The sequence below is a fragment of the Thalassophryne amazonica genome, chromosome 10, assembly GCF_902500255.1.
Source record: "Thalassophryne amazonica chromosome 10, fThaAma1.1, whole genome shotgun sequence".
Taxonomy (NCBI): Eukaryota; Metazoa; Chordata; class Actinopteri; order Batrachoidiformes; family Batrachoididae; genus Thalassophryne; species Thalassophryne amazonica.
In genome coordinates, this window is record NC_047112.1 from 83,882,014 (window position 1) to 84,026,192 (window position 144,179).

A 144,179-nucleotide genomic window follows, 5' to 3' on the forward strand; every position below is an offset into this window, starting at 1 on the left:
CTGAGGCTGTGATCTTGACTTTGTCCTTTGCTGGCCATAAATTATTCCATTCAGTTTGGTTCAAATTGGATAAAAACTCTGCATACCATCTTGTTCACACTTTGGACTTACACCGAAAAACAATTCCACAGCATGTGCTTCCACAACGTGCACACAGTGATGAGGCCACATGTGCATATGTCTAATTTCACACATTATTTAATTTAAGTTGCAGCACAAGGCGTTCTTACAGCTAGCTGTAGAAATGGGCGGCCACAGCCGAGTGATCGCTGACAAAGCAAACGTGTGAGAGCAGACACACACACTTATGTGATCTACAGTAAAAGTGAGTGTCTGATCGCAGTGAACTTTACGTCTTGCAGGAGTGGCTTTGGTTTGCCTGTCAGTCTGTGACCCTCACTGCTGCTATTAATAAAATGACCTGAATGACACACAGACTCTGTTTAAATAAATGAGATGAGGTGAAAAACCTGAGTAAACATTTGCTCAAATAGTTCTGTAATGGCTGCTGAATGATGCAACAGAATCAGATGGTCGTATACTGTCTGATACTGAAACAGTGGGGCACTCATGAAAGTGCGTACTCCTGCAAAGACTCCAAACACCCCATTTTACAACGCTAACAAACACGCCTTGTGCCCACAGCATCCATTATTACTATCTATATCATCTGATACTAAGTTGTGCAGGTGCAGATCATAACATGCAGCTGGAATTTTCACAACTGACCAAAAACAAGCTCGCCTAGCCTTCTCTCGAGAGCAACAATAAACATACAAATAAGAGCGTGCCAATGACACATAACTTACCAGGGTAAGTAAATTCAGTGGAAAAGTTTGAAGTGAGAGGAGCTAAATGTGGGGAGGGTCCACTAATCCTATGGTCCACTAATCCTGGGGTCCACTGCTCCGTATGAGTCTGTACGTATAAAAAACAACTCTGATCCATGGATGTCTTCTGAAATCATCCATATGATTAACGAGAAAAACAAAGCAATTCACAAATTTGTGAAAACAAAGGATTCTACCTGGTGCAGTAAATTCATTGAGGTGAGAAACAAGGTTTTGTTTTTATATAAGATCTAGAATAGATGCTTGTCATTTTATATTTTATTAATTTATAATCAAGAGAAAAGGGACTTCCATTTTGGTGTGTCACTGGTCCTTGGACATCAAGAGTTTCCAAACAGTCCAACACAAACTTTACATAGCAGTCCAATCTAATCCAAACTTCTTCTCAGTCAACTTACAAAAACAGACAGTTCAAAAATAATTCTGATGATGTAGTCTGTACCTAATGCTGTGCAAAAACAAACTCAGCTATGTTTGTTTTTAAGCTAAGTGCTGTCGGCACTAGTGTGCGCACGCTGTGGTCGCGGTGTGCAATAGCACAAAACGTATAGAACCAAAATTGCACAATACATGGAATACAATGGCAAATGGTATGAATAATCCACATCACGTAACATACAAACCACCAATCAAATGACAAGGATCTATTTAGGTGTTATATAATGTAACATATTCTCACCTCATACTCGTATGCATGTGGTCAGTGCTGCTTTCGGTCACAAAGCGACAAGTTAGATAGCCCCATGGAGTCATTTAGTGAAAGGTGGGGACATGCAGTTTTATTTATTTATTTTTTTGGACAGCTCATCATTTCTCTCTGACAGCGCACAGAACTAACTACTTCATCAGGGAACTTTCTTCTATGTTTTGGTTATGGTGAAGGTTTTGGTCATCCTTTCCTTAGCGTTTCGACAGTACCCACCTTGTCATACACTGACATTTGTCTGTGTCAAAATGCGATGACACAGATGCGAGATGTTATTTATCTCACCACAAATCGGGACGCTGTGGCACTGTGCACAATGACGCTGGATGATGTCTCCACATTATTCATGGGTGTGTTGTGGTCATAAATTCAACCAGTCTGACTGGCACCTGTCATCGCCTTGAAGTCAAAATATGCCAGGACCTCTTCATTGTTATTAAGAGGTTGCACAAGTGACAGGTTTTTGAATGCATGAAACAGGCCAAAGTACCACAAAACACTGCAGGTGTATTGGTGCTATGACTGTTGGCTTCATTGTGGCATCCACTGCAATGTCATATGAAGATTGTTCACTGACTGAGATGGAGCTGTTTCACCCTTTGAAATGGTCCTCAAACATGATTCTGAATGAATGGAAAAATACTGACGCCTGCAATATGTTTGAAGGCAAGTAAAAATAAAATAAAATAAAATAAAAAAACTGGTCATTTTGTCTTTACTTGGACTTTTGCAGTCATGCTCTCTGTATGTGCACCGTCAGATGGAGTGAGCTTTCCTCTTGTGTAAAGTTTGTAATGTGTCATTAGTTTTTGTACCAAAACACAGGTTCTTACACTTAAAAAAGATCTATTTTCAGCAGCTGACCTTTTAATTTGGAAAAATGTTTAGAGTCAGAAAAAACAAAACAAAACTGAAGCCTGTTTGTTCAACCACTTTCCCATTGAACTAAATGGGAAAGTGTGTCCATACGTTTGACTGGTACTGCACACTTCGCATGGGCAAGTCCAGGAAGTCATTAAAAGCCTGAATTTTAATCTTGATCTAGGACAATCCAGATGCTCCGGTGTCACTCTGCTTCTCAAGTGCTGCAGTTAGGGTAACCATTGTTTCCGCAAACATCCCATCATCCACAAAGTAAAGGTCAGTAAACCTGTCCTCACCACTAGAAGCACCTGTTTCTGCAACCCTCCACTACACCCAGTCTATGCAAACACTGAACTGTTTAGGATCTGGAACACATCCCTGGTGAACCCTCGTTGTCACTGGGAAAACTCTGAATCTCTGCCTCCGCTCCTTATAGCACCCACAGTATCTGTGTAGGCTGGCTATGATTTCCATCAGAGTTCACACCAAATCAACTGAAACGAATGCTTTGAGAAAACAAGATAGGCTGCAAAGAAACACTGCTAATATTCACACATGCATTTTATGAAGACTCTCAGAGCTATAATGTGGTTGATTGTGACTTCTTTAGCATGAAGTTAGACTGTTCCTGTCACTAAGCAGCAAGGAACTAATACTGAAGCCTGTTACAAATAAACCTTGCAAGTGCCTTCCCTGGCACAGAGAGAGCAGTGTAATACCCCTATAGTTGTTATAATCCATGTGATGACCCTTTTCAGATTGGGACAACAAGTCCTTTCTTCCAGTCCATCATGTATGTGTGCAGCACTTTATGCTGGGTTGAAGATATGGTCTTTTAAATGCCGAGCCGTCCTGTGATTCTACCCAACATGTCACAGCGTATTAAAAATGTGATGAACATGCATTAATTTTCTTTTTTGTTTTGTTAAACAAGGTATATATATTTCCCCACTTTGTTTACAGCAAATCCAGAGTGTAAGGATTTCTAGTCCAGATTAGACTCAACCTTCTCACTAAATTTTTTTTAATATTTGTTTTGTTTTTTAATCTTGCTAATAAAACAAAAACAATGAAAACCATGCAAATGTCATGTGAGGAGGAGTAAGTAACAAGAAGGCAGGGGACGGGAAGGAGAGGAACAGTAGCCAGTAGCGATCAGTATTTCTGGTATTTATATTTGTATTTACATTTTGCAAATTGTTTTTTACTTTCGCTTTTGATACTCTGTGTGCTTCTTACCTGTGTGCTGCTATACAATGCTCCCGGAACTTTAATTTCCCTGAGGGATTAATAAAGTTCTGTCTAAACTAATCTAATTGTACGATCTGTATCTGCTTCAGCAAAGCGCATACGCAGCAATGTGCAAAACTCTTAGACACCATATAATTTTGATTTTAAAAGAGTATTTTTATATCTAAATCTGTGTGAGTACGCGAGTGTGTGCACTGCGTTGTAACTGTTCAGCTGACACTTTGACTTTCCACAGGCCATCAGCTGATAAACAATAACGGAAATCTTGATCTCACGATGAACACAGGATCAAAGAGAGTGCCTTATGTTAATGTCAGTGACAGTGTGTGTTTACTATGTGGTACAAGCAAGATTTTACAGAGAGTAAACTGCAGGTAAATGATTGGCAGGTCAGATGAAACCTACTGCTTTCGAAATAAGTAATGTGACCCATCAGTGTGTATGTGTGGTGTTTTCTCCATATAATAAAGTGAATTATTTCAGAAAAGTACAGGCTGTGTGTTGCAAAGCCACAGCTTGTGTGTTTATAGGTGTTTTTACACGGTGATCTGACTATTGCTGCTGCTTTAAGTAAGAAGACTCAGTGAGCAGCTGATTGCGGACGCTGTGGTTGATTATTAACACTCAGTTGGTTTATTTTCTACAGTGATGCTGTGAGACAGCACTTCTCTTGTAGGAGACTCATCGCACCCACTGGTGTTTCTGATCAAACTATGCACTCTGAGCTCTGCTCACAGCTCCGGTGAGTCTCATTCTCATCATGCGTATAGAAACAGATGTTTATTAAGGAGATATGTGCTGTAGCCATGTGATCATGTAGGTTTGGGCTGAGAAAGAAATTTTAAAATAGATTCCTTGAAGATATAAAGACAGACATCATTTATCTTGACCTGTTAAAGAACAAATAATGAACCAAACATAATTAAGCTTTGTAATGTATTTAGAATTTTGTTCTGGTCACTATAGAAGATCTAGAGAAATTGAGCTAAATTAAATCATTATTGTTCATCATTATGCATAAAACATAATGCAATGTTATGTCCACCCTCAAGATCAACAATCTGTTTAGATGTAAAATTGACTGAACGTCTCATTTTTACCCGAGGGCATCAAATATGAACATCGGTATTGTGAAGACTTTGCGTCCATTCATCTGTCTTCCAAATCATAGGGAACATTCTTGAGGCACATACCTTGGACAAGTTCAAAGATGGCTAACCATGACCTATTTTAAGAGGTTAAAAAGTCACATTCTGTTCCATTCTGTTCCATTATTGTTTTGAGCCAATCAGAGTAGAGCTGCACCATGATGTCAATGGCAGGTCTCTCTAAAAATGCTTCATTTATGTGCTTACATAACATGTTTCTCATATATTCTGTAAAGGCTAGTGAGAAATAAACACTTCTAAAACTAAAAACTGTTTTTGGAACCTAATAACACCTCTGAAGTGATTTACAAGACATTCCACGTACGTTAGCGCAGTGATGTCACAGATAGCTGCAAACCATTTCGTTTGTGTGTAAATACAACCTGTTTGTCATATATTATGTAAATCAATCTGAACATTTCAAAGCATTTGTTTTGAATCAGTTGGTGAAGTACTGAATCATTTAGTAAAGCTTGCAATGTCGTCCCTTTGATGTTGGAAACATTTGAAACAAGTTTCAAACCATTCCAAAATAGCGGTTCATCCAGAAAGACAAAGAACAGGGACTTTTATATCCAGAACATACATTATATCTATCCCCCGAGGTCCTTTTTCTGATTTCTGCCAAACTTGGTATGTCAATGAAGCTTGACCCCAAAATTTCCCAGAAACACTTAACTTTGACAAAGGTCAAAGAATTCGATTTTCAACACGATTCAGACCAAATGTGGCACATACTTAGGTGAATTCCAGAAATACAAAGTCACTCACATTTCAGTTGTTTGGGTGAAGGTAAAGGTCAGTGGGGTCTAATATTTTTCCCTTTTTGTACTACTAACTTGGCGGGAATTTAAAAATAGGTTGATATCCTTATTATGTCCTAAAATGTAATAAAATCATCCATGTTCATTTGTCTGTCTGTTAACAGGATTACGTCAAAACTACTTCACGGATTTTGACGAAATTTTAACCACAGATAGATTTTAGGCCATGGAAGAATCCATTACATTTCGGAGGTGATCCGGATCCGGATTCTGGATCAAGTTTCACTTTATATAGGCTTTGAAGGATTACATCAAAACTACACAGATTGCACCACAGATAGATATTAGAGCATGGAAGGCTCCAAATAGATCTGGTTGTTAACAGTGTTTTAATGTGATTCAGGCTGTATAAGTGAATTTATTCTTTAGTAATACATGGTAAACCATGCTGCTTTGTGTAAACTACTGCCTTGGGCCTAATGTAACTCTGGAGCCGGCAATCAGAGACAGACACTTTAAGTAAACAAAAGCACTGTTGATGCAACACGTCTGTCACCAGAGAATTTGTCTGTAATCACACCATCTAAAATTTACAAATAGAAGAGAAACTGGTTGTGCAATCAGCTTAAATAGGCAGATTGTTTGCTTTGTGTCCGTCTCTTTACTGTAAGATGTTGACTTGTGATATGCTTGGTTACAGACCGGCCCATTCAGAATGTCCAGCAGGTCAGGGTCATCTCGGGTCATCCAGATCAGAGGCACGTACACCAGATCAGTCAGCATGTACATGTTTGAGCTGCCAGCATGAGGTGAGAGCGCCCATTCATTCACTTTGTTGTGTCATGTGAAGTCGTATTCTAAAGGAAAAACTTTCCTCTCTTATCTTCAAGACTAGTTTTTTTTCCACTTACTGTATCTTGAATACAGCAGGAGAAAATTCTGCATCTTTAGCTTACAAATCCTTTCAAAACCAATTTTTCCACACATTTTTTGTTTATATTTGACTCTCAATCAGATTGACAGAGGTTTCCAATTATGATATTTGTGTGATTGCAAATGTCCAAATCAACTCGCTCAATACATACCGTATATCTATTATTATTAAGTAAAAACTGTTCAACCCCTCAAGTTTTTTTAATTTAAAAACAAACAACTTCTCTACTATGGAAACCACCTGGACAACTGAGAACCTTCACAGAAACTTTACACCCAAAGCGATCAAAGGCAATAATAGTGTGATTATTAACCATCAGATGACAAGGTAAAACGTCTTAAATCATTCTAAAGTCAGTTTTAAGCAGAAACGAGGATGTTTTAAGCAGAAAAGAGGCGATAATCAGAGAGTCGCTACTGACACTTTGAAATGACCGAGGCACAGTGAAGGCAGCAGCAGCTTCTCGTCTGGCCGCAGCGCTCTGATCGCTTCCTCCGTCTTTTATGATGAAATAATGCTGAATTTATGTGGAAATGATTGGTGTACAAAAGCTTCAGATACCTGTCGCTGAGATAGATGACTGGAGTGCAGTTTTAAGCAGAAACCAGGTGATAAATGGTGAACCATGGCTGATGCACAGAAATGAAGCATGCACAATAAAGGCAGGGCGGACCGATTTTTAGGGGAGGACACCAGGTTCTGAGGTCATCCAGTCGCTGTCTGTTGGAGGCCCCCAGATCAAACCTGAGACATTGGGTGACTGGGCTTTCTCAGTCATCCAATGTCTCAGGTTATCCAGATCAACACTGATCTGGATATTTCTAAAATGTCTTTTAACACTCAGTAGTGCTATAACATTTTATTCTGGTTTCATGTACACACGTATTTACTGTCCTTGATTTTACTTTGTCATTGTGTATTGTCCTTGTGTTTGTAGTTTTACTGCAAAGCACTTTGGTCAACCTTTGGATGGTGTAAAGGGCTATTTCAAAGTTGACTGATTGATGAAAGTTGGTGGTTGCAGCATTACTCTGCAGATTCTTCTGCAGTATGCTGTGAGAAAACCTTAAAAGCCTCAATAAGTTTGAATAGTTTTTATTCATCTGCACTGAATAACCTGCTCACATACCCATCAACATATCTGATCTGTCTTCCTGGTTTTCGTTTTTTTTTTTTTTTTTGGTTTTGGTGCTTTCTCTCCATCATTGTTGCACTTCCTTCATCCCAATCATGTTTTCAACTCATTTTTCTTTACTTACTTATTTAGGAGCCCTCACAGTCACATCCATCCTTGAGCCAGCGAGACATGCACTGTCCAGTGTGTCTGCAGATGGTCAGCTTCCCGGTCCAGACAAACTGTGGTCATTTGTTCTGTGGTATGAGACAAAACACAAACTTCAATCCCTGAAAGCATTTATCAGCGATTTCATGTACTGTGCATCCAGAAAGTATTCAGCACTACACTTTTTCCACATTTTGCTGTTAGAGCCATACCAAAATAGATGAAATTCAATTTCCTCCTCAAAATTCTACACACAACACCCCATAATGACAATGTGAGAAAGGTTTTTTCACAGTCATTATGGGGTACACCTAAATGCTTCTAATGTTATGTAAAAGTGTGACTTTTAATGGCTTTTATATGTGTGTATATATGTGTGTGTGTGTGTGGGGGGGGATCTCTATAGCTATCCATAGCGCGCACACACAAGAGCAATCAGAGATTTCTGATGTCCACCAATCCGGATCCAGATCACCTCCAAAAATTCCTTGGAGTCTTCCATGTCCTAATATCCATCTGTGGTGCAAATTTTATGAAAACTCATGAAATAATTTTGACATAATCCTTCAAAGCCTATATAATGTGAAACTTGATCCAGAATCCGGATCACCTCCAAAATTTAATAGAGGCGATTTTGATCCAGCCACCTAATGTGTGTTCTGGATCCATGGCCTAATACGTAGCTGTGTTGAAAATCTCGTCAAAATCAGTGCAGTAGTTTTGACGTAATCCTGCTAACAGTAATCCTTCAAAGCCTATATAAAGTGAAACTTGATCCAGAATCCGGATCACCTCCAAAATTCAGTGGAGTCTTCCATGGCCTAAAATATATCTGTGGTGAAAATTTCTTCACAGTCCGTGCAGTAGTTTTGACGTAATCCTGCTAACAGCCAGACAAATAAACGCCAATGATTTCAATATGCCCTAGGTGGACATAAAAACACTTGTTGGTAATAAACAGAAATTTGTCTTCAGGTGGCTCTTGAACTAAAAATGTGTGAACTCTTAAGATGATTCTTCAAATTTGAAATATAAAAATATCAGTCAACCCTGCCAGATCAGATGGACATGAACTCACAATGGTTTCAAACATGCAAGATAAGCTTTAGAGTTAACTTTGGAAGTCAGCGGGTCGGAGCAGATGACACGTGCAGTCAGTTATCACAGTGTGATTGTGTGCTGGTCGAATGACATCATTTTTAATGGCAGCACTAATGTTGTTTTACTGTTGTTGGTTGTGTGTTTGCAGCTCCCTGTCTGATTACTTACTGGAGACACGGCTCCTGGCTGGATGCTGTCAGCTGTCCTCTCTGCAGGCAGAAGGTGCTGCAAATAAACTCAGATTATGTCTGTGAAAAACTGCACATCTGTTATTTTAAAACACAAAGAAAACAGAAAAACCAACTTCCTCCCTTCCAGGTCAGCGTGTTGTGCCATCTCTTCAGCGAGAGTCGATCAGACGTACAATCAAAAGAAGTTCTTGGAAAAATTACAGACTACAACAGACGTTATTCTGGAGAACCTCAAAGGGTCAGTATCCACAAACCAAATTCTTAGGCTTTGGAAAAACAGTGAGTGAATAGATAAACGACTCCTTCCACCTCAGTTTAACACGGTAACCAAAATGCAAATGCCATCGTCTCGTACAGTAACTCACTAAATTAAAAGGGCACATCCCGCTTCTAATCACCTCTCCAGCTGTTCCCATCAGGGATCTCAGATTATGTTTTCATCTGACCCTGTCCTCTTCATCATCTGTCACACCAACCGCCTGCATGACCTCGCTCATCACATCCAGAACCTCCTCTTTAGCCTCCTCAGCATCAGTCACCTGGCATATTTTGAGTCCCTTGTCTGTCGTGTCCAAACCATCTCAATCCTACACCTCTGTCTCCAAACTATCCTACATGCGCTGTCCCTCTAATATGTTCATTCCTAATAAGATTTGAACCGAGGATCCTCTGGTCTCAAGCCCAACGCTTAACCACTAGACCATCACCACCCCACAATTAATTCTTGCAGATACCCTTCTGTCACAAATTGCTCCCGACGCCTTTCTCCACCCACTCCACCCTGCCTGCACGCTTCTTAATACTATCTATCTCAATACTTTAACAACTTAAAGTACTTAAACTCATCTACTTTCAGCACCTCTATTCCTTGTAACCTCACTATTCCACTAGGTTCCCTCCCATTCACACACATGCACTCAATCTTGCTCCTATCTGTATGTCATTCCTAACGCGCATCTCACCGCTGTCACTTGTACACATCTCTGCCGCTCCAAACATCCTCATACAATACCACAACTCTTCTCTTAGACCTTCTTTAATCCCACACCCAATGCAGCTCCTTAAGGCTTTCTCTGTCTTCATTGTGTCTTATTGTGTAAGAGATTTTTTTTTTTTTTTTTTTAATCTGGTGCATGTCTGGGCTTGTAGGGAAACCCCATCACTGACATGACGGAAGTAAGGGGCAGGTGTGTGGGTTTTTAAATATTATTTCCTAAGTATAGGTCTTGTGGCCACCAATGGTTGCATTATTTTCTTCAATGAAATCTCCCATTTACCATATTCTCTAACTCTCCCATTTCCTTGTCTTGTTGCTTACAAGTTTCAAGTTACATCACTAGCCACATCAGGCTACAGGAAAGAAAATAATTCTTCCTCATTCCCTCCAATAACAGTCTTAGTAACAGGAATGCTTCTTATGTAACAGATTTATTGTTCCAGACACAGAAATGTCCAACCATCAGCAAACCCAGGGCTGGCACACTTGGCTGTCCCAGCTTGGTTGAACAATTCCTTTCATAAATTTATAACCCCCACTGTCATCAAAATAGTTAAACGAGCACCAGGTTAGAGGGGAAAGTTTATTATTTGTCAGTATTTTTAAACCACAAATTCAATGATATCCACTGCATTTAGTTCAAAAACAGACCATTATAATTAAATATTAGATAGAATACTGAAAAAGAGATGGATGTAGTAAAAAATAAATTGCAAAAACATGATATTGGTCTCCACCCCACCCAGTGAACCTGCTTCCCACATTGGAGCTGCTGTAAATACTACAGCTCTGTTTGTTTTTTTAACTGGTTTTACATTCTCTTTCCCTCTGATCAGTTCTTTCCTGTATGCCAACTGTTCCAGGTCATGGACTACCTGTGTGACACGCCCCTGCTCTTGCAGCAGTTACTGGCCCATGGCCTGGGCACCATCAGGGGTCTGGTGTGGCTGTTTTTCTTCAGAGTGGCACTGTGTTGCATGGGAACCATGGTGACCATTTCCTCATCACAAAATCCCCATGAAACAGAACCATTACTCTGCAGACTGCTCGGGGTCCTGGACGATATGATAGTGGTCACCCTGCTCCTTATATGCATCATCAACGTCAACCAGCAAATGACACCAGAGACACACACTGCTCCAACCTCCCAAGGATGAGGAGATCATTGCTGTGGGACTGTTGGCACAAGCCATTAGACATGGACTTTTATTGGATTCCTCCATTCTGCTGGACTGAGATGGATTAGTAGATACAAACATATTGATAGCAGCATGCAGCAGTGAAGATGTTAGAACAAGTCTCAGCCTAACAGATTATCGACTCAGACTGCCGGTGTTTAAAGAACCCGTCTACAGTACGTTGTGTGGTGTATTGACAGGCTTACTGGGAGGCTTGGTGTCAGACATGCAGAGGATTACTTTAAAAACAAAGTATTTTCAACTTTTTCACCTCAGCAACGATTAATCTGCCACAAGCTGGCTGCATCACAAACTACAAAGAACCAGTATTGTATCTTCACTGTACAAATATACGGTAAATGGATTGCATTTGCATAATGCAATCCATAATGTATTCAAAATACTCAAAGGGCTTTACGATGATGCCTCATATTCACATACACAGCTAGTGATGGCATGCTGCTGTGCAAAGTGCATAGGAGCAACCTGGGGACTGTAGGATGTCTAAAATTCACTTGGCTTGAGCAACACCACTGTAACCACCAGACCATCACCTCCCGATCTCTGTACAACCTGATGTTCAACAGACTCTGTCAAATAAAAGTGTATTTATTCTATTTTATATATGGAATTTAATTTAGTTGTGAAGCACCACGTGACCTTTAACATTTTTTAAAATCATTTGCAACCTTCAGCACTTTGATTGACAAGTAAATAATGTGTGGGACAAGCCGCCAGCCAGGCTTAGTTAGTTCTGAAAGGGAGAATTCCTGACATAAGTATAAGAACTTCCAAGTCCAACACACAGTCTGCCTCCACTTTCCACAGTGGGTCAGTTATGATGTTCAGTAACGCCTTGTGTATTCCAGACATTCTGAAAATGTCTCAAAGAGCAGCTCAAGCAACCAAATTAAACACTGTGAAAGTCAGCATGTTGCAGAGAAGGCCTGCTTGTATTTACGTTTGTGCTCAGTGAGTACTGACCGACAGGAAAACAGCAACTTCAGCTCCGACACATGATCTGTACAGCTTTACCAGCACTTGGTTTTGTCACCACCAATTTGGATCTGCCTGTCGACTTGGCACAAGTTTTAAACGGGATGCCCTTCTTGACACAACTTACTTGGAGAATGAGCGTAGGCACTCTAGAAGAGGACACCTTGTTTTGGGAGTGAGTGGACTAACTGCTTGGCCACCACACTGCCCATGAAACTGTCAACATAATTTACTGAAATGACGACTGGGCGTCAGGGTTTTTTTTTGTACACAGTAAACGCATAGCAAAGTGCTGATTATCCACTTTCCCATGATGCAGCGTTGCTACTGATCAACAGGCAGTGCATCCATCATGTTGTGAAACTTATAAATCCCAGCCAGCACAGGGAGCCGAGAAACACACATTACTGATTTTTCAGTAGGACGACTAATTTATTTTAAGTGAACGTATATTTAAACTCTGATTAAAATGAAGTTGGTACAAGAGTTTAAGGCAGCCTTGATGATGTCAGCAGACCTGATCAGTATACTAATGTCAATACACAGTAACTGATAGTAGAATTTCATTAAATGTATAAAACCAGAATTCATTGTGGTCTCAAAATCCAAGTACAGCAGCAGGCTTCTACCAATGAGAATGTAACAAGGAGGGGGGGAAAAAAAAAAACCCTGCCATAAGTCAAATGTTTTGATGTAAACAGCTTGCAGCTGAAGTGACGACACCATACTGACAGAAACATGTAAAAGGTTAGTCTGTACTGCTACACCAGGCAGCTGCATTCTTGAACATCCGCATCCAGGGTGAAGGTCTGAGAGAGACTTTGAAGTCCCGTGGGGCCCAAGGCCACTGCCAGCTCAGGGTGCAGCGCTCTGGATGGGGCATCATGGCCAGGTGCCTCCCGTCCCTGGAGCACAGTCCTGCTATACCTTGTGGGGAGCCGTTAGGATTCATAGGATACTCTTCAGTGGGGCAACCCTGGTCATCCAGGTATCGGAGTGGGGCCAGGTCATCACTAATAATCCGATCCTGGGCCTGAGAGTTGCAGAACTGCATCAAACCTGAAGGAAAGACAGAGCTCAATAAATAATTAAAGAACAACTAGTGATTTTAAAGCAAATGATCCTGATCTACACAAATCACAAGAGTTATAGTTGAAGTATAAAAGGTTTCTGTCAAGTAATTTTTCCATTTTGACAGCACGATCACAATTATTTGAAAATGCTAGAACTGACAAAAGCATAAACTGTGATTTTCCAACAAACCAAGAATTACAGTATGCCAGAAACAACACTGAATCAGGGCGGCTTTACCTTCTCCGTGTGCGACCCACACTCCCAGAGCCGAGCCCTCCATGCCTCTGAGCCAGACAGACGGTGAGGTCTGGATCCCCACGCTGACAAACCGAGACTCAAATCTGCCAGACTTATTGTGGCTCAGCACCAATTCAGACTCTAGGGGGGGAAAAAAAAAAAATCATAAGCAAAGGTAACCCAGGGGAGTGCACAATTTTTCCTAAATGCTAATTCATTCAATTACAAAAAGTCTGTAAATTTGTTGCCCATGTATTTTGCATATTTAAAGCTGTTTTACAAAAAGGTTAAGAATCACACACACTGAACAAAAATATAAATGCAACACTTTTGTTTTTGCTCCCATTTTTCATGAGCTGAAATCAAAGACCTAAAACATTTTCTATATACACAAAAAACCTATTTTGTTCAAATACTGTTCAAAAATCTGTCTAAATCTGTTAGTGAGCACTTCTCCTTTGCCAACATGATCCATCCCACCTCATAGATGTGGCATATCAAGATGCTGATTAGACAGCAGGATTACTGCACAGGTCGGCCTTAGGCTGGTCACAATATACAGGGTTGGGAGGGTTACTTTAAAAATGTATTCCGATACAGTTACTATACTCAACAAAAATATAAACGCAACACTTTTGGTTTTGCTCCCATTTTGTATGAGATGAACTCAAAGATCTAAAACTTTTTCCACATACACAATATCACCATTTCCCTCAAATATTGTTCACAAACCAGTCTAAATCTGTGATAGTGAGCACTTCTCCTTTGCTGAGATAATCCATCCCACCTCACAGGTGTGCCATATCAAGATGCTGATTAGACACCATGATTAGTGCACAGGTGTGCCTTAGACTGTCCACAATAAAAGGCCACTCTGAAAGGTGCAGTTTTGTTTTATGGGGGGGGGGGTACCAGTCAGTATCTGGTGTGACCACCATTTGCCTCATGCAGTGCAACACATCTCCTTCGCATAGAGTTGATCAGGTTGTCAATTGTGGCCTGTGGAATGTTGGTCCACTCCTCTTCAATGGCTGTGCGAAGTTGCTGGATACTGGCAGGAACTGGTACACGCTGTCGTATACTCCGGTCCAGAGCATCCCAAACATGCTCAATGGGTGACATGTCCGGTGAGTATGCCGGCCATGCAAGAACTGGGACATTTTCAGCTTCCAAGAATTGAGTACAGATCCTTGCAACATGGGGCCGTGCATTATCCTGCTGCAACATGAGGTGATGTTCTTGGATGGCACAACAATGGGCCTCAGGATCTCGTCACGGTATCTCTGTGCATTCAAAATGCCATCAATAAAATGCACCTGTGCTCTTCATCCATAACAGACGCCTGCCCATACCATAACCCCACCGCCACCATGGGCCACTCGATCCACAAAATTGACATCAGAAAACCGCTCACCCACACGACGCCACACCCGCTGTCTGCCATCTGCCCTGGACAGTGTGAACCGGGATTCATCTGTGAAGAGAACACCTCTCCAATGTGCCAAACGCCAGCGAATGTGAGCATCTGCCCACTCAAGTCGGTTACAATGACGAACTGGAGTCAGGTCGAGACCCGATGAGGACGACGAGCATGCAGATGAGCTTCCCTGAGACGGTTTCTGACAGTTTGTGCAGAAATTCTTTGGTTATGTAAACCGATTGTTTCAGCAACTGTCCGAGTGGCTGGTCTCAGACGATCTTGGAGGTGAACATGCTGGATGTGGAGGTCCTGGGTTGATGTGGTTACACGTGGTCTGCGGTTGTGAGGCTGGTTGGATGTACTGCCAAATTCTCTGAAACGCCTTTGGAGACGGCTTATGGTAGAGAAATGAACATTCAATACACGAGCAACAGCTCTGGTTGACATTCCCGCTGTCAGCATGTCAATTGCACGCTCCCTCAAATCTTGTGACATCTGTGGCATTGTGCTGTGTGATAAAACTGCACCTTTCAGAGTGGCCTTTTATTGTGGGCAGTCTAAGGCACACCTGTGCACTAATCATGGTGTCTAATCAGCATCTTGATATGGCACACCTGTGAGGTGGGATGGATTATCTCAGCAAATGAGAAGTGCTCACTATCACAGATTTAGACTGGTTTGTGAACAATATTTGAGGGAAATGGTGATATTGTGTATGTGGAAAAGTTTTAGATCTTTGAGTTCATCTCATACAAAATGGGAGCAAAACCAAAAGTGTTGCGTTTATATTTTTGTTGAGTGTACTTCGGGATTACGCCAATATCAAATATGCTAATACAGACAAAAGAAACTAAATATAAATAGTCTTGACTACATAGTACAGTTGATTAAGCAAAAATAAAACTGTTTCTTTTACATGGCATGCTCTGTTTTACTTCACATTATGAATTACGAGCACCCACAATATTGTTTTAAACACACCCAGTGTTCACCTGCTAAGTTTTCAACAAAAAATGCCAAACAAATGAAGGATAATGAAAACTCAGGTGGTGGGCAGATGAATTTGTAATTAAAAGTGGCTTGCAGAACAATATACAAAACAAAAAAAAAGTCTGCTACTTGTTCATTAAATTTGCACCATGTTTAATATATCAGTCCGCTTATTGAACTTTCAAAATAAGAACAAAAGCACAATGAAAACCATTAAGTAAATACTGTCAGTAAGGAGACGTGATCGCCATTTTAATTCCGGGCAAGTTAGTGATTTGCGTGCATACAAGTTCAAGAAAGAGGTGGAATATGCAGGAAAGCTGTGCATGTTGGCAAAGCCACAAATGGAGAACAAAGGAGACAAAATTTCCTTCCATAAGTAAGTGGTTTTGGTTCTTTTTGTCGCTTTGTCCATGATATTTGGATGATAAACAACTGTATGTTTCCTGCCGCATCTGTGTCGCCCGATGACACGGATCATTAAATCTTCACTTATGTTTAGTTGATATTTTCCACTGCTAGACCAATGTCTACTTAAAATACTTGTCATTAGTGATTAAAATTGTTCGACGAGACAGGGATTTTTTTTTAATTTGCACCTTAAAATAATGAGATTATAATGACCCGCGCTGTGCCGCTCAGTCATACCCACACAGAGATGTGTACCCACACCACTGACTTCATGAATGAAACTCGGTCAATAAAGGATAATTGTGTAAAAATATAATATGTATATAAATGTATTGTAATGGTTTTAGGAGCTGCGTTGAACAGCAGCTGCAGGACGCCTCAGCTCAGCAGCTTGAACAGCGCAGATCCGTGTAACTTTCAACACTAATATTTGGGAATGTGTGTGTGTGTGTGTGTCAGAGTAAGTTTAATACTTTCCTGACATAATTTAATGTAATTTAATTTTACTGGCTCAATATCCAGGTCAAAATGGCATTTTGTAACACGTATTTTGCGAGCATTTATCTGAGTATGTCCAATCGCAGATCTCCATTGAAAATGCATTAACATCCAGGTACTTCATCAATATTTTGCTCGGTTAGGAGACGTCATGTCGCTGTTCATGAAGGGACGTTTTCGTTTCAAAGAAAAAAAATATTATATACAGATAACAGGGTTCCAGCTAGGATAAAATTTTAGCGTAGTGGTAATGTCGCAGCTTTTGAGAATTTAAGCTAAAAGTGGGCCATTCTAGGGGTACCCAAAGGGGAAAAGCCAGGTACGACAGCCCAAGTTCATTCATCATGTCCAGAAGGCTGGGGAAATTTGTTGAGTGGGCAATCTCATTCTGGGTTACCAGTACATGGCCCTCAGTGAGGCAGTCAGAGTCCGTGGACATTTTAAGTCAAGACTTAAAACCTATTTTTATTCTCTTTCTTATGAATAGTTTTATTTTGTTATGTTTTATTCTTTTACTTCTGTTTTTAATTAGGTATTTGGTTTTTTATTTATTTATTTTAATTTTTTATGTTGAACTGTTCTGTGTGAGGCACCTTGAGATGGCTTTTATTGTAATTTGCCGCTTTATAAGCTGACTAAATTGAAATTGAACAACATTTTATTGAGCCTTAAAGTAATATGAAATTGGTTACTGGATCCTTAAACTCTGGACATGATAAACTCTACATGGTGGATCCTTGATCTCTGGACATAAACAGAAATTAAATCTGTTAGTTTTTGTCAAAAGCATTTCCTTTCAGACATTATTATTGGCATGAATGTATTTCCATACCTATAAGCTACAGCTCTTGCAGATGTGCTGCAGGTCAGGTTTATGAAGAATGCAACACATCTCATTTTGGGAGGAAAAAACGTTTTAGTCGATTGTAGTTTATTGTCTGTATTGCAACGTTTGTAGAGGTGTCATTTTATTTAAAGTGGCGATTCGTTTTGAAGTTATTAATTCCGAGCGGACTCTGTCTCAGAGAGACAGAGTCAGAGAGCCGCGCAGCATTTGTAGCTGTGACAAAACGGAAGCTGATTCTCGTTTCTCGACTGCAACAAGACCAGAGTCCCAGTTAGTGACTTTAATCCATACAAAAGTGACTCATGATATTTTAATGGCTTTCAGAGGGGTGAAGAAGCAGACTTACCGCATTGCTTCGATTCACGCTTCAAACTGGAGTCGCGCTGCAGAAACGGTTGATTATTGAAAATCATAACGGTCCAAAATTATAGCGTAACGGGCCGTAACACAAGTCTGCGCTAGCTAGAACCCTGGATAATATCATAAAATGCATTAAAATTGTAATCTGCGAAGTAATCCCCATTTTTACTAAATATACCTGTAATATGAATACGTCTTTTTTCTGTAACTGTAGCGGAATACAGTTACCTTTTTTATATCCTAATTACGTAATGCCGTTACATGTATTGCGTTACTTCCCAAGCCTGACTATATATATATATATATATATATATATATACACACACACACACACACACACACATATATATACACACACACACACACACACACACACACACACACACACACACACACACACACACACACACACACACACACACACACACACAGAGTGAGGAAAATAAGTATTTGAACACCCTGCGATTTTGCAAGTTCTCCCACTTAAAAATCTCGTAAAATCTCTCGAGATTAAATGTGACCTCAGAGTAAACAAACAGAGGTACTTTGTGGACTATTTAAAACAGAGGGGAAAAAACGATACAAAAAGAAAAAGAAAAGGTGTTCTTTAAAGGAGTGGAGACAGCGCGACCATCGGACTTTCTGGTAAGTCAGAACAGCTGTTTTGATTTTATTTTCTGCTCCGTGCCTTTCTGATTGGCTACACATCACATTCAGCAGGCTGTGTGCTCGTTTTGGTCGGAGGACACAATACACGCTGCGATATCGGGCCCAAAAAATACAACATGTTGAATATCCCCGATTTGCGATCGGAGCGTGCCTGACGCCCTTCCGAGCAGATCAGAGCGCTCTTCACACACCACACATGGCAGGAATATCTGATAAGATTATCGTTAGCATCATCAAGATTGTTGGGGCGTCCTTAAGATTGTCGGAAGGGGAATATCGGGTCCGATATCGGCCTAATTATCCTGCCGTGTGAACCCGGCCTTAGGTGCATGTCCACTGAGAGACATAATCTAAAAAAAAAATTCCGGAAATCACAATGTATGATTTTTTTAATAATTTATTTGTATATTACTGCTGCAAATAAGTATTTGAACACCTGTGAAAATCAATGTTAATATTTGGTACAGTAGCCTTTGTTTGCAATTACAGAGATCAAACGTTTCCTGTAGTTCTTGACCAAGTTTTCACACACTGTAGCAGGGATTTTGGTCCACTCCTCCATACAGATCTTCTCCAAATCTTTCAGGTTTGGAGTTTCAACTCCCTCCAAAGATTTTCTATTGAGTTCAGGTCTGGAGACTGGCCAGGCCACTCTAGGACCTTGAAATGCTTCTTACGGAGCCCCTCCTTAGTTGCCCTACCTGTGTGTTTGGGGTCACTGTCATGCTGGAAGACCCAGCCATGACCCATCTTCAATGCTCTTACTGAGGGAAGTAGGTTGTTTGCCAAAATCTCGCAATACATGAACCCATCCATCCTCCCTTCAATACGGTGCAGTCCTCCTGTCCCCTTTGCAGAAGAGCACCCCCAGAGTATGATGTTTCCACCGCCATGCTTCACGGTTGGAATGGTTTTCTTGGGGTTGTTCTCATCCTCTAAACATGGTAAGGGGAGTTGATTCCAAAAAGCTCTATTCTGGTCTCATCTGACCACATGACCTTCTCCCATGCCTCCTCTGGATCATCCAGATGGTTACTGGTGAACTTCAAACGGGCCTGAACATGTGCTGGCTTGAGCAGGGGGACCTTGCTACACTGCAGGATTTTAAACCATGACAGCATCATGTGTTACTAATGTAGCCTTTGTGACTGTGGTCCCAGCTCTCTTCAGGTCATTGACCAGGTCCTCCTGTGTAGTTCTGAGCTTTCTCAGAATCATCCTTACCCCACAAAGTGAGATCTTGCATGGAATCCCAGACCAAGGGAGATTGACAGTCATCTTGTGTTTCTTCCACTTTCTAATAAATAATCATAACAGTTGTTGTCTTCTACCAAGCTGCTTGCCTGTTGTCCTGTAGTCCATCCCATCCTTGTGCATGTCTACAGTTTTGTCCCTGGTGTCCTTAGACAGCTCTTTGGTCTTGCTATGGTGGACAGGTTGGAGTGTGATTGATAGAGTGTGTGAACAGGTGTCTTTTATACAGGTAACAAGTTCAAACAGGTGCAATTAATACAGGTAAAGAGTGCAGAATAAGAGGGCTTCTTAAAGAAAAATTAACAGGTCTGTGTGAGCCAGAATTCTTGCTGGTTGGTAGGTGTTCAAATGCTTACTTATACAAATAAATGATAAAAAAAAAAAAACATACATTGTGATTTCCGGATTTTTTTTTGTTTTAGATTATGTCTCTCACAGTGGACATGCACCTAAGATGAGAATTTCAGACCCCTCCATGATTTCTCACACACATATATATATACACACATATATATATATATATATACACATATATATATGTATATGTGTGTGTGTGTGTTGTTCAATCGGCTGCTCCCGGTTTCATTCAGGGTCACCACAGTGGATACAACCAGATCTGCATTGGTAACTGGCACAAGTTTTACGCCAGATGCCCTTCCTGACGCAACTCCAGTTTTTACTTGGAGAAACACACACAGCCGCTGGTGTTCCAAAGAGGTCTCCCATCCAAGTACTAACCAGACCCTGCCCAGCTTCTGAGACCTGACGGGATCAGGCTTACACACAACAGATCGGTCTCGGTCTCTCTCTCTCTCTCTCTATAACAAAATAATGTTTTTGTTTTTCCCCAAACAGGTGATATCAACAGGTGACTCATGATTTGATATAAAAGCAGCATCCAAGACAAAGAGAGTCTTTGAAGAGCAAAGACAGACAGAAGATACTGAAATGTTTAAAAACAATGGGCCTTATTCACACGTGTGCACAGAAAGGTTCTTACTCTCCATAAAAAAACAAAAAAACAAGTGCATTCTCTGTTTTCCAGTTGTGAATCTCGCGCTGTCTCGCGGTCTGTGACTCACGTGAGAGGTTGGTTTCAGCAGAGTTCCGCTGTCAGGAGCTCAGCACTCACAGTGTAAACACACCTCGTGAAGTGTGGACAACATCGGCGCACAGCAGACGTTCATCACAGGTGCTATACCTCCTCTAGATAACCCTCTCAACTTGAGAGACTGTGTCATCTGTGGTTTGGAGATTTTTTTTTTTTTTTGCATCAAAGTTGTTGATAAAAACAAAAAATAAATTCACAGACTAGGATAACTATAAACAGAAGGAGAAGGTAACATCACTGACATCTGTTGGAGGAGTGACTGAGAAAGTAATGATTTATCAAGCTTTACCCAGAGATGATATATAATTAAAATATTTGCAATTTTCCATGTCTTCTGCAATTAAATACAATTACTATAAATGAAGGTAGCATTACTACATGCAAGAGTAAATTAAGATAAACAATATAATTTTAAATACCCTGAATTCTCTTTAATATGCTATTAATTAATAAATTAGTTAAAGACAGATGTGCAATTTCATGGCATTAAAAAACAGAATGTTGACTGACTGATCAATTATAGGCAAAAAATAAAATGCCTTTTAATAAAAGCCAAACCTGTTCCATTGCAAAATAAACACTCTCATATAGTCCACTCAGAGGAAGTTCTAAATTTGGTAAGGTTAGACCCTAACACATGTGAACCTCCTTGGGTCCATTTGGGGTTTGATTTGGGGTTGTAATTAGAAGTTCTGACTGCAAGGTTTGTTACAGTTTTTGTACAATGTACTGAGTGAATCATATAACCTTGTACTTAAAGACAGCCTTCTTTGGATACAGGCGGCTTCCTGATAACTGGGACTGTACTGTCTCCTCGAGTGTCCTCCCCAGATAAGTGATGTTTTCTAACCTTGTTCCTATGACACTAGGTAAATGTGAACTGTGGCTCCACTGTAGCAAACTGCCCTGAAGCTGAAGGTGTACAGATGTGTTACTGTAGAAAATGCTGCCCTTACAAAATACAATTGTTCTTTGCTCTGCAGCTTGTGTGTTGTGTGGAGCACAAACTTACTCTGCAGAGAAATAAAACTCAAAGAGTTTTTTCAGACTTCGTGAATACATTTTTTTCCCCCGCCACAGTATCATCCCCAGCCACACGTTCTATCAATTCTTTACTTCCAGTTTTACTTCCCTGTTGTGCTTTATCTTTTGTGCTGTATTTGCCCACATAGTGGGGATCATGTTTCATTCCACAGTTCAGTTGGTAGCTGACGCTGACACGGATGCGAATGTGGGTGCTGGTGGGTGGAGAGCCCCAATGGCTGCTCTGTGTTCAGCATGTGGCAGAAAAACTACATCTTCAACCACAGGAGTTTGTAACTTTCCATAATCCACTAACTGGCACAAGCAGGGGGCAGACACGTGTGTGTGGGATATTATATGAGAAGAGAACAGAAAAACAAACAAATAAAAATCTTACTTGCTCCATCCTTGCTCTCTCCTACCCAGCCCAGCAGAGCCAAGAGCTGGCAGCCATTGCACACACCCAGACTGAGCGTATCTCCTCGATGCCGGAAGCGTTCAAACTCCGCCTTGGCTTTGGGATTGTACACAACAGTAGCAGCCCAACCTTTAACCAGAGACAAGGTGTAAAAGGCAAATCTGTATCCCATTATGCACTACAATGGATAATGTGTGGGCGTGTGTTTGCCTTTAGCTGATCCCAGAACATCTGCATAACTGAAGCCACCAACAAACACGACTGCTTTGTAAGGCTGCAGTGTTACAGAGCCACAACACAGGTCCTGCATTGTGACATCCCACACCTACAAACAGAGGCAGCATGGATTAATGAACCAAAGCAGCGCAGCTCACCTCATCAAACATTTAGTTATTAAAACATGTGGTTACAGACCTCAAAACCTGCCATATACAGAGACACAGACATCTCTCTATCTCCGTTACTGCCCTCCTCTCTGACCACCGCCACACGAGGCTGGACAGCAGCTGGAAAAAAACATATCAAAAAGCTTTGCCAACTAGTAATACCTTTATTAAAGCTAGTCAAATGTATTTTAACTGATAATCTGTAAATGGCACTGTTATTATTATAACACCTTAACTTCTTTTTCCAAGTGCGTAGCAGTTGAAACACTAGAATACACTAAATCAATCTGAGTCTTACAGAGTTGGGCAGTGGGGCGGGGCATTTCAGAAGGGTCAAAGGTCAGTTTCAAATAGGGATGTGTCCTCCTGGCCAGCCCCGATTCTTCCTGTCTCACACACAGCTCATTGGCCTGAAGGCGCTCCAGCTGGAAGCTGGTGTCCTCCCATAATACTCTGAGGTGAGGCAGCCGCTCTCGAAGCACTTCTTTTCCATCCACACGTACAGTGATCTGAAAGACGATTTAGATAAAATCAAAACACAAATGAAGATCCAATCCTCACAGATTAAAGGAAACTAACAGAGGGACCAAGTTAGAAGCCTCACTGTAGACTCTGGTCCAAAGCCACAGGTTCTGCCAATATGAAGACACTCAACACCCGCATCACTGTATCTCTGAGAGACGGTCGCTAGATTCGCCTGTGACACCTCCATAACCAAACCAAGCTCCTCACTGAACAACAGCTCCATGACTGCAATGACACTGAACAACTTTGAGTAACTCAAGTAATAAAACTACCTAATAAAAATTACCTCATTGAAAGCACAGAACAATTATTAGCCAGAGCAGCAAGAGCAAAAGTTGTTTGTCTTTTGACTATGCTGCACTATACAGACAAAAGCAAGAACAAAAAACAGAAAAGGTGGTTACAGCTTATTATTATTAAAAAAAAAATACAGATAAATTCAACATCTCTATAAGAAAAGTTAATGTCTTTGGCTACCAACGTGTTGCTGTATCAAATCAACATTCTGATGTATGTCATTCCGGCTTTCCATATTGAAAGGTTATAGTACAGCCGACCTGCTTTGAGATCAGTCACAGCCAAATTAAGTTGTGCATATACACATTCTCATCCACTTACTGCATTAAACTTAAATTTACTACTAGAAAACTCAATTATGAAAACAACTGATAGCTGCAATAGTTATACGTGAATTTTGATCTTTAAACAAATCCAAACGGACAGCGCGGCTCTCTTACCTCCATTTCCTTGTGATGACAAGTCAACATCAATACCGCGATTTCCAGCAAACGCCATCTCCAGTAAGCATGAAATCAGACCGCCGTCACTGATGTCATGTCCTGCACTCAGCAAATGATCTGGGGGATGAGGAGGAAAAAAGTTCAATAAGCCACTTTCTTCTGGTGCTTTTGATTCACTGCAAATGCACACTGACACCAGTAGGTGGCAACACATCGCAGTCAAGGACAGTTGCCTTCTAGAAGAAGATTAAATTGTATTTCTTCAGGTGGAATAATGGGGAGCATGGAAGGTAATACTTTGGCTGTGAGCACAGACTGACCATGTATGAGTGTCTGAGTCGTGTTGAAGCAGGCAGTGAGTATCTGTGGCTGATCCAGGTCGGGAGAGCAGTCTCCTAGCTGACTATAGCACTGTGCCAGAGCAGAGCCACCCAGGCGACAACGTCCTGCACTGACTGGAACCCATAGCAGCGCACCTTCACACAAAAGACAAAAGGTCACAGGTGGCCGACCTGCTACAGAGTACATCTGAACATTCCAACACATACATAAGGCTGAATCAAGGTGGGAGGAACACATCAGCCCCTTTACTGCTTCGAAATACTACAGCTATGAATAAAACATGGTGGCGCAAATGGTGCTGATTATATGCTTGTGCATGTGGGAGGTTGTTGATAAATATAACCTTCGCCATTTGGATCCTCGAGATCGGGAGTCACGGTGGCCGTGATGTCAGGACAAACGGCATATGCAGAGATTACCAGGGCACCTAAAACAGACGGCTCGGTGAAGGACGCCTTAAAGTGGGATTGAACTAAAAAAGACAAACGCACAGTGAGGCTACCTGGAGCTTTGACAGTCTCTTTACCCACTCGAGCAGCCATACTGAGGGAGTCCTTGCCCCCATCGATAGCCACGCCCAGCTCACCCATGACCTCACACATAGCCTTACAGGCATCCCACAGACACGAGCCCTCACCAGGCAGCTTGGCGGCCCACATCCAGTTACCACTACACTTTACATCCTAAATACACAAACACAACAAGAACCACAGGTGATAATTCAACGATAAATTTGTATTTTGTACAAACACATGTACTAAAGCTTTATACATTATTATTTTGGAGGAGGAAAACTAATACGGACAACTGCAACATAAAAATATTTCTAAGGGGCGTTATTCAGTAGGTGTCACCACCCTCTGCCTAAACCTTTGGAACCATACATGTCCCTGTCATTCTGTGACACTCCTCGGTGCTCACCTTCAGCGCCGTGACTCTGGCAAACACCAGGTTGGTCAGAGCTTCGCCCACAGCCATGCGAGCCCCCGCCGCCGGACACACCAGACTTTTGATTGGCTGTTCTCCGATAGCCGTCGCTGCCCCCTCCAGTCTGAATGGTGACAGAGCAACTACTGCCACATCAGCCAGTGGGGTGTGAAGGGGCCCGACGCACTGTTGCTGGGCAACCAAACCAGTTACAGAGCGGTCAACCTGAAGAAGGGGAAAATGAAAAGATTTGAAGTGTGCAGAAATCTTCTTCTAAAGACTCAGACGATGGAAAAATTAAACACACCTTGTTGGTCAGGTAACGTTTGGATGCCACAGCTGGCAGTCGTAAAACTCTCTCCAGTGCATCTCTGACTGTCAGCCCTTCAGGAAGAGCCAATGGTTGGAGGGTCTGAGCCAAGCGCTCTGTCTTAAACTCCTTCTGCAGCATCTTCCCCAAAACCCAGTCCAGTTGTAGGTCAACAGGACAGTGCCCCCTGCTGGTTTCATCTTCACTGCCACCCTCATCATCTACTAGTACAATCTGGAAAAGTCAAAATGATCCACACATGAATTTGACATTTCTTTGTTGTTCTCCAGGTGCTACTACAGATTAAGTCCTGCAGTGGGCATGTACGTACGTGCACTTATGCACAGACTGGATCAAGGTAGCATTGTCAGATGTTCTTTTATGATACTGGGTTATGTTTAAGGCCACAGTTCTTAAACTGTGATATGCATACCACTGATGGTACACCAAGTCAACCAAACAATCTTTTTTTAATGGTGTAATTAAGTCAGCTGCCTTATTTCAAATAAGGTTCAGGCTAACTCAACAACTTTTCACTGAATTAATACAAACTGGAACACAAACCTCTGCCAACACTAGTTTCCAATACCACAAATTTTTACCTTGGAAAAAATTTTCAAGGTCAAAGTCCTGCTAGAAGTGACTTTTCATTAGCTAAATCAGATGTGATCAAATATCAGGAGTACGTATTTAGTTCATGCACTTGAACAGAAGTTTTTTGTGGTGTTGTCAGACCCCCCACAATTTTTTTCAGTTTCTGAATTCTTTTTCAGATCATTTTCATAGAACACTGATGATCTCTGCTATGCACAGTTTGTCATTACTTTTTGGCACTGGTTTCAATCAGGCATAAAATTAGAACCTTCATCCAATTTTGGTGGTGTAGGTAAATCCAGAACAGAAAAAAAAATGAGTGATTGAGGCACTTTTGATTGAAATATAAAGCCAATTGTACACCAATTGGGCTTTCCAATATTAAATTCAAATGTCCACAAAATCCACAATCCGGATCGGATCTGGATCAAATTTTGTCAGGTGACAGTGAGTGCCAGTCTGCACCTCACTTTCAAATATGAGAGTGAATGGGGCACATTTGATTAAGATATAATGTAAAATATACATTAAATGAGGCTTTCAATGTTAAACTGAAATGGCCACAAAACTGGAATTTAATCTGGATCAGAACCGGATCAACCTTTGTCAGTCGATAACGGATACCATCCTATGTAACACTCTCAAATATGAAAGAAATTCGATCTTTTTTGTTTAATGTTAAAGTGCCTTGGATTTTTCCAATTTTCCAAGATTTTTTGTGACTTTGCGCTTGAAAATTTAATCAGTTCCTACCTATCAGGATATGAATCTTCAATAAAAATTTCATAACAATATGCAAAATTGTGGGTTACAGGCTGTTCACAAACAAACAAATGGGGTGAAAAAAAAGCTCCGCCCAACTTCGTTGGTGGAGGTAACAAATGGAGCAGACTATTCATAATGAAGGATTTAATAACTTTACAGCTTAGACACTTGAACAAAACCGATCTGACATTGCTCTCTGTTGAAAGCGCAGTGAAATGAAGCAATGCTTCATAAGAGTTGGTACCAAGCTGCAAATCAGTTTCTGCTCTAACAGACAAATGTGACTGAGAGCAATTATAAACTGATGAAAATCTCCCACATGCATGTAGGATCACTATGTTACATGTATTTGTACAAGGTCCACCATCGTCAATACAGGTAGGTGTGCGTCAATTAATTATATTCAAGCTTTTAATCAGGGCTGTGAAATGAAAATTGTGAAATCCGAGGAAAAATCGCAGGGGGTCTGGGGGGGCAGCCCCCAGGAGCCGGGGTCTAGAGCCTTGTGGGGTCCCAGAAACCAAATTAAATTTTCATCTACTGATACATTTTCAACATGTCCTGGAAGAACAAATCTCAAAATTAGTGCATATTTAAATGATCCTATATTCAACCTTTTATTTGAACCGTCAATGATCATGTTGAAATAACAGAATATGACGTGGAAGTCGGACCTGGTATGATTTTCCATTGTAAGCCAAATTATGCATTAACTCAGAACAATTAAACTACATGAAATTCACGATGACTGAAAAGACCGTTAAACCATGTCAAAAACCACAGCTAAAGCTTGTAGAATATTTTAAAAATCATGGTAAAATATCAATAACATACCTTATAGTAAAAAAGCCACACATTCTTGTGTAAATTCCTGTAAATCCACTCAAAGCCACAGTGTCTTTTTTTCCCATGAAAAAAGTCTACATTAATAAAAACTAATTTACATTGTTTTGTAAATTCATGTAGCCTAATTTCATTCAAAGCCACGTCTTTTTTTCAATGAAAGAAAGTCTAGATTAATGAAAGAAAAAAAAAAAAAGGCACAATCTTTTCTGAAATCCTGTTTGAACAGCACAATGTTTATTTTCCAGAGAGAAAAAAATTCTTACCAGTTCGCATGAAGCCAGCAACAATTCCACAGATTCTTGTCCTTATCACACTTTTTCAAATCGTCTTTCTCGCCATCTTCGCTCTGTCTGATGTCGCTCTGTGACACAGACATGCTGCAAAATTCTTCTTTTAAAAACTTTAAAGTTCTAAAAGTCTGCGATGTCCACATGCTATTTTTTGCTAAGCTTCGAACAGGACCCAGAGTTACCGCAGCAACCAACCAGTCCCGCTTTACGGCAACGGTTGTAACAGCTACGTTTTGAGTGGCATTTAATCTCCTCGAAACTCCGCGGATCCGAGGAAACTGTTATGTATCTGTAACACACAGATCAGTGTCCGCGGACTTATAAAACTTGCATGATGTAAAAAAAAAAAAAAGAACGCTTTGCAATAAGCATTTTAAAAACTCAGTAACGATCACGATTAAAGAGTACAACACTAACAAACCCCCCACCCCCTCCCCATGATGAAATCCGCGGAATCCTGCAGATCCGTGGAGTTTTCACAGACCTGTTTAATACACGCTTCTTTGTTTATTCAATTTCCACGATATGGATTTAAATAATTTCCAGACATTGTCCTCCAAAAACAAGGGCGTCTTAGGTGAACAACTTCCGTCAGAATGTGATGATGAATCTGTCTGAAAGGATGCAACATGTCAGAGTAAGACTTTATATTTACTCTGTGCTGCTTCTCATGATGTAAACAAAATGCCAGTTGCCACCTCAGCATTCTGCTCATGACAAAAATAAATCCTATTGCTGATCCACCAAGACAAAAAAAGTATCTTAAATTACACTGTTAACAAAAATAACATGTTATTAATGATGAGCCACTGAGGTCACCACGGCAGGGTGATGACATCGTTTCACAAAAGTTCTGTACGTTCAGTTTCTTTGTGCTGACATGACCGAACCCGACCCAACCTAAATTATCATTTCAAAATATTTGTCAGAACTCGACCCAAGCAGTCGGCCCAAATCAGGTATCCACACTCTAATTTGCAAGGACATGCAGTCATTTTGACAACTTCTCAGTCCTCCTCTATCAAAAGTGTACTGCAGATTCTGGACCCTTGATGTGTATGTCAGAGAAATCAGTTCTTTACTGCCAGACGGTCCTGGATGTCACAGGGGACAACGACAAATGCAACAAGGCTTTAAGCTGTCAATTTCAGTTTGAACTGATCTAAATCATCATAATCCACATGCTTTCTGCTATTTTGCAGCGGACGAGTCAAGATGTGCAAATGGCTCTATGGCAGACTAGTTTCTTCATAGACTTTAATTCTTCCAGGGAGTTTTTCCTCACTACCGTTATGCTGCAGTGTATGTGTTTGTGTTTATTACTTAGTCCAAATTATGTCCAAATGCTGCATGTGTACATGTTAATGTTTGCTTTCGAACCACTGCACAGGTTACAACACAACTAGATGCTCAAATACGGCCGATTGTAAATCTCAGCACATAATAAGAGTGCTATGTTGGCTCATAAGTAACTATATGCAATAAGGCAAATTGCTATATCACCATGTCTGCCACCTTCTCTGTGAACACACTTTGTCATGGTGGTGAAGCTTGCATGGGCCTGAGATGTTGAGACTTTGTAACAGTGCTTAATTACTTCCAGCATGCGTGCGTGTATTTATTTTATTTTGTGTATATGTGTGCGCACATTTTCTGTATTTGTTGGTTTTGTCTTAACTTAAAAATGTTGTGGCCTCTTTGCCACCACTGAAATAGCTATCATTCCAAACCTTGTCACAAAATAGCCCAATTTGGTGAAACATTTGTCACAGAGGATCTTTGCAGTTACATTTCTGAGTCTGTGACAATAAGACTATGTACACACCAGGTGCTCCAGCAACACTGAAATGTCTTGTGTGAAACAAGTCTCTTTGTTTCCAAAGTAGCACCCCATTAATGGAAAAGGTGAAGAAAGTTTTCATAGAATTACAAGATTCTAGATGTGGGGTGTACTGTCATTTACACCGGACAAAGTTATGTTACATCATTATGTCAAAGTAACAGCACAAATAGCAGCGCACCCCACATTCACAAATCCAGTAATTCCTACAAGAAACTTTCATCACAATGGAAATACAGATAGCGCTGCATCGATAGTGTAATGTTGTGTGGTGATTTCTATTGCATAGAATACTTTTAAAGATTTTACCTGTATCTCTACTCAATTATAACAAACATTTGCTACTGAATTCAAATCTACATATTTTGAGATGTGACTGCTGGGGAAAACTGACTAATCTGCCAACAACAGCTTGAGAACTGGTTTTGAAACATGCCTTGCCATCTCCAGTGATATTTCCCACAAAGTCAACGGGACATTTCTCCCTCTGGCAAACTCTCTCCAGGAAAGGCTGGTCACATGGGCGAAGCAGCAGGGCATTGCTTTCCTGATATTCTGCCCCCCACAGCTCCAACAAACTCAGTGTGGGGTCGCCTTTCTACATATCAGAGAGAGAAACAGTATGTGTGAAGTATGAGTCAGTGGCAGGGTCAACCAACTTGATCTTACATGACATTAGCAGAGAATCACAACATGAAATTTAAGAACTGTTTGTTACTATGCAACAAAATGAAAGTGCTTACAAACAGTAAAATGCTAAACATGGAGGTTTTAATAAGGCCTAGTTCAAAAATAATGAAGCCAAAGTGTGACATAACCATCAAAATTTAAAAGTGGTCTTTTTTGTGAAATGTTATCATTTTAGGTATGGTTAGATATCAGTTTCAATATTTCTATTGGTCTCGGTTCAGTCATTGCTAAAAATGATCAGTGCATATATACTATAATGTGCTAGAGCGTAATGCTTGTGACAACAGTTGGAAGTATCTTCTTTAGTCTGCAGAAGCCTTAAACAAAGAAAATCTGTCCATTAGTCCCTGGTATTACTGAAAAAGTAATATAATTATTCTATTGAAGCAGAGTAGGAGATATAGCTAAGGTTTTTATACAAATAAATCAAGGACTTATTCTCAGCGTTACGCCTGCTTTAGAAACATGATGTTTTTTCCAGGAAATGACATTTCTACCTTTACAAAAATGTATTACTGTGTGTTAGTATGAAGCACAAACAAACAAACTGACAAAATACAAGGTTATTTCTTTAACATTCAACTTTAAATGATAATGCTAAATATCAATGTCACCCAAAATTGATGAAAAAAGTTGCTATTTTTGGGGTAAATTATGTGCATATCTCTGGAACCGTGCAGGATTTTTCCATGTAATTTTCAGTACCTGTCAAAGAGACTATAGGCAACTCAAAATAAAATAATGGCTTGTTCATGACAAATGCAATTTCATGACAAATTGCAATGCATATCAGCAGTTAGGCTTCATTACTTTTGAACTAGGCCATAACAGAAGTGGCTACAGGTACAAGATATTTTTCACGCAGGGGCACGTGTCCGCACTGAAACTGAGTGCACTAAACACTTGGCCACCACCCCTGCCTTTGAGGTATGCAAATATGAACATGTATAATGACCACATGGAGATACTGGGTTAGTAGAACAGTACTACAATACATTGTTAATATTACTGAGTTCTGTTGCAACTGTTGGGGACAGGCAAAAAATATATCATACCTACAGCCACTGCCACTTGAAATACAAGTCTTGAGTGTGTAACTATGTACTTTAGTAATACCTTGAATTTGCTGGCGTAAATCACAGCTCCTGCTGGCTCACTAAGTTCCTTCAGCACATTACCTGGAAGAAGAAAAAATGTTGTTCAGCTAAATTTTTAACTCAATCAATAAGCTTTGTACGATACATCCAGAAAGTATTCACAGCGCTTCACTTTTTCCACACTTTATATTACAACCTTATTCTAAAATGGAGTAAATTTATTATAAGTAAAAAACTAAGAAATCACATGCACATACGTATTCACACACTTTGATAAATACTGTGTTGCACCTTTGGCAGCAATTACAGCCCATTCCTCTTTGCAGCACCTCTCAAGCTCCATCAGGTTGGATGGGGAGCATCGGTGTGCAGCCATTTTCAGATTCAGGTCTGGGCTCTGGCTGGGCCACTCAAGGACATTCACAGAGTTGTGATGAAGCCACTCCTTTTATATCTTGGTTGTGTGCTTAGGGTCACTGTCCTGCTGAAAGATGAACCGTCACCCCGATCTGAGGTCAAGAGTGCTCTGTAGCAGGTTTTCATCCAGTATGTCTCTGAACATTGTTGCATTCATCTTTCCCTCAATCTTGACTAGGCTCCCAGTTCCTGCTGCTGAAAAACATCCACACTACATGATGCTGCCACCACCATGCTTCACTGTAAGGATGGTGCCTGGTTTCCTCCAAACATGACATCTGGCATTCATGTCAAAGAGTTCAATCTTTGTCTCATCAGACCAGAGAATTTTGTTTCTCATGGTCTGAGAGACCTTCAAGTGCCTTTTGCCAAACTCCATGCGGGCTGCCATGTGCCTTTTACTAAGGAGTGGCTTCCGTCTGGCCCCTCTACTATACAAGCCTGATTGGTGGATTGCTGGAGAGATGGTTGTCCTTCTGGAACATTCTCCTATCTCCACAGAGGAATGCTGGAGCTCTGACAGAGTGACATCAGATTCTTAGTCACATCACCTGACTAAGGCTCTTGCCCCCCGATCGCTCAGTTCAGACGGGTGGCCAGCTCTAGGAAGAGTCCTGGTGGATCCGAACTTCTTCCATTTATGGATAATGAAGTCCACTGTGCTCATTGGGACTTTGAAAGCAGCAGAAATGTTTCTGTACCCTTCCCCAGATTTGTGCCTTGAGACAATCCTGTCTCAGAGTTCTAAAGACAATTCCTTTGACTTCATGCTTGGTTTGTCCTCTGACGTGTACTGTCAACTGTGGGACCTTATATGTAGACAGGTGTGTGCCTTTCCAAATCCTGTCCAATCAACTGAATTTACCCCAGGTGGACCCCAATTAAGGTGTAGAAACATGTCAAGGATCATCAGTAGAAACAGGATGCACCTCAGCTCAAAGGCTGTGAATTCTTATATAAATTTGAGGAAAAAAAAAACCTTTTTCACATTGTCATTATGGGGTATTGTGTGTGGAATTTTGAGGAATAAAATGAATTTCATCCACTTTTGGAATAAGGAAGCACTTCACTTTTTCCACATTTTGTGGAAAAAGTGAAGTGCTGTGAATATTTTCCGGATGCACTGTGTAATCTTTGAATAAAATCTCCTCTTTTGTACCGTTTCCTCCTGCTCCCTGATCATGTATACTGCAGATTGGATTACTGCTGCTCCTTTCCAGGCATGCTCTCAGCGCGCGATTCATCTTCTGCTCCATCTCAGCATCTCCTCTCTGCACTGCACCCAGATCTCTTGCACTGGAGTTGTCCCCTTGAACCTACAAGGAAAAACGTGTTAAAAATAAACAAACAAAGAAACTCTCTGCACAAAGTGTTGTTATTCCAAGTTTGACTCAGTGAACGTACTTGCACAGAAGAAGCTGCTCCACCTCCCACACCAATTCTATAGACAGGCCCACCAATCTTCACCACTTCCATTCCTGATCGACAAGCACAGGAGAGGAGCAGAGGGATGCAGTGAATCATCAATCAATATGGATAAACATAGTACTTGCATTGACTGAAAGTTATTTCATGTTAAAGATGGATACCCGTCTCTGCTTGTTCCTTTTTCACATCTGTATCTTCTATTGAACCAATCCCACCACTGAACATGATGGGCTTAATCCATTCTCGTCGCTCGCCATTAGCCAGCCGCATGCCAAAGGAACGTGCAAAACCTAGAACGTAGTCAGGAGGAATATTACACCAATGCTGAAATGATTAAACAATCTGCACGTTAATGATGTAACCAAAACCAAATGCCACAACATTGTCAAGGTTCAAATGTACATTTCTTTGAATTTTAAGTAATCTGTGCTATTAAGGGTCATGTGATACACATTTCTAACATAAACATGAATATGGAAATACTGAGGTATTAGTCTTGTAACACTGACATGAGTCAAGGCATTCGCCTTTCACAATAAAGTTCTTTAAAGAATCCTGAGTCAAACTGTTGGTGGTCTGACATTGTGACACCCTGTCAAGCCTATGGAAGCTAAAACAGTGACCATAATGTGCACACAAACTATTTAAACTCACTTGAAATGAGCTCACATTTGATGAACTTGACAAACTCCTTAAAGTTCTTAAAGTTTACACCTTGTCCTATGTGATCTAGATGAATGAACAAGCAATGAGATGGAATGAACATTACAATTTCCCCGGACTCTGCTCCACAGTGGGGATAATCAGATGTACAAAACGCCACTAAAATGTTTGTGTATGATTATGTGGTTTCCAGGGATCTATCTTTTTAAACCAATGGTCAACAACAGGACACTGCAGTTTTGTTTGAACCCTCCGTGATATCGTGGGATTTGACCACTTACAGGGACCTCCTTTTAATATATACACAGCATAACTTCACACAGATAAATGGTGTACGGTTTTGTTTTTGGCTGCAATCACTGAAGCAGTTGCAAAAAGTTTTTTTTATTTTTTCGGTTCCCAGTGGAGAAGAAAAGATGAAGCATGTGGGAGATGTTGTGTCGGTAAGTATTAGCCTACACAGCTAACCAGCATAGCTCCGTTCTCTCGCCTGCATAAGTGCCTTGACACGTTTGCGCTCCAGGTCATAAACAAACACGTCCACTTTCCCACGCATCATCACTTTTTGTTTGCATTTTCACTTTGTGTGTAATTTGCTCAAAAAAAACATTGAAAATGCTGTGGTTTGTACTCCGGAGTAGATAAATTAAGTCATATTTTGCCCCTTTCGCGCCTGTCCCCAAATGAGACTACAGTTCCCTATAGACAAGAAAATAAACTCAAATCATAATGTGTTACTTCATACAACTACATGACACAAAAAATTATATTATTTATAGACAAAAATGTACTTGTGTAATATAAAACTCAAGTTCTCATTTGTCCACCTTGTCAAGAATTCAACAGTGGAATTTTTAACAATTATCCATCTTTACATACAGGCGATTGTGAAAACATCAGTATAACAAGCCGATGCTTTCAACGTCATAACTCCGCTCTGTTAAAGGGCTCAGATATTCTTCAGTGCAGTATAAAGTCATGTACCTGACAGGACTGGTTCACCAAACTTGTTACCGTAGTCTGACGCTCCGTCACTGGCCTCAATAGACACTTGAAGGGGAGGAGCAAAGCTTGAGGGATACTCCCAGCCTTCTCCTTCACACTCCCATGGCAGAATGTAACCTGGAGAGAAGAAAGCAAAACCAGATCTTAGCGAGTTTAATGTTCCAATGAAAAGCATCATGTTTTGACAAGAAAACTGTACCTGGTATGTGAAGGTTGCCGAAACAGTAGCCTGCGGTTCCGGCTATGACATGGCCTCCCCGTCCAGCACTCTGGACATCTCTGATACGTCCTCCAGTCCCTGTGGTAGCACCACTGAAGGGTGCTACACCTACAGTAGGATTGATATGGGGGAAAGTGTTGTTTTAACAGAATTTATGATGGGGGGTCAGAGGTCTAATCTCTGATGCAGGTAAGAAGAATAAATGCTTTGTGGATCCTCACCAGTAGGGAAGTTGTGAGTCTCTGCAGTGAAGATGACGTGTCTTAGCGAGCGTCGCGTCTCATATGCACTAGCTTGGGATGGGTCTTTAGGATAAAGGCACTCAAGTTCCATTCCTCTGATACCACTGGGCACACAAAAATTTTACATGGAGTCATGCACACGCACACACACACACACACCTGTTGTTTCGGCTCATACCTGCTGTTGTCGCAGAATTTGATGATATTGTTCTGGTTGCTGTGCTGCTGGGTGCCCATGATGAGACTGAAAACAGTCTCTTTCTGCTCCTGTCCATCGATCACAATTCTCCCTCGGAAGAACCAGTGACGACTGTGCTCACTGAGACACGGCAGCACACACACACACAAAAAACAAAAACAACAAAAAAAAACAACATCAACCACCAGGCTGTACAGCCTATGCAGGCACTTGCATACGAACCCACCTGTTTGACTGGGCCAAATCAAAACACTCCACACTGGTCGGATTTCTTTTAATTCTTTGGAACACTGACGTGTAATAGTCCAGATCCCAAGAATCAAAAGCCAGACCTGTGTTGAGAACAAACATAAAAATGTGAAACTTCCATCAAACTAAAACACTCTTCCATATGATAAACTGTCTCTGCATTTTATCAGCAAAGCATCATTCTAGGTGTCAACACAGACAAGTTTCTAAACATCCAACACATAAAAATAATCAACACACACAAACAAACCATGTTAAATGTGTATTAATATACTAAACCATTTGCAAGTGCAAAAGAAACAAACTCAAACTGTGAGACGTATCTGGTTTACAGTGCATCTGGAAAGTATTCACAGTGCTTCACTTCTTCCACACTTTGTTACAGCCTTATTCCAAAACAGAATAAACTCATTTCTTCCCCTCAAAAGTCTACTCACAACACCCCATAATGACAAGATGATTTTTATTTTTTTTTAGCAAATTTATATTATAAAACAACAGCAAAACAGAGTAAATGTTTGTAAAATAAATAAATAAATAAATGCAGGCACTGCTAATTTTTTAAACAGCCTAATATCCCCTTTTCTTCACTTTCTGTAAAGTAATAAATTTGATAAATTTTTCTTTAAGTTTTGATTTGGAATAGAATGTGCGGTGCTCCCAATGTAATTGCATGTCTGGAAATAAAAGCAATTATAAGAATTTTGAGCTTTACTTACTGTTTAAACACACTGCTATTATTTTTAACAACTGTACCAACTATGTTTGAAACACACATACATACACACATATATACATACATACATACACATATATATACATATACACACGAGGTCTGTCAATAAAGTATAGGTCCTTTTTATTTTTTTCAAAAACAATATGGATTTCATTCATATGTTTTTACGTCAGACATGCTTGAACCCTTGTGCGCATGCGTGAGTTTTTCCACGCTTGTCGGTGACGTCATTCGCCTGTGAGCACTCCTTGTGGGAGGAGTCGTCCAGCCCCTCGTCGGAATTCCTTTGTCTGAGAAGTTGCTGAGAGACTGGCACTTTGTTTGATCAAAATTTTTTCTAAACCTGTGAGACACATCGAAGTGGACACGGTTCGAAAAATTAAGCTGGTTTTCAGTGAAACTTTTAACGGCTGATGAGAGATTTTGAGGTGATACTGTCCCTTTAAGGACTTCCCACGGTGCGAGACGTCGTGCAGCACTCCCAGGCGCCGTCGTCGGCCTGTTTCAAGCTGAAAACCTCTACATTTCAGGCTCTATTGATCCAGGACGTCGTGAGAGAACAGAGAAGTTTCAGAAGAAGTCGGTTTCAGCATTTTATCTGGATATTCCGCTGTTAAAGGAGATTTTTTTAATGAAAGACGTGCGGACGGATTGCAGCGTCGGCTCGCAGCCGCCGCGACGCTCCACCACAGGAAAAACACCTCCGTTGGAAGCCTTAAGGACAAGTTGGAACATGTCCAGCTGTTAAACAATTTCTCATATACTCACTCCACTGAAAGCCATCAAAAGCCGCCTGGATTTTACAAATGGTTATCAACACGGAGGTGTTTTTCCTGTGCTGCCGCACCGCGTCGGCTGCGACCCGTCCGCACGTCTTTCATTAAAAAAATATGAAAAAACAAAGCATATGAATGAAATCCATATAGTTTTTGAAAAAAATAAAAAGGACCTATACTTTATTGACAGCCCTCGTATATGAGACTTTCAGAAACATACCAGTGTTGGCATTATTTTTGTCAATATGAAAACTTTTCTTTTACAAAAAAAAAAAAAAAAAGAAAAAATATGCAGAAAAACACTTTGGCTGTTGGAAATGGTGTCATTATGTAGTTTTGCCCAGCAGAGTGTACTCCAGCAGAACAGTTTACAAAGCTGTCAAGCATGGCTGGGGCCCTGTAATGGAAATCCTGTTGGAATGTGTTTTTGTTGCTGGATGCTGTGTCATGCAACTGGCTCTTGTCTTTTTCAGCCTTTGATTACTTTGGGGTTACCCAGACATCCTGCCTCTTTCGTTTATGGCTACCTGAGTGATTTCTATCTAGTGGGACCTCCTGGTGACCCCTGATTACCTGACTAATCTTTGCTGGGGCTTTGTTTGTTCCTGGGGCCAAATGCTGTAGCCATGGAGGGGTCATAGTGTATAAATATCTCCCCAGACAGACATTTCTTTGTCAGACACAATAGACTGCTTTGCTTTCACACTTTATATTGTTTATGATCCTCTGCACAGAGTTTTGGCTTTAATAAAGCTACCTCATTAATCTATAACAAGGCCTTCTCATTTCAGATTTTCCATCAAAGTGCTGCCCCCCCCAAGCACCTAATGGTCACATCAGCTACAAGAGGCAGAGGCAAAGCAACCACAGTGGACATTTCACAGCAACAAGACAAGTGGTTGCTACGGCGCCAGCTAGGTGAGGCCAGAATAAAGAGAGAAGACTATTCGACATAACATTGTGACTGCCAATTTGAGTAAAGGCAGCGTGACACATGTTGGTTGGTTGCCGGTTATATTAACAATAAAGTTTGTTTAAACTGTAAAACATCAAGCCTCAACTAATTTCTTTATCATAAGGGTTTGATAATGAAATATTGGTAATGATTGCCTTTAGGGGTGGTGGCCAAGTGGTTAGTGTGCTTGGATTAAATGCAGAACGTTCCCAGTTCAAACCCCATCCCTGCTACATTTCTTCATGTAATGTGAAGTTGCATAGGAAGGGCATCCGGCGTAAGACTTGTACTAAATCAACATGCAGACCCACCCTGGATCTGCTGTGGCGACCTTGAGTGAAAACAAGGGAGCGGCCGAAGGGAGTTACTATGTATATACTAGCAGATATATCAATATCATAAATTTACCCACTAATATCTGTATTGGACGCCCCCCCCCAAAAAATCCATATCAGTCAGGCTGTAATGGCTATACCAACGGACTAACTCAGGCCAAGCTTATCATCGACTAAAAAACCTTTGAATATTAATGAAGCAAGACAAAAACTGTATAAACACACAGTTACAAACACACACACAACATTCTACACAAGCGGTTAGGTTGATCAGCTACAAAGTCGTTTCCATTGAAAGTCCCAAGAAAACGTTTAGCAAATTTTGGTGTAAAGTTCAAATTACTTCAAAATTTTAGCTTTTAGATCTTGTTTCAGTTTCTTAACACTGCTCACTGAAGGAGATTTTGTAGAAGCATTACCACATGACTTCATCAGATGTCAAAACTGACTGCCATTTTCTGTCGGTGCGTGGATGTTGTTGTTGTCATTGGCCATTCTCAGCCTGGTCAGGTACAGTATGTGCTTTCAGAATACAACTTCCAGTTGTTATAATTAGCATGTACCCTGTCTCATCTATGGACATTTTTAAGATAGAACAAGTAAACGTTTGGCATTGTGTGCAATGGATTCCTAAAACAACTCATATTTTTAAGTCTTAAGTTCATTTAAATGATGATTACTCATTTTAACACAACATTCATGGATCCAAAAAACCACTACAGCCCCTCTAAAAATATTCAAATGTTTTTGCTATACACTGAAAACATCTGGTTTCAAGATTAAAAGACGAATGAGACCGTTAAGAATATCAACTTTCCCCCTTTTTCCCCCCGTTACTTGCAAGATCTATTAAACACTATAAACTTTTTCATATCATTAAATTTTAATGCCCATGTGAATGTCACAAGGAAAAATTTTTTTTTCTTTAATGTGGTTTGAGGAAAAGAATGCCATTTAGAAGAATAAAGTCCACTTTTCAAGATGAGTAAACATGCAAGTGTGATCAAAATCAACGTCATGGCTGTCCTGTGACTTTAACCAGTTTAGTAATGTCGCGTGACTTTAAAACCCTCACCAGCAAGCACAAAGTACCCACAGACAGCAGCAAGACTGAAGAAACAGAAGGTTTACAGTAATTATACATAAGAGAAAATGCATTTTAAAGTAAAGCTGGAAGAACTTCAACTGAAATGACAAAGTATAAACAGAAGATCATCAGGGTTTGCTGCTGAATATTAAAAATGGAACCACTTGACTTAAGTCAGTAAAAATGTGGCATGCGCTTAGAAGGAAATGTTGTACAATCTAAGCTTAAATGCCTCAATCTGGTGCACTTCTGAGAACAAAATTCATTGGCTAGAACTACTGTTCAGTACAGTGGAAGAAGAAACACGAAGCTATATATGATCTTTAGTTTTAGTTGATTGAATACTCTTCCCAGATTGTTACACAGTGTTTTTTCTTTTCCTTCTTGTGAAATATGTTAACTAGAAGCACTCAGAACGCAAACCTCCGCCAAGGCCAAAGGGTCACTGACATCACATGGAATACCCTTTGGCAAAGAGACTTATTCCACTTCGTTTCACGCATCTACCGTCATGTTTCAGATTCAGTGGTTAAACCCTTAGATCTTCAGCAAATGTATTTATAAAGAGAAACTGCACGAACTACACAGGTTTTTTTATTTTAACAAGTTTATTCAATGAGGAGAACCAAATAAATTATTGTTGTGTCTTAACTTAATTTTTTTCCATCCATGATTTCCAAAAACAATTTGGAATGTGGACTCATGACACCACAGCACACTTTTCCACTTTGCATCTGTCCATTTCAAATGAGCTATGGCCCAGAGAAGGTGGTTTCGTTTCTGGGTGTTGTTGATGTATGGCTTTCGCTTTGCATGGTAGAGTTTTAACTTGCACTTGTAGATGTAGCGATGAACTGTGTTAACTGTCAATGGTTTTCTGAAGTTTTCCTGAGCCAGCGCGGTAAGATGCTTTATACAATGATGTTGGTTGAGCCTTTTGAGGATGCTCCTTTTATACCCAATCATGACACTCACCTGTTTCCAAACAGGTGTTCTTTGAGCATTGATCAACTTTCCCAGTCTTTTGCTGCCCTGTTCCAACTTTTTGAAACGTCTTACGGGCATCCATTTCAAAATGAGCAAATATTTGCACAAAGACAATAAAGTTTATCAGTTTGAACATTAAATATCTCATCTTTGTGGTGTATTCAATTGAAGGTTAAAGAGGATTTGCAAATCATTGTATTCTGTTTTTATTTACATTTTACACAACATCCCAACTTCATTGCAATTGGGGTTGTACACGTTTTTGGAATTGTTACAATTAGATAAATAATAATGTAGTGTAGCTGTCAATTTGATTGGAGCATATTTAATTTTGACCACTGAGTAATTCTTCAATTGACCCCTACTTGGCCGCATATTGAAAATTTAAATGGCTCGTCGTTTTTTTCAATAGAGTAATGTCTAAGGAGTATTTGTGCTGACTTTGGTGCTTGCAGGATTGTTTCAGTTATCTGCTGCATCCCTATAATATCTGCTAGGTATTTAATAGGGGTGTAACGATACACAAAAATCATGGTTTGGTATGTATCTCGGTTCTGAGCTCACGGTCTGGTTCATTTCCGGTACAGTATGGGAACAAAATGCAAACCCTAAATTTACTTGTTGTTTAAACCAACAATTTATTCTAACATTATACAAACAGGAAAATAAAATAATTGCAAAGTGCTGCCTGGTAATAAGTTAAATATGTTCTCAAATAAATGACAAATGTATGAAATATTATAAAAAATAAATTCCTAGTAAACAGCTTTTAACAAAACCTTTCCACAAGTAAAGAGCAGCACAACGGTTCCAGCATGAAGCCCTGTTCAATTTTATTCAACCTTCATATTTTTTGCCAGAAAAATTAACTTGTCCAAAACTGTCACACTCTATAAGGGTTTTTTTTTTTTTTTTAGAGAGAATTAATGTTAAAGAATCCCTTTACTTTTGTACAATTAATTTTCTATCACTTTCTATTAACTATTCATTTAATGTTTGTTAATATATCTTTTTAAATAAATATTTGAAAACAAAAACATTGTGGGAGAGGCAAAAAAGTGAGTAAAACCACCTTAAAATATTTAGAACAACAAATACACTTGATTCTTGGAATGTTTATTTATTTTGCCATTAAAACTGGCCAACACCTATTAAAATAAAATAACTTATCAAGGCCAGGGCTTCTCAGTCTGGGGACTATTTAATCACAGCGCAGGTCAGTAGGCTGAGCGAGTCCGAGTGAGGAGGATTGTAGATATCCCTCCGTTCAGTGCTTTCAGGCTGCAGAGGAGGGGGAGGCCCGCTGTCGCTCAATAACAGAGACTTTCACTTTCAGTCGCCAAACATCAGAAAAGTCTTGGGTAACGCCAGGAAAAGTAGCTTGATTGGTCACTAGTCGCGTTTGAGAAAATAAGTCGTCAAGAGGGTTTGGAAAGTCACGAGAAAGTCACTAAGTTGGCACCACTGAATGTAAACACGCAACGCGAACTCACCCGTGAACCGCCCTGTACTGAACCGAACGTCCCGTACCGAAACGGTTCAATACAAATACATGTACCTTTACACCCTTAGTATTTAATGAGAAACACAGTTTCCATCAACATGACACAGTGGAGATTAAAAGTCTACGGGTCATTGTAAAAAATGATACATATTTTGATGATGTTGATCATAATGAACCCAGTGTGTGTACATAAGAGTCCTACCCAGATCATCGTTTGCTTTCTCCAAAGCAGCACGCCCCTTCCCCAACACGTCCACCTCAAAGACCAGCTGTGGTTTGGTTTCAACGCAGAATGAGGTAATGGGATGGTGGTAGATACATTCTGTCATACTGTCATACAGACATTCAATCAGTTCATCTACACTTCCATTTAGCTCAGTCATGTTCTCTTCCTTCTTGGGCTACAGGAAAAATAATAAACATCCCATTAGAAGCTGGAGCAAAATTTCAAACAACCCTGAATCAAGTAATTTTAGTATATTTAGACCTTGATGAGGAACCTGCGAGATAGCTCAACCCTGGTGACGTTAGTGAGACCAGCACTCTGGCAGATGGACACAGCATTAGTGGACCAGGCAGTGGAGAAATTCAACCTGAACAACAAAATAATTAACTTATTAATGTGATTTTCAACATTTCATTCCATATTAACTTAACATATGATATATGGACATGACGCTGACCTTGCCTGTTCATAATAACTAATAATCACCTTTATTTGTCACTGTGTATATCTCCTGTCCCTTTGCTATATTGCCTTCCTAGTCCAATTGTCACCGTTCCTCAAAATCTGTGCCTGATTTGTTCCAGTCAGACAAACAAAAACTATTTTAAAGTTTTAAAATGTAAATGTGAACTGTGGTGTGTAGACTTCATTCAGGAGTGCTGGTACCTGGGTCCAATTTCCACCAGTCTCTCCCCGCTTCCCTCTGTGAGCTTTGGCGTTTCAGACAGCGGCTCTGTCTGAAAAGACGGACGGAATAACCAGAGAAGAATTTCCTTCTCCTTCGCAGTGAGACTTTCACAGCCTGCAGGAGAAACAAACAAGTCAGGAACATAGTGAAAGTTTCCAAACCTCCTCTTCTCCAATCAGCTGGTGCAGCAGTGTTCCTGGATTGAATATTAATCAATCAACAACAACAAAAAAGCAACATCAGGGTTCCCTCTAGAATTTTACCCTCATTTTTATATTTTGAAGAGTATTTTCACCCCCATTTCAGGGTTTTAGAGGACAACTGCTAATTTGCATGCATTTTGAAATGTAAGCAGAATAATTCTTTACTTGAATTCCTATCACAATTAAGTAATTTCCGTCCATGCAGCTCAAACATAAATCAATGTATACAGGCTGGTTATGATACAAAGAATAAGGGTCACATGATTTGTAGGGGCCGGTCATTTCCGTAAAACAAGGCATACACTCAGCACATAAGATGAGCTGATACATGATACTGGGTTCATAAGAACAAGACAACACTGTAACACAGCTCTTTCCATAAAAATTTCAATGATGAAATATAAGACTGGATAAGTAGCCTTTATTTGACAGCAAGTCAAATTAGAAAAACAACACAGGTGCATTTTGAAATGTCTTAATCATCTTGTAATGAATGTTACTTCAGTTCTATTTTCTGAGAATAAATTATCATGCAGCAAAAACAGAATATGCACACACTGTAAAAAGTAGAAAACTTTGCTGACCTACAACCTTATGTTCTACAGCATATTTAATACTTTCAATACTCACTTTATTTGAGCTCACTCTTCTGTTATAGCTCCACCCTCACCCTCTCACTCCTTTCACACACACACTGCAGTTACAACGTGACTGGTTTGCAGGGAATCTAACTCCCCAGATTTGTCCTGAGTCACCTCCTCAGAGCATGCATGCTCTGGCTCAGAGCTGTACTGACTGACAACACACACGGCAGCTGCTGAAAAGTTGAGTGACTTTCAAAATAAAGCACTTGTAACTGCCGGCAAAAAAAAAAAACAAAAAAAGAAAGCTGCTACTCTGGGAGACACATTTTCACGTCCACGTGAAACATTGTGATGTAAAAACTTACCCTAAGCATTAAAAGAAAGTGAGGGGCGTAATGATCGAGCCAAATGGCAAATACATGAGAGTTATTGAATTTTAGTACTCTCACAGACTGGGAATGTAAACACCCACCTTGGCATTTTAGAGGGTGGAGAAAAGAAAGAAAAAAGAAAAAAAAACAAGAACAAAAGTTAACTCAGCTACAGGTACTTCTGAAACCCTGCATATTCACCAATCTTGACAAACATGCATTGTGAAAACAGGATGCACCTGAGCTCGATTTTGAGCTTCATGATTTCTTAGGTTTTTTTTTGGTTTGTTTTTATTTTTTGTAAATTTGCCAAAATTTCAAAAAACAAAAAAAAAAAACCCCAACTTTTCACACTGTCATTATGGGGAACGGTGTGTAGAACTTTGAAGAAAAACGTAAATTTAATCCATTTTGGAAAAAGACAATTATGGGGTACCCTATTTATTTCATAAAAGAGGCAATATATTCAAAAACATTTTAACTTTGTTTTACACTAAGACTACTTTAGACATTGCTTTTGTGTACCTCAGTGAAGAATTTTGGTGTTTTTGTCTTATGAAAAATGGATAGGGTATGTCTATTTGTTGAGTGAAAACAGGTAGTGCATCCCAAAACTTTCAATGTTAACCTATTTAATTAATGGAACATTAAGGCTTCAGAAAAATATAGGTTCACAGAGTTGTGGTGGTGCACATATACCCCACGGACTTTTAGAGCTTTTAATGGACAGGCCCCCAATACATCACAGACCTATTAACCCCCTATCTTCTGGCCGCTCTCTGGTCCTCGGGCCAAAACCTTCTGAAGGTCCCTAAGACCCGGTTTAAAACTCGGGGGGACCTGTCGTTTCAAGCAGTAGCCCCAAGGCTGTGGAACACCCTGCCCTCGTCTCTCTGTTGATTCCTTTAAAAAGCAGCTTAAGACACTTATTTAGACAAGCTTTTAATTAGTGCCACTACCTATTTGTTTTTATTTTGCTGTTCTAACCTTGTTGTATTCTATGCCTTGTATCTATTTTACTGCAGTCTGTAAAGCACTTTGTGATCAGTATCTGGGAAAGTTGCTATATAAATAAAGTTTACTTACTAACTAAAGGACTTTGTCTGAAAACTCAACAAAACCTGTGAGTTTTACAATGTTGATGAGTAAAACAATTTGGTAATCTCACTTTTCACTCTTAGAAATAATGCACTTTTTATTTTCTAGGTCAGCTCAATTTTGGGAGCTTGTGTTGGTGGTGTGCATTTCCAGTTCCACCACTTGACTGATCTGCATGGATTCTCAATTTGTGGCCGGCAGTCGACCTGAATGAAACTCACCATTAGTTGCAGGCCTAGTTTTCTCCCAACAGTTTTGCTGGTCATTACATTTTTCATCAAGTGACAAACTGTTCCATACTCACCTGTCAGCTCCACGTTGTAGCAGAGCTCAGTTGTGATTGACAGCTTGGGGTAGAGCTTGCCTGCCTTCTCTAAGGCCCGCCCCCTCACAGCTTCATTACTGTACAACCTCACTACAGCCATCACTGAAAGACACATGGAGACAAAAATCACTTCGAAAGAGGGACATTAACATCCATATACCCCGGTCACATGGCACTGTCGAAGGACAACAAACCAAAAAACAAAACGAGAAATTTGGACTTAAACTTTCGTCCAGCTTCGTTCCTGCAGCTGGCGCATCGTCAGAATTTTTAAATTGTTGAAAAATCTGAACAAATACCGCCGAAACTTTAATTTGTCCATCAATAACTAAAGATTCAACGAGCTGAAGGAAACACCATTGCATCACTATTGAATTTTTGGGATGAAAAAGCAACATTTTCATACATAAACAACAGTGTTAGGAAAGTTTTATCAACTACTTTATCTATTTGCGCATGTTTAAACTGTTTGTGGCTGGCCTGCGTGTGCATGTCTTTGGGAGTAGCCTTCATCTGGCAAGGACAGTTCCCCATGACTGTTGGAGAACATAGAATGTGAAGACAAAATCTCTCACCTGGTGTAAATTCAAACAAAATCTCACACCTACAACTACTGCGGATATGAGGACAAGGCTGGCTATGATCTGTATTATACTCGCTTTCGGTCACATCATTGTGAATGTTTCATTTTGATTTTGTTTAAAGTCTTCACTTCTTTTTCTTCCGTTAGTTTTGGTTTTGTTTCTTTCCTTTCCTTTTGGTGATGAGAAAAGGGTCGGATCTTCTTTTTCTCTATGATTTTGACATTTTATCCTTCGTCCAGCTATCGTCGTGTGCTGTGTGACCGAGGCATAAGACCTGAGCTGATGCAAGAAATATTTTTTGAAGAAAATGGTGTCACTGTATGTTGACTGCAGGGTTTCAAGAGGTTAACTATAATGAACTGCTGCTACCTGTTTCCCTGGTGGACTGACTATTCGGCAACCAGACAGAACGGTGCTCTTATATTTAATGCAAGGTTGTAATCATCTCTTTCGTTTTAGTTTTGATGTGGTCAGTGTACACCTATGCAATAATCATGCTGTCTAATCAGCATCTTCATATGCCACACCTGTAAGGAGGGATGGATTATCTCAGCAACAGAGAAGTGCTCACTAACAGATGTAGACAGATTTGCGAACAACATTTGAGAGAAATAGGTCTTGTGTGTATACAGAACATGCTTTAGATGTACGAGTTGAGCTCATGGAAAATTGGAGCAAAAGCAAGTGTTGCATATATATATATATATATATATATATATATATATATATATATATATATATATATATATATATATATATATATATATATATATATATATATATATATATAAAAACGCACACACAATGCATCCAGAAAGTATTCAAGGTGCTTCATTTTTTCCACATTTTATGTTACAGCCTTATTCCAAAATAGAGTAAATTATTTTTTTCCCCTCAAAATTCTACTCACAACACCCCATAACCCCATAATGATGACATGAAAAAGTTTTTTTTTTTTTTTTTACATTTTTGCAAATTTATTAAAAAATAAAAACTAAGAAATTGCATCTATATTCACACACTTTGCTCAATTCTTTGTTGATGGTCCTTTGGCAGCAATTAGTCTTCTTGAATATGATGCCACAAGCTTTGTGCACCTATCTTTGGGCAGTTTTGCCCATTTCTCTTTGCTGCACCTCTCAAGCTCCACCAGGTTGGATGGGGAGTGTTGGTGCTCAGCCATTTTCAGATCTCTCCAGAGATGTTAAATCGGATTCAGGTCTGGGCTCTGGCTGGGCCACTCAAGGACATTCACAGAGTTGTCCTGAAGCCACTCCTTTGATATCTTCATGGTGTGCTTAGGGTCATTGTACTGCTGAATCAATCTTTGTCTCATCAAACCAGAGAATTTCGTTACTCATGGTCTAGGAGTCCTTCAGGTGCCTTTTGGGTCATTCCATGTGAAATCATCAGGTGCCTCCCAGGTTACCGACTCGGATTCTCATGATTTTTTTTTTTCTTTGCAAGTACCTACAAATATCTAATGAACACATGCAAAATATTTCTGCTTAATTCCAAGTAGTTTTTTTGATATAATTTTTTAAATAAGGGTGCCCACAATCCCATTTTTCACTCGAGAACAACTTTTGAGCTTTTTTTCATTTTTAAAAGGCATTATCTCAGCTAAAAATGTAGATATAAACCTCAAATTTGGAATACACCCTATTTGGGCACCTCAGATACCCTTAGTTATGACCACAATGTTTTACACACATATAACTAGTACCCCAGATCAGTGGTGGGCACAGTTCCGATAATCTGATAACAGATAATTATCGAAGATAAATTTTTGTCCGATAACTTTTAGACCGATGACGTAGTAAACAAAGCTGAACAGCGGCAAACATTTTTAAAATTTAAATTCAGTTGAGTACCTACCTGTTACAAGTTTCCTAACAGATGTATAGTTCCACCCTCTGCAAACAGAAGAGAGCTGCTTCTAGAAGAAAACACTCTATCCTCTACAGGCAAAGGAGAACTAGTCACACAGGGAAATGACGTCACCGACACGCGTGAAAAAACTCACGCATGTGCATGAGGGTTCAAGCATGACTGGTGGAATCGCACGTCATTCAAATCCATATAGTAAAAAAAAAAAATTAAAAGTGTCGGTTTCTTATCTAATAGACCTCGTACATATATATTCAACATTGTCATTATGCTGTATTGTGTACAATTTTGAGGGGGGGGATTTCACCCATTTTGAAATGAGGCTGTAACATGAAGTACTGTGAATACTTTCTCTTTGCACTGTATATATAATAATAATCAAAATATCAATTGGACTAGTGACCTGATATTGAAGATTTGTTGATCAGTTCATCAGTTATACTCCAGACAGACATACACACAGAGTCGCTAAAAACAATACTTAACTCCCTTTCTGGGGGTGAAGTAAAAAAAAAAAAAAAAATTAAGTAGGTGAGAGGAGGGCGATGGCACTATCGTGGCATTGGATGCCACTTCCATCATGGACTCAAAATGGGTGACCTTCTGCAATTAAGGCCAGCGCTCTGACCGAACCAGTGTAAAAATTCACCAGCACTGCATTGTTTAAAATGCCAACACGAAAACAAAATGTCAATGACGATGGATCCCACAACGTTCCTCTAGAGGTTCCTTCACAGTGCCAGAAAGCAGAGGTGAGAATCGTTTACCTCCAGAAGAGAAGTTGTACACATGCAGGCTCCTGTTTGTTTGTGTTCAATCAGACATTTTTAAAACAGGCAATTCCTTTTCAGAGCTCATAAGTTATTAGGTTAATCAATATAGTTCAAAGTCACTTTTGCAGCCAGTTTTCTTTAGGAAAGCCAGGAGTTATAGGCTTCTGTGACTGCAACTTCAGAAACTGTGCAAAGTCCAACTTTGGACACAGTTTCATGGTGGAAGAATCCTACAAACCCTTCTGTGTTGGTGGCTTCCCTCACTTGTCTCCCTCCTGCACAGTTTTTGACTACCAACAGATTCACCACGCAGTACCTTAATGTTTGTGTGTCTTAATGAGACTGAGGTAAATTAAGTCCAAGACATATTCAGTGACTTGGAAATGTTTATGTATCCATCCCCTGACCGCCTGTCTAAAGATAACCTGGCCAAGTGTTGATTTAATTTAAAATTAGCTCGTCCAATAACTTGTGGCTTCTGGAAATTAAGGGACGGTGTACAAACATGATCAAAAATAACCCTCTCACATAGTTTCATTCAAAAATTGCACTCTTACTTCAGAAAAATACGGTTTATTTACCATCCATGCGTTAGCAGATTTAATCCAAATGACACAAACGCCTCGACAACTGAGGTTTTCCTTAAATAATAACAGACTGCGAGCTTTCTCTTTACTCATTTATCTCAGCGTGTCTGCAGTGATTAAACTGACGCGGACAGCTCGATACGATATTTAAAAACATCGTTTTTACTTCTTGTCAGTATTCCGTCTCACAGCTGTGCGGAAGCTAACGTGCTAACCTGTCATCGAGTTTACCAGCAGCTAAACATACTCAGGTTTGTTAACTGATTACCTTACGTGCAGCAGCTTCAGCAGACGAGGTTTGTTCGTTAAGAAAAGTTTAGTTTTGTTCGACTTTCCGAAGACGGAATCACGCGCCTCCGAACCCGCGTGTCAAAGCGCGTGAAAGCGCATGCGCAACACAAACAACCACAGTAAGATGAAGAAAATTAGTATGATTTTTTTTTTTTTTACACATATACACACAAACACAAAAGGAAAATTTGGGAAGAAATGGGACACATTTTTTTAAGTGATCCTTAAAATTACATGATGCAATTCTTGCATTTACTGGCCCACATCACATTCCAAACAAACAAACAAACAAACAAATAAATAAATAAATAAAGATGTTATTCCAAAGCAGGTGATTGTAAATCGTGATTGGGTGGTATCCACGAAAGGCTGCCTTTGAGGAGCAAAAGTGGGCAGAAGCTCTGTAGTTTCTCAACAAATGTAAGAAAAAAAATGACTGGAAAAAATAAATAAATAAAAAAAATAAAATAAAATAAATAAGGTGAGAAGGGATTTGCAAATGTCTCCCTCTACAGTTCATTGCATCATTAAACAATTCAAGGAATCTGGCAGAATTTCAGTGTGTAAAGGGCAAGGACGTAAGCCTCAACTGAATGCCCATTATCTCTGATCCCACAGATGGCACTGCACCAAGAGCCATCATTCATCAAGATCTGATATAACGGTTTTTACTGAAATTGATCTTTGTCACCATTTTTGGTGTTTTTACCCCATAACTCCAGAACATTCAGTCCTAGATAGTCCAAACTATACCTTTTTGGAATAATTATGATCAGACAAATAATGTAGTATAGTTTTAAACGTGATTGAAGCATTTTTGCATTTTGACCTCCCTGTAATTTTTTATTGACCTCTAGCTGGGTCACCCTGGAATGATTATCATACATTTTTCTGTCAGCCGTGGTGCACTGAGGCTGGATTCTAACTGTTGTTTTGTCACCTTACATGGTACCAATTAGGTCAAAATTAATGACTGGCTCATAGACTAAAAAATACACACTTGGAAATTACTCTAAAGCTAAATGCTTTAGACCACTAAGTATTTTTGTGATCACGTGTATTACAGGGTGTGTACTGCCATAATTTCAACCTGTATTTCATTTATTTAACAGATTGTCTCAGTTTGTATTCACTTTGTGACTGAAGCACATAATTCTTTTGCATCAAGGTTAATACATTTTAATAATTTTGATTTGATGTCATAATCCTTAATCCAAGGTCACCCATTTTTGTGCACAACTGGAGCTGCAAAAGCTTTCTCTTCACTTTGTTTTTAAACATTTCTAAGTCTTAAATGTTATTTTTATTATATGACAAAAAAGTTACCACCTTGTGTAGTGACACTAAGTGGGCAACTATCTACGTAGATATGAAAGTACACCTTGTATTACTTTGTTAATGAACTCTGCATGAGAAAACTTGGAAAATACTCTACATGAACTTTGCCTTTATGCTGATACTGTCCTTGAGTTAATCATTTTTAATAGTGAGGGGAAATGTATCTCTAAAATGTGCCTTTTTAACAATGTTGAAAGAACAGTGCAGCACATATCTATTCACTCAAACAAACCAAGAGTTGCAGTCTTAGATATATTTAATAAATTAAAGCCAAGATACAAAAAACAATGTACATGTCATACCTCCACCTACTATTCTTTCTTGAAACAATGTTATTTTCCCATCATGCCCTCAGAACAAGACCATAATAAAGCATGAGGGTCAGCGTAGAACCATTTAGTGGGGAGGCACAGCAAAACAATTGTGCATTTTGTGATAAAAGCATCAAATTTGGCACACATATTTTTAATTAACTAATGTTTATTTTCAGATATGGAGCCATTCTGGAGCTGACCCTGTAATGAGCTACAGGGGTCAATAAAAATGACACAAGAGTCAAAATTTTAAAATGCTCCAATCATGTTGAAAACTATACCAAAATTACTTGCCTGATCATAATGATTCCAAAAAGGTAGTTTGGACTATCTATGACTGAATGTTCTGGAGTTATGGGGTAAAAACAGCAAAAAATGGTGACAAAGATCAGTTTCAGTTTGTACAGGGGTCAAAAGTTAAAGTTTTCAACATAATTGGAGCATTTTAAAATTTTGACCCCTGTATAATTCTTTACGGACCCCTGTAGCTCAGAGGTCAGCTCCAGGATGTCTCCATATCTGAAAATAAACATCAGTTAATTTAGAATATGTGTGCCAAATCCCATGCTTTTACCACAAAATGCACAATTGTTGTGGAAATTTTAGCTAAGCTGCACCACTAGTTCAGAAAACAGACAGCTCACTCCACAGCTGCACTTTGCCTCCATTCTGAAAAGTCTACCTGCCCACCAATACCCCCCGCCCGCATCCCCCCCCCCCCCCGAAACCCCACCCTGCCCCAAAACACATACATGCTACATGTTTGCAGGCACCTTGGATAAGACAGAAGGATTATGAGATAAAGTTTATCAGAGACGACAAAATCCAATTCAATACTGAATACTATTAGTTGTGGCCTTGCTTATCCATGGAACAGTGTATATATTATCACAGTCATATCAATTCATCAATAACGTTAATAAGTATAGAATTTTTCCAAATGATGACAACCTTTCTTCGAGATCTGAAGTCTAGCTGCTGAACACTAATCCTTCTCGGTCCCCTCCAAGACAGTGGGCCCAGACGGTTCAACAGATTTTCAACATTTGTTAAAAGAGCCATCCTTGTTGTGCAGATCAGTACAATAGAACAGTCAATGATTATCAGCGGCCGGTCACCCAACATGATATAGGAGGCTACTGGACAGGTGTTGACTGCTGGTGAGCAGTAGACATGAAATATTGGGTATGCCTGGTCAGTCTTTAAGATTGGTTTAAAAGAATAAGGTGTGTGAAAATGGTTCTTTTTTTCACAAGATAGGAAATATGCATGTGAACTGTAGGTCCAATAGAAGTGCTCTGAAAAGTGGCTAAAGATACATCTGTGCAGACACAACCGCTCATACACATATCTATGAACACACACACTCAAATACACATAAGTGTTCATCAATAACTGTTAATATGCACAACTTGGTTAATAATTTTGCACGATTACAGTAACTAATAAATCCAACATCTGGATTATTTAATCCCTCAGCGTGACCTGTTATCATCTCATCCCCCTTTCTCGGCACAAGACATGTATTTGTTCTTTCTTATGCACAGCACTCTGAGCAGTCCAGCTTTACCAGTGGGTACATGGGGTACTTTCCAACCCAAACAGAATGCAGTATGAATGAGTGGGACTGAATGTACAGTAGGTACAGCTCCATTCCTCCCCCCCACCCCGCCCCCAAAAAAACAGGCATGAGGGCTTGGCAAAATAGCACGTATGTCTCTTCAGCATTTTTTCTCCCCACCAAAAGGCAAATTCTATCCATAATAGACAAATTTACAAAACAGTTCATGATATTTCAGAGCGCCGAGTGGCTGGAAATATTATTTGACCAGTTTGTGGTTCCTGTGAAGAATTTCGCCCTGACTTCATTCCTTGCATTTTCCCATTAGCAGCAGCAGGACTGACTATGTGTGTGTGTGTGTGTCAATAAGCTACATGATGTGCGACCTTCTCATATGAATGCTAGTCACCAGAAAAAAATAAAATAAAATGAAGTTACCACAGGAAGATCTAGAAAGGCAGAACAAGACTGAAGAGGCTCTGACCAGCAGTATGCTCGTCACGCTGTTCAGAGCGCTTATCAAAAATTACAACGAAACAAAAAGAAAGAAAGAAACAGACATTGGGAGAGGAAGAAATCAGAAGAAAAAAAAGATCATACAATAGCTTCCATAAAATAACTGGATATTTAATTTTGTCCATTAATCCAATGGCAGGTCTTTGCTGGATCAGCTCCACATCTTGTACTGTAGCAGGGCAGGCAACATTACAATCATTTCTTGAAATCGTCAGTGATCTTGTTTGTAGCAACTGTATTGTTATGGTAAAATATTTGTGGAGGACAGAGGTCACAGAGTTCAAGGATAATCTCAGTATTCAGCAGCATACTCTGTCCCATGGAGCCCTCTGCACAGCAGTGTGAACTCCTTCACTATGTCCTTCACCCTCCGCTTATTCACTCGCTCTCTGCACAACGGAGGAAGAAAGAGCAAAGAAAGAGGGACAGGAAAAGGGAGAGCATTAAAGTATATCATTATAAAGAACAACTGGATTTCCTGAATGAACATTGTAAAATAAATGTCAACAGCATCTTTACTTCAATCTCTGGGATATTTTTTATTTATCTGAATGAAAAACCAGGGGGAGATGAGTACAAGACATCAGCAGCATATTCAGCAAATACAAGTTTCAGTTCCACTGAACAGTAACGCCAGAAGCAGTCGCAGCGCATTACTGTGTATTGTTTAAAGGTCATCAGGAGTAGTTGGAACATTAGCCACTTTGAAAACAGAGCAAGATGCAGTTTTAGGCACCATTCTGGAGATCATTATCAGGGATATGGATTTGATCCACGCTGATGGATAGTTGGAGATAGTAGAGAAAAACAAATAGCAATTCCTTAGCTGCCCTTTTGAATAGGTATGATGCAGTAAGGCAATACTATAGTGAAACCTTTGCAGAGTAAGAAAAACAAATGATCTCAGGACAGATGCAACATTAATGACGAGGGTTTGCTGGTTAGTAAAAAGGCACTTTTTTTTGTTTGGTTAAACTGGAGAAGTCAATGTAAGAACTGATTTGATGTGTGGAAACTGACAATATCTGTCAAGATAATGTCAGTGAGAAGACAATGACAAGCTCATCAATTTTGTTTCATTCGTGATGAGATTTAGGAGGAAGATCTTCAGCTTCAAACACAAACTATATCATCTTCTTACTGAAAGGAAAGCTAAAATGACATTACATAGCAATGGCATTGAAAAAATAATGTTTTCAGATAAAGTACAATTTTCAATAAAAAAATGTGGTTCAAGCATAGAGCCTTGAAGCACCCCAGCAGAAAAGTAGAGAGCTCTAGAAATCTGCTGCTACCTGGATACTCTCAAGAAGGGGCTGATTCAATCAGAGAATAATTCCTGTTATGCTTACAATAGTTCAGAAAGTGTTGATCAGAGAATACACAGGACACTTTGTATCCCGTGTATCCCGCCAGACCGTTCTGTTGTCAAATGCCAGTGTTTTGTATGTTTACCCTGTTTGCCTGTCTGTTTCTGACCTACCTTAACCCTATGGGGTCCGAGGGCATTTTTTGGACAGTTCACTCACCTGGCATAAATGTTTTATTATTGCTGTTAACAGCTCTCCCTGCATCCCACAATCAAGTTTTATGTCTCTTTTTTCCCAGGACAACCTGTGCTTTCAGAATATATATGTTTTTGTTGTGTTTTATAAGTGTAATAAAGGTTTACAATCAAAAATAAGCAAGGAAAAAATACAGCGAAAAATAATTTTCGACACACATTTATTCAAAACACACAGCAAACTATAATAAACAACAGTTTTGACACTTTATAAAGGTAATTTGAGGTCTTGTGTGAAAGTCTGTACAACAAAAAGGTTCAAACAATAAACACAAATGCACATTTTGAACAATATATACAAAATGGTCTATGCGTTTTGTTGTCCATTGATATGGTAAACAGTGCTTTATGCAGAGAAAGCAACAGAGTTATCCAGTAACATTCACATGCAAACTAGTGGAGCAATCCTGATAGTTACACACTCTTTGTTTGAGCACGTGAGACTGTCATCAGAGGCTCTCCGTGTGCTCCTGCTTTCACTGATCGCTGTGCATAATGGCGCAGGGTGCACTGAGTATGTACTAATAGTATGTACTCATTGTAGCACCCAGGGGGCTATTCAAACGGGCCAACTAGTAACATATCACTCCTGAAAATGATCTTTGGCTTTTCACGTGAGGTAAATCTGCCCTACGACTGGATTTTGGAAAACCATGTGACAGTGAACCAATTCCGATTGGACACTCACATTGCGCACATCATCACACAGCTTCTATGAGGAGTACAAAGATGGCTGGCTCGAAAGTCTGCGGAGTTAACTTTTCACCAAAAAAAAAAGTAAGTTTCTATCTCATATCATTCAAAAGTTATTTATAATTTAGTAAAGCTTGGTCTTAGCCGTCGTATACGACGCCGTGGGCCCCAGAGGGTTAACTTTGTCCCTACATAGGCCCTGTCTTTTTTAACCATCTTGTGTTGACAGACTCTGCCTCATCCTTGTCTTTCCTTTTGCTTGGATTAGATGAACTGCGACTATACTGTCGCTAACCTCAAACCTGAACACCAATACTAATACTGAATACTTGTATGTTTGGTTACAATATTCTGTATCTACTGGTGGTTTCACATATACATCACATTATAGATAAAATGTTTCCTGAGCAAATATGACCAGCAAACCTACCTGAGAATCTGCTGTGAGAAGTTGTCTTTCTGTTCAGTTGTGACCCGTGACGATGGGAATCCTGGAGGCTGCAGTGCCTCCTTCAGCCACACTGCTAGCAAAGCAAAACAATGCTTGTTCAAACTGAACAACACTTCTGCAAACTGCTCCATCAAACTACGAGATGCTGCACCTCCAATCCCCTGAAGACAGACAGTGGAGAAGGCATTGCACATCAGATGACATGCCCATTGTAAAGAAAAAAGAAATAGTGATATATTTGCTTTTTTAAAGTGTTGCATCACATTATGAGTGAAATACTGTATTTACTCTATTAAACGCCCCGGGGAACCGCATTTTTCAAAAGGGGAACATTTGACGACGGTTTAGGTGCTCATGCTTGCATGCATGCTGTACACAGTACAGCCTTATGGACAATCATACTCAAAACAAATGTTTTTTCTGCATGCAGTAGCTGCTACACAATTACATAACATGGCTCCAAGCAAATGTTGATACTCAGCAGTGTTCAAGCTAAAAGTCGTGAAAGAAGCGAAGAGGAAGCACCATGCTGCTCAGATTTTCCTAGTCAATAGGGAAACGCATCCGGGAGTGGTGTAGGAACAAGGATAGCTTGCAACCCTGGCGAAAACAGAAAAACGGCTGCCTGGTGGGGGAAGGAAAGTGCATTATGAGGACAATGAAGAGGAGCTGCTAAAACGGTTCCATGAAAGGAGAATGGCGGGCATCCACATGACAGGGAGGAGTCTGAAATACAAATACAATACAAACGTCAAACAGCTGGTATTTGAAGTTTGTAGAATGACATGACATATCAAGACAATGATCCACACATGGTGTTCGCCACTCAAAAGAACTGGTGGATAACAAGGTGGACATATTTCTGAAGTATGTCTTAAGAATGCGCAAGATACACAAATACAACACAAATATGGACGAAACACCAGTTTGGTTCAAACTGCCAGAAAACAAGCCGGGGAGCATGAAATAACCGTATCATCAACAGGGCATGAAAAAAGAGGATCACAGTCACATTGGCTGCCTATGCAGCCAATATCAAGTTGGCACCCTTGGTACTGTTGCCAGGAATCAGGCCTATGAAGAAGGACAAAATCCCTAGCGGCATATAGGTGTACTACTGTGACTCTGGGAGGAAATTGTGGCCAGATGAAGACTCTATCAAGCATTGGCTACGGGTTGTCTGGGGAAAAAATAGTCAGACAAGCTGCCTACTTGTGTGGGATTCATTTCAAGGCCATTTAACTGGCAATGTCATGAAGATGGTGAGGGAAACCTACAACACTGATATATATCAGATATCGTCCTCCCCGAGTCGGATGTGGAGGAAAGTGAAGATGAAGATGACACTGAGACTTCAGCAGAGGAGGACTATGACAGTCCTGGACCCCAGCCACAAAGTGTGAACTTCATGGATCGCTTATGTTTTGTCGTGGCAATGAGGTAGGACTATTTCATTTCATTTTACTCTGTTCTCTAAGGAATTCACAATTTCACTACATGCAATGTTCTGAAAAATTTGGGTGGGTGAGGGTGTTTAATCGGGAGGGGGCCTTTAATGGAGTAAATTTGGTAAGGCTTTTCAGTCGTGTTTCCATGTAATGATTCTTCTCACCTCCAATACTGCCTGAACCAACAGTTTGCCCTCCTCTTGCATGACACTGGCCAATGGAGGTACATCTGAGCAGTGGGGTAACAGTTCAGTCTGTGGGAGACACAACAATCAACACAACCAAAGCCAAATAACTAATGTACAAACATCGCAAATGGCTAATATAACTAATACATCCATTTGAACGTGTTTCAAACGGTGTGTGCACACTCACAAAAAACAAGCACGTTGACTTGACTGTTGGACCTTCAGGAAATTTGAGTGATAGAATTCCTAGATGTGAGGGAATCAAAATAAACTACTGAAAGATGGTGGCATACATTTTTGGTACAGTACACACATTTACTGGCAGACACATATGTCTGAAAAGAAATAACCAGTACGGTGTGCATCATGAGAAACCTTACCACAGTGGAATACCGCTTTCACATCAAGAATCTCAGACAAGAACAAATCGGGTTTCCGTTTGAGTGCCTAAGAGGCAGATAGAGGTATTAAACAGTGAATGTTTCTGCTGTGCCCACTCAGTCTGGTACTGCTTCACCACATTGCACTGCACAAGCAACTTTAATCTGCTATTATCATCTATACCCACACAACCTGATAGTCGGATCTGACAGAAAGTCAGGACTGAGAAACAATCTCTGTACCATGCTATAATACTACCTCCATCTGTTTACAAAAAACTATACCCAAATTCATAGAGATCCTCCAGTGCAGAACTCAGTAAATAACAAACAAATAGTTAAAAAAATCAAAATCAAAACAAACAAACACTGAAATCATTGGAAACTTAAGTCAAACTAAAGGCAATGGTGGTTTTGACTGTGCTGAATGCAATTTTAGCTGACATTACATTTCCTTGTTTTTGGTTGACTGGACTGAATATGCAACATAAGTGCATACGTAATTAACATGTGCAGATAAAGAGAAAAATACAACTCATTTTGTAATAATGAAATCATTCAGGATGGAGGAGAGAGGTAAAAGGACAGAGATGAAATTCAGGTCTATCCAAAGATAGAAAACAAGAAAGAAGAATGAAGACAAGAGACAAAACTGTAAAGGAGCCATCAGCCAATATGACTGAACTGATTAATATTAGTTAAATATTAATTCATTTGGGCTTTGATTGGCTCTGGGCTGGAATGACTTCAGACGAGGCCAAGGCTCTGAGACTAACCAGTCACCTCACACCACACACCGACATTAATCCTTTTACATTTGTTTCATGAGCTAGAGTTTTGTGAGACTCTCACTGTTGATCTGCTTCCAAACTACAATTGTATCCTAACATCCATTTTACAGACAATCAAGTATTTTACAACATTAAAAAAATCATCAAGATTTTCAGAGCATCTTCAAATATCCTGTATTTTTCTGATCCAAAATCCAAAAACATTCAAATACATAACCCAGACCAAAGGGATGGAATTAAATGTGGAGTATCTGTTGTTAATGCTGGGTTTACATATAACCACGACAAGTCACAAATGCCACAAATATAAATTCGTGACAGAGGATCACAAATTTTAATTGAATTTGATGATTCTGGGCAGAGGAGTCGTGTGGTGTCACAAACTGTTGCGACCTGTTACTACGTGTTACGATTAATGGTATGAATTGCTGGCGAATCATTACACATGGTCACGAATATCGTCCTGCGCTGTTGCGCACCATTGCAAATCGTCATGAATCTGCCACAAATGTTGCCAAATTTAGTGTGTGTATATATATACAACCCCTGGCAAAAATTATGGAATCACTGGCCTCGGAGGATTCAGTTGTTTAATTTTGTAGAAAAAAAGCAGATCACAGACATGACACAAAACTAAAGTCATTTCAAATGGCAACTTTCTGGCTTTAAGAAACACTATAAGAAATCAGGAAAAAAAATTGTGGCAGTCAGTAACGGTTACTTTTTTAGGCCAAGCAGAGGGAAAAAAAATATGGAATCACTCAATTCTGAGGAAAAAATTATGGAATCACCCTGTAAATTTTCATCCCCAAAACTAACACCTGCATCAAATCAGATCTGCTCGTTAGTCTGCATCTAAAAAGGAGTGCTCACACTTTGGAGAGCTGTTGCACCAAGTGGACTGACATGAATCATGGCTCCAACACGAGAGATGTCAATTGAAACAAAGGAGAGGATTATCAAACTCTTAAAAGAGGGTAAATGATGCAATGTTGCAAAAGATGTTGGTTGTTCACAGTCAGCTGTGTCTAAACTTTGGACCAAATACAAACAACATGGGAAGGTTGTTAAAGGCAAACATACTGGTAGACCAAGGAAGACATCAAAGCGTCAAGCCAGAAAACTTAAAGCAATATGTCTCAAAAATTGTAAATGCACAACAAAACAAATGAGGAATGAATGGGAGGAAACTGGAGTCAACGTCTGTGACCGAACTGTAAGAAACCGCCTAAAGGAAATGGGATTTACATACAGAAAAGCTAAACAAAAGCCATCATTAACACCTAAACAGAAAAAAACAAGGTTACAATGGGCTAAGGAAAAGCAATCGTGGACTGTGGATGACTGGATGAAAGTCATATTCAGTGATGAATCTCGAATCTGCATCGGGCAAGGTGATGATGCTGGAACTTTTGTTTGGTGCCCTTCCAATGAGATTTATAAAGATGACTGCCTGAAGAGAACATGTACATTTCCACAGTCATTGATGATATGGGGCTGCATGTCAGGTAAAGGCACTGGGGAGATGGCTGTCATTACATCATCAATAAATGCACAAGTTTACGTTGATATTTTGGACACTTTTCTTATCCCATCAATTGAAAGGATGTTTGGGGATGATGAAATCATTTTTCAAGATGATAATGCATCTTGCCATAGAGCAAAAACTTTGAAAACATTCCTTGGAAAAAGACACATAGGGTCAATGTCATGGCCTGCAAATAGTCCAGATCTTAATCCAATTGAAAATCTTTGGCGGAAGTTGAAGAGAATGGTCCATGACAAGGCTCCAACCTGCAAAGCTGATCTGGCAACAGCAATCAGAGAAAATTGGAGCCAGATTAATGAAGAGTACTGTTTGTCACTCATTAAGTCCATGCCTCAGAGACTGCAAGCTGTTATAAAAGCCAGAGGTGGTGCAACAAAATACTAGTGATGTGTTGGAGCGTTCTTTTGTTTTCCATAATTTTTTCCTCAGAATTGAGTGATTCCATATTTTTTTCCCTCTGCTTGGTCTAAAAAAGTAACCGTTACTGACTGCCACAATTTTTTTTCCTGATTTCTTATAGTGTTTCTTAAAGCCAGAAAGTTGCCATTTGAAATGACTTTAGTTTTGTGTCATGTCTGTGATCTGCTTTTTTTCTACAAAATTAAACAACTGAATGAACATCCTCTGAGGCCGGTGATTCCATAATTTTTGCCAGGGGTTGTGTATATATATATATATATATATATATATATATATATATATATATATATATATATATATATACACGAGGTCTATTAGAAAAGAAACCAACATTATTTTTTCAAAAACCATATGGATTTGAATCACGTGTGATTGCGTCAGACAAGCTTGAACCCTGTGCGCCATGCGGCACCGCCGCGACGTGCGAAGCCTCCGCTCCTCTTTCCATGACAAAAACTCCTGTAACAGTGGAATGTGCCGTTCATTTCCAAACTGCACACTGTGTTTTATTCGGGACGTCATCTGACTAGCACAGGAATTGTGAAAAGACATGGACATCAGCACTTTTTCGGCACATTGAGACAGACGTGCAGCGGAATTGCGCGTGTCACGGCGGTGCGTCATGGCGCAAAGCAACGCCGTGATGAAGCCTCACGGGACATGTTCTGGCATGTCCAGGCACATCCACAATTTCTCGGATAATCACTCGATGGAAAAACCACCGACAGCTGTCTGAACGCCATCTCAAAGCCGTCCTGTGAGACCAAAATGGAGGTGTTCCTTTGTCTCGCTCCATGAGCAAATCGGTCGTGACGCGCGAAGCCTCTGCTCGGCTTTCCATGACAAAATCTCTTGTTAAAAGTGAAATCTGCCGGAAAATGGCTGATGTCCAGCTCTTGTGATAACCACAGAAAGTGCACACGACGGTCTCGGATCCACAGAGCCATCCGTTTAGAAATGATCCTGTGGTTTGTGGCTCTCGATGGCGGCACGGAGAGCGGCGCGCCGAGCATCCTTAAAGCCGTCCTTAAAGCTGTAGCAACAGTCCTTATTCTCTGTGAAGCCCGTAAAATTTTCACCGAAAGCCAGATAAATTTTTCGAATGGTTTCCAGCTGCCAGTCTCTAACAGTTTCTGAAAAAATTCTGATGGAAAAAAAGCCCAAATCATTCCGCCATTTCCTGACAATGAAAATCCGCCGAGGGGGCTGGACCACTCCTCACTCAAAGCCTGCTCACAGGCGAATGACGCAACAGACAGGCGTGGAAAAACTCACGCATGCGCACGAGGGTTCAAGCTTGTCTGACGCAATCACACGTGATTCAAATCTATATGGTTTTTGAAAAAAAATAAAAAGGTCGGTTTCTTTTCTAATAGACCTCGTGTATATATATATATATATATATACACACGATCTTTTAGCATCTTACTTGTAACAAAAATAATGTGTCATATCCAACTGGCCATGAAACAGATGAGCAGCCAATTACATTTGATCATTTACCAAATGCATAAAGTGCAGTATTGTCATTCTTCCAACATTCACTGGCTTGTGACTGCCTGCAATCACCCCCAAATTAAAGGAATAAAGTCTATACATTCTGTATTTTCTTTAAACGCCAATAAATTTTGACAGAAAGCTAAAACCAAAGTAACTGTCAATGTACAAAACTCTATGGATCTGACTGTAGCCACTGCTTTTCTGCTTCTAAAGCAATATGATTTTTTTTTTTTTTATTTAAATATGTGGTGACAAATTTTTCAATAGAATATTTCATTTGTATTAGTCCATGAGGCCTTTTCGCATCTTGTTTCACAGATCTTAACATATTTCTCTAAATGGAAAAACCCTGATAAAACATTATTTTAGTGTGTGTGTGTGTGTGTGTGTGTGTGTGTGTATGTGTATGTGTATATATATATATATATATATATATATATACACACGCATAAATAAATAAAAAGTATGGAACACATCATTTCTCTAAGGAAATATATTTCAAAACGTACTACTGACATGAAATTTTCACCAGATGTCCGTAGCAACCCAAGAAATCCATAGATGTAAAGAAACCAAAACAAATAAGTACAGAAATTATAAAACATAATACATATAACATGTATTATGTTATAATACGTATATGTATATAACATAATACTTAACAATGATACATAAAAATAAGAATGTAACAAGTCAGTGTGTTATCCACAGTTTGCACACTCTTATACTAGGACTAAATTGTATTTTCCAAAATTATGTTAAAAATCTGACCTGGAACAAATACTACTGAGTGGTGAGGTGACTTTTTTAGACTCGAGAGCATGTAAGGAGAGATTGAGGTCTCTTTTTCCAAACACTCCCCTCATCTTTCATTCCACTGCCTCACCTATATGATGAACACTTTAGGGCCCAGTAACAAAGAACAGAAAAGGGCAGTGAGAGAGAGCAGGACAGGGAAACAGGGAGAAATTAGAAAAAGAGAGATAAAGAGAGAAACACAAAGTGAATGAAATAAGAAACCAAAAACACACCTGAGCTTGGAGTTGCATAAATGAATCAACAATATCAGGATGATCCCTGGGTCCTAAAATATAATAAAGATGAAACTTAAGAAATCATAAGAGAAGAAGAATAATATACAAACAGCAACTGAATAGATTCAACAGTCATGTGGAAATAAAAGAAACTAAAAATATTTCATTGAAATAATTCACACGTGAGTAAGGAACAAAAGTGGGAGGGGGCAGGAGGAGGGGCAATATGAAGCTTTGGCAGAGTTTTGGAAAAACAGAGACCAACCAAAAACAAAGACAGGGAGAAGACATGGGTCTGTCTGGAGAGGAAAATAAGAAAGAAGTAACGATAGAAAAAGAACAAACCTAAAAAAAGAAAGAAAAGAAAAGTGGGTTTGGAGTGGGAACCCAGGAGGCACCTCTGTTACTGTTACAGTTTGGAGGAAAAGGGGCACCACAGCTAAATGAACCCTCTTACCCAGAGGCACCACCGACATTAGAAGCAACACATTTCTTCTACAATGTGCATCAGGAGAAGAGGTTAGTGTCAAAGGTCCATTTAGAACTGGTCACAAACTCTCCTTTGCCTCAAGAATGAACCCATGACCACACGTCATTATCAGCCATCATACCATTTCCTCCCTTAGCCCGGAGACAGGCTATAAGACTTTAAAGCATAACAGACAGCTAACGAGGCACATTTAACCACACAAGTCCAGTAGGAGCTTCTTGCCTTGGAGAATCCATTTCAAGATTCCAGACTTTGAGGTCAACGGCAGAAATGGAATTTGACAAATTGAGTAAAATTGGAATCTAACAAATTTCTGTACAATGCGCCCAGCTTTAGCTGTTTCCAGATTCCAAAAAAGTTTCCCCCACTATGTAAAAATTTTGACCAGTGTTTACTCAAAAACACTGTAGCAACAAAGTGACACAATATAATTAAATAGATTTTAAGTTCTACAATTTCGATTAAAAAGTATTGAATACATTAACGAAACCTAAACAAAAAATTATGTACATGTTAATAAAAGCAACAGCTGAAATGTGTTGGATTTAGTACTAGCACGTCAAATGATGAGTTATATTGCCAAAAAAACTTAGTAAATCCTAGTCAATTTCACAGGGAAAGCTGATTCATATTTCCTAAGTATCTGCGCAAAAATAATTTAGATTTACTAAATATTTGGGGCAAACTGATTGATATTTACTGATTATTAATTATGTGGGTGAAATTTATTTATATTTACTAATTAACTGGGTGAAATTGATTTACACTTATTACATATCTGCATAAAAATGATTTGGATTCAGTAAATAAAATAAATTATATCAACTCATATTCTAGCACAAAAGTAAGTAAGTCCCTTTGGCTGCTTCCTTGTTTTCACTCGGGCCACCACAGCAGATCCAAGGTGGCCCAGCATGTTGATTCTGGCACAATTTTTACACCAGATGCCCTTCCTGACGCAACTCCACATTACATGGGGAAATGGTTCAGGGGTGGGGTTTGAACTGACAACCTTCCACACTGAAACTAAGCGCATGAACCCCCTGGCCGACTTATATTCTAGCACATTGTTGCTTATTTCAACACATTTACATGGTTATAGTAAGTAAACTGCAGTTTCATGCAAATGATTTTTATCCAAATATGTAATAAATGTAAATCAATTTCACCCAGTTAATTAGTAAATATAACTCAATTTCACCTAGAATATGAGTAAATATGAATCAGTTTCCCCCATATATTTAGTAAATCTATATTTTTGCTCAGACATGTAGTAAATATGAATCAGCTTTCCTTGTGAAATTGATTAGGATTTACTAAATATTTCATTTACTAAATATATCATTCGGTGTGCCATTACTAAAACCAACACATTTCAACTGTTGCTTTTATTAAGATGCACTTAATTTGTTTGTTTAGGTTTAGTTAATGTATTCAATACTTTTTAATCAAAATTGTAGAACTCAAAATCTAAAATCTATTCAATTATATTATGTATCACTTTGTTGCCACAATTTCTTTGGAGTAAACATTGGTCAATTTTTTTTTAAAGTGCACCCCCAGCTCTCATCCACAAACAACACCTCCTGGGAATTCGTGGTTTATTACAGGATATTAGGATTAAAAAACAACTTTAATTCTGGTAACTGCAGCTGCATTGAGCTGGCCGCCTCTGTCATTTTATAAGGTAGCAAGCTGATTAAGCTAGCGCTTACTGTGCTGTAACTATATCCATTCTGTTGCAAGAAACCAGCTCAGAAAAGAATGGTCAGAGGAAGGAGGAGAGGCAGCCATACTGAAGCAGTCGAAGCGGGAAAGGTGGACAGGAACAAAAAACAACAACATAAATTAGAGGGGAGAGGCAAGCACGGCTAGTACATGTAGCCAAATGAAATGAATTCAATTAAATTAACTGAAAATCTAACCGTGAGCCAGCACTTTGCAGTGACAACCCAAAGAAAAGCTTATGATTGCCCTTAAAATACTAAAATATGAACATTAATTATAAAAAAAGGCATATAATATTGAATTAAAAATATTTTCAACAAAACTGAGGATGTTAAGCATTAAAGGAAAAAACCCAAACCTTTCTAAAGCCGATACAATTAAAGTGAAGCTGAGTTGTTGAATCAAGTGTTTCACCACTGATCAGAGCTGGGAAGCGGTTTAATGCGTACCAATAAATAATGAGTGCAAACATTTAGAAGGTCAACTGGAGCAACAAAGTCCAACTCCCTCCAACATTGTGACATTTTCCTATTTGTGGCCCCCATGTTGATTTTAAAGGCAGCAGCATATTAGTCTCTTGACACAATCACCAATTAGAAAATGAGATGAAATGTCACCATAGCATATGAAACACACTTGCATATTTTTCCCCCTCACAATTTTACACATTTCATCTGCTTCCACTCCTATGTCAAAAACCACGAAGATTCTGTGAAATTGTGTGATTAGTAACATAAAATTTAACAGGACTGCCATATCTGATTTGATCAGATATATTTCACAGTATTCAAAGTCGCGCCCCTGTTGGACCCCCTACCTTGCTGGAAGATGGACAGTGTTACCGAGGTAACGAGCTCAAACAGAGCCTTGATAGGTGTGAAGTAATCTGTCTCACTGGCAAAGATATGCACCATCTGAAATGAAAAGACTTCAACTCAGAAACTCACACAATGCGCACAAGAAATCATCTTATTGGAAAAACATTTACAGCAAAAAAAAAAAAAAAACCCTGGAAAAACCTGTTTCCATGCACCTGGTGAGTAATGAAACATGGTGCCTACATCCTGACTTGTTTTAGATCCGGTCCAGGTGAAAGGAGTCACACTGTACAAAACATTTTCTTCTACAACTAAGTATTGGTTAGTTAATAGTAGTGGTGGTAGGCCAAATAATTAGGCAACTGATTAACTCACTGAATGCCAGCCATTTTCAAAGTTCAGAACATTCCAGTGCCAGGATTTTTCAGCATTTGAGTGTTTTTTCAAGACCCAAAGAAAATTGAGTTCTATGTCCATGTCAACAACAAACATACCAAAAGAAACTTCAGACTTTCCTTTATCATCAGAAAAAAAACGTTTGTTTGTACCTCTTTCCATTCTTTAGTAATTGTCTGCAGAACATGGGTGGGTATCACTAAAAATGCTGATTTCTGACAAAAAACTGAGAAAATTGGCTTTTTGTGACAAGCAACATTTCAAGGAGAAAATGTCTTTGATTATAATTGTTTTTGCTTCAGTGACATTTCAAACATTATGAAAAGTGATCCTACTATATAATGCACCCAAAAAAAAAAAAAAAAAAACGTCAGGGGAGGGACTCCGTCTGTCTCTTCTCTAGGCGGCGCGTCTTTTCCCTCTGGCTCCCGCGTATCAGACCTTTTTATTTTTCTCAAAAACCTGATGGATTTGAATCACGCATGAGCCTGTCGATTGCGTCATTTGCTTGTAAGCAGCCTTTGTGTGAGGTGTGAGGTGTGTGTCGTGCGCTCTGCGTTTTTTTCATTCCAAGGAAAAAGACGGAACGACTGGAGCAGCACGACTGCATTACAGTTTGACAGACAACCAGGTGGAAACCAGTCGGATTAGGAGCGGTACAACCGTAAGACGTCTGCACAACGGTGGAGAGCGAGCCACGCTCCGGTCCACACTCACACTGCTACCACCCACAGAATGGGTTCCCTTGTGATTACAATTCTAATTTTTTTTACACAAGCTAGATCAGCTGATTACCACACACCCACCATAAAAAAATGTAATTGGAGCGATAACGCATCTTTGGCGCTGAGCGTTACTATCTGAAAAGACGCATTTAAGCGTCAATGGCACTCAATGAGTTAAGTACATTTTGAGATAATAGGTCTTGGCCAATGTTTGCACTCACGGGGTTGACTTTAAAATCCCTATCAGCAGTCACATGTGATGAAGGAGCTTGTCAGTGTGGCTTCTGTAGAACAACACCACAGAATAAGACTCCTTTTCATGACAAATCTGCATGCACATGGTTACCGTAAAACAGTGGGAGACATGCCAATGCTGAATATGTAGAATCATCATTCTATACTGGCTGCCCTGTTTTATAAATATCAGAATTGTTCACTGAAAAACCACTATCAGGTTGTTTTGCTGTTGAAGGGCCATGAACAGCTTTCACCAAGTACCACATACATATAATGCATCACAAAACAGGCCGTCAGCTGTTTCTTTCAAAAATCCCAAATCTCCGCCCCAACAAAAACTAAATAAAAATATAAAGGCTAATGTTGGAACAATATACATCAATGAAGGAATAAATAAATGACAAAATAAATAAATGAAAATGGGCAGTCAAAAAGTGCAACATCCGCACCTCACATGTTTGACATAAATTCATGAACATTAATTCTGTGTTTCAGTGATACTGTAATATATGGTTCTGTGTAACGTTGACATCTGACCAATTCTTTTCCAACTTTAACCAGACTACCTTTGACAATGACAAACCCTTCCATCACATTTTAATTATACTGGGTGCAAGCTGTTTCATTTTAACATTTTTGACCTTGAGTTTGACCTTTCTAGTCATGTGGCCAACAGCAAAGGTCATGTGACCAAAGGTCGTGTGTCCATCTCATATATAAGCATTGGTCTCAAACTTTGACCTTGACCAGTAACCTCAACGTTTTGTCTTTGGCTGACCCTCAGTCATTCTACAAAGTTTGGTCCCATTCAGATAAAATTCTTTGTTTCTTTGTTCACACCTGAATGGATGATTGTCAGATACATGGGAGTGACAACGCTCCACACACATGCACAACAGATGTGCACGGAGGTAATAAATGCTTCTATTCCTAGAAGTAATCATTACACTTTCTTAAACACGGCAAACATACACAGAACGTGATGATGCACAACCGCCAATCAGAAAACGGTGAGACAGAACAGTTATTCTTAAATTTACTCTGACTTCTGTTTCATTGAGGAAAGTATGAATGCAAGATATTTCATGTTCTGTGTGCCCAGTGTCATTTTATTTGTTAATATACATCCATTCTTGCATTTAGGCCCATCTTTTTTTTCTGATTTGCGGCTGTAAAAGAGTGCAGAGTTGTACCATGTATTCTGCAGGCAGTTGTGTGAACTAAACTGTTCTGTGCGTACCGTACGGTTCAACACAAATGCATGTATTGTGACACCCCTGCCACAAGGTGATGTGGCAAACGGACGGCCAGACAGTGCAGGCGATGATGACACCCCCATGGTCAAGGGGTTAATAAAAATTAAAAATACACTAAATAAATTGCAGTGAGCCACTTGTATTATTTTGACATTGATTGGTAAATTGAGATTAACATATTTTCACTGGCAGGTAGTAGCTTCTGACAATACTCTAAAATGTATTTTCATGCAAGTACATACTATTTCAGACGGAATAATGTGTGTGAAAGGCCGTGTACCTGTCGAGTGAGATCGAGGGCTGAGGCCTGGGGAATGGTACTGTACATCTGGCCAAGCATCTCACTTAGTTGAGACACCATGGGACCAAACTCATGAAGCAGAGTCTTCACAGACTTCTCAAAGATAGCGCACACTGCCTGCAGAACAACATCAGATCAGCTGAAACATCATTATCTGATAAAGTGAACTCATTTCTACAACAGCATGTGCCCAGCATGTGCTGGCATCAACATTTATTTCAAAGGCATGTAGGTAAGGAGAACAGAACTTCTGCAATTTGGCAGTGAAAACTATATGAAACAAATTTATTTTAGTGCAGTGCATATTTTCATACATAAGTCACGTATGCTTTCTGCCCTCAGGTGGATGCAATAATTACAGAAAAAATTGAAAAATACGATATCTAAAGTTAAACTGATTGTCAGATAACACTGATAACAGTATGAAGCAACAAAGACACAAGTGATGGCATTCTCCATATTAACGTGAAGACACAGCATCACTGTAAACGCGATTACATCCAAGTACACAATACTGGGCCTGTACCAACAGGTAAATTTTAGAGATGGGCCGATCCACATTATTTCAATTTTAATCCAATTCTCTTTTTGAACCTGTTTAACCTTATGTGCCTTCTCACGCTTTGTGATCACAGATTGCGAGCTTGCTCTGCATTCCCACGGTTAAGAAGTCAGAAGAGTTCAGAAACTTTGCTTATTATTCTTCTAAACTGGGGAACAGATCGCCTGTTGAAATGAGAAATTACAGTATGTTGAATCTTTTAAAGCAAATCTTAAATTTTTTTTTTTCTTCTGCTTACCATTAGTTATATTGTTTTATATTTGACCAGCTCTTCACTCTCACAAGGATCTTGGAGGGTGCCTGGGAGTATGCTCACACAGTCTACATGTGTTTTGTGGACTTGGAGAAGGTGGATGATCTGCAGGAGTATGGAGTGAGGGGGTCCCATTCAGGGTCATCCGATCTCTGTACTCATAAAACGAGAGCTGTGTTTGGGTCCTGGGCGGTAAGTCGATTGGCTTCCGCTGGGGCTGTGCCTTGTCACAATCCTGTCTGTGATATTTACAGACAGGATATCAAGGTGTAGTTGGGGCGGGGGGGTGTCTTCGGTTTTGTGGGCTGAGGGTCTTATCACTGCTTTTTGCAAATGATGTGGTCCTGTTGGCATCATCATCAGCCTGATGGTTCTCAGCTGAGTGTGAAGCAGCTGGGATGAGGATCAGCACCTTATTCCCTCTTATTCCGGACAGGGAATGCAGTCTTTCCCCAAGTGATGGAGTTACAGTACCTGAGGGTCTTGCTCACGAGTGACGTGACAATGGAGTGTGAGACTGACCGGAGAATCTGCGCAGTAGGGACGGTATTGTATTCGCTCTACCGTACAGGTGTGACAAAAAGTGAGCTGAACCAAATGCTGAAGCTCTCGATCTACTGGTCAATCTTCGTTCCTACTCTCACCTATGGTGATGAGGGTTGGGTCATAACCAAAAGAACTAGATCGTGGTTACAAGGGGCCAAAATGGGGTTCCTAAGGAGGGTGGCTGGTGTCTCCCTAGAGACAGGGTGAGGAGCTCAGTCATTTGTGAGGTCCTTGGAGTGGAGCTGCTGCTCCTTCAGTTTGAAAGGAGCCAGCTGAGGTGGTTCTGGCAATGAAGGACACACACAGTGCTTAATGTCCAGAAAAAGGATCCCTAATTATCATGAGATGGATATCTAAGATCTTCTTGTGTGTGCATGTGTTTGTTGTGTGTTTATGTGTTTTTGCTCTGTGTACACGCATGCGTGTGGCACGCGGTGCATACAAAAGTAATTAACTGAACAATGGTGTCGGGCTTAATTTTAGTTTCCATGCAGCCAACAATATGCGGTTCAAAATAAAGAAATCCAAAGTTGACAGCATTTTTCATGAAACTTATTTGCCTGAATGTAAAACTGACTATCATGAATGACAGACAATCATGAGCAGTAAAACGTTCTTTGTACTGAGGACAAAGAAGCAAAGAATTGCAGCCGGCTCACCTGTTACTCAAAGAAATATTGTATTGTTTCTCACCAGCTGTTAAGAAATTAAATACATCTGAGGATTAAAATGAATTTTCCTTTCCCCCCGTCAGGCAGAGGCATCTACAATAAGTCTGTTTAAAACTGAAAGCTGCAGCACGGTGTGTAACATCCCTGAAAATGGAAAAAACAAAAAAGGTTTTGCACGACAGGAAATTTTAAGGTTATTTTTATATTCACCCCACTGGCAATTCTGAAGCAAAGTAGGTTCACCACACCATGTGTCCATTTGACGACGTGCGGAGGACTTGGATCGTCAAACGGATTGGTCCTGTCCTTCTGATACCTGATTGACATCAGTATCAGAGCTGATACAGATATTGGATCAGCTCAGGCCCACCTCTAGTAAATTTAATGGTGTTGTCTAGAATGATCCAATGGAATAATCAGCATCATAACACGGTAAAAACAAGCTGAATTAAAATGTGACCATATCTTGTTTCCACAGCAGCAAAAACCTGGAACAAGACAAAATTGGAAATCTATGACTTTACAACAATAAAAAGGGGGGAGTGAGCATTTGGTTTTAGAAAGATATTTATACAGATTTGAACAGTATGATATTGTCAACATTATAGCCAATACCTAATGAAATGAACAGAATGTCCTTAAGACATATCAGCCCTGTGGTTAGAAAGGGACCAATCATCTCCAACAGATGGAGGTGTACTACAGAAGACTAAGAGCCACAACAGTGTCTGCCATTTTAAATACAAACACTTGATTTATAATATGTAGAAACACTGGTGGTGGTGATGTTGGTGAGGCGAGCTGTAAATCACAAGTAGAGAGATATCACTTTCACAAGCTTAAGATAAGAACTCTCTGGTTGAACTCTTAAGATAAGAACTGTCTCATTATGGTTGGAAAGGAGCAAACCCTCCATCAGCTGCCATCTGGAGCCAGAAGGAAAAAATGGACAGTGGCCAGCACATGTTCAACACTTACCTCAACAACTTGTGAATCATTGAGCCATTTGCTGAGAACAGTCTGTATGAGAGCAAAGACCTGCTGCAAAACCACCACCACCTGTAAGGAAAAAAAAATTAGCCAATGCACGCAACATTAGACGCAGAAGGTGAAAAGACTTGATTGCAGACAGAGTCTGACTTGGCAAAATGGCACTACACTGGATTACACTAATTTTCTTAAGTGCACATGTTGACACACAAACCAGGATTCTGGCCCCCATTTCTTCCTATCTTCTACAAGCTACTACATCTATCATATATTACTGCAGTAACACACAGACAACAGTAACTGGAGTGCCCAATAATTAAAAACATTAACCCATCACAGCCCTAACACCTACCTGCCAAACTCTCTACTTTCTTTCTGTCCAAAACACCAGACAGTTAACAACCAAGTTTCTAAATTTCTCTGAAATTGATGTGCGTGATGTCGTCAAGTCACATTACACAAGAAGGCATTATAATGAGATGGCTCCACTGTTAGCAGCAAGACACTGCATTTAGTAAAATCTGCCAACTAGTCACAAGTCTCAGATGCTTTTAAAACCAGGAGATCCTCCTCACCACACATTTCAAATTGTGGCTGTAATTGCTGCTAAACGTTCATCAACAAAGTACTGTGATTACTTCTGTACCTGTGTTTTCTTAGTTTTTCATTTTTTATAAATTTGCAAACTTTCAAAAACATTTTTCATGTCATTTTGGAGTGTTGTGAGTAGAATTTTGAGAGAGAAAATGAGCTTATTCTATTTTGGAATACGGTTGTAACATAAAATGTGAAAGACGTGAAGCCCTGTGAATACTTTCCAGATGCACTGTACCATACAAACTACACTTAAATTGGTGCAATTGTGCACATGTGCATAAAAAATACTGGAAACAAACTAACAAAGCAAAACTTAAATGCTGCAGTTTCATCTGGTTAAACACAGTAGTTGATCTTAATCACACATTTGAAAAATAATATTAAGTTGCAAATATTTTACATTAAATATTCGTTTCTGCTGGAGAAGTCCCTTTCTGACACATTTTGTTGATGTCAGTCTGCCTGAGTTCTATAAATGGATAGGCTGGCCTCCTGTCATTCTTAATATTCCTTCCATGAAACAGACAATTATTTGTGTGATGCTTTTCCCAAACGTCTATAAAAGAAATTCAAGCACTGTAACTGATAAAGATGATGATCCTGCACCTTTCCCATCACTGAAAAGCCTGTGAATCAAGAGTGCAAAAAGAAACAAAAAAATACCAAAACTAACAAAAGAAAAACTAAGTGAACCTTGACACTTTAAACGAAATCAAAACGAAACATCCACGATGATGTCACCAACAGCAGGTATGAGAGCAGCCAGCCTTGTCCTCATGTCCACAGTACTTGCAGGTGCGGAATTTGGTCATCTTAACAAGAGGTGAGCAATGCTGTTTGTCTTCAACACAACAACGTGTGTGCACACACGCAGGCCAGCCACACACGGCTGGAACGTACATAAATAGTCACAGTAGTAGATAAACGTTCTTACCACTATTGTTTCTGTATGACAATGTTGCTTGTCCAAACATAGACGAGTCATCAGCGATACAAGGAAGTTACGTTCAGCTCATCAGCGCTTTAGCTATTGATCCGTTCAGATACTGTCAACCTTCGTGCAATACGTCAGACTTGGGAGGGTGGAAGAAGTTGGACAACAGTCAAACTGAACGCTGATGTTATGGGAACTCCGCAAACAATAAGGAGCCGTCAAGACCGAAAGCAAAACGACATACAGATGAATTTAGCATGTTGTTGGTATTCACTAACATTTTTGAACAGTTTGAAAGCGCCAGTTTCAGGAGCAAAGATGGAGGAGGCTGAAGGTCCATGTCTTTAGAGTCCTGGTTCTTTCTGTCCTATTGGATGGTTGTAAGACTTGAACACATATCTGTTACCTAAACTGATGAATGGATGTCTTTGGTGCTCAGGCTTTTGTGAGGATCCTTGGGTACTGCTGTAATGACTTTGCATCAAAAGAACAATTTATGCAGACTCAGATCAGGCATGTCACTTGCATTACAAAGGAAAGCAAGCTACAAAATTTTAGTCATGTGGTGCATTTCTCTGGGCATGCAGCACACAGGGGCCTCAATGTTTTGGACTGCAGTGGCTGAAGAAGGTCAAGGGGATGCCCATGTTCCACCTGGTTGCAGCACATACATGGTTACTTTTGAGACGTAGGGATGGAGCCACTGTCTGCCTGGATGGTTGCCATTAAGGATCCAAGCCAGTTCTGTAGTGTCATGGATGTGGCGATGCACAGCCACAGTGTATGCTCCCAGATATGTCTTGACCTGCTTGTGTGCCAAAATTGCCTTCATGGCAGCTCCTTGCAATATTTTTGTATAATGGGCCTGAAAGTTATGTTTACGTTTCTCCTGATTTGTTCCTAGTTTGTTGTCCATTATTACATAACTGTGTTCTGCTCCAGATTAAATGTAACTGTCTTCAAACACAAAATACACTCAAACACAAGCCCTTGGTCATTTGCAAAAAATAAATAAATAAATAAATAAAAAATAAAGAAAGAAAGAATACCTGTGTGCCATGGATTCAGCCTGATTTAATGTACGTGTCAAATTTTGCAACACTAATAACAGTATGAAGACTGACCGGATTTGGTCCAGGTGGAGGAGGCACGGTTTTCACAGGTGGTGCTGAACCATCTCCTGACTCATCGTCCTGCTTACTGATATCAAGTGTAGTGAACAAGTTGGAAAGCAGCCCCAAGATGTGGATAATTGCTAGTTTGTTTGAGGGATTAGGCTGAGGGGAGAAAAAAAGAATGTAACAGAATTTAAAAAAAAAGAAGAAAAAAGATCTGTGAGTAAGTTCATAAAATGATATACCCCAACTCTTCCATAAGCACTGCTTGCTTGCATGTGTTATATATAACGGTGCTAGTAAATCTTTCAAGATTAAATACTTCAATTACAAAACTGATCAACCTCTGCAATGAGCAGCCCAGCAGGTATGTTTATACATGCGAGCGACAAATATGATTTATAAAGAAAAAAAAGACCAGTTATATCCAACTAAAGACATCAGACCAAAATGACTTTCCTTCATATGGTGTGCATCCATTGTGTGGGTTTCACTGAAATCCACCAACTAGGGGATGTGCAAACACTTACCCTCACTTCAAGAAGAATTTTGTGCAGAGTGCCCAGGGCGCTCAGACGAACACAGTAATCACCAATATCACTTTCAGTTTTAAACATCCCTGATTTGGATTTTATTTTTATTCTTTTTCACCTATATAAATGGGAAAGAGAATAACAGATTTTTTTTTCCACCCAGTGCTGCTGTAAGCATTTCTGGGCTACTTACAATGTACATGTAGTGCAAAATGATGCATAAAGGTTTTTCACATCAATATTTGATTTCTACAAGCTAAATGTTTGGCATTTTCTTGACAAGAATATTTCACACCCATGTCGCAGAAGAAGCCATAAAATACATATTTTGGATGATCGATCAAAACATAAATAAAAATATTGAGTGTGCATGTAGATAGTTTGACGTAAATTCATCCCAAAGATAGATTTTGATAGATTTTTATGAAATCATTTGTATCATGTCAAGTAACAACACATTCATGGTGAATATTGCTGCCTGTGCTGTCAACAATACATGACTGACGTAATTGTAATTGTAAAAGACTTAGCAAGGGTGATAGTTTTTCATATATGCTATGATTTAAAAAAAAAAAAAAAAAAAAAAAAAAAAAATCAACATTTTGGTCCTTTTCCTCTAACCAGGCCCACTTGAAATTACTGGTGGTTGAACTATCGCACTTTAAATCATGTCCCTGCTGCAGAACAATGTTTCCATCCATGATTTGTTTCAGTATTTCAACACAACGCAGTTCTTTTCAGAACGCCACAGACTTTAGACATTTCTCATTGGCTGCTGCCTGTACAATCAGCAGCTCTTGATACATGGGATTGTACCTTACATTTATTTTTCATGTTTGGATGTTTGGGATGAAGATGTGACAATGAGAGACTTCATATCCACTATGGCGTCTCATCAGAGAAGTTTCCAATCATTTTACAAACAATACATTGTTCTGGCACATGTTTTCTTGAAATCCAGAATTGGAGCCCTCTGGAAAACAAGAAAAAAATAACAGAATTTTGCCAAGGACGGGGGGGATCAGACTTCCAAAGAATTTTCAGAAGACTCACATCACTGATTTACTAAACCTGATGTCTTATCTGATTGCAAGAAACAAAAACTCTGATTTAGTCCACATAGATAATATTTCAGATTATGTCACTTCCAGATTTGTAACATCCAGCATCACAGTCTGATTATCCAGGGTCTACTCGATCTGACATTTAAACTAGTCAAAGAATTTTCACTTGGACAACTGTGCGCATGCATGTGTGTGGGCTTGGGCTTTTGTGAGCTTATTTGTTTTAGTATCGATTTCTGAGCATGCCTTTATTTCTTGCTGTGGAGTGGGTGTTTTCATGAGAAAGACAGCATGTTTTTTCTACTACAGCATGAGTCACTAGCCTATGGTACAGGGTCGGCTCCAGTCTCTCTCTCTCTCTCTCTCTCTCTCTCTCTCCCCCTCTCTCTCTCCTCTCTCTCCCCCTCTCTCCTCCCTCTCTCTCTCTCTCTCTCTCCCTCCCTCTCTCTCTCTCTCTCTCTCTCTCTCTCTCCCCCCCTCTCTCTCTCTCTCTCTCCCTCTCTCTCTCTCTCTCTCTCCTCTCTCTCTCCCTCTCTCTCTCCCCCCCCCTCTCTCTCTCTCTCCCCCCCCCCTCTCTCTCTCTCTCTCTGTGTGTGTGTGTGCGCGCGTGTCTGCGGTCTGCATACGCACCGCCTCATCAGCGAGCTTCTCCAGTTGCTGAATGTAGGGGGTGATAAGCGAATGAAGATTTCTTAAGATGTCTTCCACAGGGAGAGCAGAGAGAAGGAAGCCAAGGGCCTGCATAAGCCACATACACTGACTCGTCTACAAGATGGAGACATCAAAAGCTTACTTTACGTTCAAAAGTCATTCAAGATCATAAAAGTCAGAACCACAAGTATTTGGACCGTGACCATTTTTGTAATTTTACCCCTGTACAACACCACAATAAGTCAAAATGAAACAACTGAGGTGTGCTTGTTGTGTACTTTTAGTTTTAATTCAACTATTGCGTAATTGTAGCCACTTTTATACTCAGTCTCAGCTTCCAGAGCCAACAAGTAGTTGGACAAACCGCAAGTACAAATCGTACCTGTTCAAAAATGCCTCTATAAGAGAAGAAAATTGTAAATAATTCACACCAAAGTATAAGTATATGTTGATTTAGGGGAGGTGCTGGTCTAGTGGTTAAGCGTTGGACTTGAGACCAGAGGATGTCAAATCCCAGCCTGACCGGAAAATTATTAAGGGCTCTTGGGCAAGGTCCTTAATCCCCTAGTTGCTCCCGGTGTGTAGTGGGCACCATGCATGGCAGCAGCCTCACTTCGGGGTGAATGTGAGGCATTGATGTGTAAAGCGCTTTGAGCATCTGATGCGGATGGAAAAGCGCTATATAAATGCAGTCCATTTACCATTTATAAGTCGCATTTTCCACATCATGCAACAAGAGGCAAAATTTATTTAATAGCCACATTATTTATTCATAAGGCACACATGGTGTTAAGGAGCACAGCTAATGAGCTAACTAATCTTACTAAGCACAAAATGTGAGTAAACTGCTTCTTTAAGCCACTGAACAGACCCATCATGAGGTAAATGTGCAATGCAATTAAATGTTTGAAAACACTTTTGTAGTGCATTTGTAAAAAACTTACATTTAATTTTCTTCTTCTTGTTCAGTCTTATTGTTCTTAAAAGAGCCGGCCTTGGAGATTCAAATAACTTCAAACAAGGTTTCCTCTAACTAGAAGAAATTGTAGTCTGTTTTTATTCAAAAGTGTGGTCTTGCAGTTTTAAAAAACAAACATTATTTCTTCAACACAAAGAATGTCATTTTTCTTATTTCTCTTTTTCTTCTTCTTCCTCCCCCTCAAAAGAAGAAGAAGAAGAAGATAGCCTCTGTTAATATTTTAGCCGAGGTGCTTGGGACAATTCCTTTTCGTGACTGACAAAAGAATGGATTTTATTTGAGTCTCTGTAAACATCGTGGCATCTGCTGTTTGGGACTATACCACTTCATCATTTGATAGTTGGTGATCGATTGTCACATGCTGATCAGACAATACGACCCCACTAATGCAGCTCAGACTCTGATGTTTGGGGAAAACTTCAGTTACAGTTGTGGATTTCTTTTGTATGTGGAACATATCGTGACGTGACTGACAATAGGTACAACAATAAGGTACAAACCCAGCTCACCATGGTATTTATCAGTTATTGTTTACGTTCTATTTCGCCGCTTTGTGGTGCAGCACCGCTCAGGAACAGACATCCATTTTCCCAGTTGTTGTCATTCAAAAGGACACTTTGATGCTTGGTGAAGACATTTATTCATATTTGCTTGAAATGACTGCTAAATATATTTTATATCTTGCACTCGACAATCTCCAAAGACATGAGGAAATGCTCAAAGTAGTGACGCCATTACTATCATTTGTATAATATCATTTGTATATATATTCAGTTGTTACCTGACTCAGTTTTAAATGCATGTTGAAAGTAATTGTGCCTCATTGGGAAGTTTCTACAACTCTTGTTTATTTCAAACAAAAAGGCAGCTTAATGTCATGTTTGTTGATTCCATTCAAGTTCAAGTTAATTTGCCATTTGCAGTACTAAAACCACATTGGAAAAAGGGTGCAAGGAGCTCAAAAGTGCACTAGCAAGACATACACAAACAATAAAAAGACATAAAAGAACATAAAAAATGCCATAAAAACGACAGAGCCACAAAATAATTTAAGATACATTTAAAACTAATCAGAGTGTTGATCATTGCCACAGCTTGTGGGAAGAAACTTTTTCTATAACATGATGTCCCACATTTAATAGACCGATAGCGCCTACCTGAGGGAAGAAGCTCAAACAGGTCCCTGGCAGGATGCAGGAGGTCTTTAGTAATAGTCAAAGACCGGGACTTAAGCCTTTTTTGTAAATGTCCTCCAGGACAGACAGTTCCACACCAACAGTCCTACTGGCTGAACCACTCTATTCAAAGCCTTCCTTTCTTTAGCAGTGGCATTTCCAAACCATGCATTTATAGCATTTGTATGAAAACTTTCAATGCAGCTGTGATAAAAATTTAAGAGAATATTCTTGTTCAGAGTGAATTCTTAGCTCAAGTCATCAGATAAAAACAATCCCAGAAATTACAGTTTTCAACTGTTTTCACATCAGCGCCATTTAATATGATGGGAACATAAGCTCTATTTTTACTGAAGTCAACAACCAACTCAAAAGTTTTTGCAGTATTTAACTTCAAATTGTTTTCCTCGCTCCAGGAAACCACCTTTTGCACTTCAGATCTATACAAAGAGTCATCATGAGAAGAGATCAAACCAATAATAGTTGTGTCATCTGCATACTTAATTATGAAATTATTAGGAAAGGACGCAACACAGTCGTAAGTGTACAAAGGGTACAACAATGAGCTTAAAATACAACCTTGTGGCAAGCCAGTATTAATAAGTTCATCAGAGACAGCCATTAATCTTGACTCTTTGTGGTCTTCCAGTTAAAAAACTAAAAATCCATTTGCAAACGGCATCACTCAAACCCAAAAGTCTCAGTTTCTGGATGATACTCAACAAAAATATAAACGCAACACTTTTGGTTTTGCTCCCATTTTGTATGAGATGAACTCAAAGATCTAAAACTTTTTCCACATACACAATATCACCATTTCCCTCAAATATTGTTCACAAACCAGTCTAAATCTGATAGTGAGCACTTCTCCTTTGCTGAGATAATCCATCCCACCTCACAGGTGTGCCATATCAGGATGCTGATTAGACACCATTAGTGCACAGGTGTGCCTTAGACTGCCCACAATAAAAGGCCACTCTGAAAGGTGCAGTTTTGTTTTATTGGGGGGGGATACCAGTCAGTATCTGGTGTGACCACCATTTGCCTCATGCAGTGCAACACATCTCCTTCACATCATCCGTGAAGAGAAGACCTCTCCAACGTGCCAAACGCCAGTGAATGTGAGCATTTGCCCACTCAAGTCGGTTACGACGACGAACTGGAGTCAGGTCGAGACCCCGATGAGGACAACGAGCATGCAGATGAGCTTCCCTGAGACGGTTTCTGACAGTTTGTGCAAAATTTCTTTGGTTATGCAAACTGATTGTTCCAGCAGCTGTCCGAGTGGCTGGTCTCAGACGATCTTGGAGGTGAACATGCTGGATGTGGAGGTCCTGGGCTGGTGTGGTTACACGTGGTCTGCGGTTGTGAGGCTGGTTGGATATACTGCCAAATTCTCTGAAACGACTTTGGAGACGGCTTATGGTAGAGACATGAACATTCAATACACGAGCAACAGCTCTGGTTGACATTCCTGCTGTCAGCATGCCAACTGCACGCTCCCTCAAATCTTGCGACATCTGTGGCATTGTGCTGTGTGATAAAACTGCACCTTTCAGAGTGGCCTTTTATTGTGGGCAGTCTAAGGCATACTTCATACTTCAAGGCAGACTTCATAAAGTCCGTGAAGTAAAGCTCTATTTGCAACCGTATAACCAGCATGAACGTCCGCAAATCAGACACAACATGGTTATTCCCTAAATGCTGTATTTCTGTTGAACCCCTTGAATTAAGACAAAGGTCTACACTACAAGCACATTTTGACTGTTTTATTTCATCTCCATTGTGGTTGCTTACATAGGCAAAATGTGGGACTGTGCATATAATTATGCATGTGAATGTGAATGTCATGCAGTATCACAAAGCAGGTCATCCTTTAACATTCTGAAAACATGTATAAATATTTCATAATGTTCCTAATACCGGAAAATCTTTTGAGCCGAGTATCAGGATGCAAAATGAGAGCATGAACAAGAGAACACATGCACTGACCTTGTGAATCTGCTTTATGAGCACCTCCTTGAAAAGAAAGAGAAAATCTGAATGAGAGCTGCAAGATTTTGAAGTCACAACAAAATCTACAGCACAACAAAGGTCATCCTAAAAATACAGCAGCTGAGGTGATATCAAAGTGAAACTATTTCTAGATGCCAGTAATATCACAAAAGACTGAAACTCCTTTACCTTGAAAGCTAAAAAATAAAAACACTGTGCTAAAATAGTTTCTCAGCTGTCGTCCTTGATTAAATTCTGCGAAAATGCAATGACATAGATCAGAAACTGACACGTGCACACATACCTGAGAGACAGCGACTATATTGGTTGCATAGGGTGGCAAGTCATATTTGCACTCCCTACAGATTTTTTTGAGAGTGGAGACAGAAGAAACTGAAAGGTCAGGGTTCCCTAAAGCCTGCAGCACAAGGGGCAGGACACTGCTCAGCATCACAGGATGGTCTGCCAGCCATTCAGCCAGAGCACCTATTTAAAGATCAACAGATCTGTAGTGAGTATGACACTGAACAGAAATAAGTATTATGCTTGGTTTATTCTGCATGCTTTTTTTTTAAATTCTTGTTTTGCAAAGTGTGCTGGTATGTTACTGCAGCAAAGCCTAACAAATTCCAACAAAGCTCAAACTTGTTTTATTTTACCTATAGTAAACATGACTGTGTCAGCTAGCTGGATGTTGTTGATGGTGATTCTGGGGATAAGGCCTATCAGGCCCGGGATGACATCAGAATAATTCACATCTATCGTCTCTGCTATGGACTGGAAGCCGTACAACAAAGCTTCTGTGTGCTGGAGGGCAGAAAACACAGTTCACGTGACCATGATCACATAAAAACTTGGGCACTCAGTGCATTTTTCACACTGTCATTATGGGGTATTGTGTGTAGAATTTTGAGGGAAAAAAAATTTCATCCATTTTGGAATAAGACTGTAACATAAAAAAAATGTGGAAAAAGTGAAGTGCTGTGACTGCTTTCTGGAGAAACTGTACATAAATACAATTGTTTTCCAGTATGATCAAACTTGAAAGTTGAAACTGAGTGATACCTTCTGTTTGAAAGGAAATGATCTGAGAAAGTGTGAAAATACAGGAATGAAAGTAATTCATATTTTCTCTCTGATTTACAATGAGCAGATCTTTATATGACCATGTTTGCATCAACCCACCTGCCATGATGTAGGTTGTTCTGTGTTAGTCAAAAGCCTCCCTAGTTTGTCATAGAGGTTACTCAGCAGCTCTGCTCCCAGCATCTCATACACATACATGAGTGTATCTGAAATGTCCACCCTGCAGGAAACACATGCACACAGAGGAAGAGTCTCAGTTTTAGTCAACTTGTCAGGAAGGTTTTGTCCTCTCAGCTGTAAAATCAGTGTGATGCTATGACAGAAAAACACACATATTTGCTAAGCAAGAAACCTGTCAGTGAATCAGTGTTAAACACTATCAGTCTATCACTGAAAACTGCACAGCTGGGCATGCGCAATAGGAAGAGATAAGGTATGACACACACACACACACACACACACACACACACACACACACACACACACACACACACACACACACACACACACACACACACACACACACACACACACACACACACACACACACACACACACACCTATAGATCCGAAACTGCTCTTTCTCATCCGACGACCAGGATGCATACTCCTGGTCAGAAGGGAACTGAGCTTTATGCAGCAAAACGTCCACCAGCTGGAAATAAACGGGCCTGTAGACCTGCAGATACACCACCTGCTTGCCTGACTCAAATGACATGATTTCATCCTGAGGAATGCGGAAAAAGAAACCAAATAGTTAGGAGTGTACAACACAAAATTATGTAGGCACTTCTCAGACCAAAGCAGTTGCGTGGATTTCTATTAAATGAATATCAAATCATCATCATCATCTATATAATTCTCTAATTAATGCTCATGTCAACACAAAAAACAAATAAATGATGGAAGTTGATGATGAATAAATAACGTCATCACCATATTTCATGGCATCACACTGACTGATGGACAGGGTTTGAGTTGATGTGTTTATGGACAGCAATTATCTCATAACTTGTATGCCAAAACTAAACCCCAACTACAAGGATATTCAGAGTGCATTCCTGTGTGAACGCCGACACAGCACGTTTTGAAATGCTACAGGATGTTATTCTCCAGGCTCTGTCCTTTCCAATCACAAGGCATAGCTCACAGGGGTGGTCTACAGGTTCCTCAGGGCGAGGAACACTGTCTTCAGAGCCGGGGATGAGGTGGGCCTGAGGACAGCAAGGATCAACCTGTCATGTGGCATCAAAGAGGCCAACAGCCAGAACTTCAGGAGAATTACTCATCGCTTCAATGGCAGCAGAGACACTTGGAGTCTGTGGCAGCAAATACAAACTATCACAGACAACAAACCCACACAGCAGTCCTCCCACGTCTCCACCTCTCTGCTAAACGACCTGAATGTCTTCTTTGCTCGCTTTGAGACACACAACAGCACCCCGTGGACAGAAGACCTCACCCCCTCCTGGCAACCAGGTGCTGACACTGTCCCCAGTCAGCCTGAGGTGATCCCTTAGCAGGATCAACGTACGCAAACCTCTGGGTTATGACTGTGCTGAGGAGCTCACAGATGTCTTCACAGATATCTTCAACACCTCACTGAGTCAGGCCGTTGTCCCCATGTGCATCAAAGCCACCACCATCATTCCTGTCCCGAAGCAGTCGTCTCCGTCCTGTTTCAATGATGACCATCCGGTTGCACTCCCTCCCATCCTCATGAAGTGCTTCGAATGGTTAGTCACGCATCTTACCGAACCACCTCTCTGGACCCATTCCAGTTTGTATATCAGTCAAATCGCTCAACCGATGATGCCACCTCAGCTGTCATATGTCAGAATGCTGTTGATAGACTTCAGTCAACACAATCATCCCCCAGCAGCTGATTCACAAACTACACCGGCTCAGGCTCAACACCTCGCTATGTAACTGGTTGCTGGACTTCCTGACATGAAGACCTCAGACAGTACAGGTTGGCAGCAACACCTCCAGCACAATCACTGTAAACACAGGGTTTCCCCAGGATGTGTGCTGAGCCCCCTCCTTTTCATTCTGCTGACTCACTGACTGCACACTGTCACACAGCTCCAACCTCTTCATCAAGTTTGAGGATGACATGACTCATCATCAACGGAGACAAGACGACCTACAGGAGCGAGGTGAGCCGCTTGACCATGTTGTGCAAGGACAACAATCTCTCTCTCTGAACATGAAGAAGATGGAGATGCCGTGGATTTCACAAGAGCGCACACCCAGCAGACTCCACTGACCATCAATGGTGCTACTGTGGAGAGGGTGAGCAGCACCTGGTTCCTGGGTGTGAAAATCTCAGAAGACCTCTCCCGGACCAAGAACACCACATCACTGACCAGTAAAGCACAACAGCATCTCTGCTTCCTCCGCAAGCTGAGAAGATGCCAACGCTATTCAGATGCCTACAGAAGAACTCTATATGCATAGAGTCCTGTCTGTCTATACCTAGGACATTTCAAGTTAATTGTTGATTAGACATTAGACCATTCAGTCACCAGAGTAGCCCTGCCTCACTTCTATCCCCAGAGAAGTCACCAGTCTGGACCATCACGCATTACAGATGGACCTTATGTGTATCTCGGGAGTGGAACTGCTTCTGGGGAAAAACAAAGCCAAGCTAGCTTACCGCCACAAAGTATTTCTATGTGAGACTGAGTCATAACTGCCCCCCCCCCCACACTCCTAAAAAAATACATTAATATCACCAACTTTGTATATTTTGAACTAGTTTGTATGGCTGATGGAGAGATGAAAAGGGAAAATTACAGGATAAAAATAAAGGTGGCTGTTTTCCCTGGATGTAGTATGAGCATGTGCACTCGAGGTTCAGTTAAGATCTATTTGAAGGCCATACTTCTTGACTCACAAAAGATTTTGATGCACAAAACCTTTTGACTTGAGAACAGCACCTTTTGAACGGCAAATCAATCTGACTCACAAAACTTAAAAAATTATGGATTCACAATTTTATTTTTTCCACTTTAAAAAGACTACCTCTATTTTTGTTTTCCAAAGTGTATTTTTTTTTTTTTTGGCTTGGATTTTTGATTCCTTGCTTGGATTTTATTTATTTATTTATTGCTTGCATTTAAAAGACACAAAATTCACTCCATAGGCAGCAATAACTTGACAATCAAGCAATTACTTCGAACACTAATGAACTACATGAAGCAGTAGATTAACGGAGGGGGCTGTAGCGCTGTTTACCTGTAGCGTATACCAAAACGTGAGTGTGAGAGAGCTGGTAGTCTCGTTGACCGGATAGTGGCCAGGGATGCCTGTACAAAACATGATCATGTTGACTAAAGCCAGAAAACCCTGCCAGTGATCCACCTGCTCCAACAGAGTCCTAGAATGAAGCACGTGTGGAGTTGAAAAAGAGAGAGAAGGTGCGTTTTATCAGCTGTTCAGTGATGGCAGTACACAAATGTTCAACAGTAGAACCGCAATGAACATCTTCATTATCAAATACTTTGTCAGTTATTTTCTCAGTCAATAAATTAAAAAAAATATATCATGCCAAGATACTACTCACACACTTTGTTACTACAAATCTAGCGGTAACAAATACACACCTGGAGTGGTTCTCTCCCAGTGTGACAGCAATACGGCAGATGCCATGGCACGTCTCCATGTCGCCATTTTGTACAGCCTCCCTGAGCTGTTCCTGAAGAGCCAGCACTTGGGGAACCAGTTTCAGCAAAGTGTTCACATATCTGTAATTGACATACAGTTAAAAAGAAAAAATAATAAATGAGTGCAGTACAACAAGGCCTGAATAGAGAACAGCGACAGATTTGTCGATGCATTTATTGCTTTTTCTCATAGCAAATGTTTTTATTTCAAACCCATTCTGATCTTGCACACCCACCCTCAACCAAAAATATAGTAATAATGATGACAGTAAAGTCATCATCATCATCATTTACAAGGAAACCAGAAAATCTATTCAAATCTGATGTCAAGTGTTATTCTGTCTTCTTCCTGCTGTCTTAGCCATTTGATTCTTTCATACAGTCTTGTGGTGACACACACACAGGTATACGTGCCTCTGTAGAAGCACAGATGACACACAAAATCCCACTGACATCCTTGATGACAGCAAGTGAGGGGTGACATTTGCAGAGGAAGGATGTGTGTGTTTATGTGCACACACACACTATGTGCATAAATGAGTCTAAATGTCAGTGACATGTTATATGCATGTGTGAATCTTATAAATGTAAGATGTATTACGAATGTCCCACGAGGAATGCAAGAAAGGTGTTTTATCTTTGTGAGCAAGTTGACAAAGGCTGACATACGCTGGCTTAAGGTTGATGAATATTCATCAGTGACACAGCAGGAGCGAATGACTTCATCACAGATAATAAAAAAAAAAATAATAAAGGGAAAAGAAACCCGAACCATCAGCTATGATCCATTACACAGCTAGGACAGTGTGTGTACTTCCAACAAAGTCCTAAAAAACCTCATCTTAACAAATACATTCAAATATACTTCTGCATCTTTTATCAAAGCCTCTCCAAAATTACCTGCTGTTATTCTTTCCATTAAGGCTGAGGAAAACTGGTTCGTTATCAAAATTGCTCGCCTGTGTATACTATGTAATTTAGAAAAAGGTGAGCAGATTTCCACCAAACCTGGAAGGAACATTCCTTGGGTGAGTGTCTCCCAATGATTACCTTTTATGCAGATCAGTCAAAGGTTAATCTCCAAAAAGAAAAAAGAATAAAAAATATCTATACTTCCACAACCAACAGACCTAGAGAGGTGATCCACTATCATCCACAAAATATTTCCTGGATATCTGCAACCACTCATGCTAGATTAACAATGTCTGTCCTATTGGTGTTGCTGTAAGTATTCCTATTTCTTGAAATAATAACCAACATACTCTTCCAGTGCAGTACAGTGGTCCTCCTCTGTTAACCCTCTGGGGTCCGAGGGCATTTTTTGGACAGTTCACTTACCTGCCATAAATGTTTTATTACTGCTGTTAACAGCGCTCCCTGCATCTCACAATCAAGTTTTATGTCTCTTTTTTCAGGACAACCTGTACTTTCAAAATATATATGCTATAGTTCTGTTTTATAAGTGTATAAAGGTTTACAATCAGAAATAAAGGAAAAAGTAAAGCGGAAATAATTTTCCACACACATTTATACAAAACACACAGCAAACTATAATAAACAACTGTTTTGACACTTTATAAATGTAATTTGGGCTATTGCGTTTTGTTTGTCTTCATCTCAAAGAAATTTCTGTCTGCTATTACACAAAGGTCATATCACAAACTTCTGCTATGAAGTTCACTGTGTGTTTGGTCTCTCCTGCTCTGAAAGCAGCATTCACACTTCGAGGCTCATTCAGTTTGAGGAGCGCCCATTGATATGGTAAACAGTGCTTTACACCAGGGAGAGAGAGCTTGCCACAAGCTTATCCAGTAACATTCACAGGAAAACTAGTCGAGCAATCCTGATACTCACACACTGTTTGAGCATGTGAGATTGTATGAGAGGCTCTCCATTTGCTCACTTTCACTTTCGCTGTGCATAATGGCATAGGGCGCATTGGAGCAGCCAGGGGGCTATTCAAACAGGCCAACTAGTAACACATCACTCCTAAAAACAATCTTTGGTGTGTCACGTGAGGTGAATCTGCCCTACGATTGGACTGTGGAAAACCATGTGACGGTGAACCAATTCCGATTGGACACTCACACTGCTCACGTCATCACACAGCTTCTATAAGGAGTACAAAGATGGTGGATGGTGGCTCGAAAGTCCGCGGAGTTAACTTTTCAGCAAAAAAGTACGTTTCTATCTCATATCATTAAAAAGTTATTTATAATTTAGAAAAGCTTGGTCTCAGCCGTGGTATACGACGACATCGGCCTCAGAGGATTAAGGCCACCTGAACTGCAGATTAAAAGTGGCCACACAAGAGGGGTAGCCATTGTTGACGGGGAGACAAAATCCAGCATGTTTACAGTACAGTACTCGATAACATATTGCTACAAGCATGAAGTATGGGGGGGAATCACAGATTTATTGACTACGTACAGTCAGACATAAACTATCTCTTCCACTCAATCTAAGATCAAAATATCACACCACAAGAATTGTATCCTTTAAAGTTACAAAAATGATGAATCAAAACAAGATCAGTCCACAAAACAGTTAAGCGCATAGAATCTTTAACTTGCCTGGCAACATCTAATGCCTTGGAAACATCATCCATCAACCACCCAACATGGCATCATGTCCATCAAGACATGATGCCATGCTGTTTCTTCCTGTAGTGCGTCTTCAGCGTTTGTAAGAATGTTGCTAACCTGCGTTTCACTAAGACTGAAATCAACAGCTAACTTTTGGGAACCTTCTCCTTTCTCATTCAAACAAATGAGTTTCACCTTTTCTTCTAACGTTTTCCGGGATGCAGACATTTTGCCAACAAGAGCCATTTCTCTTTGTTCTGTTTTTTACTGGAGTAACCTCGGAAGCTCGCATTTGCAGGAGAGTTTTGACAAGACTTCTGTGGGAAAACCCAGTTGGGAACTTCCACAGAATAACCACTGTTGAGGGGATTTTCATGCTTTTGAGTGGGTTGCCGGCCACGTTTGAGGGGTGGCTTCTCTTGAGAGGTGAAATCAATAGAAAGACTGTTACTGGAGTAGAAATGTCGCAGTATATAAGGGGTGTCCTCTCCTGAGAGGGGAAACTAATGAGGGGGACCATTATAGTTTTGTGTGCGCACAGAGTATGCCACCCATCTTAGGCCTTTCATTTGCTTTGGATTAATCATGTTAATGCAACAGATCAACAGATTGAGTTCAAACTGTTGGCAGTAACAAAGAAAAATGACTTTATAAACAGAAACTGGCACTATATGAAAGAGTTCGTAGTAGGTTAAATGTGCATTTTACAGCAGTCCTGTGGTCCTGACATAGTATGTCTTCTGATTTCTCTCAGGCCCTCTTATGAGCCAGGGAACTAGAACCACAGTCCAACAATAGAAGCCAAAACTCAGACTCAGCAGCTCCTACTGACTCAGCCCTTTCTGGAGGCAGCAGCACTGCCCATTTCTCATGAGAATGAATCTGGCTGCCACTAATAAGCTTATACAGAAGTGTTTAACTACCAAATGTTAGGCTGTATGTGTACCTGTGAAAGCTGTGCAGAAACCGTCACTGAGCGACTGTGTGGCAAACTGCACTCATGCATTCAGGTGAGCATTAATTTTTAATCAGGAGCTTTGGAAATGCAGGTTGTGCACTCTCATCTCAGTAAGAAGGAACGTGCTGAGTATACAGGATTAAAATACCACAGTGGCACAAGGTGAAAATCTTGGTATTCCACTGAAATGTCACCAAACCTCTCTCAAACTCCCCGGTGTGCTCCATCTCCTTGCTGGCACCGTGCCCCCTCTCTTTCACACTTTGTGCCTCCATCCTGACTCCTCCTTTATTCTCTCCCTCCCTAATGTCCCTCTCCCCATCTAGATCCCCTATGCAATTACTGCAATACTCCGAGACAGCGGAAATAGGTTGCCTAGCAACAAGATACAGCTGGACCAATCGCATCCCACCCAAATGAGATGTATGTAATGTGTTTAAACATAGGGAGAGAAGAAGACACATGGAGGAGGACTTGGTGAGAGAAAAAAGAAACGGGGACAAAAGGAAAAAGCTGAAAGAATAAGATAAACAGAATCTGCTGGTGTACTAAGATGATGTGCCAGGACTTTTCAGAGAGGATGGACGAGGACAAAACTTAAGTGTCTGCCAGTCTAATGCATTCTCACTATTCACATTGTGCTGTCAAAAATATGGTGCCACATAAGACTGTACTAATAAGAGTCGAGAGTTTTGAGAAGACCTGAGAGATGCACACTGGCGAGCATAGCCATGACACAAGCATACAATCACTACGAATCCCAGCTCCCATTGATATTTTCTCTGCTGTGGATATCCAGCCGAGGACATTCTACCTGTTACTCTAACATCTGCAAGGCATCAGTTTGTCAGTAACACCCTCACAGAATCTTCCTTCATTTGTCAGCTGTAAAATAGTGCAGACGTATGAAGGATGAAGTATTTTACACCTCTCCATGCATCCTCTGAGATTTTTGTCTTAGCATCATCCCATCACCCCAACCGCTCTCCCTCAGGGGAGAGGTAATGTGTGCCTGCTATGTCTGAATCAGCCAGGGCATGATGACATCTCTCCCGAGCTCTGTAACCATAGCAACACCAGCCAACCGAGAAATGTTGCTCTCCTCCCCCTGGCCGTCAATTTACCCTGTATCACATCCTCCCTCCACCCTTCTTGCTGCCCTTTCAGATTCCGCTCTGTCCATTTATTGTGTCTCACTCTCCTTGTATTTGTGACAGCATCCCCATTTCTTTTTTTTTTTTAACCTTTGAAGGACTCACAGGCCTGCGAGTACATACAGGCACACATATGCTCACACCTTTGGGAGTCGGGCTGCGAGATGGCATTTACTATCGCCTCCACAGCGGTGTCAAAGAGCTCTGGGTCGGGCAGCGCACTGAAGCAGTCATGTACCAGGCCCTCGCTCTCGCTGAGGGGAACATCCAGCAGCACCCAGGACGACAGGCAGCGCAGCACGCGAGCTTTCACTGCTCCGGGACTGTCCGTCCTTTGCAGCAGTTGCTGCAACAAGGGGCACACTGAGCTCCACTCCCTGCCCAGGGCACCCCGCACCTACAGCGAAGATGACAACTCCTGTTAAAATTGCTGCAGAATATTCCTTTGCTCAATAAGTAATAACCAAAGAACCTCCATGAATACTGCAATAATACCATAATTACTAAAAGGCTGATATTCCTTCCCTCTGCAGAGGTGGAAAAAAGTGACAACAGACATACCTGTCCCTTTCGGTACTGTGGCAGGCGGCTGGTCTGGAACTCTTCAGGTAGGACAGTGAGCAGCTCCAACAATGCTAAGCAGCGTGCTCGGCCATCCACCCCTCCCCCCTCCTCCTGGAATACCTGTACCATCTCTGCCACCGCACTGGGCCACGCTTCAGGCATGGTATTAAGCGCCAACGAGGCAAGGGCTACACACAGCCGAGTAAGAACCATCTTGGAGCCGGAGGAGAAGCAAGCAATCTGAGAGAACAGCTGACTCTTCAGCGATTCATACTGGTCTGTGGGAATGTCCGACCAGTAGCGGGAGATCTTGGTGTGAAGTGCGCTGGCACCAAAGTACTGGATCTCAGGCACCTGCAGGAGAACATAAAGGTGTTTTTACAGTTAGCTTACTTGGAGCAGTTGCTGCAGGTCCTAGTGTTTTCCACCTAAATTAGGCTCACTGGAGCATATGTGAACACAGCGATTAGACTTGGATCCACATTGAAATAGGGCCAGTGGAAGGTAGTGGTCTCAGTCCAAATGTAAACAAACTGCGGTGCATTTCATTTTTTGGTGAGAATACAATCCAATCCAATGAACAAAGTATCTGACACATATTGGTTTCTATTTCATGTAGATCCAATACAGATGTGTTTTTTGTGGCTGACTGGTTAGGGTAAGGTGACAAATGAAAAAGACCACTTCAGTAGATCAAAGTCCTGAAGTTTCCACAATGACCTATACCCTGGAGTGTGCTTGAATGTGGCTTATATTTAAATTCTTTAACCTTTTACGAATTACATCCATGCAAAACCAAACTAAACGAAAGCTGCATGATGACACTATAGTCCCTGGTGTTTAGGACGGGGTACTGAACTTCGGTTCTTTTGTGGCACCAGCTGAAATGCTTTGGTAATACCGAGTATCAAAATATGCCTCGTCTTTTGGTGCCAAGTTTCAGTACCCAGAGGTTAATCACATGATCAAGACTTGACGATTCCCTTATGGGTCCTTCAGAGCGACTGCTGTGTTTGAGGGTGTTTGTCCGGAAACTGATCATTTCTCTATGTTGATTACAGACCCAGGGTTTCTGTATCGAAGTGAAGGTATCAGTATCGAAAATTTTTGATTGATACCCAGCCCTACTGGTACTGATCTAAGCAAATGGAATCGAGTAGCCTTTGGACCTTTACAGGGTTTGATTGCTTTATGGAGATAAAATCAAAATCTTAAAATTCAGAAAATTTTGGTAAAAAAAAAAAAAAAAGTATGGGCAAGATTGTCAATCTTGAAGTTTCCTTCTTTGTGCAGCTGAGAGCCTTGTGTGGCAGCTCCTGACATCAGTGTGTGAAAATAGGTTAATGTGAGGCATCACTTTGAAGACCTCTGAACTTCTGTTCTCAGATGGAAAAGCATTACCATTTTTTTTTAATACAGGATGTGTGTGTGTGTGTGTGTGTGTGTGTGTGTGTGTGTGTGTGTGTGTGTGTGTGTGTGTGTGTGTGTGTGTGTGTGTGTGTGTGTGTGTGTGTGTGTGTGTGTGTGTGTGTATATATACACGTACCTTGTCTGGGCTCAGAAGAGCCCAGCAGAACTGCCAGGCCTGAGGAGAAATCTGGGCCTGCATGAGCCATTTCTGGGCCAGATTCTTGTTGTCTATATTGGGATCATAGTACAACTGGTGAAGGGCCTAAAATAAGACAATAAATGAAAATAAAATGTTAGAACTAAATGAACTAGATATGTATGAGAAATTTCCCAAATTATACCCCCTTCCCCTTCCATACTAGTTGCCTGCATATATTATATACGAGGTCTGTTAGAAAAGTATCGGACCTTTTAATTTTGTTCAAAAACCATATGGATTTGAATCACATGTGATTGCATCAGACAAGCTTGAACTTTCGTGCGCATGCGTGAGTTTTTTCATGCCTGTTGGTTGCGTCATTCGCCTGTGAGCAGGCTTTGTGTGAGCACTGGTCCACCCCCTCGTCGTTTTATTATTGCGAATAAATGTCTGAACGATTTGGAGCTTTGCTGCATCAATTTTTTTCCAGAAACTGTGAGAGACCTCCAGGTGGACACCGTTCGGAAAATTAATATGGCTTTCAGGAATGATTTTATGGGGATTATACAGATTAAGGAGTGTTACTGCTGCTTTAAGGATGGCCCACAACTGCTGAGAGCGCGGTGCGCTCCCAGCGCCGATCGACATGCTCAGACCCCGCTGAAACAACCAGATCATTTCCAACGTGAAGGCTTTGTTGATCCGGGACCTCGTGTGACTTTCACAAAAAGGCAGGAGACGTGGACATCAGCACTTTTTCAGCACATTCCACTGTTACAGGAGTTTTTTTCATGGAAAGAAAAGCGGAGTAACAGTGGAATGTGCTCTTGTGATAACCAGAGAAACTGCACACGACGGTCCCGGCTCTACACAGCGATCCGTTTAGAAATGATGTGGTAGTTTCTGCCTCTCGATGTTGGCTCGGAACGCGGTGCACCGTGCGCCATTGTGGGCTGTCCTTAAAGCTGTAGTAACACTCCTTATTCTCTGTGAAGCCTGTAAAATTTTCACTGAAAGCCAGATAAATTTTTCGAATGGTTTCCAGCTGCCTGTCTCTAACGGTTTCTGAAAAAATTCTGATGGGAAAAAAAGCCCAAATCATTCCGCCATTTCCTCGCAATGAAACAACGACGAGAGGGGTGGAGCAGTGCTCACTCAAAGCCTGCCCACAGGCGAATGACGCAACCGACAGGCGTGGAAAAACTCACGCATGCGCACGAAGGTTCAAGCTTGGCTGACGTAAAAACATATGAATCAAATCCATATAGTTTTTGAAAAAAATAAAAAGGTACGATACTTTTATAACAGACCTCATATACCTAAATCATAGCCAGTGCAGGATTGTAATTTAAATGGAGTTTGAGATATTTCATATTCCTGCATATGTAGATAAATTGACTGCAAGTTGTCATAGTTGAGTTCGCATATTCAGAGCATATGTTTCAGGAATTGACCACATAATGTAGGTCAGTTGCACACTAAAATGAATAAAAATGCCACTATTAACTTTAATTTATTTTGTGCCTTAGAACTCTCCAACAGTGTCCATTTTTGTCAGGTTCCAGGCTTACATAAAATTAAATGTTACATAAATACGCTGTGCATGAAATATTGACTGTAACTGTTTTTTTTTTTCTTCCTTTGTTTGTGTGTAGTACTGAATCATTTACCAGCCAGGTCTTATGTAGTCTTGCCATCTTTTGCGATACAGTCTTCCTGCAAGTGGGTATTTGCCCTGTGTGGTTAGCTGGAATTTGATAGTCTGTTGCATTTGTACTCAGAGGTTGGAATTTCCCAGTTACGCTACCCCAGGAATGCCCTCTGAAGTCAGAATTCCTCCTCAGCAACTTGTACAAACCCCACATGCTCTGGGTTCACTTGTCCTTTTTGTGTCTAATTTCATAAATTGTGCACAAAGTACTGTCGTACTGTTGTCATGTTGCTGCAGATAAGCTGAAGCGAAGGATGGTGAGAACAGTCATAGTCAACCCACAGACCTGCTCCAAAGACCTACAACATGATCGTGCTGCAGATAGTGTCTCTGTGCATTGTTCCACTATACAGCACACTTTGCACAAAGAGATGCTGTAATGCAGAGGAAGCCTTTTCTGTGTCCACGCCACAAACAGAGTCGCTTGAGGTATGCTAAAGCACATTTGGACAACCCAGCAGCTGCATTTTGAAATAAGGTGCTGTGGACTGATGAAACTAAAATTGAGTTATTTGGACATAACAAGGGGCAGTATACAACAAAGGACACAGCATTCCAAGAAAAATGCTTGCTACCTACAGTAAAATTTGGAGGTGGTTCCATCATGATGTGGGGCTGTGTGGCCAGTGCAGGTACTGGGAATCTTGTTAAAGTTGAGGGTGACATGGATTCCAGTCAATATCAGCAGATTCTTGAGAACAATGTTCTGAATCAGTGACAAATTTGAAGTTACGCCGGGGCTGGATCTTTCAACAAGACAATGACCCTAAACACTGCTTAAAATCTACTAAGGTATTCATGCAGAGGAACAAGTACAACGCTCTGGAATGGTCATATTATTGAAAATCTGCGGTGTGATTTTAAGAGGTCTGTCCATGCTCGTAAACCAGCAAACCTGAGATGTTTTGTAAAGAAGAATGGTCCAAAATACCTTCAACAGGAATCAAGACTCTCATTAGAAGCTATAGGAAGAGTTTAGAGGCCAGTTATTTCTGCAAAAGGAGGATCTACTAAATACTGACGTATTTTTTCTGTTTGGGTTCCCAAATTTATGCACCTGCCTAATTCTGTTTAAACAATTATTGCACCCTTTCTGTAAATCCTATAAACTTCATTTCATTTCTCTAATATCAGTGTGTTTGTCTGCTATATGATATATTTAACTGAAATTGCTGATCCAAACAGCAAATGATTTATAAAGGAAAATCATGGAAATCATCAGGGGTGCCTAAACGTTTACATACAACTGTCGTCACATCTGGCACAAGTAAAAACAACAGATGGATCTGCGATAGAGAACTCATGATGCAAGTATACAGGGCTCCAATCATCGCTTGTCCCACTGTCAAATAGTCCCTTTGTGACTTTTATGCATGAAACACCTCCTTTAAAAGAACAGGTATTTTCACCATTTTCAGGCCTGGATGTGGTAAATGTGGGTTTGCTGTAACTTGATTTGCTCTATTCACACCAACCAGAAAGCTCTTGTACTTGTCCACTACTTGTGTGGTTGGTACTGAGTACAGTAACTTTCTTCCTATCTCCAGGGCCCAGACAATTAACAATTTTCCCATCTCTTTCCTCCTTGAAGCCTTCCATGCAGGGTGTCATGAGAGAAGAGTCTTGCAACTTTCCTTACCACTGTGGCAACGTCATCCTTTTGTCTATGCAGGAAATGCACCCTCTGTAGGCTCCTGACCTCTTCACAGTCAAAGTTTCTTATTTGGACTGATCAGAAGTAAAACTCCAATCCAGCTGTGGTTTGGTTCCGAAGCATTGTACCGATGAATGACATGAATGCACTGGCAGTGTGTCCTGTGCAAGTATCAGATCTGGACACTTTATCAACAAATACTCCACATTAGATGACTGATCAGGAGCAAAACAAAGACATTATGCATCTGTAGTGTGCGTGCAAGTGTGTGTGTGTGTGTGTGTGCACGTGTCTGTCTGTGCACACGAGCGTAGCTACACTTGACAGAAACGTGAATCTCAGAGACAAGCAGAGAAAAGAAAAACAGTCCATGGTTGGAACAGGGGGTTATCTTGAAAAAAAGGAGCATCTTTTTTCATTCACAAATGGGCAAAAAGCACACACAGCACATAATACACCTAAAAAACTGAACAAGGAAAGCAATGACCTGAAAACGGCACAGTTTGAAGTATCGCTCTGGGTCACTGGAGTAGTTTAATACAAGGAGAAGCAGAAGAAGCAAGCCAAAGAGAAATAAAGGAAAGGAACAGGGGGAGTGAATTAAACAGACACCTTTAATCCTGGCAAGTAAAACAAGAGATAAGCAGTAGCACTCTACAAGGAAAAGCCAGCTTTGCTCTTTGTCTTCCTCACTCACAAACACACGCTCACCAAGCTAAACCCAGTGACTGCCAGCCCTAAGTATTTGACAAGCGACACAGGAAGAAAATGTATTCAGTGAGCTTCTCATCCTCGTCTTTATCCCTGAAGCCTGCTCACTTCAGTTCCTTCCACAGCAGACTCTCATTTCTCTCTCCATTCACCTCCAAACCCTCACTGCTCCATCCTCGCCGTGTCTTCTTCTAAAGGTCCACATTTCATGACAATTTTTTTCACAACCGTTTAGGTTATGCAATGAGGGAGGATGAATAAATTACAAAGGGTGCGATGACGTAAGTAAAGCTGTAGAGAAAAAAATAAAATAAATGCAGCATCAATGCCAACAGGAAGCTGAGAGTCTCAGGTGGCATTCTCTCCCTGTCTCCTAACCAACACCGATTATATGTATATATGTCCACGAGGCTCTGAAAGAGGCATCTGCACAAACAGATGTGCAACCAGCTACAGGCACAGTTATGCACAGCAGGCTCAGCAATTTGGATCTCTTTGAAATATGGGACTAGCAATGAGCTTTTCAATTGCTCATTAGCTCAGTGAAATTTAACCCCCCTGTCACAATCAGCCACACTTTCACAACATTCGCAAAAAAACTGGGGGTATGCAGTAAAAACCTGTGCAAACCATCAAGAATGTAGTAGAAACTGTTAAGAGTGTGATGTATTCTCAATGGACATGGAGGATGGGGTCAAATGTATGGGAAAAAAATACCCAGCAAAGACATGGTTGAAACAGGACGTAAAAATAACTAAATAAGAAGATAGCATCATGCTGATGTATTAATGAAGAAATTAAACCTACTTCACTTCTGAACTAATTTCTCCAGCTTAAATCTGTTTTTTTCTGCAGCATCCAAAGTAGAGAAACATTTAGACTGAGTCTTAGCTCATCATCAGCCATTCAAAAGAAACATCGGGCAGGACACAAGAGTTTCAGCTTGTTGAATATGATTATATAAATGTTCATAACATAGCTTAAACAGCCAGTGGCGGCTCCAGAAGTCGGGCTGTTTTTTGTTTTTTTTGCTGGGTCCAGCATGATTATTTTGTTGACATTTTAAAGTAATATTCATGCTAATTTACACATATAGTACACAACAAATAGAGCAAACAATACCATTTGTTTTTTTAATACTTTGTAAAGAAATGCAAACATACAGTGCAGAGGTTAGCAGACAGCCTCCAAGAGCACATGAATATGACAAAAACCCAAATACAGTGGTCCCTCACTATAACGCGGTTCACCTTTCGTGGCCTCGCAGTTTCGCAGATTTTTTAGTCCAATTTGCATGCTTTATTTTTTTTTTTTTTGTTATCAAAAAAATAACATTATTATCCTCATCAAGCAGGCCGGTTGCGGCACCGTTCTGCGTGTCTGTTTATAAGAATCTTCTCGCCCAGAAGACAAAAAGAGTGCCAACAACTACCCATAACTGTGTTCTTCACTCGGAAAAAGACACCTACACCGAGGTGTCACTCAGTGGAAAAAGACGCGACAGCGGAGCCATGCCAGGACGAAGAGGCGCAATCAGAGGAACTGTGAAATACTGGTCAGTCACTATTAATAATTTCTTATGTGTCCAACCTCGTAGGTTGATCGTTAAAATTAAATTTGTTAGTTCTAAAAGCCATCATAATTATTTATAGGAAAACGTTCTATTTTTATTTCTCAAATAAATGTTTGGGCCTGAAAACAGGTTGGTCTTATTTTTCTACTAAGGTTTGAACTTTGAGAGTGTTTACACAGGAGAGGAAACTGAGAAAATGTTAATGCCTGTTTGAGAAAAGTGTATAAAGTGTGTAGTGAGGGGTTTTACAGCCTTAAAACATCTATAATAATTGTAAAAAATAACGCTGACTACTTCGCGGATTTCGCCTATTGCGGGTTATTTTTAGAATGTAACTCCCGCGATAAACGAGGGACCACTGTATTCAGAAATCACTGGTTACACTTGTTTGTAAGCAGATATGAAGTAGCTAATACAGATTTTGCCTATTATCTGAAAAAAAAATTGGGCCAGATTTCCTCAATTTTGCAATTGGGATGGGAAATCAGCAATGGGAAACCACTGTAAAATATAACAACATGGCAGACTTGATGAAAACTTTGCAAGTTATTTTGCAGTGTTTCTTTAAATTACCTCCTGAAAAAAAAAGTACAGTGGTGGTTCTCTGATGATCTCTTCACTATTCTGGTGAATGAGGCCATGATATGGGAGTTCAAAGCAGGAAAGAATCAACATATAATTGCAGGCCTCTTCTTAGACAATCCCAAACTGTGCATACCTGTGCATTAATGAGTCTGTTATTCATATATTTACTGTCCACATGCAACACTAAACCATTTTTATGTGTTCTACAGGTGATAAGAGATGGGAATAGATAACCGGCTCCAGTTGAGAAGCAGTTCCAAATATTTCAGTCCTCCAGAATCATATACCTCAGATGTTACCAATTCCTGTTTTCAATGTTGGCAGTATGCTTTTCTGACAGTCCTGTGCTGAAAGAAAATTCTAGCGTTAGCTTATGACATCAGACTTGATGTCAATCTCTGTGCAACAACACAGCGCAGAAGATAACAGAATATTTCCAGAGGAATCTTTCAAATGGTGAAACAGGCACCAATTTTGGCACAAATACTCCTTAGGCATTACTCTTTTAAAAAAAAAACGGACTGGTCACTTGAATTTTCAATAGGCAGGCCAGGTAGGGGTCAACTGAAGAATTACACTAGGGTTAAATTTTTTAAAAGCTCCAATCACACTGAAAACTATACACCGTTATTTGTCTGACTATAAAGATTTGATAAAGGTATACCGTAGTTTGGACAATCTGTGACTGAATTCTATGGAGTTATGGGGTAAACACAGCAAGATTGGTGACAAAGGTCAATTTCAGTTTGTACAGGGGTCAAAAGTTAAAGCTGTTCCAATTTTGATAAAAAGTGATGCAAATTATTGGTTGATTTAATAGGGTTTTAAAAAGGAATAGTTTGCACCATGTGGTGCTGCCTTGGTGTGTGCGTTGCTCTGCTCCACCTTCCTTCCTTTTTTTTCCAGGCACCATGCCACGGAGCTGATTACCGCACCTGTCTCCAATCATCTGCATCTGGTTATAAGCTCTGGTTCAGCCTTTCCACCTTCGCCAGTAACTCAGTATTCTCTATGTAGTACCTGGCCCCTCTACATTGTTTAGTAGACCTGTAGTTGTGTATGTTCAGCTTCCTGACCTGACCTTGTTCTTTGTCTTCTAGTGTTCCTGTTCCCCGTCAGCGGCCACCTGGTTCCAGTCTCTCGCCATCGCACCTGTTCTGGTCCAGTCTGTGTCTCCTGTCTCGGGTGTCTCCTGTACATTCTGTAACATCTTTCAAACCAATAAATTGTCAGTTTGCTTTTCATCTCAGCTCCCGGCATTTTGGGTCCTATTTCGGCTCAATCGACTCGACCGTTAACACACCATGTGTCATGCTTAATTATGTTACAGGGTAACATATGTCACATGTCACAGAATCTAATGGACATCGATATTGTTTGACCTTTACTTTGGAGACCAAACATTCAACAGTCAAAACTATTCCATTTATTAATCAAATAATTTGCACCACTTTTTAACAAAATTGGAGCAACTTTAACTTTGACTCCTGTACAAACTGAAATTGACCTTCGTCACCATTTTTGCTGTGTTTACCCCATAAGTCCATAACATTCAGTCATAGATAGTCTAAACTGTGCATTTTTGGTTTCTTTATGATCAGACAAATAATGTAGTATAGTTCCAATATGACTGGATTATATTTACATTTTGACTCCTGTGTAATTCTTAAATTGACCCCTACTTGGCCACCTATTGAAAATTCAAGTGACCAGTTGTTTTTTTCAAATGAGTAATGTCTAAGGAGTATGTGTGTCAATTTTGGTGAACAACTGTTAGTTATCTGTTCCACTAAGGTACAGCTGCACTGACCCCAAAAACGTGTATCGGCTAACATTTTTTCACACAGAAAATTGATCAGAAATTGGTAATTGATAAAGAATTACACTGACAAGTACAATCAATAATAGTGGTGATATATAAAATCTTATCAGTTCTCTTCCCAACTGGAAATCAGACATGACATGCTTTTAGCCACAGCACATGCTTTTTTTTTTTCATTCCATGTGGTGTGGTGTGCACACTGTTTTCTTGGTGTAAAGGCCTTTCAGTGACACCGCTGGGTGTGCCTTATGCTTTTGGTGAAACACATCCCACCTCAATAAAATCAAATCAAGCCAAATCCACAACACCACGGATTTGCCACGGGTCCTGGATGGCAACTACCCAGGAAGATTAGGTATTTGTCACTCGTATTGTGACAGAGTGTTATCTATGACCTTTTGGACATGTGGTGCATGGCTCTGTACATGATGCAGCACACAAGTGCCTCAGTTTTGAGGAACCCTATGGCTGGGAAAAGCCAATGGAAGACCATGTTTCACCTGGCTATAGTAGACAGTTCTCTGAGTGTGTCACACACTGTACACTGGGACTTCTTTGGCAGAGAGAACTGTGACAAAAGTGAGGCTCTGTCTAGCTTGTTGTCTTAAGCCCCATTTCCACCAATCCAGTATGCTATTTTGTGCATTTCCACATGCAGATTTAGAAATGGGTACCAAAATAACCAACCAGTACGTACCATTTTTTTCAGCACCTTTTGGCTGAGGTTCCAAAATAATGGACCGGTTACAAAAAGGAGGTGCTAACTCACTGCTATGCATTGATTGGCTCGACAGGAAAAAGCGAAATCTACAGTCATGCAAACAGTTCAGACTTTTTCAAATATTAAAACCATTCACACACTGAGTATATATAATGGCCCAGTCACACATCACACGACGACTCCTGAACGAAGGGAAAAAGTAAAAAAAAGTCATTATTCGTTGAGAAAAGGTGGACGAAAGAGCTTTATCACCGAACAGCCTGCGAAGCAAGAGCGCAAAAGGGACGAAAGAGGAAATTAACAAAACCGAAGCTAATGATCTCGACGCTTTAAATGAAACGTGCCTGGAGCCACAGATGGAGCAGTGTGTGTCTGCATCTCTGAGTTCCAGGACTCGTCGCTGGGACGGAGCACATAGCACCTGAATCCTGCAGAAACTGCAAACAGAAGCTGTGGAGATCTGTGTGCATGTCGGTGGACCACCTGCTTTGGTTCCTCATCCAAAACAAAAGAGGGATCATCTCCTTCATCATCAGAATCCACACTGTCTGAGGACATGCTGCATGCTCAGTCTTGCTCCAATTAAAAAAAAAAAACCCTCTGGTGTGCCGTGGTCACTGATCCATCACTGTATTATATTCTAAGCCATATATATTGATTTATACCAGAAAACTGTCAAAAGGGGGAATAAATATAAGTGTAAAGATGTTTGAATATATCAGAGCAGTAAATTGATCAGTGCGTGTGAACGCGCATTGACTCACATGTGCGGTTATTTCAACCAGCTGCAACTGATCCACAACGTGAATTCTGCCTTCCAGAAAAGCTCTTTATATAATGTTTTAAATTATCTACCCGCTGCGTTCAGGTACCATCGGAAAATACACAACTTTTTTGTTGTTTCAAATTCAGCAGTTGCTTGTGGCAAAATAATTAATTGTATCCACACAAAACCTGTTATGTTTCAGTCGGATTCATCATCACAGCCTGATGAAAACGTATCCACATAAAGCATCCTTATTTTGGAAAACTGCGTCGGAAAATACTTTAATTCCTTGTTGTGGCTGAAGAAACGCATCGTTTTAAAAGAAGTTCCTCTGTGTTTGTCTGCTCCTGGTGCGGTTCTCAGCCTGAACCAGAGGACTGATCCTGTGTCCCACAACAAGAAAATTGTTGTTGCTGTTCATTCGGCTGCTCCCAGTTTTTGTTAAGGGTCGCCACAGAGGATACAGCCAGATCCCCACTGGTAAATGGCACAAGTTTTACATCGGATGCCCTTCCTGACGCAACTCCAGGTTTACCTGGAGAAACACACACAGCTGCTGGTGTTCCAAAGAGGTCTCCCATCCAAGTACTAACCAGATCCTGCTCCACTTAGCTTCTGAGATCTGACGGGATCAGGCTTACACAGAGCAGACCGGCTGCACTTCCCACAACAAGAAAATTAACCTATTTTAAAAGTTGAAAGAGTCACAGCGCCCCATTTATTCACGCCAGCGTTTACCACAGACATTAACCGACGCTTCAGCATTCTGCATGCGTTGAAATTAAGTCCCATGATCCACCAAGACAAACATTTAATTAAATAAAATTACACGGCCTCACCCATGCCGTGTGGAAGGGGTGAGGCCGTGCCACAGCGTACGTGGGCTCAATATGTGTATGTCAGCATCTACATGCTCAGCCTTCCAAAGAAAAGAGTACTGCTGGCAGTGGAAAAACAAGCCAAGCCAGACCTAACCGTTTCAACCTGTACCATACCATGCCGTACCGACCTGGACCACTTGGTGGAAACGAGGCATTACAGACACGTAGTCAGTGCCATAAAGTCAATATGTGCTGCAGTTGTTCCTTGCTAACAGACAAATGAGAGAGTGCTCATTGACACCTGATTGATGCCTCACCTGTTTTTGACATCTAATGCGATCGTCTCATTAATGTTTTTAAAAACAGTCTCTCTTACTCAAGATCATGACACACATGCACCGCTTGGGAAATTAAATAACTGTAATTGTCTTTTAATCATTGCTTCACTGAACAAAAAAGTGTATGCATACTCCTAGCACCAATAGCTTTTAAGTGCAGCTGAGGCAAATAATTGTATCTGCAGATGGTGGTAACCTTGCGGCTCCACCTGAGGATGTGTGCTCTTGGCAGACACTGTCTACGATCATTAGCCTCCTTACACTCTGTTTCAGCTGGAGTAGGAAGGGAATAAGGTTGCATAGCAAAAACTGTTGGATTCAGCATCTGCTCTCTCTCAAAAAACAATGGATTTACTGTTGCTACTAATAGACGTGTGTACTCCCTCTGAAGCAGAGGAGAATAACTTTAATGTAAAAACATGCATCAAAAAAGGCAGTACATCAAATGTATATTACCATTTGAAATATGCAAGCCAGTGGCTACAGACTCAATATTCCTGGGAGAAGCAGCAAGTCACAAGAATACATGGGCAAAATGCTACGTACACCTCTCTGCAGCACGCCCCTCTGTAGTTTTTAGCACATGGCAAAAAATATTGTTAGCTGTGACAGAGAGGCTCTAAAACCTGAAACAGTAGGACTCATCTTTCTTGTGTGAAATTTGTAAGGAAAACCAGTGGCAGCTGATGAAAAATATTTTAGGTGGGACTATGTGTGCTACATTCAGTTTCTGTTGATATCATAATTAGGGGTGTCGGAAAAAAAAAATCGATTCACGTCCGAATTGCAATTCTAATTTATTATGATTCTGAATCGATCCAAAATGTCCAAGAATCGATTTTTAAAAAGCTTTTTTTTTTTTTTTTTTACATTGTCTTGCTTACTCGCTGTGTGTACTGGTTGTCAGGCAACGGCTTCCATACTGCAGCGTCCCTGCGAGGGGAGGGTCTGGCTTGCTTCAAACATTCGTGAGCTGCAGCTTAGTATGGCGGACGAAGAGCTAATTCAGCCAGCAATGTCTTTGCTGAAGGCAAATGTTTGGGCGCATTTTGGATTTTATTATTTGCTGCATAAGAAGGAGCTTGACATGACTTATGCAGTGTGCAAAATCTGCAAAATGAAAGTCAAGTACTTCGGAAACACTTCAAATCCGCAAGCCCACATGCTACGCCATCACCTGGAGCTAAAAGAAGCAGAGCAGCGGTCTCTACCGACTACTGACCAGCGCTTCGCTAAACTGCCAGCCAACTCTGAATGAGCAAAGCAGATAAGTAAACTAAGTAGAAAATAGTAAATAGAATCACTTGATTAACCTTGTAAAGCTGCATTTTCTTAAACATAAACATTTTTTAAGTAATATAACTACGAGGTCTATTAGAAAAGTATCCGACCTTATTATTTTTTTCAAAAACCATATGGATTTGAATCACGTGTGATTACATCAGACATGCTTGAACCCTCGTGGGCATGCGAGAGTTTTTTCACGCCTGTCGGTTACGTCATTCGCCTGTGGGCAGTCTTTGAGTGAGGAGTCGTCCACCCGCTCGTCGATTTTTTTCATTGTTTAGGAATGGCTCAGAGACTGTTGCTTTGTTTGATAAAAATTTTTTCAAAACTGTAAGGCACAACTGAGTGGACACCATTCAATAAATTCAGCTGGTTTTCGGTAAAAATTTTAACGGCTGATGAGAGATTTTGGTCTGGTAGTGTCGCTTTAAGGACAGTCCACGGCACCTGACGGCGATCTGCGCTTCGAGGCGGCAGCGTCTCGCCATTTCAAGTTGAAAACTTCCACATTTCAGGCTCTGTTGACGCAGTAAGTCGTCAGAGAACAGAGAACTTTCAGAAGAAGTCGGCATGAGGAGTTTATTCGGACATTCCATTGTTAACGGTCATTTTGTAATGAAAGAACGTGCGGGCAGAGTCGCATGTCGGGCTGGACCCGACCGCGGGGGGTCGCGGCAGGAAAAACACCTCCGTTGGAAATCTTAACGGGCAAGTTGGAACATGCCCAAGCTGTTAAACAATTTCTCAGTTACTCACTTGTTGAAAGCCATTAAAAGCCGCCTGAATTCTACAAATGGTTTTCAACACGGAGGTGTTTTTCCTGTCGCGGCGCACACAGATTTGCCGAGTCGTCACGGAAACGACTCGGCGAATTTGCGCGTACGTCTTTCATTAAAAAAATGTCCTTAAACAGTGGAATGTCCGCATAAATTCCTCATGCCGGCCTCTTCTGAATCTTCTCTGTTCTCTCACGATGTCCTGGGTGAATTAAGCCTTAAATTAGGATGTTTTCAGCTCGAAACAGGCCGACGACATCGCCTGGAAGCGCTGCAGGACGTCCCGCTCCGTGGGAAGTCCTTACACCGACAGAAACACCCCATAATCTCTCATCAGCCGTTAAACTTTTCACAGAAAACCAGCTTAATTTCTCGAATAGTGTCCACTCGGATATTCCTCACAGGTCCAGAAAAAATTTTGATAAAGCAACGCTGCGTCTCAAGCAGCGTGTGAAACAAAGGAATTCAGCCGAGAGGGCGGGACCACATCTCACTCAAGGCCTGCCCACAGGGAAATGACGTCACCGACACGCGTGAAAAAACTCACGCATGCGCACGAGGGTTCAATCATGATTGGTGTAATCGCATGTCATTCAAATCCATATAGTTAAAAAAAAAAATAAAAGGGTCGGTTTATTATCTAAGAGACCTCGTATTTCTCAGAGCTCTTTGAATTGAATCGTCACCCCAAGAATTGGAATCGAATTGAATCGTGAGTTGTTGTACGATTCACATCCCTAATCATAATACAATTTAACACAAACTGCAAGATACCACTGATCTGGAAAATACTTTCACTTAACTGACAGCAACAAAAGAATTCAGGAGATTAACAGAAAATGAAAATTATCATTAGGTCCAGCTCTAGCATGCTCAGATATATGGGTACAATATGACTGGATTACAAATTTGTTCAGAGACATGTTACATACAGCTGGGTTGCAGAGAAGCTTGAATCTTCGACTGGACTGGGTTGCTTGACGCGAGGACGTTTCGCTTCAAATCGCAGAAGCTTCCTCAGCTAAAATTCTTGCTCTGGAAGTCTGACTTCTGTCTGACTCTTGTAGAGAAGAATAAAACAGAAGCCAACAAAAGCTGGAGTTTTAAACCTAACCAGACCCCTCCTACTGAGAGGCAGACTGCTATAGGCTAGTGACTAAACAATAGCTCTAATTAGCAACTATTGTGCTCTAGTTAGCACACCTAATGACAGGACAGCTGTCCTCTAATGATGGGATGGATGCCTTTCTGATGGCTCCCTTGATGATGTGAATGACTCATTACCATGAACAAAAGACTGAAACTCCTTTGACCTGAGTACCCCATTGTAAACAGGGGATAAAGTGTGTCTCAGACCCCCTCCCCGGTTAAGGCTGGGTTTCAAACGTTTCACAAAGAATGCCTCCTTGACCCCTCTGTCAAACCATTTCTTCTCTCTGGCTAATATTTTAACTTCCTTGTCCTCAAACATGTGGTTAGTGTCTTTAAGGTGGAGATGAACCCCAGACTGAGGTCCACTGGCGCCCTCTCTGCGGTGCTGGTATAGCCTTTTGTGTAAAGGTTGCTTCGTTTCACCTATGTAGTGTTCGTTACCGTTTTCCTGACATCTGATAGAATACACTACATTGCTCTGTTTGTAACTAGGGATCATGTCCTTAGGGTGAACTAATTTCTGTCTCAAGGTGTTAACCGGTTTAAAGTAAACTGGGATTTTGTGCTGTCTGAAGAAAGACAGACAGCACAAAATCCCAGAAGACCTATGTGACATTCATTCTTTCATTTCTATACCTGCTTATTCCAATCAAGGGTCACGGGAGGGTGCTGGAGCCTATCCCAGCAGTCATAGGGGATGAGGCAGGGTACAGACCTCTGTGGCATATATAACAAAAATATCCCCAAATGCTTTGTTTTTATTTCACATTATTAAAACACAGCCTCATTAAGCAACCCAGGACTGACAAGCTATTCCAAAATCCTAGAAAAATAATAAGTGTCTTCCATCATGAATCTTCTTCATGTACATTCTGTCTGTAATGACTTCAGACAACCATTGTGTTAATAATCTGCAATGCTAAGATAAATTGCAGGGTTTCCGCGAGAATCTTTTTCAGGTCCGATGATGCTCACCAAAACACCCCCCACCCCCCACCCCCACCCAAAAATCATGAGGTGTGTTGCGAAGAGAAAATGTGACGCACTCAGAAACATAAAGGTGTAAAAATAATGAAGCTGTGTCTCCATGTCACAAAAGTCCTTAGGAATTTCTACACTAAATGTTCACTTTGTATAATTCTTTCTCCCAACAAGCATGTGTGTACAGTTCTTGGGCACAATGTCACACACTGCTCACAAACAGCAGGAGACAGCAGCATCTTGCTGAAGCAGGTTAATTTTGTTTTTCAGCCATCTGTCCACTGGAGTGTCACGATCAAAGTCAGTGTTGATACCCGAGGGCACTATGCTCAAGAAAAAACTTATTGTACCACTGACCCATCAAGTCAGTGCTATACAACTGGGACTCAGAAACAGAAAAATTGTGATTTATAAAGCACCAAACAACAGTTTGGGTGAGAGATTGCGTGGGTGGCTGCTGGCTATACACAGGCATCTAACAAACTAAGAATGTCATGTTGCCAATGGTGATAAAAATCTCAGTACAATGACAACAAGTGTTGCCACAGAGAGGTTCCGCTGACCCCAACATAATTCTCAGGACTGATTTCTTACATAGCCCATGAATCCATGAACCTAAAAGACACAAATCTTCTTCCATCCTGTAAAATGAAAACAAAGCAACAAAAAAGGGTACTCATTGAGTTAAACACCTGTGCTTTATCTTCCACTATACAGTTATACAGTCATCATTGTTACTTCCCACCTTACACAATGCCATTTTTACACCCACCACCCATGTTCTTTAAATCACAATACCACTAAATTCCTGAGGGAAATGTCTTTAATCCACATTTTATGTACAGAGACATGAGGCCATGCAAGAGTGAGAGAGAGAACATCTGTGATGAACCCATGCCCTCAACTCAAAATGGTGCACATTTGTCAACTCAGTACGTGGAGCCTTTGGCATCTGTCCTCTGAATTTATTCCATCCTAATTACAGTTAGATACAATCAAACAACTCGGAGCAGTAGGCAGAGTCCAACACCCAGGGAGCAACTAAAGGTCCATTTCCAACAGGCAAATTTCCTGGTATGTACAACCCCTGGCAATAATTATGGAATCACCGGCCTCGAAGGATGTTCATTCAGTTGTTTAATTTTGTAGAAAAAAAGCAGATCACAGACATGACACAAAACTAAAGTCATTTCAAATGACAACTTCCTGGCTTTAAGAAACACTATAAGAAATCAGGAAAAATAATTGTGGCAGTCAGTAACGGTTACTTTTTTAGACCAAGCAGAGGGAGAAAAAAAATATGGAATCACTCACTTCTGAGGAATAAATTATAGAATCACCCTGTAAATTTTCATCCCCAAAACTAACACCTGCATCAAATCAGATCTACTCGTTAGTCTGCATCTAAAAAGGAGTGATCACACCTTGGAGAGCTGTTGCACCAAGTGGACTGACATGAATCATGGCTCTAACACGAGAGATGTCAATTGAAACAAAGGAGAGGATTATCAAACTCTTAAAAGGAAATGGGATTTACATACAGAAAAGCTAAACGAAGCCATCATTAACACCTAAACAGAAAAAAAACAAGGTTACAATGGGCTAAGGAAAAGCAATCGTGGACCTTGGATGACTGGATGAAAGTCATATTCAGTGATGAATCTCGAATCTGCATTGGGCAAAGTGATGATGCTGGAACTTTTGTTTGGTGCCGTTCCAATGAGATTTATAAAGATGACTGCCTGAAGAGAGCAGTAAATTTCCACAGTCATTGATGATATGGGGCTGCATGTCAGGTAAAGGCACTGGGGAGATGGCTGTCATTACATCATCAATAAATGCACAAGTTTACGTTGATATTTTGGACACTTTTCTTATCCCATCAACTGAAAGGATGTTTGGGGATGATGAAATCATTTTTCAAGATGATAATGCATCTTGGCATAGAGCAAAAACTGTAAAAACATTCCTTGCAAAAAGACAAATAGGGTCAATGTCATGGCCTGCAAATAGTCCGGATCTTAATCCAATTGAAAATCTTTGGTGGAAGTTGAAGAAAATGGTCCATGACAAGGCTCCAAACTGCAAAGCAGATCTGGCAACAGCAATCAGAGAAAGTTGGAGCCAGATTGATGAAGAGTACTGTTTGTCACTCATTAAGTCCATGCCTCAGAGACTGCCAGCTGTTATAAAAGCCAGAGGTGGTGCAACAAAATACTAGTGATGTGTTGGAGCGTTCTTTTGTTTTTCATGATTCCATAATTTTTTCCTCAGAATTGAGTGATTCTGTATTTTTTCCCTCTGTGTGGTCTAAAAAAGTAACCATTACTGACTGCCACAATTTTTTTTCCTGATTTCTTATAGTGTTTCTTAAAGCCAGAAAGTTGCCATTTGAAATGACTTTAGTTTTGTGTCATGTCTGTGATCTGCTTTTTTTCTACAAAATTAAAAAACTGAATGAACATCCTCCGAGGCCGGTGATTCCATAATTTTTGCCAGGGGTTGTATAATGACAATAAAGGCTGTACTTCTTCTAGAGGAACTGATTTAGTCAGGAACAGTCAAACGAGCATTTAACCTTATGTGTACCTAGGGATGGGTGTCAAGAAACAGTTCTTTTCGAGAATCATTAAGAAATTATTCGATCCACCGACATCGATAGCCTTTTTACTTAACGATTCCCTTATCGGTCCTTCAGACTGGCCGTTGTTTTGGAGGGTGTTTTATTGAGAAAATGATCATTTCTTTACGTTGATTGCAGACCATGCAGTGGGTCTCTAATCAACCGCTTCTGCAGCAGCTGTTCTTGAAGCCTGAAGCAACGAAGCAGTGCTCCGACTCACTGCTTCGTTGGTTCTCTGCTTCGCTGCTTTTCAGAAGTGGAAAGTCCGTTTCTTAACCCCTCTCAAAGCCATTTAAAAATGTCAATGGTGAGTCACTTTTGTGTGGATTAAAGTCACTATCTGGGACTCTTGTCTTGTTGCAGGCAAGAAACAAGAATCGTCCTCTGTTCCGTTTGCATAGCTCCAAATGCTGCACCGCTCTCTGCAGAGTAAAGTTAGAGTCTGGTCGGAATTAATAACTTCAAAACGAATCACCATTTTAAATCAAATGACACCTCTTTCCAAACGTTGTAATACAGACAACAAACTACAACAGACTAAAACATTTTTTCCTCCCAAAATGAGATGTCCTCTGCTCTTTACGAATTACATTGATGTGGACTTGCACCGCAGCTGTTTGCAAGAGCTCAGCTCTGAGGTATGGAGTTATATTTGTGCCATTAATGTCTGAAAGGAAATGCTTTTGAGAAAAACTACAGATTTTGTTTATTTCTATTTATGTCCAGAGATCAAAGATCCAGTGACCAATTTCATGTTTATTTACGTTTAGACTCAATAAAATGTTGTTGACATAGAAAACCTGTAAAGCCTACTTTTAGTACACAGAAAATTCACAGGAGGTATTGATAAGGGAACCGGATCGATAAGCAGAATCGATAATGGCATCAATATCAATTAAAATCTTATCAATACCCAACCTATGTGTACCCTGCCTCTCACCCAATGATCCGCCCCCCAAATGCACGCGCGCGCACGCACGCACGCACACGCACACACACACACGCACACACGCACACACACACACACACAGTGCCCCTTAAGTGGAGTAAGTAGGTTTAGAAAATGGATGAATAGATGCACTTTTTGTTTAATAAATGAAATTCAGAACCTCTCAGACCTTCATGGCACTGGTAACGGTGTTTTCCATCAATCAATTTTCTATAACTGCTTACTCCAATTTCACGGGGAGATGGAGCCCATCTCAGCAGACAGAGGGGGCGAGGTGGGGTACACACTGGACAGGGTGCCAGTCTATCGCAGGGCCACATATAGACAGACAAACCAATTCAGATCCACACACACCTACGGAAACTTTAGAGTTTCCAATTCACCTAACCTACATGTCTTTGGATGTTGGAGGAAGCTGGAGCACCTGGAGGGAACCCACACAAACACGGAGAGAACATGCAAACTCCACACAGAAAGGCCACAGGTGCAAATCAATCCCATGACCTTCTTGCTGTGAGGTAACAATGCTAACCACTAAGCCACCGCGTTGCCAATGACAGTGTTTTGCATTTTAAAATACAATCATCCTCATTATTATTATTATCATTATCATCAGAAATCTCTTAAAATAGACTTTCACCCAAAGGTGTGGGGACGGGGTGTGGGGTCTTAAAAGTATAGGGCCACTAAGCATTTTAAGATTTAAGGCATAAAAACAAATTCTTTCTGGCACCAGTATAATTTATTAGCCTTTAAAAAGGGGATTCATTACCAATACAGCTGCAACACTGTGACGACATTGCCACATATGAGATGTGTGGCAATGTCATCACAAACTTCAATGTGGGTGTTGCAGCTGTAATCCAAAGAAGAGGAGCATGGATTGAACATGTCATCAATTATTGGACTGTGCGGAAAACAAGAGACAAAGTGGGAAACCTTTGGTATCAAATGTTAATTTGATGCTTCTGTTACAAGTCTGTAAATAAAGTTCTCATTTCAAAAGATTGTGTACGATCAAAAAGTGGTAACATTTTATTGGCCCACCCTGTAATTCATTGTATGCACACAAAAGATGAATTCTTGCCTATATAAGGTGCCTGAGCCCAGTGAAGCTGACCCCCAACCTACATAAAAAAAAATCCAAGCAAACAGAGGGTAATTTCCAATGGTACATGAACGCAGCAGCGATCTGTGAGGCATTCGGAAGGACTGATCAATTTAGTTTTGTGTTATAAATCAATATATATGGCATAGTAACGTAATACAGTGATAGAGCAGCCACCATGGCACACCAGCAGGGTTTTTTCAGGTCTCGTGCACACTCCTGCGATATTTTCAGCTCATGAGCATCCTGCACCTTTCAGTCCAGCTGCTCCTCTGCCCCGCTGAGTCCCCCAGTCAGATGCCCGTTCAAGTTTGTGGGGGCATGGCTTTGGACGGAGCACTGATGGGGTAGGGGGTGGCACCTAGAGGAGGTGCGACTTTCAAATCTTCCTAGCTCTCTTGCTAGCTCTCCAGGACTACCAACTCTAGCCTGAAGGAGGAACGTTGTGACCCATGACTCGTAACATGCAGCACTGCCAAAATACACTGGCATATCGACCGGTATAAATGGCCAATACCAATATCCACAAAAATACTGAATATCTGCACCGATAATCGGCCCGGCCGATAATTGGTTGACCTCTAACAAAAGGTTTCCCTGAAGGGTAAATTTTCAAAAGAACAGAGGGACCTGAAGTACTTAATTCAGTGACGGTAACGAACCCTGACAGTGACGTCAAAGATTGTGTGAGAACTTCCAAAGACTTGTGCGAGGTATTCCGGAAAGGACACAGTGACAGCCAATCAGAGTAGAGATGTACCATGATGTCACTGGCTGCTTTTAAAACTAAAACATTTTTAGAACCAGATAACACCACTGAAGTGATTTACAAGGCATCTAATGGCCGTCAGCATGCACTCTATATGCACACGCATCACCTGCGGTCAAAGGTAAAGGCCCCCTAACATTTGCACAACTTTGATGCACGCACTGCGTCATGCAGGAGAGTAAACTCATCGTTAAAGGGTGTAGACTGAACATGAGAGGGGTGCCAGTGCATGCAATTGCACAAACAGAATTTTGAAATGTTCAAAAAATGTTTCACACAAATGTTGTGCAACAAATGTGAAGTGGTAGTGAACGTTGCATGATCTACTCGCCAACACTACGTGCAGCTCATCAAGTTGAGTAAAGAAGAAGTGAACAGTGTGAGTGGTTGGGTCAGCGCACTGCATCACAGCGCAGCTCATCTGAACGATTATAATGAAATGTTAAATCTATCATAAACATACTTTTACAGCTGCACACAATAAGGAAAGAACATGAAACTGTTGTACCAAGCCATTACAATGTAAACATGACAAATACTTACCTTTTTAGATGGCTCCAAATGCGTTCTCCCCCTCGTTCAGAGTGTGCGAGAAAAGCTGCAGCTGGAACGACTGTGATTCAGGAAGCGATTTGAGCCGTTTTCAACAGCCAACTCGAAGAGAAAATGATTAATCTGCTATGAAATAAATATTTTCCATCCTGTAAAGCGCCTATTTGCAGGAGGAAAACACTCATGACACATGATGGCAATAAAAACCTCTGCACTGTATTCCTGCGGAAAGCCGTAGCTGATAAGTGTACCAAATGCACCGTCTTTCAAAAACAGACTTGATGTATATTTGAAGCAAAACAGTGTCAACATGCTTTTAAAACATGCTGTAGCACTGCTGTGAGTTAACAGAAAGCACTGGACACAGTGGTAACTACAGAGCTGACATGTAATGAGCATGTAATGATGTAATGAGCTGAGACAGAATGCCGACTGATTGTTATGAGAATTTTGTTTCGGAAATCCGATATTGATCAATCAAAAATTGCCTTGATCAGGCCCAATATCGATCAATGCAATCAGATCAGAACATCCCTGTAAAAGATGTATACGATGAATGAAGAGGTGGGCACAGCATTTTATGTGAGCAGTGATGTTACCATGGAATTTCAGATTTTCAGGGTAACAGAAAGATGTCAAAGTGCAGTTAAGAAAGACGTTGGCAGAGCTGACCGTGTGCTTCATTGTGAAGATAGAGCAAGTGTTTGCCAGGTAAGAAATGCAAAAATGACAAAATCCTTGCTACCATTCAACAACACAGCAAATCTCTCTATCCCAGTGTAGACTGACTAAAAAATTAATGGCCCAACGGAAATGCAAAGTGGTGGACTTGCACTCACACAAAGACAGTTACAATGTGGTACTGATTCACAGACCCAAGAGTAAACAAAGGGGTTTCTATCTATCAGATACACATACTGGACAAGGAGCAATCATCTCCACCGTCAACATCCTAATTTGCTTGAGTGACAATTTCCCCTGCTCAACTTGTATTTAACTTTTTACCATTTAATGTCTGATGGAGATGTGCAACGTACATGAAGACATGCTCAATAATGGTCAACATTCTGTCACATATCTGCTGTTGTTTGTCAGGGAGGACAATTAATTTAACAGAAACACCTGGAATAAAAGCAATAGGAATAAATCTGCTATGACTAAAATGCACCAGTAGAACACCTGGAGAAATCTACTGTTTTCACAGATAAGTGAGTATCAAAAATTTAAAAGAGAAGAAATGTGTCCACCCAGCCAAATTATCACCAAAGAAAACTATAAGATGGACTTGCTCACTTCTAATATGATTTCTGAGTACTGATGACTTGCAGAAAATCACCATCATATCAACTTTGATAAGCAATGGAAAGAAAAGTGCTAAAAGCCTCCAGGTAAAATATATAGCAGGTGTTGTTTGTTGTGAACTGTCAGTTCATGAGAAAGCAAATATAACTGGCTCAGCTGGAACACAATAAATAATGACAAAGTCTTTCCTGGGATCTGAAAATTCCTTGTATTCTCTGGGTCAATAACACTTCAAGCTGTACACCAACTCAATCCATACCTCGGCAAAGATCCAAGTTTCTTTAATGGTCGGGGGGGGGGGGGGGGGGGGGGCTGTTTCTGGATTCAACACAATTTTATTAATTTCTTGTTCCACTGGCCACCTCTCTAGTTAATGAAATTCAACCGAAATCGGTGGATATTCTGCTAGGCAAAATATCTAACTTTGAAAAAAAAAAAAATCACAATGCCTGCAGTAAAATTTGCAATGAATGATGAAATTAGAGGTGTTCTGTACATAGTTTACTTAATGTGCTTTAAAACATCCACTTATATAATAAATTTACTCAATAATATTTTAATTACTAATTATCTATTCATAACAGCCAGAGTAACAGAGCAAGTCAACTGATTTTCCCACGCACCTGTCACCTGGCTGGATTTTATTTTATTTTTTTAATACATAGCAGTGTGTGTTGATCGCAGCAGCAGTAAACACTGGCTACTCACTCCACCTCGCAGACAAAGCAAGCGGAAGCACACACTTTTGTAGTGAATCAAGTTTAAATGATGGGCTGATTCTTACTGGATTCGATCAGAGTTCTGATCTAGTTATCAACAGGACACACAGCAGATTTATCAGTGCAGCTTTAGAGGAAATCAATGCAGAAAAGCCACACTCCACAGCCGCAGGAAGATGAGTGAAGCTGAAGCATGATGCTGTTTTTCAACAGGCTGTGCACATGACTGAATGACGTCCACGTGCAGCTAAAGCCCCTCCACTTAGTGTGAGTTTATTGCAACTGCATGAATATCAATGCAATTATCTCTCTAAAAACAAGTCGCCATGATGCAAAATCACTTAGGTGAACTATCTATGCAATTCACCTGCCTTGCGATCCATGGAGGGCAGTCCGGAAGGCTCTACTATGACCCATTACATCAGTCTGTATTTTCTGGAAAAATACATAGATCTGCGAAAAAAAAAACCCTGAAGTTCCAGGAATAACCAGAAAACTTTAATCTCTGCACATTATTTCCAACTGGGACAAGTCTGCTGGAATGTGCTTGATCTACTCATCTTGTTTGTCTGCACACGGCTCATGATGACCAAATGCAACATCAGACAGGGGAATTCTTTTTGCTATCTCAGATGATTTTTCTTTGTGCATTGTGTTAAAACTGGACACTGACTTGCACACCACTGAGCTACTCTGAGCCAAGCAGCAGGACACACTGCTGGAGAATGCTCATCTGCCGGCCTTCCACCAATGAAGTTGGGGGAGGTTATATTTTCACCTGTTTGTTTGTTTGTCTGTTTCTGAACAGCCTGTAACCCACAATGCTTCCTATATCATTATGAAATTTTTACAGAGAATTCATATACCAATAGGCAAGAACTGATTCAATTTTCAAGGTCATAGGTCAAACTTCAAATTCAGGAAAAATCTTGGAAAACTGGAAAAATTTCTCTCCTTTAACATTCAAAGAATTTTCAAAAATTCAGAACTCTGTCAAAAAAAAAAAAATTATTTCATATTTGAAAGCATTATGTAGGATGGTATCCTTTGTCAACTGACAAAGTTGGATCTGGATCGGATCCATTTAAATTTAACATTGAAAACCCCATTTAATGTATATTTTACATTATATATTAATCAAATGTGCCCCAATCACTCTCATATTTGAAAGTGAGATGCAGACTAGCACTCACTATCACCTGACAAAGTTTGATCCGGATCTGCTCCAGATTGTGGATTTTATGGGCATTTGAATTTAATATTGAAACCCCATTTAGTGTACATTTTGCATCACATCTCAATCAAAAGTGCCTCAATCACTCATTTTTCTGTTATAGATTTACCACCAAAATTGAATGGAGGTTCCAGTTTTATGCCTGTTTGTCTGTTTTCCAGTTATCAGTCGAAAAGCAAGTGCCAAAAAGCAGTGATGAATTGTGCATAGCAGAGATAACCAATGATCTGTGAAAATGATCTGAAAAAGAATTCAGAAACCGAAAAAGTTAGAAAAAAAAAAACCTAACAGCACCAAAAAAAAAAAAAAAAAAAAAAAAAAAAAACTGGTTCAAGTGCATGAATTAAATACATACTCCTGACATTTGATCACATCTAATTTACCTTAAAAACCACTTCTAACAGGACCATGACCTTGAAAATTTTTTCCAAGGTAAAAAATTTGTGAATTGGAAAATAGTGTCGGTGGAGGTTTGCGCTCTATAAGTGCAGTGCTCTAATTTAAGCAGTTTCATGTACAAATAAATGTTCACTGCCATCTTTTTTATTCATGCATTCGCCTGCTGATACTTTTTATGATCAGTAATAAATGGAATCATCCAACTTCTTAACCCTAATCCTGTTTACAGATACGGCCAATTGCGTAACTCCCTTTGTGAAAGTAATTAATATGCTGACATTTAGGACTGGCCCCGTTTACATGTAAACTAAACTCATTTTCTTTCTGATTACTGCCTGTTATCTGATTATTAAGTGCTAAACAGCAAAAATGTAAACAGCAAAATCCTATATGCTTTATCATATAACAACCATTATCTGATCAGAAATCACAAATCAGACAAATCAACAAAGAAATTAAAAACATAAATAAACAAATAGACATCAATAACAACAGCAAGATTTAAAAAAAAGCAAAAATAAATAAATAAATAATGACTATCATCAGTTAAGTAGTCTGATAGAGGGAATAAAAGATTTGGTGCATCGATAAGTTCTCCTCGGAGGTATCAACTTGAATTCAAAGATGAAACATGATCTGGGTGGCTGATAATATTCTTTGACTTCTTTTTCACCTGTTTCTCCCAAAGGGAACAAGTCTCTCCGCCTGACCCCAATGATTGTGGAGCAGACCTCAACAATACTATACAGGCTGTTCTTCTCCTTAACAGATAACACAATAAACCAATAGATAAATAAAGAATGTTTAAGATTTGATAAATGAGTAACAGACGTTTTCTAAAATTATCTAATTGACTTCAAAGGACTTCAGCTTCCTCTCATCAAAAAGATTCTCTGGTGTGCACACATGACAACAAAGTCTGTGTTAATCGTGAGCTTAAGGTGACTATCAAACACTGTCCCAAAATATTTATAAGACTCCACAATCTGAACATCTTCACTGTGTATAACACAAGCTTGACACCGAGTGTGACGTCTGAAGTCAATAATCAATTTGTTTTTAATACATTAAGAACGCCATAGTTATCGTTACCATCGATCTTCTTTACCAATCTTCTCCCTCCTTTACAGAAACAAAAACTACAAGATCATAGCAAGTCATTCCCCAAATCAGGAATGTGTCTTCTCTCCCTCAAACCTGCTTGTAACCTAAACTGTTGCATCACCAACCTCCTGATCCCCCACCCGTCCTTATGGCCACAGACATCGACCCAGTCACGCTCCTCCTTCCCCTCACCCACCAATCCATCTCATCAGCGCCACATTTCCACAAGAGTACATCCTCCCTCCTCCACCATTGTCTCCGCACCCATCTCTCCTGAGTCACTGGCCACCCCACAGGGAGATTCATCACAGCAGCAACCTGGACGTCAACACAACTAAACATGCCTTGAAAACACATCAATCCTCCAAAGCAAGAAAGCAACACAAGAACCAAAGACGAAAACAGAAACTGTATAAGCATGTAAACAATAACCTGCCTAAATAGACAGATCTTTTATTTTGTTCTCATCTGTCATTCCTTTCCTGATCATCAGCCACTCAGAGACCAATGTGAGAACAGATGAGCTGAATCGTTATGCCAGCCAAAAAATAAAATCTCTTCTGTCCACATAAGTGATAACACAATGGATGACTAAGGGGCAAATAAAGCTATTTTATGGTCATTGTCAAGCCATATGTCAAACACAAAACGTCATTTCTTTGATCCACGAAAATTAGACGCTGCGGAACCTGTCCTGTAGATGACAAGTGCTCGATCCTTCATAAAACTAACCTTCTCTACGTTTTCCACCGTGAAGTCCAGGGCGTCCGGTGCGGCTGCTGTCCTCCCCGGCGTCTCCATATCGCCGTGGAGCTGTCAAACACATTCAGGGAGGAAGGCAGCAAATGTTACACTTCGTATTCTAACCACGGGCAATTCCACAGTCAATCGCTGCCGTAATCGGAACATCGGAACAAGAAAATGAGCCGGATGCCACCTCAAATTTAAGATGACACGAGAAGCTAAGCGACAAGCTAACATTAGCTCGCCTATGCTAGCCTCATCTTCTGGAATACTATAGCAACAGCTAGCGTCACTATGCTAACACTAAACTAGCTAGCGTAGCAGTAGATATAAACTAACGCCACTCTAGTGACAAACGGAACCAAAGGAGACAGCCACACTGTCACTTTAAATACGTGACGGAATTATTACTTTAACGAATAATATCTAGAGGATAAATATTTTCACACCGTTTGAGTCCTGCGACGGAATGAGCCAATGTTGATAGTTGAGCGGTTCAGCGCCGCTTCTGTTCTGCCTCCGTCAGGCTTTTTGCTGCGTTCAGGCGCTGTGGGAGATATGGTTCTCATAACGAAACACATGATGAGTGTATCATAAAAAGCGAGTCCAGGTAGAGTGCCAAAAGTTTAAGTAATAAGAATGCTAAATAATTACATTTCTACTTTTCAGCTTTAAAAATACACAAGAAATGCCTGCGTTGACTGTAGTTTTTTTTTAAATAAGAAAGTCAGGTGTTGGTGTTTCAAAGGTTTGTGAACGTGTCAGAACAGTTTCCAGTTTGCCATCATTAGTAAGTCAGTAGTAGTACTGAGAAAAAGCTATTCTACCCAAAGCTCATTTGCTGTACTCTTCTGTTGCTTAATTCGTCCCATATTTAACAACATAGTGGCCAACATGTTTTTTTTCCTGACCTTGTTAGCTTTCACTCAGGTGAAGGTGGGCGCTGCATCCAGCAGGTGGCAGGCACATGTATGGAATATGATGAGATAAACAAAGTTGCATTTTCAAGTGATCTGATGCATGAAAGTTCACCAGGTTTGGATCACTTTGTCCTGATTATATGCTCTTTGAAGATAGAGAAGTACAATATTATGGCATTTATTGTTTGTTTTTTATCTTTTACACAAGCTGGCTGAAACTGACTAACCCACCCAGCCATCTACATTTTTGCTCTAAAGACCTACACCTGTTAGCAGTGCAGGAATTTCTTATAGGTGTTCTGCAAATTCTAAGATAATTTGCTTGTATTTAAAGAGATTTAAACTGTGTAAAATCTTGCTTTAAGTACCTTTTAGATACACATAGTTGAAGTTTCATGTTAAACCTCAAATGCATATGTTCTACATCTGTGCATGTAGAAACTGCTGCTTGGTACTGCTGAAATGTATCTCCTCAATATTTATGGGATGTTTTTGGTTATGCATTTAATATCTGTCGTTAACACGTGGTGGCCTTCTGCATAATACCATGTTGTGTGCAGTACACTGTTGTATCTGTTTTCTGAAAGAAATCACACAAAAATGTCACATTTTATTATACAGTAGGAATGGACATTTTATATTCAGTTGACACACTGATTAACAAAAAAATATAAAATATGTGCAAATGTTTTAGACAGTTATTTGCTTAATAATAGCAATATTAATAATAACAGTAAGAATAATGGAAAAACTGTGGCCGATGTGATATTTCCTACCCACAAAGTTGGGAATTATCATTATTCAGAACTGTAAGATGTGCTTGTCAAGAGAAATTACTGTCTTTCCGTCCATCCATACAGGAAAATCTTCCGTGTCCTAAAACTCAAGAACCATAAACTCTCAACATCAAAATTTTTATACCGGGAGGTCAAAGCTCTGCCAGCCAAAAAATAAAAAATAAATAAAAAAAATTTAGAAAATCATACATTTCTGACATTTATAAATGCCTTTTTTTTTTTTTTTACTGAATTTTTTGTTTCAAGTAGGGAGTGTATCAGAAGCCCTGAAATGATCACATTGCCCACTGGATGGTGACAAAAGCTGCTCAAATTTGCAGCAAGGTCCCAAATGTTTATTTATTTGAGGCGTTAACTTTTGGTAGAGAAGGGACTATAAATGTCTTTTTTGGTATTGAGTTTAAATTAACCTTTATTGTACAAAAAGAAGATATCTAAATCTTATTTTTCTCTGTCATTTTGTTTCTTGTGGTTACTGGCATTTTATGAAATACCAATCTTATGCTCAAAATCGCTATTTTTTCTGGAAAACTTTCAATATGCATCCTTATTTGTCTAAAACACTTAAGGCTATTCTCATTCAGCCATTAGATCAAATGTAAGAGAAGTGGCTCCATGGCAACACAAAAATCTGCTAGTGTCACTGTAGATCTGTCCTTGGTCTTGCCTAATAGGGTTTTTCTGGTGCTCTTGCTTTCCATGGTACTCAAAAATCAACTTGACAGATGTCCAAAAAGAAAGAAATGAAATAATACAACTCACACTTTGAAAAATAAAATGATAAAGATTGAAGATCTGCCAGGATACCAAAAAGATGGCGTCTTCTTTATGGTATTGACAAAATGTTCAGAAAATGCTGGTTAAACACAGTCACATGTGACTTACAACAATACAAACAATATAATACATGGAGAATTATGGTTGTGGGAGTAGACATACGGTCACTTATTGTTTATGATCAATCAAGTGGCAAGTTTTCCTAAAAATCTTACAGCTTCATAGTGGAGTACAGCAGACAAGGATATTCTTTCACCAAAATTCATCAGATCTAGGCTTGCATCACAGATGTACCTTCTGGCAATTTGTAACTGATCTTTCAGGCCTTCTTTTTAGGAAAATCTTCCTCTGTACTGTTATGTGCCAACGCGGGTTGAGGAGCGGACCTGCGTCTGACTGAACCCAGCGCTAAATAACCAGAAAGCGGTTCCAAAAACAAAACATATATTTCCCTTTCTGTGCAATAATTGTGTACAACATAATATATAGCTTGTCTGGCGGAGTGAAGGACGGCGCACTCTCCAGCGCCCAAAGGGATCGAAGCCCGGCGCTTCTGGACTCAAACTCACCGCCAAACACCCCCCAGGTGGACACGACAAACTGACTCTGTGAAGGATAGAAGAGGTGAGGTAAGTCAACAGCTACAACTAATATCCTTCAAAGGCACACACTATCAGCAACACATTCAGGTCTGAATTTAAGCTTTATGTAAATGAGCAGCTTCTCACAACAGGTGGAGGATCATCAGTCTGCACACCACGGCCGTGAGAAGCGAGCTGCACAATTCTCATCAATGTTCAAATATACTGCGTAACAAAATACCAAATTACTATTAACACTTATTCAGACAATCAATCACCTCTGATGTGTGCTGACAGCATGTGTCCCTCACCCGTCCTCCTTCACAGGCACGATGTGTCAAACCCAGGCGCGGTCCTCAGCGTCTCACAAACGAACGTCACAAGGTCGAGTTCCCGGCAATTCTGCTTGAACCATTCATGGCTTAAATGCAGAATGCCATCTCATTATCTGCTTCAGCTGAAAGTCTTTAAGTTTACACGTGAGCATCATCCACAGGTGCTGCGAGTCATTAGGCCTGCACGTGGACATCCTCCACAAGTGCAGCCAATAATGTTGATGAGGGTGAAGGATTCTTCTGCCAGCACCTTCTCCACAGACAAAAACCAGTTTGCATACCACCTGGAGAGCAAAGAAAAGAAAACAACACAAAAACATCCAGCCAAACCCCCCAACACACAACATGTACCACGTCATGAAGACATATAACTGGTGATACAAAATGCAAAGCTTGCACTCTGCACAATTTCTCCTGTAACTTCTTCTGGGTTGTCTGGGTGTCTTGGTGGCTTTCCTCACTCTTCTCCTTCTTGCACAGTCACTCAGTTGTTGAGAACTGTCTACTACACACAGATTTACCATAGAGTGCCATACTGTTTGTATTTCTTCATAATTGATGTAAATAAAGTTCAAGACGTATTCAGTGGCAGCTTCACCATCAGAGAGCCTTGTCCATAACGACTACAAAAGACTTCAAGCTGTCATTGATGTTAAAGGGGAAACACATGCTATTAAGAACAGGGGTATGTAAACTTTTGATCATTGTCATTTGGGTAGTTTCCGTTGTCAATTGTTTGACCAGTGTATGTAAACTTTTGAGCACAACTGTAACTCTTTGTGTTGTCATATAGAGGGCAGTGCACCTACAAAGAAACATGTTTGTTGGTGATTTTATTTTGAAATTTGGGTTTGTCATTTGATGAGTGGCTATTTCGAGTTTCATTTGAAGTGGACTGTTTTGACATTTTTTTAAGAGTTTTTGTTGACATACTGATGAAGACAAAACATTAAACTTTAAACTGAAATCAAAAATTCTAGGGTTACTAAAACATCTGTACAATGATGAATACTTTATATACACACCATTAGGGTGGTCCTCTACAGTATGCCAAAAAAAAAGTGACTTCCTTAAGTTGCTTTCTGATGAAATTGTTCATCTTGATGAGAAAATATTTTGTGCAAAATTTAATTTTGATTTGACTATTCAAACCACTGCCGCACGCAGGGTGGAAATTGTAGTCGTTGAGCATATTAGTGCAAATCAGCAATAGTAATAATGTACCTGTTCACAAATGAAATACAAATTGAAACAACAGTCCTTTCTCCTTTAACTGAGCATACAGGAGAGATAAAACACTATATTACATGTCACTGTCCATCTATTTGGTGAAAACAAAGTCACAAATCTCATGAAGCTTTGCCCAATTTATTTTTACCCCTAAAGGAACCAAAACAAGAAGAAGCTGAAGTTTGTTTTTCGGGACCACCCTAATACACCATACATCTACAGTGGCTTGCAAAAGTACTCAGCACCTTGGTATTTCATGCTTTAAATTTGTTTATTGCATGTCAAATACAACAAGTAAATCAGGCTTCTCAATATAAAAATTTCTAAAATGATCTTCCTTAGACTCAAACTCAAAGCAAATCTCTACAACTTGATATCAATTAATTAAAAACATAAAAGCCAAGATGATGGGTTGCATAAGTAAACAGCCCCTTTGGTATAATACCTGTAAATAATCAGTTTAATTGCCAGTTTTCTTCAGACAAGTCAGTGGATGGATACATGAACATTTCCAAGTCACTGAATATGTCTTGAACTTTATTTACATCAGTTATGAAGAAATACAAACAGTACGGCAGTCTATGGTAAATCTGTGTGTAGACAGTTCTCAAAAACTGAGTGACTGTGCAAGAAAGAGAAGAGTGAGGAAAGCTATCAAGATACCCAGACAACCCAGAAGAAGTTACAGGCTTCTGTGGCTGTGACTGGAGAAACTGTGCACAGTGCATGTTTTGCATTTTGTACAGCTTCATGATGAAGTGGTATAGAGGAGGATTTTATTAAAAAGAAGACTTGAAAGTTCAGCTACAATTTGCCAGAAGGTACATCTGAGATGCAAATTTAGATTTAATGTTTTGGTGAAAGAAAATCTTCCTCTATACCACTTCATCATGAAGCTGTATCACTGGTGATACAAAATTTCTTCATTATTTCTTCATAATTGATGTAAATAAAGTTCAAGACATATTCAGTGACTTGGAAATGTTCATGTATCCATCCACTGACTTGTCTGAAGAAAACTGGCAATTAAACTGATTATTTACAGGTATTATACCAAAGGGGCTGATTACTTATGCAACCCATCATCTTGTCTTTAATATTTTTAATTAATTTATATCAAGTTGTAGAGATTTACTTTCAGTTTGAGTTTAAGGAAGATAATTTAAATTTTTTTTATATATATTGAGAAGCCTGATTTACTTTTTGTATTTGAAATGCCATAAACAAATTAAAATGCGTGAAATACCAAGGGGCTGCAAGCCACTGTAGATCCAGACTGAAATGTTGAATCACAGCACAGGAATTATGGCGTTAGATGGTCTCACATCAATGTACTCATGTGGGTTTCTGGCAGCAGCTGTACTTTAAAATAAACATTATTTTAACAACAATATTTAGGACAATCTGGGTCACAATTCTTTCCTTTGGCATTAACCAGACCTTTTCCACAGAGACAAGAATTAGACATGGAACAACAGCACCTCCCTGTGGAGTAGAGAAAACATTACAAGACAGTAAATCGTTATGGAGACATTTAATCACTTTCTCTACAGAGATTGAATTTGCATACAGGGGTTTTTGCTGATTAGTTTGTTTGTCAGCAAAGTTAGTCCCAATGGTTTGACATGGTCACGGCAGAGATGATCAGATTTTTGTGAGGCTTCAGATTATCCAGGGTCAAATCCAGGGTCACATCCAGGGTCGCTTTGCATTAAAGCACTGTGTAGTTAACACCTGTAGACATCCAGCCATCCCAATATATTGTGTTTTTTATGACCTATAAAAAGGCTGAGGCTGATTTTTGTATGATTTGGTAGACAATATTAAACAAAATGTTCAGTTACTTTTCACACAATATGGTACATTAATTAGTCATTTCAATTTTTAAATCATAATATAAAATATAAAACATATGAGCTCATGGTATCTTACCAGAATCTATTTTATTGGCTATTTTAGTGTTTATATTTAAAGACAAACCTGGCAAAACCAACCGCCTGGATAATTATCTAAGGTCTTGGAGAGGATTATACTGAACCAGCACGTTACCCGTGGGGATCCATGGGCTCTAGTTTGGGTAGTGTTTATAAAATAGGTAGCTGACATTTTTGTGGTAAGGGTGATAATAAATGTAGCAAAGCTTGTATAATGAGTTGGAATGACGTGTGAGTCCAGAATGTTTTTAGAACCTTAGACCTCAACAGTTTTTAGAAGAAGAACTCAACCCTTTTATTTCCTGTTAATTATGTAATTTTTTAATGTTAATTTGCTGTCTTAATGTATTTATAAATTGTTTAGGTTCTTGTTATCATGTACACTATTATTATTTTATTTCTACTTCTATTTTGTCATTTGATTTTTAAATGGGCCACAATGGAAATAAGTGTTTTCACTTTCTTGTGTCATCCATGTATTTTAACATATGTACAATTATATTATGTACTTATATTGAACTTAAAATCACTCCCCACACTCACGCTTTTATAATATAAATATGACTTATCACCCCCTGCTGGAATGCCGTGAGTCCGGAAAGTAGTTAGCAGCAATCTTCTTGATTTTCTCGTGCTCCTTCTTTCTGATGCTGCTTAAGTCCAAACTTAAGACACACTTATTTTCCCTTTCATATGGCTAGCATACTGTATGTTACTATGCTTTCTATCCTTTTAAAATCATTCTATTAGAAAACAGAGCAGCCCGCAACCTCAACTTTATCTAACGTCTGGGTCTTTTAGTGAAGCTTAGGGCTAGGGGCCAATGATCACCATAGAATTTCTTCTGTTTTTCTTGTTGCTTAATGCTGACAAATTCTATTGTATTTGTTGTCTTTCTGATGCCTGAGTCTGTTTTTTCTCTTTGTTTGAGATGCGGCTCCACCCAGAGATGGGAGTGGGTGTCTTCTTCTGCAGGCCTCCCGTCCTGTGCACCAGCATGGACTCGTATTGTCAATTGTGTCGATAGCATGGCCCAAGCAGAGGGTCACCCCCTTTGAGTCTGGTCTGCTTAAGGTTTCTTCCTCAAATCATCACAGGGAGTTTTTCGTTACCACTGTCACCTTACTTGTGTAAAGCACCTTGAGGCAACTTTGTTGTGATTTGGCGCTATATAAATGAAATAAATTGGAAAAAAAAAATACATTGAAATTGCTGTCAGCTGCGATTGCCAAATCAATCACAACTACGGTCTTCTTTCCCTTGCCAAACACCACCCTCTCTGGTTGGTTGGCCAGCAGCTGCTTGTCTGTCTGGAATTTGAAGTCCCACAGGACCTTAGCCCTGGCGTTCTCAACCACCTTTGATGGCGTCTCCCATCGGGACTTGGAAACTTCTAATCTGTATATGTCACAGATGTTCCTGTACATGATTCCTGACACTTGGTTGTGCCTCTCAGTGTACCCTGTCCCAGCTTGCATCTTGCATCCTGTCACTATGTGCTGGAGTGTCTCTGGGGCACATTTGCACAACCTGCACCTTGGGTATGCTGGCTGTGGTAGACTCCTGCTTCTAAGGATCTGGTGCTTAGGCCTTGTTCTAGTGGTGCCATAATCAGAGCCTCTGTGCTGTCCTTTCGGCCGGCCTTTTCTAGCCACTGGTAGGCCCACGGTCTACTGTGACTGGGTCAGATGTGGTGGATATATTTGAAGAACCTGTTGTCGCTTGGCAGAAGAATATAATCTGTGGAGTACCCCTGTAGTTCCACTTGCATCCAGCTCACTGTTACACACAAAAGAATAGTACAATAATCAGTCAAATAAACATTCAGGGAAGTCACAATCTCTACCCCATAGTCATCCCTACATACATGTGCTGGTGAATATTTCAAACACAGCAGCAGTGATGGAAATGATCTCGGAGTTGATCACAACAAATCACAATCAAAAGAACTGAGCAAAGTTCAGAAACAGTCGTGTATAAACTTTATCACGGTCATACAGACAACCTGCAATAATGACATGCTCGTGACATCACATATATACAGTGGGGCAAAAAGGATTTAGTCAGCCCCTGATTGTGCAAAGTTCTCCAACTTAGAAAGATGAGAGAGGTCTGTAATTTTCATCATAGGTACACTTCAACTATGAGAGACAAAATGAGAAAAAAAAAATCCAAGAAATTAAATTGTAGGATTTTTAAAGAATTTATTTGTAAATTGTGGTGGAAAATAAGTATTTGGTCACCCACAAACAAGCAAGATTTCTGGCTCTCACAGACCTCTAACTTCTTTTTTTGAGAAGCTCTTCTGTCCTCCACCTGTTACCTGTATTAATATCACCTGTTGGAACTCATTATCTGTATAAAAGACACCTATCCACAGCCTGAAACAGTCAGACTCCAAACTCAACCATGGCCAAGAACAAAGAGCTGTCGAAGGACACCAGAAAGAACATTGTAGACCTGCACCAGGCTGGGAAGAGTGAATCTACAATTGGCAAGCAGGTTGGTGTGAACAAGTCAACTGTGGGAGCAATTGTAAGAAAATGGAAGACATACAATGAATGAAGTGGCAACGAAGGAGTGGCTCCATAAAAAGCATTTCAAGGTCCTGGAGTGGCCAAGCCAGTCTCCAGATGTCAACCCCATAGAAAATTTGTTGAGGGACTTGAAAGTCCGTGTTGGCCAGCAACAGCCCCAAAACATCACTGCTCTAGAGGAGATCTGCATGGAGGAATGGGCCAAAATACCAGCTACAGTGTGTGCAAACCTGGTGAAGACTTATAGGAAATATTTGACCTCTGTCATTGCCAACAAAGATTGTGTTACAAAGTATTGAGTTGAACTTCTGTTATTCACCAAATACTTATTTTCCACCATAATTTACAAATAAATTCTTTAAAAATCCTACAATGTGATTTCCTGGATTTTTTTTTTCAACAAAACAAACACCAAAATGTAAGTCCCTTTTCTGTTGTTTATAAATTAATAAAATATCAAATGACAAGGGTCTATTTTAGCTGTTATATAAAACAAATAATATATATTTTTTTTTATTCTTTCAATGGAATTAATATTTTAATGAGGTGAAAGATGGAATATACCATTCAATGAGGCCTCGTTGAGTGATACATTCCATCTTTTACCTCATAAAATATTAATTCCACTGAACTCATAAACATTCATTATTTGTATACTATCTCTGGTTCATGTGCACTCTAAATGATCCTTCTAGCTCTTCTAGTTTCATGGTTATTAAGTAAAATGTGGTGTTTGTTGGACCGTATACTCTCATATGAGCACATGTAGTGATGCCATTAGTGATTCATATGCACTTGAGGTCACCTTTCTACATCTCTTTGTTTCAAAGCTATTGTGCAAAAAGATGATTTACAATCCATTCAATGGCTTTGATTGACCTTGACCACTGACCTTCATGTTAGTGTCATGCCAAGATGTCATCACTAACAGTTCAAGTGTAATCCTGAAATATTCATCCGAACACACACACACACACACACACACACTGATTGCAAGAGTCTTGCAAACTTTTCCGGGAGCCTGGACCAATGACTTAAAGCAAACATTTCATGTTGTCCCAAATGTAGGCGAGATTTTATTTATGGATCTGGCAGTGTTCACTGGTTTCCATGGATCCAGATCTGGATTATTGCCACATCAAGTCATTTATTGCAGTCTCACATCCTACTGCCACACAATAGTTCAGCAAAATCCATCAACCAGTGTATCCATTCCATAAACAGCCATAAAAACAAGGCACCAATACATCCTAATATCACCTCCTTGCCACCTGTATGCCATCCATACATAAAAACAGAGCCATTAAGAAGGTGTGGTCGATCCTAAATGATCCCAGTCACCCTTCGCACCCAGAGTTCAAACTGCTTCCGTCTGGTCGTAGATTTGTGTCCAAGAGATGTAAGACCAATAAACTCTTTTATACCCACTGTCACATGAGTGTCTTTTTAACTAGTTTTTTTTTTATTGTTTTATGCTGTATTATTATGCCCACTGTCTGGTGAGTTTTCATGCTATATTTAAGATCATGTTATGTTTAAGTCTATGTATACTCAACAAAAATATAAACGCAACACTTTTGGTTTTGCTCCCATTTTGTATGAGATGAACTCAAAGATCTAAAACTTTTTCCACATACACAATATCACCATTTCCGTCAAATATTGTTCACAAACCAGTCTAAATCTGTGATAGTGAGCACTTCTCCTTTGCTGAGATAATCCATCCCACCTCACAGGTGTGCCATATCAAGATGCTGATTAGACACCATGATTAGTGCACAGGTGTGCCTTGGACTGCCCACAATAAAAGGCCACTCTGAAAGGTGCAGTTTTGTTTTATTGGGGGGGGGATACCAGTCAGTATCTGGTGTGACCACCATTTGCCTCATGCAGTGCAACACATCTCCTTCGCATAGAGTTGATCAGGTTGTCAATTGTGGCCTGTGGAATGTTGGTCCACTCCTCTTCAATGGCTGTGCGAAGTTGCTGGATATTGGCAGGAACTGGTACATGCCGTCGTATACGCCGGTCCAGAGCATCCCAAACATGCTCAATGGGTGACATGTCCGGTGAGTATGCCGGCCATGCAAGAACTGGGACATTTTCAGCTTCCAAGAATTGTGTACAGATCCTTGCAACATGGGGCCGTGCATTATCCTGCTGCAACATGAGGTGATGTTCTTGGATGTATGGCACAACAATGGGCCTCAGGATCTCGTCACGGTATCTCTGTGCATTCAAAATGCCATCAATAAAATGCACCTGTGTTCTTCGTCCATAACAGACGCCTGCCCATACCATAACCCCACCGCCACCATGGGCCACTCGATCCACAACACTGACATCAGATAACCGCTCACCCACACGACGCCACACACGCTGTCTGCCATCTGCCCTGGACAGTGTGAACCGGGATTCATCCATGAAGAGAACACCTCTCCAATGTGCCAAACGCCAGCGAATGTGAGCATTTGCCCAATCAAGTCAGTTACGACGACGAACATGCTGGATGTGGAGGTCCTGGGCTGGTGTGGTTACACGTGGTCTGCGGTTGTGAGGCTGGTTGGATGTACTGCCAAATTCTCTGAAACGACTTTGGAGACGGCTTATGGTAGAGAAATGAACATTCAATACACGAGCAACAGCTCTGGTTGACATTCCTGCTGTCAGCATGCCAATTGCACGCTCCCTCAAATCTTGCAACATCTGTGGCATTGTGCTGTGTGATAAAACTGCACCTTTCAGAGTGGCCTTTTATTGTGGGCAGTCTAGGGCACACCTGTGCACTAATCATGGTGTCTAATCAGCATCTTGATATGGCACACCTGTGAGGTGGGATGGATTATCTCAGCAAAGGAGAAGTGCTCACTATCACAGATTTAGACTGGTTTGTGAACAATATTTGCGGGAAATGGTGATATTGTGTATGTGGAAAAAGTTTTAGATCTTTGAGTTCATCTCATACAAAATGGGAGCAAAACCAAAAGTGTTGCATTTATATTTTTGTTGAGTGTAGCTGAGTCCAAATATGGTTCAAGCATAAACAACATGAGAAGGTTATGAAATGAAAACATGCAGACAGACCCAAGGACAAGGTTAACGCTCAAAGATAGCAAACTCAAATCAATATGCCTTGAAAATAGAAAAAGGCAAACAAAACAAATGAAAAATAAATGGGCAGACATGAGGGTGAGTGAAACCAGCTGACGGGAATAGGATTTCCATATAGTAAGGCGCAATACAAACCACCACCAGTATCTAAATACATCCACACATTTTCTATAACCGCTTATTCGAGTTCAGTGTGAGAGGGTGCTGGATCCTATCCCAGCAGTCATAGGCCGTTAGGCAGTGTACACCCTGGACCAGGGGCACCCCATGAAAAGAAATCTTAGTGGGCCACCCCCATATTATTTTGTCTGTATTAGAATTGTATTAGGGGCCTCTCTGGGCACCTGTCAGTCATGGGCCCATAGAATCCTTCTCCTTATTCTCCCCTTTTCGACACCCCTGCCCCGGACAGGATGCCAGTCTATCGCAGGGCCAGATATAGACAGACAGACTAACTCATTCACACTCGCACACAAGCCTATAGTCCATTCAGAGTTTACAGTTCACCTAACCTGCATGTCTTTGGAAGCTGGAGGAAGCCGGAGTATAATAACGGAGGCACTGCGCATATGTAAATGGTAAATGGACTCCATTTATATAGCGCTTTTCCATCTGCATCAGAAGATCAAAGTGCTTTACAATAATGCCTCACATGCATTCCTTTGTCAGGGTGCTGCCATACAAGGCGCCCACTATGCACAGGGATGTAGTTTGTAAACCTCACCCCCCAACGCCAAAAGATACTGTAGTGACAAACACTTGAGCCTGTGGGTTTTAGCCTCATGGTTACAGTGGCTGCCTCCCATGATGGAGATCATGAATTTGCACCCTGAGAGGGAAACAACACATAGGGTAAAACAGCACCCAGAGGAAACCCAAAGGACCGAGTGGGAAGTGATCCCAGGACCTTCTTGTTGTGAAGCAACAGTGCTAACCAGTAAACCACATGGCACCCCAATATATAAATACGTAGGGAGCAGAAAGGGTTCTACAGATATGGCATGTTCTAAAAAGATGTCACCCAGATAGGATATCAAGAATCACAACCTAGTCAACTAACCACTATAAACATACAGGAAGTATTCAAACAACACACTTTTAACTCACAGGAGTCACACAATTAGACTAACATGGCTAATTCTCTATGACTGGATCGTGCATGAGCTCTCTGCACGTTTACACTAGAAACAAACTGAGCACATGGATCAAAAGAGTGGAAAGCATGCTTTCAGATTATCCCTTGACAGTGTATGTTAATGGAAAATGAAGACTAAACATTGCCTACTAATTCAAAGATGCACTTCAAATATGATCATTTTTACAGACAATTCTGTTTTAATTGGTCACAATTTTTTCCCATTTGTTTGCCATTACATGTCATAAAAAAAACACATGCACACACTATGAAAATACAACTTTTTAGCAGGTGAACTCATATATTAGGTAATTTCACTTTCTGATTTCTGTAACAAACATGTTGACAAGAAAGCCAGCACCACTTTAAAGTAAGTGGAGAACCTGGGAAATAGCTCAAGGAAAAAGACTTTTAAATAGGCATAAGTCAAAGAATGAATAAGGTACAAGTGAAAACCGGTTATAAGACACAGGTGACAATTCACACCCAAGGAGTACTGAGAATATGTATTGGTAAAAATGACAAGAATGCAAAGTCCCCAGACTAGTTTTTACTTCCTAGTTGTTTTCTGAGTCATGGGTGTTGTCCCTTCTCCCAAGTGTTTTAGTGCACTGTATCCTGATGCATCTGGTTGTCCGCCCCAGGCAATAGCACCCATAGCATGGTTTTTTATTTTTGCACAGGAGCAGTTCTTCTGGCAGCCATTAATAGAGTCACGTGATATTGTCATGTTCATTGACACAGGCCAGACTGGCTTTCTCACTCGAACAGCATGTCCATCATCCGGTGACATCCAGATTCTGTGAAAGATCCAAATTCTTGCTTAGCAATGTGTGTATTCCAGAGCAGCCCCCATTCAGGTGTAGGAGAAATGCACTTTCAGCTGGGGGTTGAGGCTTTAAGGTCATCTGAGGTTGTGTACACAGCTATGATGAGGCATCATGCCTGGTTCAGGAAGTCATGTTACGGATTCAGCTAAGCCGAGTCAAAATACGACCCCAAGATGCAGGGCAGCCAGGACACGGAGGTGAGGGCAAAAATGGAGGTGTCTGATAGTGAATGGCAGAGGTGACAAGGCAATCCCACGTGACCATATACCAAACATACACAAATGACTGGGTGAAGAAACAAACAAGGAGGTAACAGAACACGACTATCAAAACCCACAACGGGGAGTAACCTTTACGAAACAGAATAATCAGGTGACAGCAGATGGAACGCATGACAGGAGATGAAGGCAAACGTAATTGACTGGCAAACAACAGTGAGGAGGGAGAAGCTTAACTCAACTAGTTAACAACAGGCGTAACCAAAGGACGAACGGAAAAGCCGGGAAACAAGGGAAAAATAAAGGCATACACAGAGATACAAAATAAACGGACAACCCGAGATGAGTGGAAAATAAAACTGACAAACCAAGACATATGATGCATGAAACTGCAAAGAACAATGAGAAACAAACAGGCAACATGACATAGTAACCACACAGAGACATATAGTGCCAAAACCCGACATCTAACATCCCGGATAGCACACAGAGAAATAAAGGTGGGACACAACACAATCTAACAAACTACAGTTGAGCTCAAAAGTTTACATATACTGGCAGCATTTTTTTTTTTTTGGGCCATTTTTCAGAGAATATGAATGATAACAGAAATCTTTTTTTAAATAGAAGTTATAGGCTTATGTGGATGTGATTGGAGAAATCGTGCAGAGTGAAAATTTTGCATTTTGCATCACCACTCTTATAGCACAGAGAAGGATATTCTTTCACCAAAACAGATTAAATCCAGGCTTGCATCTCAGATGTACCTTCGGGCAATTTGTAGCTGAACTTTCAGGTCTTCTTTTTAAGAAAATCCTCCTCTATACCACTTCATCATGAAGTTGTATAACTCGCGTAAAAACCTGTCCTTGGTCTTGGCTCATAGGGTTTTTCTGGTGCTCATACTCTCCATGATATTCAAAAATCAACTTGAAATATGTCCAAAAGGGAATTTAATGAAATAATTCAGCGACGTTTTGAAAAATAAGAATAAGATCAGCTTTATTTATGCCGAAGGAAATTACTGAAACAGTGACAGCAAACAGTGAATAATGTTTTTTGTTGTTGTTTTTTAAATGACAAAGAGTAAAGATTTCAGGTTAAATACCCTAAGCGACTGCTTCGTTTGGTCTGTCTGTGTCAATGTTAATTTTGCTGCAAAGCTAGTATGATGTTGTGTGATCTGCCTGAAAAAAAAATATGGCATTGTGTTTATGGTATTGATAAAATGTTAAGAAAATGCTGGTTAAACACAGTGTGACTTACAACAATGCAAACAATATAATACACGGAGAATTGTGGTTGCGGGAGTGGACATATGGTCACTTAATATTGTTTATGATCAATCAAGTGGCATGTTTTCCTTAAAATCTTACAGACCTTCACCATTCAAATGAGTAACTGAATGCATGCAACAGTTTGGCCACATCTACATGATTTTGATGAGAAACTCTCTCAGTGTGTTATTTAGGCAAAAATGTACATACAGTGAGGAAAATAAGTATTTGAACACCCTGCGATTTTGCAAGTTCTCCCACTTAGAAATCATGGAGGAGTCTGAAATTTTCATCTTAGGTGCATGTCCACTGTGAGAGACATAATCTAAAAAAAAAAAAAAAAAAAAAAAAAAAAAAATCCGGAAATCACAATGTATGATTTTTTAAAATAATTTATTTGTATGTTACTGTTACAAATAAGTATTTGATTATTTTTTCTTTAAGAAGCCCTCTTATTCTGCATGCTTTACCTGTATTAATTACACCTGTTTCAACTTGTTACCTTTATAAAAGACACCTGTTCACACACTCAATCAATCACACTCCAACCTGTCCACCATAGCCAAGACCAAAGAGCTGTCTAAGGACACCAGGGACAAAACTGTAGACCTACACAAGGGTGGGATGGACTACAGGACAACAGGCAAGCAGCTTGGTAGAAGACAACAACTGTTATGATTATTTATTAGAAAGTGGAAGAAAAACAAGATGACTGTCAATCTCCCTCGGTCCTGGATTCCATGCAAGATCTCACTTTGTGGGGTAAGGATGATTCTGAGAAAGCTCAGAACTACACAGGAGGACCTGATCAATGACCTGAAGAGAGCTGGGACCACAGTCACAAAGATTACATTAGTAACACATGATGCTGTCATGGTTTAAAATCCTACAGCTGCTCAAGCCAGCACATGTCCAGGCCCGTTTGAAGTTCACCAGTGACCATCTGGATGATCCAGAGGAGGCATGGGAGAAGGTCATGTGGTCAGATGAGACCAGAATAGAGCTTTTTGGAATCAACTCCACTTAGCATTTTTAGAGGATGAGAACAACCCCAAGAAAACCATCCCAACCATGAAGCATAGGGGTGGAAACATCATACTCTGGGGGTGCTCTTCTGCAAAGGGGACAGGACAACTGCACCGTATTCAAGGGAGGATGGATGGGGGTCATGTATTGCGAGATTTTGGCAAACAACCTCCTTCCCTCAGTAAGAGCATTGAAGATGGGTCATGGCTGGGTCTTCCAGCATGACAATGACCCCAAACACACAGCCAGGGCAACTAAGGAGGGGCTCCTTAAGAAGCATTTCAAGGTCCTGGAGTCTCCAGACCTTGGCCAGTCTCCAGACCTGAACTCAATAGAAAATCTTTGGAGGGAGCTGAAACTCCAAACCTGAAAGATCTAGAGAAGATCTGTATGGAGGAGTGGACCAAAATCCCTGCTGCAGTGTGTGCAAACCTGGTGAAAAACTACAGGAAACGTTTGCCCTCTGTAATTGCAAACAAAGGCTACTGTACCAAATATTAACACTGATTTTCACAGGTGTTAAAATACTTATTTGCAGCAGTAACATACAAATAAATTATTAAAAAAAATCGTACATTGTGATTTCCGGATTTTTTTTTTATTTTATTTTATTTTTTTTTTTAGATTATGTCTCTCACAGTGGACATGCACCGAAGATGAAAATTTCAGACCCCTCCATGATTTCTAAGTGGGAGAACTTGCAAAATCGCAGGGTGTTCAAATACTTATTTTCCTCACTGTATCTGCGGTTTTCACACATATGCTAGCAGCCAATCTAAATACAAAATAACGTTGCAAAATTTAGTTTTTATGGATATGTGGTTAATCTGAACTCATTCCCAGCATTTTGTTGAATTATAAACCCCCCTATGGTGCAACAGATAAGAGAATATTTAGAGCGGAATCCTGCAAATGGTGATACAAACATCAAATTCGGCACAAATACTCCTTAGACATTGCATTTTTGAAAAAAAAAAAAGATTGGCCACTTGAATTTTCAAGGGGCACTCAGGTAGGGGTCAACTGAAGAATTAATTACACAGGGGTCCAAATTAAAAGATGCTCCAATCATATTGAAACCTATACCACATTATTTGCCTCATCATAAAGATTCCAAAAAGGTATAGTTTGGACTATCGGTGAATGAATGTTATGGAGTTATGGGGTAAAAACAGCAAGAATGGTGACAAAGGTCCATGTAACATTTGCAAAAAAACAATAAAGTCTATCACTTTGATCATTAAATATCTTGTCTTTGTACTATATTCAGTTGAATATAGGTTGAAGAGGATTTGCAAATCATTGTATTCTGTTTTTCTTTACATTTTAACGTCCCAACTTCATTGGAATTGGGGTTGTAAAGTTGCTCCAATGTTGGTAAAAAGTGATGCAAATTATTATTTGAGTTAACAGGGTTTTAAAAAGGAATAGTGTGGACCATGTGTCATGCTTACTTATCACGTTACGGGGTAACATATGTCACATATCATAGAATCCAATGGACATTGACCTTGTTTGATCTTTTACTTTGGGGACCAAACATTCAACACAGTCAAAACTATTACATTTATTAATCTTATTAGCTCAACTAATAATTTGCATCACTTTTTTGTTGGTGTTTGTATCACCATTTGAAGGATTGTTTCAGTTATCTGCTGCACTAACATTCAAAGTAGCAAAATGAAAATGCATTTAATGGAAACACAACACACACACACACACACACACACACACTCACACTCATCTTCAACCGCATAGTCCAATTAAGGGTCGCGGGGGCACGTGTTTTGAAAAATCTCAAATATTGCAAAAACATTTTATGCTCGCATGATGGGGTTTTTTCAAGTGATTTAAGAAAAGACATTTTGCAAAACTGCAATTGAAACAATTTTTCTTCAATTATAGGTCACTTGATAGGTCACAGAAAGAATTACAGGACATTGTTAAATACATGGCACAGTGTGTGTGTGTGTGTGTGTGTGTGTGTGTGTGTGTGTGTGTGTGTGTGTGTGTGTGTGTGTGTGTGTGTGTGTGTGTGTGTGTGTGTGTGTGTGTGTGGATGGAGTAAGAGGTATAGAGCAAACCTCATAAGAGATGTTATGTGAATATTGTATTGAAACAAAAAACAATGAAAGGCCAATATTTAACTGGATCTACCATCTATCTCCATCACAATTAGAATGGCAGTTATAGTAAGAGCCTCACCTGCAAAATAGGACAAAATCCAGTAGTTGCATTACATCACTCAACAGAAACGCAGTTATTTGGCCATTGTGTTTTGATGATGACAGTCTGAATATATTGCCTAATGTGTCCGCAAATCTGTAATGGAAACCCAGCGACAGACTGATTCCATTATGCCAAAACTTACCCTGCTAATTACAGGAAGAATGTCCCCTTTAAACATCACAATCTTCCTGTGTGAGAGTTTAGAGCCCACAAGCAGATGATGTACCAGGGCGAGGTCAAGGTGACATTTTGTTGTAACAAAACATAGTGATGCTGATTCCTAGGAGTCTAAATATTTTGGTCGGCATCACCTGGAAGTTGTTGAGACGGATTGTACGTATTTGTAGGCACGCAAACTCATTTGTAAGCAGAGCAAGGCTGTTTGAAAAAATAAAACTGGACTGATTGTGTTGGAGAAGGGTAACAGTGAAGTGGTCAAATAGGGTTTGGACAGCAAATATATAGATGAGTGGGTGAGTGAGTTAGTCTAACCCAGCCTGCTTGTGTAGACAATAACTTCAAAATAATAAATGCTGTCATCTTTTAACTCACTGCATTAAAACATGTATAAATGAGGACAAACCCTTTCACATCTCGTGAACTTTGTTGCACCAAATCACCTGAAAAACCAACTTTGTTTTGTCTATGTACTATCCCACACATGAAGAAACATGATGCCCACTATGTGGGCAAATTCAGGGCCAATGCAACAAAATAGGAAAGTAAAAACCAGAATTAAACAACATGTGGCTGGGATGATGCCAAAACATTTTTCCGTACTGCAAATTAGTGAAGGCGAAGTATAAAACACTGCTCCAGAATGGTTTAAAACTTGTTTTGAACATTGTTGCAGGGTCTGTATTGCTTTAAAAAGGAGGCCACCATGAGCTGTGCTAATTGGGGCCTCAATATACCCACAACTGATTTGTAACAAATGCTTCAAAATGTATAATTGGATGTGTCCCTTTGATGTTGAAAGATTAAAACACAAGTTTTTCCATTTTTTTTTAAAATTTCATTTATATCGTGCAAAAACACAACAAAGTTGTCTCAATGCTCTTCACACAAGTAAGGTCTAATCTTACCAACCCCTACAGCAAGCACACAGGCAACAGTGGTAAGGAAAAACTCCCTCTGATGATTTGAGGAAGAAACCTCAAGCAGAGCAGACTCACAGGGGTGAACCTCTGCTTGGGCCATGCTACCGACACAATTGACAAAACAATTTACAAAACAAATATACAGGAAATGCACAGGACAAGAGGGTTGCAGAAGTAGACACTCCCATCTCTCAAACAGAGAGAAAAAAAAGAGAATCAGGCATCAGAAAGACAACAAATACAGGATAATTTATCAGCATTAAGCAACAAGAAAAACAGAAGAAATACAAAGGTGATCACCGGCCACTAGCCCTAAGCTTCATTAAAAGACCCAGAGTTTAGATAAAGTTGAGGCTGCGGCCTGTTCCATTTCCGAATAAAATTAATTTAAAAGGGTAAAAACTGTAGTAACATACTATGCCAGTATGAAAGTCTCTACAGAATCTGACTGCTTTATTGATGCAGGGAGATCATTCCACAGAACAGGGGCACCATAAGAGAAAGCTCTGTGACCCACAAACTTTTTATTCACCCTAGGGACACTAAGTAGTCCTGCACCCTGAGAACACAGAACCCAGGTCGGTACGTAGGTAAGTACAACCCCAATTCCAATGAAATTGGGACGTTGTGTAAAATGTAAATAAAAACAGAATACAATGATTGCAAATCCTCTTCAACCTATATTAAATTGAATACACCACAAAGACAAGATATTTAATGTTCAAACTGATAAACTTTATTGTTTATGTGCAAATATTTGCTCATTTTGAAATGGATGCCTGCAACACGTTTCAAAAAAGCTGGGACAGCGGTATGTTTACCACTGTGTTACATCACCTTTCCTTCTAACAACACTCAATAAGCATTTGGGAACTGAGGACACTAATTGTAAGTGTCATCATTGGGTATACAAGGAGCATAACCAAAAGTCTCAGTTATTCACAAGCAAAGACGGGGTGAGGATCACCACTTTGTGAACAACTGTGTGAAAAAATAGTCCAACAGTTTAAGAACAACGTTTCTCAATGTTCAATTGCAAGGAATTTAGGGATTCCATCATCTACAGTCCATAATATAATCAGAAGATTCAGAGAATCTGGAAAACTTTCTACATGTAAGCGGCAAGGCTGAAAACCAACATTGAATACCCGTGAGCTTTGATCCCTCAGGCGGCACTGCATTAAAAACCGACATCATTGTGTCAAGGATCTTACCGCGTGGGCTCAGGAACACTTCAGAAACCCATTGTCAGTTAACACAGTTCTTTGCTACATCTACAAGTCCAAGTTAAAACTCTACCATGCAAAGCGAAAGCCATACATCAACAACATCCAGAAACGCCGCCGCCTTCTCTGGGCCCGAGCTCATTTGAAATGGACAGATGCAAAGTGGAAAAGTGTGCTGTGGTCTGATGAGTCCACATTTCAAATTGTTTTTTGGAAATCATGGACGTCGTGTCCTCCAGACAAAAGAGGAAAAAAGAGGCATCCAGATTGTTACCAGCGCAAAGTTCAAAAGCCAGCATCTGTGATGGTGTGGGGGGTGTGTTAGTGCCCATGGCATGGACAACTTACACATCTTGATGGCACCATCAATGCTGAAAGGTACATTCCAGGTTTTGGAGCAACACATGCTGCCATCCAAGCAACATCTTCTTCAGGGATGTCCCTGGCTTATTTCAGCAACACAATGCCAAGCCACATTCTGCACGTGTTACAACAGCGTGGCTTTTAAGTAAAATCTAATAATGAGTCTAATAATAAAGTGATTTGGATTCCAATATTAGTGAGTCTCTAAGAGAAGTTACTCCTTTTAAAAAGAAAATCAAGTTTTTTGCCTTCTTCAAATTTAAATCCTACTCTAGTGACTGTTAGCCAGGTAGTTGAGGCAGGAATTTGCTAAATTAGGTGCTTTATGTCCATCTAAAGATATCAAAATATGACACAGAGTGATTGATGTATTAAGATTTTTGGAATCCAGATGGGATATCATCATTCGCCCCGCCGATAAGGGGGTGGTCGTGTTGTTGTTATGGGGTTGCAGAAGTATATGGTATTTTGAAACTGTTGAATAATCTAAAACACTATCAACTTTTACCTTCCAATCCCACTTCTAATATTAATAGTATGATTCATGAATTTATTGATTCATCTTATAAGAAGGGCTGGATAACAGAAAAAGAGAAGGCCTTTCTTTTAAGTGAATATCCTCGTTGTCCAGTATTTTATGGTTTATCCAAATTCATAAACATTTGGATGACCCTCCGTTACGGCCTATCGTTTCTGGAATAGGGAGTCTTACTGAGCCCCTTTCACAATTTGTTGACTTTTTTTCTGGCAAAGTTTGTTCGTAATTTACCTTCATGTCTTGAGGATACCACTGATGTCCTAAATCTAATCAATAATTGGAATTGTGTAAGTGATGATATCCTTGTGTCTTTGGATGTACACCGCCTACATACATGCATACTTCACCACGCAGGCGTAGAAGCAATTTCCTTCTATCTTGCTAAACGTCTTACTGATGAGCTGCCACCTTCAGACTTTTTGATTAAATTGGATGAGACTGTCTTATCGAATAATTTTTTTAAATATTCAGAGAAATATTATCTACAACTACAGGGGACTGCTAGGGGGAGTGCCTTTGCTCCATCATACACCTGTTTAGTGATGGGTTTTTGGGAAGAGAACCATATCTTTAGTATTTAAAATAACCCTTTTCACTCAAAAATATCATTATGGTGTAGATACGAGGTCTGTCAATAAAGTAACGGTCCTTTTTATTTTTTTACTATTACTATTTTACTATTTTTTTACTCTCCGTGGGAAGTCCTTAAAGCAACAGTAACACTCCATAATCTCTCATCAGCCGTTAAAATTTTCACCGAAAACCAGCTGAATTTCTCGAATGGTGTCCACTCGGATGTGCCTCAAAGTTTTTGAAAAAATTTTGATCAAGCAAAGCGGCAGTCTCTGAGCCATTCCTGAATAATGAAAAAAAAGACGAGAGGGGTGGACCAGTGCTCACTCAAAGCCTGCCCACAAGCGAATGACGCAACCGACAGGCATGGAAAAACTCACGCATGTGCACGAGGGTTCAAGGTTGGCTGATGTGCTGATGTAATCGCACATGATTCAAATCCATATAGTTTTTGAAAAATAAAAAGGTACGTTACTTTATTGACAGACCTCGTACATTGATGATGTCCTCTTAATTTGGAGGAGCACACATGATGAGTTAAATCAATTTTTGAATTATATTAATTTCACCACAGACTATTTATCTTTTACTATGAATTATAATCCTCATTCCATAGATTTCTTAGATCTCACTATTTATCAGGATGCTAATAATCTTTTGCAATCAACTATTTACCGTAAACCTCTTAGTAGAAATACTTTATTGAGATCAGATAGTAATCATCCGCCCCATTTAGTTTGTAACATACCAGTGGGTCAGTTTTTGCGAGTCAGAAGAAACTGTAGTTCTATTACTGATTTTTTGACAAAAGCAGTTCATCTAGCAACTCTGTTTGAACAAAGTGGTTATAGTAAAATTGATATTGGTAAAGCATGGGACAGAGCTCTAAATACTGATCGTGCCTCTTTACTTAAGAAAAAAAAATCTAAATCTTCTTCAACATCTAAATTGTTTTTTTCTACCTGCTATACTCCATTGGCGGGAAGAATAAAAACATAATTTATAAACACTGGCACATTCTTAAGAGTGATCCCACACTTAAAGACATCTGTGCTGAACCGCCTAAATTTACTCGTATATTTAGGCGTGCCCGAAATATTCGTGATAGACTTGTTCATTCAGATTTGATTATTCCCGTCTGGCCTTCCAGCCCACCAAAAGGTTTCTTTAGATGTGGCAATTGTGCACATTGTTCTAATTCCACTAATGCTTGTTTTTCTCTGATCCTCGTGCTGGTACGCAATATTCTATTTCTTCATTTATCAATTGTAATACTACACATGTAGTATAGCTCTTAAAATGCCCTTGTGGATTGGCATACATTGGCCAAACAAACGTCAATTTAAATTATGGATAGCTGAACA

General features: G+C 40.1%; 3 protein-coding genes and 1 long non-coding RNA gene across 7 annotated transcripts; 2 read left to right on the forward strand and 2 right to left on the reverse strand.

The window, feature by feature from the left end:
* Positions 1 to 4,227: 4,227 nt before the first annotated feature.
* LOC117519081 (E3 ubiquitin-protein ligase RNF170-like) lies at positions 4,228 to 12,799 on the forward strand. The gene is made up of 6 exons (XM_034180385.1): positions 4,228 to 4,414; positions 6,285 to 6,393; positions 7,786 to 7,894; positions 9,050 to 9,123; positions 9,220 to 9,330; positions 10,953 to 12,799. The coding sequence occupies exons 1-6, from the start codon at positions 4,386 to 4,388 to the stop codon at positions 11,244 to 11,246; spliced, it is 726 nt and encodes a 241-aa protein (XP_034036276.1). The 5' UTR covers positions 4,228 to 4,385; the 3' UTR covers positions 11,247 to 12,799.
* Positions 12,800 to 12,811: 12 nt separating this feature from the next.
* Positions 12,812 to 50,464, reverse strand: pfas (phosphoribosylformylglycinamidine synthase). Of its 2 annotated transcripts, none has more exons than XM_034180381.1 (28): positions 50,333 to 50,464; positions 46,205 to 46,327; positions 43,623 to 43,758; positions 43,218 to 43,323; positions 42,933 to 43,131; positions 36,328 to 36,433; positions 36,081 to 36,221; positions 35,882 to 36,006; positions 35,640 to 35,768; positions 35,420 to 35,557; positions 33,934 to 34,062; positions 33,749 to 33,822; positions 33,504 to 33,660; positions 31,947 to 32,008; positions 30,577 to 30,738; positions 25,803 to 26,039; positions 25,490 to 25,720; positions 25,071 to 25,251; positions 24,912 to 24,995; positions 24,547 to 24,702; positions 24,224 to 24,343; positions 23,566 to 23,711; positions 23,260 to 23,470; positions 22,990 to 23,081; positions 22,786 to 22,900; positions 22,555 to 22,704; positions 13,575 to 13,715; positions 12,812 to 13,322 (listed from the first exon to the last, which is right to left on the reverse strand). In XM_034180381.1, exons 2-28 carry the CDS (start codon positions 46,323 to 46,325, stop codon positions 13,012 to 13,014), a joined length of 3,960 nt encoding a protein of 1,319 aa, XP_034036272.1. In that variant the 5' UTR covers positions 46,326 to 46,327; positions 50,333 to 50,464; the 3' UTR covers positions 12,812 to 13,011. The 2 variants fall into 2 exon arrangements, with proteins under 2 accessions (XP_034036272.1, XP_034036273.1); XM_034180382.1 differs by having other exon boundaries at positions 50,328 to 50,434.
* A 1,477-nt stretch (positions 50,465 to 51,941) lies between these two features.
* Positions 51,942 to 52,833, forward strand: LOC117519082. Its single transcript, XR_004563167.1, has 2 exons — positions 51,942 to 52,087; positions 52,626 to 52,833. It is a non-coding gene; the product is annotated as an uncharacterized LOC117519082 (long non-coding RNA).
* Positions 52,834 to 52,848: 15 nt separating this feature from the next.
* On the reverse strand, positions 52,849 to 120,619 carry ipo13 (importin 13). Of its 3 annotated transcripts, XM_034180383.1 has the most exons (24): positions 120,528 to 120,619; positions 120,067 to 120,147; positions 93,675 to 93,800; positions 92,126 to 92,482; positions 91,708 to 91,961; positions 86,808 to 86,948; positions 86,440 to 86,581; positions 83,760 to 83,926; positions 83,299 to 83,419; positions 82,773 to 82,920; positions 82,418 to 82,599; positions 82,111 to 82,137; positions 77,944 to 78,078; positions 75,726 to 75,878; positions 73,059 to 73,139; positions 70,028 to 70,165; positions 67,133 to 67,229; positions 64,095 to 64,147; positions 58,804 to 58,870; positions 58,611 to 58,669; positions 58,400 to 58,489; positions 56,767 to 56,948; positions 54,391 to 54,468; positions 52,849 to 54,248 (listed from the first exon to the last, which is right to left on the reverse strand). In XM_034180383.1, exons 2-24 carry the CDS (start codon positions 120,133 to 120,135, stop codon positions 54,191 to 54,193), a joined length of 2,925 nt encoding a protein of 974 aa, XP_034036274.1. In that variant the 5' UTR covers positions 120,136 to 120,147; positions 120,528 to 120,619; the 3' UTR covers positions 52,849 to 54,190. The 3 variants fall into 3 exon arrangements, 2 of the variants coding, with proteins under 2 accessions (XP_034036274.1, XP_034036275.1); XM_034180384.1 differs by having other exon boundaries at positions 52,849 to 54,468; XR_004563166.1 differs by lacking the exons at positions 52,849 to 54,248; positions 54,391 to 54,468; positions 56,767 to 56,948; positions 64,095 to 64,147 and having other exon boundaries at positions 58,406 to 58,489.
* Positions 120,620 to 144,179: the final 23,560 nt, after the last annotated feature.

Bases quoted from the DNA above. Each gene is read 5' to 3' on its own strand.
- LOC117519081 (XM_034180385.1), top strand. From the start codon at position 4,386: ATGCACTCTGAGCTCTGCTCACAGCTCCG. The intron at 4,415-6,284 runs GTGAGTCTCATT...GCTTGGTTACAG, and splicing joins GAGCTCTGCTCACAGCTCCG to ACCGGCCCATTCAGAATGTC. The intron at 6,394-7,785 runs GTGAGAGCGCCC...TTACTTATTTAG, and splicing joins GTTTGAGCTGCCAGCATGAG to GAGCCCTCACAGTCACATCC.
- pfas (XM_034180381.1), bottom strand. From the start codon at position 46,325: ATGGCTGTAGTGAGGTTGTACAGTAATGAAGCTGTGAGGGGGCGGGCC. The intron at 34,063-35,419 runs GTACATGACTTT...ACTACGTTCTAG, and splicing joins TGGTGAACCAGTCCTGTCAG to GTTTTGCACGTTCCTTTGGC. The intron at 33,661-33,748 runs GTACGTTCACTG...TTTTCCTTGTAG, and splicing joins GAGCAGCTTCTTCTGTGCAA to GTTCAAGGGGACAACTCCAG.
- ipo13 (XM_034180383.1), bottom strand. From the start codon at position 120,135: ATGGAGACGCCGGGGAGGACAGCAGCCGCACCGGACGCCCTGGACTTC. The intron at 86,582-86,807 runs GTGTGTATTTGT...GCTTCATTCTAG, and splicing joins CTGGGAGAGAACCACTCCAG to GACTCTGTTGGAGCAGGTGG. The intron at 73,140-75,725 runs GTCAGTCTTCAT...TTTTCCTTACAG, and splicing joins CTCCACCTGGACCAAATCCG to GTGGTGGTGGTTTTGCAGCA.